Source organism: Misgurnus anguillicaudatus, chromosome 22 (genome assembly GCF_027580225.2).
Source record: "Misgurnus anguillicaudatus chromosome 22, ASM2758022v2, whole genome shotgun sequence".
Taxonomy (NCBI): Eukaryota; Metazoa; Chordata; class Actinopteri; order Cypriniformes; family Cobitidae; genus Misgurnus; species Misgurnus anguillicaudatus.
Genome location: NC_073358.2, coordinates 50845754 through 50988831, shown reverse-complemented (window position 1 = coordinate 50988831; position 143078 = coordinate 50845754). Strand labels below are relative to the sequence as shown.

Genomic DNA, 143078 nt, shown 5'->3' with positions numbered 1-143078 from the left:
ACAGCAGATCCACCATTGAAGTGAATATACTGTATGCAAATGTGTCCTCCCACAGCAACGTGACGCTTTTGACATTCATTTATCAGCGTGTATAGCTCATATATATATAAGTTATCATAGTTCACTGATCTATGATCACTAAACTAAATTTTCTTTTTTGTTTAAGTGAACATAAACAGCTGGATGTTACTCAGTATATTAAACTTAAAGCAGTCTGTCTTGGATCTTAAAGTGACAGTAGCCTGCTGCTTTCTGTTTCAGAAATGTGTGGATTTCATAACAAATATATTTACATTTAATACACATGCCTGAACATTAAAACAAGAGTTTAGTATTTGTATTTGTTATGTTCTGAATAAAAAGTAGTTTAAAACCATTATTAACTGTCTGGTTTTTACAACTTTCATTCAGAAGCAAAAATCTGCCTTTAAATTTGACAGGAATAAAGACTTGTCATTTATCATGATAATTATCGATATCGACTGATATGGAAAACATTTTCTCGATCAATTTTTTGTCATATCGCCCAGCCCTACTTTAGCATATCGTCGCTGCCTGATGAAACTCACGTATGTCCAAAACGGTAACTTTTCAGAAAGTGAAAAAAACACCGTATATCAAAAGCAGTTGAATGTAGCGTTGTCATACTTGGTACGGCATATTTACATGTAACCATATTCTTGCCAGTGTCATGATATAATCCACATTTGACCAAAATTGAGTTTAAATGGACATGCGTGCATATTTTACAGTAACTTTGATCGATACGCGTTCTTCCGATCATTAATTAGAATGGCCAAAGTCGCGTTTCGTATTGACAGATGAATACGCTCAGTTTATTAAATAGCCTACGTCTTAGTTAAATACGCTTAGTTTATTTAATATCAATTATAAGTGTATTAAATGTCTCTTGCAAACCATTAAGGGACAATGAATCAATACACTGACATGGTAATGCTACACAACAGGGGCGTCAGTTTGTGTTGAAAAGTGGTGGGGACAACAGATCTTATAAAAACATTACTACAGGACGGGAAAAATATTGAATAACGCGCATCAAAAATGGGCATAGCGTAGGCCAGTCAACAACAAGAAAATACTCTTAGCTAATTTATAAACCCTCAACAATGTCGAATGCACACATCACACATGTAACAGTCCCTGCAACACCAGCTCAACCGAACAATGCCAAAGCACCATACCGTAGAAAACAGCAGCGCATTTAATAAATGATTACAATGAATTTCATTACATATGTACAAGAAAACACACCATAAGCATACAACACAACATATGTGACACTAGACCACAAAACCAGTCTTAAGCATCGCTTGATTTTTCAGAACATTTTAACCAAATGCTTTCAAAAAGTGGTGGGGACATCCCCAGCATAAATATCACCAATGCTAGACAGATACTTTCTTTGCACAGTCCTACCGTAATTAAGTAACTCCTAGATGTTAGTCTGGGGTCCGGGGGAAACGTTTACCTCGATGGAAAGTCATTGTCATGTTTATTCGGCTATATCCAGTGCTGAGGTTCGATGAAACTTTACGAGACCGGCGAGATGCTTCACAGGCGGAAGATATGCGGCGTGATTGACAGCTTTGACACCAAACGGGTACGTGAAAATCAGATGAGATGATTTCACAAGTTTTCATTGGCTATTTAGGTATGTGACGCATACTGTATATGGAAATGAACCTGGACATTCAATCTGTCGAAAAATCTCAAAATCGGCAAAATGAACATACGTGAGTTTCATCGGACAGCGACGATATGGAAATTCATTCTGGTAGCTTCTATTTTAAGGAAGTTATGAACCATTTTAATTAAAGTGAAACCTCGAGTGGTTAGATCTACAGATGGATGTGAAGTTAAGAGAGAGATGCGGTCATGTTGATGCTCTTAAATCTCTTCTGATAGTAATCGGACGGGGAGGAGAACAGATCACCAGAATCCAGCTGGAGTCCAACTGTAAGATCCAGATCGCTGCTGGTATGTTTCAGTCTTGCAGAAACCTTAAGTGTTTTTAAGTGTCATCTTTTAACATGCATGCTTTTGATTTAAAACTAACTGCACGGTGCCGAGCCTTGCCCACCATGGCACCACCTCCCAACGTCATTTAGATTTTTTTATAGTAACAAAATTGATGGCAGAAGCTGGGTTCTCATTCATTTTGGTAAAGTTTTGTTTAATGCAAGCAAATTCATAATTGTTTTGACTTTGTGCTTATTATTGAGAATAATAATGAACCCACCATTCAAGCTGAGAAAAGTGCCGGTTGTCCAAAAAAGTCCAAAACGCGCTCGTAAAGCTTGTGACGGGTGGGCATACATTCGGACAACATGTCAGAAGTACCAGCGCGCGCCGGCTCACATCAACCACTTCATTCAAACAAGTGCACTGTCGCTAATTCAAAAGTGAAAGGCTTACAGCTGCACACGCATTTATTAGCGATTTAATGCAAGCACCTTTTTCAAACAATTGCAGCTCAGGCAGTCATAAGCTATTTAAAACCCCTCTACCACCCTCTGGGAAAGTTTCCTCGCCGTCACATCCCTATCACATTTTACTTTAATTCAGGTAACATTTTTCAATAGGCATGGGCCGGTATGAGACTTTGGCAGTAGGATAACCTTAAGCAAAAATACCACGGTGTCGGGGTTCACTTAAAGGTGCAGTGTGTAAATTTTAGCGGCATCTAGTGGTGAGGTTGCGAATTGCAACCAATGGCTCAATTCACTGCTCACCCCCCCCCCGCTTTGAAACTATGGTACCCGCCACTGGAAAAACATGTCATCAATGGAGACAACTTAGTAAAAACACTTTGTCCATTAAGGGCTACTGTAGAAACGTAGCGGCACAAAATGGCGACTTCCACGTAAGGGGACCATCTGTGTATGGAGATAATAACGGCTCATTCTAAGGTAATAAAACATAATGGTTCATTATAAAAATGTCTTTATACACCCCTGATAATATTGTTTTGTATATTATTTTGCATTCTGTCAAGAGATCCTTTTAAAAATTACACACTGCACCTTTAAATGTTATTTTCAAATGTCTGCGTATACAACTTTCAACTGGACACAATACATTTTATTTGTAAGCAACATACAACTTATGCCAGGTAAAATAAATGTACATTATAATATTTAGGGCTGTCAAAAGATTCATTGCAATTAATCGCATACAAAATATTTTTTTTTTTTGCATAATTTATGTGTGTGCACTGTGTGTTATTATTTATATATAAAACATAGTACACACATTATTCTTTGTATTTAAAAACATTTACATGTACATTTATATATTTGTTGATATTTTATATTATAAATATAAATAAAAAATATACCTAAATAAAATTTTTCTTATTTATTATACAAAATATATACACACAGTACACACACACATTATGCAAACACAAACTTTTAATTTGTATGTGATTAATTGCGATTAACCTTTTGACAGCCCCAATAATATTCTTTAAAAAATATATACTTATTTTTTTGTAATGTAATTGATTTGACGTTTTTATTTAATATACATGACTTAATGATCAAATTAATTTTGTGTAAACACAGCTCATACATTTAAAACTCGGTATACCTTTAAAGTCGCCATTAAACGGAAGTAGCGATTGCCTTATTTTCCCGGTGGTGACGTATATCCGAATGAAACGGCTTTTGAGATGAAATAAGGCAGGGCTGGATTTGAATTTGTCCATCGAGATCTGATTGGATCGTTTGAAGTTGGGTCGTGTTGCTAATTGCTAATCGCTGCGATCCTCTCCCGGACCCCGCCCACCTGCCATACTTTTGACCAGAAGTGAAGAGAGATCATTTTGAGGAGGGGAGGAGATTTACATTTTTGATTAAAGATTATGAGCACACACGAATTTTTAAAAAATAATGAAGCTCACAGATAAGTCATTTGTTAATAATCCCACAATATTAAAAATATATATATAGTTTTTCATTTCAATTTCATTGCGACTTTAAACCTGTAACCAGCCCATGCCTACTTTACAAAAAGGTTGTATTTATTAGCATTAGTAAATGCATTAGCAAACAATGAACAATATAGTTATTCAGCATTTTAATTGGTCAGTTTTTCGTAATAGTTCATAATGTTAGTTCATTGTGCATTAACTAATGCTATTATTTAACTTTTGATTTAAAAAAATATATTAGTTAATGCTGAAATTAACATGAATTAAAATGAATAAATACAATATTGTTCATTGTTACTTCATGTTAGCTGCATATAAACAAATGTTAACAAATAAAACCTCATTGTAAAATGTTGCCAGAATGAATTTATAGCTTAGTATTTAGGCAAGGTTTTAGGACATTTATTAGTCACAAACCAATTTTGTTTTATCTTTGTCTGCTTTGTTTTTCTGTCTTCTGAATTAAAGGCTTGTTGAATCAGTAATGCTAGCGACAAATTCAGTTTGTTTCCCCGTGACTCTTTTGTTTTCGGCTGAATCCATTTGGCTTTAGAAACACAACAAATGTTGCGAGTTTGCTAATATTGATGTTATACTAAACTCAAATGATGTAAAGTGTGGTGACACCTGGCAAAGTCTTTTAAAGGAAGTTGCGTCATTGTGCCACCATGTTTGGAACAGCACATGCAAGAGCGTGTGCATCTTTAGCGGCTGACGATTGGCTCTTTTTACTAGAGCGGCTAAATTAACGGTTGGGATCTCCCCCATTCATAGCAATAGCAGTGATGCGTCTTTGGTAACATTAAATATCATTTAACCCGTTCTGGTGTGTAAAGGGTTAATATGACATCTGCCAGTCAGAGTTTAAGTTCATTGAAAAAATATCCTACAGCTGGAACACAGCCTAACTTTTGCACATCATTTATGTTGTTTGCTTGTTTGTTTGTTTGTGTTGTTAAATTTCTTTCTTGGGTTAAGAGTTAGTTTTCAGTTGTTGTTTGTCGTGTCATCCTACAGATAGCGGAGGAATGATGGACAGACCCTGCACATTGACTGGAACCCCAGAGAGTATCGAGTAAGCATTGACTACCCATAACCAACCGGTTTAACCCTATAAGGCCTGGGTATACTCCACTTTATACGCATATGCAACGGTCCCTGTACATTGCGTGTGACACAATTTCTGTACTGTACACACGCCACCATATTTTTGTAACCAAGCATACTTTGTACACGCAGTCCATGCATGCGCAGTATTTAGTATGTAGGTCATGAGAGTTATTGCAATTTGTCATATGCAATTTTTATATATATATATACTTTCATTTGAAGTGGATAGTGAAAGAAAAGGAACCAAGAAGTGTTCAGTGAGCTGTTCAAAATAGTGAGGATCCAAAAAGGCCATACATCCTTCACCATAACTTCAGATCGCATTGTTTTTTTGTGTGGCTCGCGATTTGAAGTTTTTGTTGTGCTGCTTTTTTAAATAAGCTAAAAGTATATTCATTTGGATGTATGGATGATAGAGATATGTGCTTTTTTTGGAGCTTCAACATTTTGGGAACCATATAAAAAGATAACATGATGGCATTTCAATATAACATTATTCGTTGGTAGCATTTAATCATCTAAACTATGGTCTGATTTATTTTGCAAAAACCCCACAATCTTATCACGAGTGTGACTTCAGCTCTCCGTTTCTTCATCTGCTTTCTGTCCTTCACGTTCTGTCTGTTGTTCTGTCCATCAGGCAGGCGAAGAGATTGTTGGGGCAGATAGTGGACCGGTGTCGAAACGGACCGGGCTTCCATAACCAGATGGATGGGAACAGCGCCATCCAGGAGATCTTGATCCCTGCCAGTAAAGTTGGTCTGGTCATTGGGAAAGGAGGCGACACCATCAAACAGCTTCAGGTTGGTGTTAGTCGTCCGCTGAACGGTGGTTAACACCGTACAATGCTCCCACGGGTCCTTGAAATCCTTTGTGAATCTGGGGGAAAACTGGGAAGTGTTTTTAAATATACATACATGGATACAGGTCATAGAAAGTGTTTGAATTTATTTTATAGATATAGATATGGATTAAAAAAATCTATATTCCCTGTGTAGTGGAGGATAATATCATAAAAATTCTAGACTTTTTAAGCACACGTGCTAAACTGTTCACTTTAAATGTTTCTGTGTGCAAATGTTGATTCATACAAAAATGCTTTTTTGCATAGTTGTATTTGACAAATAAAAACGTCTCGTTATGTATGTAACTCTTGTTCCCTGAGAAGGGAACTAGACGCAGCGTCTCCATTGCCATACTTCCTGCGTCCCTGTAATGCCGTCTTTGCCAATATTTCAGATAGCGATATGCTTCCTGGCTCCCGCGTCACCCTGTCTTTGTCGTTAAGCTTCACCATTGGTTAAATTTGATATACACACAACGCACATACCCCTGGAGGCGTCCCCAAAGTGTCATCGCAGTACGAGTTCCCTCGAGAGAAAACTGTAACAATGTAACCTTGCTCTCACTTCAATTGTTTCCCCATATTTAGTCCTTGAATTTTAGGGTTATTGGACCTGGAAAGTCCTTGAATTTGAAGTTAACTAAGGTGTGGGAACCCTGACCGTAACTGTACTGTAAGAATTGGGATTGAAATTTTGAGTTAGTGTGTGCCAGTTCTGGTGTGCTAAACTATGCCAATAACAGCACCAAATTGCATTGCAAAATGACTTGAAACACTCCCTGTCTGCGATTTGGTTGGAGAAACAAGTACTATATATAATGGTACGCTATTAAAAAAAATTTAACATATATAGTGCTTTAGAAAAATGCATATGTGCACGGGTGTGGAGTGTTTCTTTACAATGTAACATCGCCAACTACTGGCCTGGCATGTGCATTACAGCGTTTTAATAATTTTTGCGAATCCGTGTTCAACGCAGAATCTTATTTGATAACGTCTTGTATATGTGAAATTCTTCAAAAACGCATCAAGCCAGATTTTAATGATTATACGAATTTGATGAATTAATTCTGAATGAATGTTGTCTTTCAGGAGAGGACAGGCGTAAAAATGATTATGATTCAGGACGACCCGATGCCCACTGGATCTGATAAGCCCTTGAGAATCACAGGAGATCCTTATAAAGTTCAGGTTAGTCTCTGACATTACAATAATGCACACATCAAATTTGAGACCTGTATCTCTTTTATTGTCTTGCTTTAAGTTCATCGTAATGATGTTTGACTGCCTGTCACGTGCATCTGTAGCAGGGTTCATTACAAACTGAGCTTATAGAGACTTTTGTAATACAGTGAAGAAGCTCTGTAGCTTTAAGTTGTGTGTTGAGAGACATCCGATGTGAATGTATTTGACAATGGTAATGTTACGTTACCCATATGTTAATTACGTTGATTTGTGTCTGTTTATCGCAGCAAGCGCGAGAGCTGGTCGCAGAGATCATCAGGGATAAAGAGCAAGTGGATTTCAGAGGAGGCCGCAGCGACTTCGGCTCCAGGATGGGCAGCAGCATCGATGTAAGAACTTGTTTCATCACACCATAAATCATTTGGGCGAGGTTAAATATGAATTGTAATGAAAATGCATACTGTGTGTAAACAAGCGTGACAGTCAAGGTTTGCGGCTTGTTAAAGCAAAGTGTTTTTTCACCCAGGTTGCCGTGCCCAGGTTTGCCGTGGGTATCGTCATTGGCAGAAATGGGGAGATGATTAAAAAGATACAGAATGATGCTGTTGTCAGGATCCAGTTTAAACCAGGTCAGTGTGCGTGTGTTCACGCATACACCCTTCATCCGTCAGTTCTGTTTTATTGTATTTCGTTCGACACAGTACGTAACATACAGATGGACATACAGTATTTATTATTGTTGCAGCTTTAAATGTCTCTCGTGGTCTGAGGTATTACCTGTCCTTCGTTTTCGGATTATTATATTCTTTCAGCGAACCCCTGGTGGTTTGCGGGAGAATTGCAGGGGATTCGTGAGTTGATCAAAAAATAATCAATGAAATAGAAAATAGAAAATTTACAACAAATTATATATATATTTTATTTGTTTAATCTGCATGTCAGGTGACCATTACACAACACTGCAATATACAGGGTTCCCACGGGTCCTTGAAATCCTTGAAAGTTTGTGAATCTGGGGGGGAAAATTCTATGCCCTGGGAAGTTTTTGAAAATATACATACATAGATACAAGTCATTAAAAGTGCTAAAAATCCATATTATTCCCTGTGTATTGGAGGATAATATCATAAAAATTCTAGACTTTTTAAGCACACATGCTAAACTGTTCGCTTTAAATGCTTATATCTTCTGTATGCAAATCTTGATTCATACCAAAATGCTTTATTGCATAGTTGTGTTTGACACATGAAAACATCTCGGGTTACGTATGTAACTGTTGTTCCCTGAGAAGGGAACGAGACGCTGCGTCTCTCTTGCCATACTTCCTGCGTCCCTGTAACGCCGTCTTTGGCAATATTTCAGATAGCGATATACTTCCTGGCTCCCGCGTCACCCTGTCTTTGTCGTTAAGCCTTACCATTGGTTGAATTTGATATACACATTCAGACGCACTTACCCGTGGAGGCGTCCCCAAAGTGACATAGCGTGAGTTCCTTCGAAAGGGAACTGTAACAATGTATTTTTAAAGGTAACACGATGTAACCTTGCTCTCCCTTGAAATGTGTCCCCACATTTAGTCCTTGAATTTGAGGGTATTGGACCTGGAAAGTCCTTGAAAGGTCCTTGAATTTGAAGTTAACTAATGTGTGGGAACCCTGAATATATAAGAGAATTTATGCAAAATTGACTGATACAAATAATGGACCGATGAAGGCCAATAACAATTAATGCTAAAAATAACTATGTAAAATACTACTGATAAAAACGTAATTAAAAAAAGTTTTTGAAGCTAAACATGCAAATGTGCTACTTAAGGTCCCCCTATGATAAAAATCGATTTTATTTTTGTTTATATTTGAAAGATGTACTGTCGAATCACTTCTGTGGTACTATGATGTCACTCATTGATCCATCTGCGCAGTATCGTGTAAAATTGAACACGCTGAACATCTCCGTCTTTAATGCTAGCTTGCTCCGCCGTGCCTACAACACATCATGCCTGCAACAGTTGCGAATTTTTTTTTTTTTTATTGTAATATTGCACAATGTTTTGTGATTCATTATACTACTAGTTATTGAATTAAGTAATATTATTACTGTAACATGTTACTAGGAATACGTTACTGTCCAATCAGTCTGTAAATGAGGTGATGCTGGAGGTCTGATGGTAAACTAAAACTAATGTCATCTCAAAGCTGAGCAGTTTCATTTACAGGTGCGAGTGATGGTTTTAAACGCTTTGTTTCTTTAGGAGTAATGAAGGCTTCAGACTACTGTATAATAGAGATGAATTGCTTTGTGTCTTGATATATGTGCACTATACAGTGTGTGTGAGGTATTAAGCTTTATATAGGGAGAATGTTGTTTGAATAATTAATCAAATGCATCTTGATGTAGCTTCACTTTATCATCTCTTCTGATGATGTGTTTGTGTGTGTGTGTTGCAAGATGCAGTTTTATGTCGTAGTTGTGGTTAACTCACCCTTCTGTACTTTACAAAGCAGAAGATTCATTATTGTGTAGTTTAAAAGCATTGCACTGTTTGTATAGATTCATTGGTGTGTTGGTTTCAGGTGCGTGTTTTGGAAACTCTTACATCACACAAATCTTTTAATACAGAGATGAGTAAAGCGTTAAGGTCTTTACAACGGTTAATCCACCTTTCTCTCATGTGTGTTTACACTGCTCGTATGCAAATAACTGAATTTGAATCGAGTTTGAATGCAAAATTCAAGTTTGAATTAGAGTATTTTGTCAAAATGCAATGAAAGTCAATCAACTAACTTCTGTAAGTGTCATTTATAATGTTTATTTGTATTATGAAATACCCACATAGATCTGAGGTGTTTCCCAAAAATATTACATAATTTTAATATTAAATAATTTTTATTATATTTTAACTTTCATGTTGATCATGTGATGATAAAAGCTAATGTTTCAGAATGCTCAGATTTACTTTAGATGTCAATGTTTATCTTTTAGGTTTTCTGAAAAAAGTTTGTTGAAAATTTTGTAGTACTGCATTATAGCAAAAAAGAAATACTTTAACCTCTCGACGCGCACTAGCTCGGGTGCGGGATGACTTCATTTTTTTTACGCTTCTAACAATATCTATATAGCCTACTGTCTACAAACAATAATATTAACATTACTATACATCGTTTAAAAGGTCTACGGGTTTAGCATCAGTGTATGGTCTCTGTTTTGAGATACAGATGCTCTAGCATCATAAATATAGTATTTTGTTATAGAAGTTCAGATGACAACATGCAAAATATAAACGGGACTTCTTACTTTTGTGTTGATATAACGATCGCGAATCGAATCCAGTCTGTTTCAGATGTGTGAATAACTCTTTAAAACCATCTTATAGAATACCCCCAATGACCATTTTTGTCCACAAATGTGTATAATCCGTGAAATATATATATATATATATTTGTCCATTGTTTACATCAGATTTCGCATAATCTGAGGACTATTTACGTCTTACATTGTATATGAGATTACACTCGTGTTCAAACCCGCGTTCAAACTTTGTTTTAAAAAGTAGGCGGGAATATAATGCATAATATCCAAACAGCGCTGTCAAAAACCGTGATGTCATTTGACTTTCTCATTCCTCAAATGACTTCATGGAAAATATTGATAGACAGAACGTGTAGCCAATTAGGTAACGAATCCAACGATCTTTGCGACATTTTATTTTCTGGTCTGGAAACAGCAATTTTTTATGCTAAAATGAATATAAATAATAATAAGAATGAATGTGTATGCATGTAAACAAAAGACTTTTATTTTGGGGCTGACTGGCACTTAGAAAAGGCACTAGTCTTACAAAAACTCTCATTTTAGGCCTTATGACTTCAAACGTGAAACATAACTTCTTTAGACTTGTGGCTTTGAAATCATTGCATTTCTAGGTTTCACACGCATATTTATCATTAAGTATTAAAAAATATGTTATGCCAAAAAAATGTATTACAATGTACTTCAGCCTCTCTAACTTTTTTAATTTTTATCTTAAAATAATTTTGAAACTGGAAAATGAAACTCAAAGTGTCTTCTTTAGTTATGTTTATATTCTAAATGGTTTAGTAAAAACAACCCTTTTAGTGAATGCAGGTCTTTTCATGGTTTGGGCCAGAGCGGGGGTGCTTTTCAAGAGGTTAAACGTGGTGCATGTGACGTCACAGACCAACTAATCTGTAACGTAATTTGTTGATCACTATTTTCATAATTGATTATTAGCGATTTTATGGATTAGTTGTTGCAGCCCTAGAAAATATATTATTTATGCCCTGACATGTATGATATACGTCAAAATTAATGATTTTGTTTTATTTTTTTTGTAAAACGTTTTTTTTTTTTGTTTATCTGAATTGCAATTTCATAAATTTCTCATTCTGTCAATTCAACATCATTTGAGCTGTCACCAATTCAGTTCAGTTCCCGTCCTCATTCACTGAAAGATGGCAAATCTTAAATGCTGAATTTAGCCAGATGCTCTTGTTTAAAAAGTTTTAAAAGCAATTTCATTTGTCACGTCTGGTCTTCTCTCTTCTGCATCTTTACTCATAACTGTGTATGTGTGTGTTTTAGATGATGGTATCAGTCCAGACCGGATTGCTCAGGTGATGGGTCAACCCGACCGATGTCAGCACGCTGTACACCTCATCAATGAGCTGGTTAATACAGCACAGGTACATCTGCATCACTGATTCTGAAAAAAAAGTATAATTAATAATATGGTATATAACAAACTACTGCTGTAGTTGTGTGCATGATCTCCACTAGACTGAGTTTAGATTAAGAGAAAAATATTGTGTGGCTATCAGTGCGTAATCCCAGAATATGTTTTTTTCCAGGAGCGAGATGGTTTTGGAGGTCAGGTTGGATCAAGAGGTCGCGGTAGAGGTCGTGGGGATTGGACTATGGGCACACCTGGAGGATTACAGGAAGTCACCTACACAATACCTGCTGATAAATGTGGTCTGGTTATTGGAAAAGGTACGAATATGCCTTGATACATGTTCATCAAAACATCACCAAATAACAAAATTGGATTGCGCTGTATTGATGGGGAAAATGCAATAACCTGCTAGATAATGAGATGTGGTAATGCTTTAGATTTGTAAAAGACTATTTAAATTATAAAATGCATTTTAAAACCAAATTATATAACCAACATTCATGTTTCGCATATTTTTTGGTAAAAGAAAGCGTACATTTTTTGCTATCGGCAGTGATGTTTAAAGGTGCAGTGTGTAAATTTTAGCGGCATCTTGCAATTCGCATCCTCACCACTAGCTTCTCTACTGTTCACCCCTCGCTTTTGAAACGCATAGAGAAGCTACGATAGCCACCCCTGACAAACATGTCATCGTCGGAGACAACTTAGTAAAAAAAGTTTGTCTGTTAAGGGCTTGTGTAGAAACATGGCGGCACAAAAGGCGACTTCCATGTAAGTGGACCCTCGGTGTATGTAGATAAAAACGTCTCATTCTAAGGTAATAAAAACGTAACGGTTCATTATGAAAGGTCTTTATACACCCCTGATCATATAGTTTTGTATATAATTTTGCATTTCTGTCAAGAGATCCTTCTAAAAATTACACACTGCACCTTTAACTTCGATCTGGGAGTTTTAAACTTAATAATGGCACGGACCCCCAATTATGATGAACCTTATGTGAGGGACACCCATACTAAAATACATACCCATTTTTATATATATTTAAAAGTAACATTTAAACTCCGTTAGATAAATTGTAATTTTGATATTATAAAGACAGCATATTGTAGGGCCCTATGAAATCAGTTTTATTTTTTTCCAAATTACGTTTAATTTATTCTTAAATTCTGTTTTTATTTTTCTAAATTCTGGTTTTAATAGTTCAGTTAAATTTCAGTTATCAAAAAGCAAGTCTGAAAACATTAAACAAATAACATTTAGCAACAATTTATTGAAAGTTTCAATTAAAAATTACATATAGGCTTATATATTTTGGCTGTCACCATAACCACAACGTGCTGCAACCATGTTATAGACAAGCAACCAAATGTTTAGTTTTTTCTTTTAATCATAAGACTTTACTCATCGTTACTTTTTCAAGCATCTTTGTTAGATGTAAATATAGTTGGTTGCACGTTGTGGAAATTATGCCCTAATATTGTTTCCAAATAATTGGCTATATAGTAGATTTTTACCTTTTTATTTGTCTTTTTTCTTAGACATTTTCTAGGGTCCCCTTACCACCTTATGGGGGTCCCCGGACCCCAGTTTAAAAAAAACCCTACCCAAAAGCATTTAGTTGTGCATATGCATATAGCGATTTGACCATTTGAGGTATTTCGATACATCTTGCTGCCCTACACAAACCCATACTGGAGTAAGTAAGGCTCTTGGTTTAACAGGATAATTTATTTATCTTTCAAAAATATAGGTGGTAGTGCAATTTTGAACGTCATTGTCATACGGTCAACTGCTGTAGGTATTTTGGCAATGGGTTTTAAGCCCTGAATCTCTCATGATGCATGTGAATAGGGTTAAACATATAAGGCTGGGTGGTCTTAACACAATCCCTTGACTGAATCTGACACATCTGTCTCTTGTCTCTATCCTTTATAACTGAAGTGATGAATGGCTTTATGACCATTGACTCTGATGTTGTCGTTTCTGTGTCAGTCTGTCAGATAATTGGGTCATTCATTTATAAACTCTGAATAGATATGTAAAGTATTGCATTTGTGACCACATTATGTACACATTTTTGCTTAGGTCATCAGTTAGTAAAGTAGTAATTCAGGCAAAAATTAAAATGTAGTCATTTATTTACAAACCCTTATCTTATTCAAACCTCCATGACTTTCTTTATGATTCTGAACCCAAATATTTTTTTTATTTTTTGTTTTGGGATTGTGACCAGTTCTTCTCAAGTGTCATAAGTATGCAAAAGTCATTAAATAACTCAAATAATGGATTGTAAACCTATATGCCTTCAGGACACTTAAAATATACAACACAACTCTCACGGAGTCATTTATTGATGCTTTTGCATTCATTTTAAGCTTGAAGACGTGGTCACTATTTACTCCCCATTGTAACTAGAAAACTAGAAAGTTTTTCGTTTTTGTTAACATGGAAAGCCATTGGTGATTAAATGACATAAGGGTGAGTAAACAAAAACAAAACTTTTATTTTTTTGCATAAGCTCTAACTTTAAACAGTTCGTTTTAAGCAGTACACAATTCCTGCGCGTGCTGTTTGCTGTGAGTATTTTTAATGATAGAGAGCACAAACCATTAAAAAATTTGAGATAAAATAAAAGATACGCGACACAGCACATGATCATTTCAAATCCCTAGACGAATGCTCTTGTTATGTTAAATATAAAGTTTTATTTACATTGCGTTGTAAAATGTATAAAATTGTCTTGATACGTGCTTAATTCATAAAGAGAATGTATTAACACAAGCTTCTGCTATAATATATAACACTATAAACAAAAATATGTAATTTTATATATATATATATATATAATATTTTAAAAGAAACATTTAAACTCTGTTAGATAAAATAGTAATTTTGACATTATAAAGACAGCATATTGTAGGGCCCTATGAAATCCGTTTTATTTTTTCCAAATTCCGTATAATATTTTCCAAATTCAGTATTTTTTTCTGTTGTCCTTTTTTTTTCTGGTTTTAATGGTTAAGTTTAATTTCAGTTATTTAAAAGCCTATCTTATTAACTGAAAACATTTAACAAATACAATTTAACAACAATTTATTGAAAGTTTTAATTAAAAATGACATATAGGCTGATATATTTTGGCTGTCACCATAACCTTTACTAGATGAATGCTCTTGTTATGTTTAATATAAAGTTATATTTACATTGTGCTGTAAAAATTAAAAAAATTGTCTTGATACGTGCTAAATTCATAATGAGAATGTATTAACACAAGCTTCTGCTATATTATATAACGCTATAAACAATAATACATGTAATTATATACAAAATATAATTCTAGCTTGACATGCACGTTATTGGAGTCGTGTTGGTCCAGTTTAATTCAGTGGACTCATTTTTGGTGTATTCGTTTTAGATAGCCTTAAGAAATTATTTGAGATGCAATTTTGTAATATTTACAGCTTAAATTCTCTTAATATCTTTTTAAAAACATTTAAAATCTTCACACAGATTTTTCCAAAAAAAATTCTGTCTGGCCCTGGTTATTACGACACACATGTAACATGTTAAAGCTTAATGTAAATGAAATGCATTTTGTCAAAACCATTCACAAAAATAAAACATCGATATTCTGAATGCTAACGAATAAACTAAAGTGCAGTTGGTATTGAAGGCATTTTCTCAAACTAAATCATACGGTTAAACTAACAGCCCTTCTGGTGTTTAAGATGCAAATTTCATTGTTAAACAGGTTTGTTAGACCTGCGGTAAACTGCTGTCTCCTGACTTTAACTAAATCAGTTCTCTGTACGCTTCAGTGAGAGTCTGTCAGACTCAATGTTCGGGGTCTTGGAGCTCATAATGGCTTCATTAATGCAGAAGTTACATTTGTTTGACAATAGCTTAATGGTTCGAGCTCAGTCAATTGGCCGTGGCGCAGCGTCAAAGGAGCGTTTTAGATAAGCATTTTTAGCCCAGGTCAACCGGGGTCATACCGCCCTGAAGTGTCTCACACAGGCAAACAAACGCGTGGGGTTGATGTTCGGACGTACCCGAGTTTCCCTTTACAAGGGGGTTTAAGGAGGCGAGCAGCTTGCAAATTTCTCACACAATGTTTTACTAATGTGTGGACTCCTTTGCGTTCTGCTCAGGTGGTGAAACCATTAAGAACATCAACCAACAGTCTGGAGCTCACGTGGAGCTTCAGAGAAATCCTCCACCGAGCACCGACCCCAATGTCCGTATATTCTCCATCCGGGGATCTCCTCAGCAGATCGAGATGGCCAGACAACTGATAGATGAGAAGATCGGGGTCAGTGAACTGCATTGACAAGCCTTTCTTATTTATGTGTAAGTGCGTTAAAGGTCACCTAATATGTGACGTTTCAGTTCCAAATACCCTATAGATCATTTATTATACCGAGGGTTTCCTGGGGTACCCCTGATATTTTAAGTAAATATTACAATAATTTAATAGTTAGTTATTATAATTACCCATCTGGTAATTTTCTATTATTGGTACATAAAGCGTTTCGGCCCATTTGCTTTTTTTTTTTTTTTTTGCATTTTCATTTAATAGTAATGACATTCAGATTAAATAAATAAAATATTTTTGTTACCAAGGTTTTTATTTTTTACATTTAATTTAATTTTTAAAAATTATTTACATTTTATAATTTAATTGTAATTCTTTTTTATTAACTCATGAATCCCCTGCAATTTCTTTGCGAACCACAAGGGGTGCTGTTTTTGTGTCTCTTTAAATGCAAATGAGCTGCTGTTTCTCTTCTTGTTTACTGATATTTATACAAAAAATAGATTTTAATAAGACAATCACCTTATCTAATATGTGAAGTTTCAGGTCCAAATACCCTATATATCATTTATTATACCGGGGGTTTCCAAACTATTTTGTCAGCCGAACCCTCTTGAACTTTTATTGATATTAAAGTACCTCTGATATTTTAAGTAAAGTTCATAAGTTATTATAGTTACCCATTATTGGAGTTTAATCTGGTAACTTTCTATTATTGGTACATAAAACGTTTCGGCCCATTTGCTGTTTTTTTTTTGCATTTTTATTTAATGATGACATTCCGATTAAATAAATAAAATATTTTTGTTACTAAGGTTTTTATTTATTTATTGCATTTTTATTTAATAGTAGACATTCAGATTAAATAAAATATTTTTGTTACTAAGGTTTTTTATATATAATTTAGTTTTTAAAAATTATTTACATTTTATTATTTAATTGTTTTTGTTTTTATTAACTCATGAATCCCCTGCGATTTTTTTGCGAACCACAAGGGGTGCTGTTTTTGTGTCTTTTTAAATGCAATTTAAATGTTATTTATACAAAAATTAGATTTTAATAAGACATTCACTTTACTTTATTGTTCATAATGAAAGTGCAATAAAAAAATATGTAAAGAAGATTTAAATAGAAATGATGTCCTAAATGTGGTGGTTTGACTGTTGTGGGTGGGACCTGCGCAAAGTGACATCAGTTTGTCCCATTAAAATGTCTGCTTTCTTGGACATAGTAGGTTTTTGTCCTCAAGTTGCACATATATTTGTGGCGGCCATCTTTTTTCCTCGGTCGTAACGGATGAACTTTCAGATCTATTTGAACAGTCCTTGTTTTATTAATTCAATGATTATTTGGTTTTGCTCTTCTCCTCATGTAGGCTACTGGTATGGGAGGAAATGGCAGTTTTGGGCTCAGTCCTTTTACCCAAGGACCAGCTACTCCTCATCAGAAGTAAACACTCATCTGTATATCAAATATAACATGCATGTCAATTAATCCACAGGATTGATTCTCATTTGGGATGGAAAAGCTTGTCGGCTCATCGTTGTTGTGTTTTGTGTGTTAGCGGTCCGCAGACTTTCATGACCGGAGGATGGGGAACCACATACCAACCATGGCAGTCCCACGGCCAACAGGACCCCAGTAAGTACTGTAGATCTTCGTCTTGTGTCATCTTCAGATGTCACTGCCTTTCTCCTGAACACGGTTGCGCTCCATCAGTTTCATTTAATTTTGGTGATTTCAGGTCACAATGGATCCCAGACCGGTCAGCTGGACTACTCCAAAGCTTGGGAACAGTATTATAAAAAGCTAGGCAAGTGCCTTTGACATGAGGGAATTCGGTAGTGTTTCTCGAGGTTTGGGTAAGCAAAGAATGCATCCTTACCCAAACCGTAGCTCTTGTTAAAGTCCAGGGCCCGGTTGCACAAAGCACCCCAAGTTTTTTCCTTAAGTGTGACACTTAAGGGGTAAATTCCCCTTAACTTCTGTAAGATAATAATTAAAGAGTTTTGCATATAATCCCTTAAACGGTTCTCTTAGGTAAGGGTAATCTTTAAGTGTTTCAAGACAGTGACCCAGGTTTGTTGTTATAAAATACTATCGTTGCCATGGAGACACAACAGAAAAAACTTAAGGGTTTTTCTGCAACACCCTTAAGTTTAAAGGATACAACTTAAGGGAAAATTACACTTAAGGTGCTTTATGCAACCGGGCCCAGAGCTTTTTGGTAGTAGGTAGGCAAGCCATGATGCTTAACATTTTGGCTGGGTGGAAAAGGGTTTTATTTGAACTCGAATTGAGTTTTCGGTGACTCAAGCAAACTTGATTTAGTATTAGTTGTCACAGTGGTTGGAGTCTGTAAGAGTCCCTAGATTCAGGTTGAAGGTCCAAACATTTCTTGTGGAAGTCTCTTTATAGGTTGACATTTCGGATGCATTTTGGACCGGAAGCAAGTGGGGGTGTTTTGTTGGTCATTCTTGGATATTTTAAGTTTTTATTTAGACAGAAATCTGTTCTTCCAGCTCATACATGCTGTTCAAAAGTTGTTTGCAGCTTTTTGGTGAACCAAACGGTAAATAGTCGGAAGTTTTGGCCTGTTGGATATATTGAATAAATGCATAATTAATTTTCTAAGGTCCATCATATCTCTCTCTGCTCTTTTAAATGGACTTAGATGTTGTTTTTCTTCAAAGTCTGTCCAATCTGTGTCTTGAAAAACAGATTTTAGTTGTTTGACTCACTTTAGAAAGACCTTCACAAGTCACTGAAGAAAATGTCAGCAAGTGAACAAGAAACCAAGCGGGACCCAGAGTTCATTTTTAAATCTACAACATTTTTCAAAAGGTCAAAAACACCAAATGCAAATTAATGCAAAAACAAGAATAGACGCGAGTTTGCGCGGGAAGACGCAAATTGACTGACACAATTGTTGCGACTGTGTGATACACGTCTCAATCTTGCAAGTAAAAAAATTTCAACTCAAGCATGAAATTTACGTGAGTTTTCACTGTCACATCTTTTTGTATCAGAAGATTGAGGACAGAATTGTTTCATTCGTGAGAGTGCTTCGAAAAACAAGTAATATCGCGAGTATACAAGTAGTATTCATGTCGCTTTTGGTGGGCACACAATGCTCGGCCCCACTGCTTACAGGCAAATGTCTATCATTGGGTATAGTCTGTATTCCTGCATTAATCCCATTGTGTGATGTTTATGATAATTTTGTCTTGTCGTCTGTGCAGGTCAACAGAGCCAGGGCCAAAGCAGCGGACCGGACTACAGCAAAGCCTGGGAAGAGTATTACAAGAAACAAAGTAAGAACGGCAACATTCTCATTGACTTTTGCAAGGCGTCATTCTCGCACGATTTCTCATTTCCATCATCTCTTGTTCATGTCTCCGTCGACAGCTCAAGCGGCCGGACCCGGATCTCAGCAGAGTTCCCCTCCGGATTACAGCGCCGCCTGGGTGGAGTACTACAGACAACAGGAGGCGTATTACAGCCAGGGACAGACACAGGCTCCCGGCCTTCCGGTAAACACACGCGAATCATCATTGCTTTAAAACATGTAGTATTGCTTTTGGGGGCTCGTCTGGGATATGAAGACGGGACTATACTGATTGGTAGGGTTGAACAATATATCAAAATGCAGCAGTAGTTCACAATAACTGAGTCATTTGAATAATTCTAAAGGTAATGTATAGTTATTGTTTTAGCAAAGAGATTGGCATACAAAAGTTTTTAAACATATTTTAAAACTTAAAGCATTTCCGTATGGCGCATTGTTTATCGTTTTATTTAGCAAGTTTGTCTTAACTCTTTCCCCGCCAGCGTTTTTAAAAAAAGTTGCCAGCCAGCGCCAGAATTTTTTATGATTTTCACAAAAGTTTAATGCCTTCCAGAAAATGTTCTTCTTTAAATATATAAACAAACAATATATCAGATGAAAGAACAGACCCTCGTTTCATCCTACCTTCATTAGTTCTCTTGTAATCACCTCTCAAACATGGGTAGGTTTCTTCAAAAACACCAAATTTTGAGCAAAAAGCTGAGATAATTCCATTTTTGCGAAGGACTTTTGATAGAGATCAGATGCAGAGCGATCTTTAAAACATACACGGAGTTCTTTCTCTTTCACGTGAGGTGCTACTTCCGGGTTGTATAAGTTGCGGAAGTGCGCCACCTGGTGGATAATAGCGGTATTGCGGAAAGACGGAAAATCTCGTCATTGGCGGGGAAGCGTTTTCTCTTAATTGATGAGATATCTCGTCAATGGCGGTGAAAGAGTTAATATTGGTCAATACAGTGTTCAGAACAACTATACAAGCTAAAATATTGTAGCAATAGCTAACAGTACATTTTTATTGCTCAAAATTATAATTTTTTATGCCAAAAATCATTAAGATATTAAGTAAAGGTCATGTTGCATGGAGATATTTTGTAAATTTTTCATGTATCAAATGTATCAAACATGTATTTATCATTAGTAATGTGTTGGACTTCATTTGGACAAATAGGGGTGGGCGATATGACCAAAATCTTCTATCACGATAGGATTCATTTTATATCATGATAAAGATATGTATCACGGTAGAGTTTTTTTATGTTTTAATAAGGTTTAAATCTTTAATACCATAGAAATGTTCATATTTCTCACAAAAAACATATACAAGCATAGAAAGAAGATAAAAAACAAACAAAACTCAAGCTCTCTGAAGATAAAAATGCTCACGAGCTTAATGAGCAGCGGTCGCGCGGCTTGCGCGCTCCTCACAGACAGAAAAAGCAGCGGCTGCGCGACTTGTCCGCTCCTGACACACAGAAAAAACGCATGCATACAGATCTGTTGTCTGTGTTTCAATGACTTAAAATAACTTGTTTTAAAACTGCAGTGCTTAAATACGTGTACAAACGTTACGTTTTCGCGACCACGTGCACAATAGCTTGACGTGGGCACGTAACCTCGATAGAAACGATAGTCCAAAATCTCTACCGGTTTATCGCCCACCCCTATGGACAAATTTAAAGGTGATTTATTCAATATTTAGATTTTTTTTGCCCCCTCAGATTCCCTGAGATTTTCAAATAGTTGTACCCGGCCAAATATTGTCCTGTCCTACCAAACCCTTCGTCAAAGAAAAGCTTATTTTTCATCTTTCAGATTATCTCAGATTATCTAAAAAAATTGACCCTTGTGCTGAGTTTACACCAACCGCGTTTTAGACGTCAAAATCGCGTCTACCGCGCCTAGTTTGAATGCACTTTGAATGCATTCGCGCGTGTAGAGCGGAGTAGACGCGCGGAAAAAGCAAGCATTTGACCCGCGTCAGAGGCAAAATCTGCTTTTTGTGGGAGGGGCAAGTGCTATGCGGTTGTCTGTTTGTGAGATGACTGATGTTGATTGTGCATTTATCGAGAAAGTTACTGGTTTGTATTTGGTCACCTTACTATAGGGGGAAAATAAGTGGCGCGGGTTGATAAACGTCACATGACTCAAAAGTGAAATGTGTATTACAACTTATCACTTGACACTCTGCCAACAGAGGTCCTTTTTATTCGTGTCTTTATAGAAAAAAGAGCTTGTGTTGTATAGCTTCGGGTGACTGCTCACGGACAATATCAAGCCTTCATGCTGTACGAGTGACTCCGGGCGGGGCTGCCTCCACAGCAGTAAGCAGGCTCCTGATTGGTTAACGCGGCGCGAAATTCCGCCAAAGTTCAATTTTTTCGACTCTGGCGCCAGCTGGCAATTCGCGTCAAACACAAAATGCACAAAAAGCACCATTCGCGCGTACCATGCACAACGCTCAATTCGTGTCTTTCGCACGAGCTAGACGCGCAAATGTGGTGGAAACGTGTCATCCGCGCCGCAGGACCTCAAGACGCGCGTCAACGCGTCTTCACATTGACTTAACATTAAAATCACTCGCGCTTCTCTACCGCGGTTGGTGTAAACGCAGCATTATGACCAGTTTTGTGGTCCAGGTCCATATATATATCAACATAGTAACAGAGATCAACTATTATCTAAGCTTAGTTTAGATTTCAGAAATTAGATCAACTAGCGGTCAGATGATCCTTCTTGAATATGCATCTGAAAATGTTTATGTCGACAATATAACACACCCTTTGGTATTTTCCTGCTTGATGAAATAACTGTCGTGCACGTGGTAAAAGTTTTGCTCCCTGTGTCCCGCAGGATCATTAAATGGGACGACTACAGACCCTTTAGTTGAAGATTTTTGAATCACTGCGAGGAGGAAACAGACCTTTTGTAACAGAGGTTTCTAGATTTGCAACGCCTTGAAGACTTTTACTTTTTTCTTAGTAAGAAACACTAGCTGTAGAATGACTTATATGATTTAAAAAGAGAGAACTATTTCTAAATCAGGACGTAAAATTGTTACTAAATACTTGTGTACACCGTTGTTATCCGAATGGGCGATTTCTGGGTTCCTTTTTGGAGCGTTTCAGAGTTTGTTTTCTATTCTTCCTTTTTAACTGAACTGCGTCATCGCCAAAACGAACCCCGGAATTGTAACATTTCATCAATCGCGCAATATGATCTATTATTTTTCTAGTCTCGTTGCAATAAAATGATTGTGGGCTTAGCAGTCTTGAATACGTTATGGTTTTGTTTTTGTCATGAAATGTTTTAAGAATGTGTACAAAATGTGTTTTTCTTTCTATTTTTCTTTTACATAAATGCATTTTAATTCAGTGATATAAAAAACTGTGATGATGTTTTTGTTACAGAAAAATATATATTCTTTTGTTACGCAAAAACCAATATGTGTAATGTTGTTGGCAAATGACAGTTCCTGATGTAATTCCTCATGTTCTTTGTATTCTCTTTTCATTGTCATTTTATTGTACTCTGGTTAACGAAAAGGTGCAATATCTTATTTCAGTTTTGAAACAAAGATAGATTTCTCTAATATTTTGACAGATGTCTAACTTGTAGTTCTTAGAGATATTTTTTTAGACGTATGAAAATGTAATGGATAATTTTTTTATTACCGTGATTTGGCGGGGAAGCGGGGGGGAACGTGCTCATGCGTATTTGTGAGGTTGTTTTTTTGCTGTCTTGTTAAACTATGTATGTATGCTCGCTCAGATACTTGACTAAATACTTTATTTAAAATATCTATATATATATATATATAATTAAATCAAAGAGTTTTTGTCCTTCATTTTGCAGGAAAACGGTCCCTGTTTTCTGTTCTGTTTTCATACTGAAATTTGTCAAAGATTGTGAATGTGTAATAATTTGAAATTTGATGTTGCATCTTGCTGTCGGATGAGAGGTTTTATGTATGTTCTTTAAACTTAAACTTTAAAGCGTTCAAGACTGCTAAGCCCGTGAAAGCCTACCTGTGTATTGATTAATTGTAGTTTTTTATATTCTGAGTATTGGATGATCAAAGTTCTGTCTTATTTGGTACCACCCACCCACCCAGTTTCTCTGAAGCCCCAACCAGTACACGCCGTGGACATCTGTACGGTCCCAATCCAGTAACTTTTTAATTCTGTTTTTTCTTTCTACTCTGTGTGATCTAATATATGTATGATTGATTAGTTACAAATTGATCTAGTATTAACTTCATTGCTTAATGAAAAGGGATATTATAATTTTGAAATGTTTAATTTTAGTGTTTTCTTTTCTTCCTCATGTGTACAGGTAACTCGTGTATTAAAAATTTTCGAAAGACGACACATTTTTGTGTTTTCCTTTGCTTTGAATTGTCTTTTTCAGTTAGTCCTTTTTGGGTTTGGGATCTTTAAACATTCCTGTTTTAAAGATTCACACGTCTTGAATGGTGTTTTTTGTAACTATACTTTTTTCTGTATAATTTCTGGTGTGACTAGAATTAATTTTTTTAAAGGTTATGTTGCTTTATAACCTTTAACATCTGAAATAAATGACCAGCAAGTTAAATGTGGTAAAATGTAGTTCATTGGCAGATAAGTAAATAGACAAAATTTAAACTTTTAGCATATAACCGCGCTTTGTCTGCGCAGATAGGCCTGTATTTAAATTAAAACGGTTTATGCCGCTCTCTGTGTATGCAATAGGGCTGCAAGATATTAAAGATATGAGTTACGGTAAAGCTGCAATGTGTATTAAAAAAAGATAGCACCTAAAACTTTATCCTGCTTAAATTTTTTTACACCCGTAGTTTTCACTTAAAGTAAATTGGCACAGCTTGCATTTTTAAAGTTTTATCAATTTAAGGTTTTTTTTACGTTTTTTTTTTTTTTTTCAAATTAAAAATGTGAGCATTTCAGTTGATCATATTTTAATGTGTTGCCAATTGAGGTAATTTTTTAAGTAAATCCATCTTTCAATTTTTGCAGTGTATAACAACATTTAATAGCATCTCTCGCGCCAATATCTCTGCTATTAGCGTTGACATAAAACATTTGTGAAATATTCAAATAATTTAGTTATTGCAATAAAAAAATTCACATTGCGATATGCAATTTTTGTGACATCTTGCTGAAAACAGTAAATGTTGCTAGTTGAATTTTTCTTTGAAACACTATAGCTGTAATTTTGCAGCTGGTTGCCAGTAACTTACTGTAGAAGATAAAGACTGAAAATGTTTCATGTTCATTTAACTTTGAACAAACTGTTGCCAGTAAATAACATAAATGTTAAATCTACAGTAAATTACTGGCAACCGTAATTTCTACAGAATTTTTTTTTTACGGTATACCGTATTCAATCCGCTTCTGTCTGCTGTAGTATGTACAGGACAATATAAGGGAAATTCAATACGGCCGTCGTTTCTGAACACAAAGCCTTGTTTTCTTTAGTAATGATGTCAGAGTTCATTCTGGCTAAAAAGCTCTCATACGTGATTGTATATGCTTTTTTGAATCGCAGATAATGTTTGACCCCTGTTACTGTCAGAGATGCTGTAATGATTTGTGTGTGTGTGTATGAACAGTCGGCGGTGGTTTTGTGGGCAGTAAATGGTCTAAATGGATTTTTAAACACAGATGAGATTTCCTCAGATCAACCCTCAGGGCGTCCACAGAGACAAGATCCAGTTTGTCTTTTGTCAGATAAGTAGTCTGAGTTGCTTCTGTGTCTTTTGGTTTTTGGGAACTGATTGTGAGAGGTAATTAAATATAGGCTATAAAAAAGCTTTTAATAGTTGTGATGTCGGATAACCGCTTGTTGAAATCTGAATGGCAGGGGTTTTTAGTAAACACAAAAAATGTTTTTACATGCAGACATACAAGAACAGAAAATAGTTAATGCTGCTACATGTAAAAAATTATTATTTGCTGCCTTAAAATTTTTTGTTGAATCAACTTGGATTTACAAGTCAGTTCAACTTACTATTATTTATCTTCAGAGACGGACACTACTTGAGTATTTTAAGTAAATTTTCCAGGTGTCTGTGCTTTATCAGAGTGTTTGTCTTGGGAAAAAATTTACTTTACTAAAAATGTTCACTACATTCTAAAGCATAGAATCATAGTTTGTATTATATTGCATATTAAAATTGATTTAATACCTAATTACATAAAAATTGTGTACTTTTACTTTTCTTGAGTAAAAGTACAAAAGTACGTTTTACTTAAGTTAAAGTAAAAAAAAACTAGATGTTTAATGTACTTAAATATTAAATATAAACCAAAAACTTGAAATTATCAAATGTAGTGGAGTAAAAATTATAATAATATGCTTTGGAATGTATGAACTGATAAAATATGGATACTTAAAAATTTACTTAAACTTAGATTTTATGAGTTGTGACAACTCATCTCTGTTGACATGACTTGTAAATTTGAGTTGATTTAACAAAAAAATGTAAGGCAGCAAAGTATTTTTACAGTTTAGGATTCAGAAGACTGTGAATATTTATCCAACACTGTGAAAAATGTTGCTGTAGTTATGCAGCTGTTTGCCAGTGACTTGCTGTGGATTTGGATGTATGTTATTTACTGGCAATAGTTTGTTTAAAGGAATATAAATTAAACATAACACATTTTTGTCTTTGCAGAATAAAACTCAAATAAGAGTCTCATGCAAAGCATTCTGGAAACCAGAAATCCTCATCAACCGCTTTCTGTTATTTTTTTCCTTCAAATTTCGGCTCGCAAAATGCTTTGCATGAGGCTGTTATTTTAGTTTTATTCTGCAAAGATAAAGACTTGTTCATGTTAATTGTTTATTTAACGTTGAACAAACTATATCCAGTAAATAACATACATTTAAATCTACAGTAAGTTACTGGCAAACAGCTGCCATGAATACTGTAATTTCTACAGACATTGTTAACAGTGAAGTTTTTATTTTAGGATTTTACTGACAAAATGAACATAACCAAAGTTATTCTATAGTGTTAACAACTATAAACATACGGAGGTTATATGGTTGTAGTTGTATCGTCTTGTATGTGAATATATCTTTGTGTGTAAAGGGTCCACACCAAATCTCCTGACCGCAGCTTACAGCTCTCCTGCATTCATTTTATGTCCCTCTGTTGCTTTTTTCATAAACAATAAAACAAAGCATTTTCTAGCTGCTTTAAATGTTTTACTGTGCTGGAGCAGAAAGAGTAAAACCGGTGGTCCAAGTGAAGAAAACACACATATGTATGTATTGTAGGTATTTATATTCATCTTGATTTTTCATTGACAATATAAAGTTTTTTATGCAATTTTTATTATGTGCCATATACAGCAGTAAGTGTTTATATAATGAAGCGGTGTTAATGATATTTAATTGTTTTACTCTCTATTGGTCTCTTGGGTTCAGACTCTTCCCCTCTTGTAGATTTAATCTCAATCACGCTGATCTAGGAACAGAAACATTACAATCTGAAAGTGTCTAACATTTATTGACCCAACAGTGATAATGTTGCTTATTTGGTTATTCCTAGAAAATGAATATATAATGAAGAATCAGCGATGGCACCTTATTAATAACTAAAAACTTTTCTTATAGACTACATGCACATGTGTATGTAAGCATATATGCATGTCATAGAGCATATGTTAAAATTAGTTTATATGCAAATTTATTACCCAACATTTAATTAAATAATTGTTTTATTTCAGATTTGAATTTTCTGTTACAAAAGCTTCTTAAGATAATAGTTTAAATGAGGGGTTTAATTATGATCACAAAAAAATTATAGTTAAGGCAAAATTGATCAATTTTTTGGCTATTATTGCTATAATATGTCCTCATAATATACTCCTAATATAATTATAATAACGACAATACATTTTTTGGGGAATTTGTAAACGGTAGGAGTTTTTTTATCAAATATGTTTTTATTGTAATTGTTGTTGCCAATTGTAAACCTACAATTAAATCACTCTTATTGTTATAATTAACAAAAAAAGCCTTTAATAAAGATGTGTGAAATGCAGAATAATGAGATGTCACGAGATATTTTCTGTCTATATTGGCAGCTGGTTAAATGTGTGAAAATAATTGCAGCCTGTAATTTGTTAATAGACCCTATACAGGTGTCCAACCACTTATGTCTCTCTCTCTTTTTCTCTCTCTCTCCTGCACGCACACACACATTAAAGTCTCTCACTGTGTGTCTTTAAGAGGGGTGGCTCCACCAGGAGGGTTTTTTCTCAAAGGAAACAAGTGTATAGCAGAGGAGGGGGGTCATCAATAACTAATTAGAGAGAGAGAGAGAGAGAGAGGAGCTGAGAGAGCCACAGGCTGATATAAGTGGACCTGATCCAGAGAGACCTCAGCATTTCCCAACTCAGCATCTTTTAGGTTTGGCAGTGTTTCAGGAGAGCTGTAAGCAGTTATGGGTTCGGTTCTGCCCGCTGAGGCTCTGGTGCTGAAGTCCAGGTTCAGATCTCAGCTGTGTGAAATCATCACCTCTGACATACTGCACAGTTTTCTGTACGGCAGGTGGAGAAATGTGCTTGGTGAACATCTCTGTGAAGAGAAACAACATCTGAGTCCAAAAACTGCGTTCACAGCTGAGGTCCTGGCCCAGTCCTTTACTGGAGGTGAGACAACTTTACAGACCATTTTTAGAGTATTTATTTAAACAAAATGTGTGTGGATAATGTCTTTCAAATGAAGCTAAATATTTTAAAAATCAACGCAGGAATTAAAGATTTTATTAGAATGCTGGATGATTATTTAAATTAATGCGTAATGAAATGCGCTGTACAGATAAATGAATTATAAATATTAAAAATGATTGAAAATATAGATGGGTAAAATATATTGTGTTTGCAGTGTTTATCGCGATATTATAGTTGAGCTTCACAGTTAATTGTAGTTGCTGTAGACATTTAAATAGATGGTTAAGCAAAACCATTAAATAAAAAAAAGGGCACAAATCATCATTTTTTATTTGTATGTGTCTTACAGATTTTTTTAAGTTTGGGGTTATGTTTTATTTTTCTTATGTTAATTTTTACAAAAGACTAAAATGTAGAGTCTCATCCCGATTGCGCTTCACAATTATTTCTGTCCTGGGAACTGCGCGATACTAAAGTTGCAATGAATAGCTAAAATAAAGCGTGACCCTCCATTTACGCGTCATTTTACATGCAAAACGGAGGGAAAATAAAAGCAAAGATGAAATGAAGGCAAGTCTCATCTTTGGTAATCTCTGCTGTCAGTGGGAAAGGACTCTCTTCCCATGCAGCGTTGGGAATTTTTCTTCCCAAGTTCTCCGCGGGCTCTTTTGGCGACCTGCTCTCCGTCGTTTCCCACTTTGTCTCTTTTCTTTTGGCCCATTTAACCCGTTTAAGACGCTGAAAGGCGCATTTACAGGGTTTGTTAGGCGTGTAACTGCTGTGGGCTGAATGCAGGAGGGTTTTAAATGCATTTGGTTAACTTTGTGCTTGACCTGAGAAAGGCAAAGAAAAGCTTCCAGTTCCCGGAGCTCTATTGCGCATTCAGGAATCTCCGGACAGTCTCTTTCCACTCTTGGCATCTCTGTTTCTCTCCATTAACACGCCGTGAACGCTTCATTCTGTCTCCATTCACGTCATGTCAACCATCTATAATCGCCTTTCCATTTTTGTTTGCGAAATTCCTGGTGCTTTTAAACAAGCCACGGCTTCATTCAGCGCTCATTTATTGCTACAAAGTTGCAGAAGGGATAATGAATTTGGAATGAGTCGATGGAGAATCATGAATATCACCATACAGCAGAATGAATGAAGGATTTCACCTCTGCTCCTCAGGCTTTTCTTCTGCCTTTTGTTTTTAAGCGATTCAAATTTCTTTGATTTGGACATTAAATGCGAGTGCCTGTCAATGGAAGCTGAATGCGCTTTTTTGCAGTTTCCCTCCCCAACATTTTACGCTTTTTAATCCTGTTAGGAGAAGGTCATATTTCGTGACCAAAATAATAATAATATTCATACAATTCATTGCCATTGCGAGCGCATTTGATTTTTTTCGATTAAAAAGTATTTCAGTACGGTTTTTGGTAAGGTAAAGTTAGCCTACTTTTAATTTAGTAAAGTAAAACAAATACAATTATTTCGTTTTCTACAATTTTATAATGCTGATTCGTAACTTTTAAATGTTAAACTTAAGTATTTTACTATTGCAAAAGAAAGAGATTGTCATAAATGGCTTTATTTATTAAGTTATTTATGCATGAGCAATATTTATGTATATGTCAATAGATTTGGATAATTAATTTGATTAACAACCATGTTTTTTACGACTCATATTTTTAGAAATCTTTTCCATTTTAAAAGTGATTCAATGAAAAGGCATTAATATACTGCTTTCAATTATTTAATGTTCTTGTAGCTCAGATAGCAACCCATTATGGGCTTATTGGGTTTGATTTCCAATAAGCACATACAGTACATTTATAATAAATGTATACATTAAATGCACCTTAAATCAGTTTTGTGTCCACCAAATTTCTGACTAAATAGGAGACATCAAATGTATTGCCACAGGCTGATTTCAACTAAAGTGTCATTGTTATTCCCATTATATTCCTGTTTTAAACAAAGCATGTCAAAAACCTGAAAATGATTGATATTCATGATGCTGATGTCCTGCAGAGGTCCAGAAGCTGTCGAGTCTGGTGTTGCCCACTGAGGTCATCATCGCTCAGAGTTCAGTCCCTGGAGAAGGTCTGGGGATTTTCTCCAAGACGTGGATCAAAGCAGGAACCGAGATGGGCCCGTTCACCGGGAGGGTCATCCCTCCTGAGCATGTGGACCTGCAGAAGAACAATAACCTCATGTGGGAGGTGTGTGTGACAGATCTGCATCTATTATCTCAGCACACTAATATGCATTTTATTTTAAATATAGAAATAACACTTCTGTGTCTAGATCTCTTTTAAAAAAACGTATAAACTTAATGACATGACCCATGCATGTGTGTTTAGGTGTTCAATGAGAACGGGACCGTCCGGTGTTTTATTGATGCCAGTCAGGAGGAACAGCGTAGCTGGATGACCTACATTAAATGTGCTAGAAATGAACAGGAGCAGAACCTGGAAGTGGTTCAGATTGGCACCAGTATCTTCTACAAAGCTTTGGAGGTACAAAACCTTTTTTAATTGTATATTATCATTGTATTGAGAATGCACAAGGAGTTCATGAGCCAAAATTATAATTGTACTAACAAGAAGAAAGCTGAGATCATCTGGAATAAAACTGGAAATAAATCTGAAAAAATAAAAAAAAATGTTCTGTACATTTTCTTTTAGGATTAAGAAAGAAATATAGCAGATTTTGAACCAAATCTTTCACAATTCACAAATGTTAAAGTCTAACATGTTGGGTGATCATGTAAGGTTTTCTGTAAAGACAAGGGCAGATCAGATATTTTGGCTAAATTTAGGCAAATGGAGGACATAAGTGTACAAAAAACTAACACCTTCTTAAATGTTATCTAATAATCTATCTTTACCCTCAAATGGATAATATAAATTGTAAAAATTGTTCTCAGTTTTTAATTAGGAAAATTAATTTTGCACTGCATATATTGTATATATACATATATATTTACAAAAAAAAGGTAATTTTAATAAACTTTTGTGCCCATTTTTCCATCTACAGACTATTCCACCAGACCAGGAATTGTTAGTGTGGTATGGAAATTCCCACAACACTTTCCTTGGTATTCCTGGCGTGCCGGGCACAGAGGAGGAACACCAGAGAAAGAGAAACGGTATGTGTCTGAATGTTAAGCTGATAACAATCAGGGCAGTGTCAGAGATAATCTCATTATGCTTTGTTGAGTTGAGCTTTATTGCTAAATTAGCCAGAGGTTAAGAGTTTAAGGAAAGAATGCAAGATTTTAATCTGAGAGATCCACGTGCGCCCCCTAGCGGTGAATGTTTGAGACTGCCGCTTGAGTTCACACACTATTTAAAAATAAAAGCATTTAATGCATGCATGGTAAATGTCTATTAATAACAAATATTTATATTTAAGAATACAAATGATAATATTACAATAATACAATGTTGTCTAAAACTAACAGGCTTTGTGTCAGCTTAATTCGGGATAAACTTGCAACTCTGTTAATTGTATTTTTTATTCAAACTTTAACCTAAAATAAACCCAAATTCTCACTTTTTTAAAAACAATATCTTTCAAATTGAAAATGAAACAAAAACTCTCCAAAATGACTCCCAAAAACCTCGAACAATATGAGCTAAAAACTGTTTTTTATACACTTCTGTATGTGATGTTTTCATTTTAGCAGACAAAATTTATTTATTTTATTTTTAAATATTAATTTATTGTTCAATAAAAATGTCCACATTTTTTAAACGACTTCTCAAATCTCCCACATTTGCTAAGAGGTTTGCAGTAAATAAAAGTCTGATATAAACAGTTTCAGCAGCTTTCGTTGAACTTCCGGTAATCATTTGCAAAGAATAGCGGTGCACTGAAAAAATGATTCATTCAATTTACTAAATTTTTTTAAGGTAAGTGGTTGCAAGCAATTTATTTAAGCTACATTTAAACAAAAAATTTGTAAATTAAAATACAATTAAAAACTTCAGTTTAAATGTAGCTTAAATAAATTGATTGCAACAACTTACCTTAAAAAAATTAAGTTGAGTAAATTGAATGAATAATTTTTTTCAGTGTGATCCATTATTTTCATCTTTAGGAAACCAAAAAAGTTTTTTGTTCCAGCGTTCAGTTTAGCAGTCAAGACTATTAAAAAAGCAGAGACCGGAAGTTGAGTTCCGTCCAGACACATAACCGCAACAACGCGCGTGCGTCAAATTAAATCGTTTATAAAGAAAAATAAAATTATATTTTTACAAGGTTAAACAGCTCCTTACAAACTGAGTACAACATTGGTCTGTTGTGTTAAATGTGTGCTTTATTCTCCTGCACAGACGACTCACACATGTGTGATGCTGCACCTTCCTCCCTGACCACCATCACCTCCTCCTCCTCATCATCGTCATCAGCTGCGAGTCGCATGCGCTGCGTCATCTGTCACCGTGGCTTCAACTCCCGCAGTAACCTGCGCTCTCACATGCGCATCCACACCCTGGACAAACCTTTCGTCTGCCGTTTCTGCAATCGTCGTTTCAGTCAGTCGTCCACCCTCCGCAACCACGTACGACTTCACACCGGCGAGCGGCCCTACAAGTGTCACGTCTGTCAGAGCGCGTACTCGCAGCTGGCAGGCCTACGGGCTCACCAGAAGAGTGCCAGACACCGACCGACCGGCTCAAAATCTGAAGCCGTACAGCCTTCGCCTCCGACGACACCGATGCCGTCCATTTCTCATCCTGCATTGCTCCATCACATCCCTACCATGGTGCTCTGAGAGTACAGAAAGAAATGAACTTTTACGCAGAATCTAGTGCACTTTAAACCCCAGAGACACAGCACACTTCAGCTTGTTTTATGAACCATCAAGTGTTTACCATTAAAACCAGTACAACATTTCTTTATGCAGTGTGTTTTGGGTCTTATTCCAGTAGGATTGAATTTACATTCCATTAAAACCAATACAATTCCCATTATAACCATTAAATCCATGAATATTTCTCAGGTGGTTTCTGTTGTTTCAGTCAGCTGAGGTTGTCAGCAATAAAAAAAAATCACTGATATGTTTGTTTGCATCTGTAGATCAACTCATGAAAACTCTCAGAATAGGACAGTTGGATTACAGATTAACGTGGACATACAAATGACGCAAAATTCTTCCTTATAAATGCCTTAATTCAAGGATATAGCTTTCATATGAGTTTTAATATTGCCTTCCATTTAACACAAAGTTGTTTTTAATACATTTCATAGATGCAAATACTTCTTAATGAGGGATTCAGGTGTGCAATCGTGTAACTATATCAGAGATGTTTGTATATTATTTTAGTTTGTCCTGCATTTCTGTTGTTTTATTGTGTCACAAATGTCTAACTCATATGTTACTGTGAAGATGTGCATGCAGCAGAAGGTTCAGGAGCTCTGGATCAAGCACATGCATACTGTATGTCAGTGTTGATGTAAATATGTTTGTATTTTTGTCTATTGTACAGTAAATAAAACGATTTCAAACACACATAATTGCTTTGCATGCCTTTATTAGCGATATAAAGTGCATCATATGAATAAAGACACAAAATTAACTTTGAGTTTGTCTAGTTGAATGGGTGAAGAAGACTACTTGAAGACATTCATACTAAAGTGGTTCGTTTACGAGTTTCTGTGTTTAGGATTCATTTTTTGTTTGTAATGAAACAGCGCCATCTGTCGGTCATTGCTTGCTATGCCGTTAGTGGACGTGTGGTTGATGCTGTGGGTGAGTTGTGCTCTTCAAGGATTTACTGGTAAAAAAAATCTAAACACAGATACATTACTGCTACCATTTATTAAAGTAGTTTGTCATTTGTTTAAAATGTTTATGTGTTTTATTTTATATGCAGTATTTTTCAGAAAAACTACTACCGAAAATGTGTGTGTCTGTCTGTCTGTCCCGGCCCATCCATTCATCCTGTTCCATCTTGTCCCATCCCGTCTGTTTATCCTGTCCTGGCCTGTCCCAGCCCGTCCCATCTGTTTCTCGTTTACTGTCCTCTCATCCTGTCCGTCTGTCTGTTTCTCCTCTTCCAGTCGTTCATCCTGTCGCAACCTGTCTTGTCCTGTCCTGTCCTGTCCTGTCCCGTCCCGTCCTGCCCCGCCCCGTCCTGCCACGCCTGTTGCTCTTGTACTGTCCTGTCCCATCCTGTCCGTCTGTCTGTTTTTCCTTTTCTCTCCTCTTCAGGCATGTCCTGGCCTTTTAACCTGTCCCGGCCTGTCCCGGCCATCCGTTCCCGTCCTGTCCCAGCCAGTCCCATCCCGTCCATTTCAACTTGTTTGTCCCATCCCGTCCTGTTCCGTCTGTTTCTCCTGTGTCATCTGTTTTTCCTGCTCTGTCCTGTCCTGTCTGTTTCTCCTGTCCTGTCCGTTTATCCTGTCCCATCCTGTCCCGTCTGTTTCTCTTGTCCTGTCCCGTCCGATCATGTCCGTCTGTCTGTTTTTCCTTTCCTCTCCTCTTCCGGCCTGTCTTGGCCGTTTAACCTGTCCCGGCCTGTCCCGGCCATCCGTTCCTGTCCTGTCCCGGCCAGTCCCATCCCGTCCATTCCCACTTGTTTGTCCCATCCCGTCCCGTTCCGTCTGTTTCTCCTGTGTCATCTGTTTTTCCGGTTCTGTCCTGTCCTGTCTGTTTCTCCTGTGCTGTCCGTTTATCCTGTCCCATCCTGTCCCGTCTGTTTCTCTTGTCCTGTCCTATCCTGTCCGTCTGTCTGTTTTTCCTTTCCTCTCCTCTTCCGGCATGTCCCGGCCATTTAACCTGTCCCGGCCAGTCTGGTTCTATCCGTTCCCGCCTGTTTTTCCCATCCCGTCTGTTTTTCCTGTCCCATCCTGTGTCGTCTGTTTCTCCTGTTCTGTCCCATCCTGTCCGTCTGTTTTTCCTTTTCTCTCCTCTTCCGGCATGTCCCGGCCTTTTAACCGTTCCCGTCCTGTCCCGGACAGTCCCATCCCGTCCATTCCCACTTGTTTGTCCCGTCCCGTCCTGTTCTGTCTGTTTCTTCTGTCCTGTCCTGTCCGTCTATCCTGTCCTGTCCCGTCCTGTCCCATATGTTTCTCTTGTCCTGTTCCGTCACATCCTGTCCATCTGTTTGTTTTTCCTCTCCTCTTCTGGCCTGTCTTGGCCATTTAACCTGTCCCGGCCAGTCCCGTCACGTCTGTTCCCGCCTGTTTGTCCCGTCCTGTCCCGTCTGTTTCTCATGTCCTGTCCCATCCTGTGTCGTCTGTTTCTACTGTTCTGTCTTTTCCCTTCCGTTTCTCCTGTTCATATGCCTACATAATAAAAAATACTGTATGTATAGCAATACCTGTAAACCCGTGGGTCTCAACAAGTCATGTTTCAGTTGAGCCTGGATCCCTGCGATATAACATTTCCATAATATAGACTGAATCAAATGTTTGTGATGTAGGACAATTCTACAACATTGATATACCGATTTGAATTTGTATGATATTAGGAAAGGGGTGTCCTTAAAAACACTACAGTACTGTATATATCTGTGTGTGCGTCTACATGGGTGCTCAAAGTGAGTATATCTCAGATTTACCTTAAAGAAGAAATGATGTTCTAGTCTTTGACTGATGATAACAAACCTGTAAAGACGTTCTTATAACAGCTCCTTATTGTAATCCGTACCTTGCTTTTATGTCATTTCTTTCAGTTTGTTGTTGAAACACTGATGTCGTCATACTGTAAGTACATTTTGTTTCTTCAGCAACACATCTGAATTTAAATTTTGAATCTCTGTAATTGTGCTGTTTAGTTGCTCATTTCTTTATAATTACATTTATGTGTTTTTAATATTCATGTAGACTTCTGATCTATGAATATTAAATATTTTTAAGCTTTGCTGTAAAATCGTCTTTGACAATTGATTCATTGCACGCAGTCATCTAAAAATATGCAATACTAAAATGAGTCCAAATGTTCTTGCTCTTTAACCAGCAGACCCCTGTGCCCCACCACACTTTCTCATTACCGTGCATTATTATGACTTGTTTAGTAACAACTTCTGAATATTCAGATGATCCATTAGATGAGTGATCAGTAAATAACACATTGGAGCTCATGAACAGAAAGCTTTAGTAAAAACATCATGCAGTTTAAAGATGAACACAATCCACACAACCTTTAATACGAGCATGCTGTACTCTTGTGAGTTGAAAACTATGACTTTAATCTTGCATAGTTTTTCAAATGGTTTGTGAGATGTTTGTAGACTTTGATTTTATCTTTTTGCAAAGTCAATTGTCATTTTTATGTCTATTGCATCGGATGACAGTGTGGGTCAATGCATCTCATCACTTCCATCTTTACATGAACAAACAATATGTAGAATTTACTTAATTTGTAGTTTGCAAGTTTTTGCACTAATATTTTCACACATATGAAAATTAAGTAAATCTATTTAACAAAATTAAGTAAAACACATAAAATAACGTTTCATTTAAATTTTTACTCTCCAAATGTGGTCCAATGCGAAGCATGCAGCACTACAAGTCCACTGCCTAGTTAGTTATGTCTGCCAAAATCATTTTATGTAGTTTCAACACAAAATTAATTTCAAAATTCAAGTGGATTATACATGATAAAATTACGGTGAATTTACTCAGAAATGTGTTAGAATTACTCACATTTTTCTGTTATTTTAACAGAAATTTTGGTTAAAAATTCTATTATTTTTAATATGGTTTACTCATTTTATTTAGATAAATCTACTAAGGCACATATAATGTTTTTTACACTGTAAGTTCAAGATAAGCAAATTAGCAATTGAATTGTTTCAATTGATTTGAGTTTTTTCAGTAGCACTTTCCACAATGTGCATTGTTGCAAAGTATCAAAATAATAATATAGAAATATTTTTATGAAATAACAGACAGAAAAAGACGTGAACAATATGCCAAACTGGCCGTCGGTTAGCAATGAAAAGCCTTAGGAGAAGGACCAGAAGACTTCTTATGACACATTAGTATAATGCTGTTGTTAACCAGAGAGATGTATACTACAGAAAGCCGTTCAACCAAGTAGTTATGCAAACTGTCAGATTATCATCAAGACTGAAAGTAAAGAGTCCATCTCATTTTGTCTGGTGTGGTAATGGCAGCTGATGTGTCCTTTATTATTCATGCAATGTTTCCTTTAGTGCCACTGATGACATAATGAATAATCTGTCAATATATCCGTCAAATAGTAAACTTGTGTCCATTAACTAGACATTAATATGTAAAGTGCAGTGCCCTACCAAACAAGTTTATAAATGGCGAGACTGTCGACTGTCATCTTTAAAGGTTGGATTAGGGATGTGCTTTAAATGCTAGGAGGTAAAATATTTAAAGAGTTTCTTAAATCACAGATCAAAGCTGACTGCAACAAAGTTAAGGAAATGTTATTGCTTATTCATAGCTCAGGAAATTTGAGTTCTCGGTTGTGTTTTATTTAAAGGTGCATTGTGTTACTTTTAGAAGAATCTATATTATCAGTGGTGTTAAAGACCTTCCAGAATGAACTGTATTAAAGGCGGGGTGCATGATTTTGGAAAAACACTTTGGAAAAGGCAGTCAGGCCGACTACCACATTTGTAGCCAATCAGCAGTAAGGGGCGTGTCTACTAATCAAAATCGTTGCTGGGTTGTGTATGTGTATGGGTGATTCTCACGAAAACTTGGTTTTAAAAATGTCAAGCATGAAAATGTAAAAATTGCCTAAATTTACTTTTTTTCCCACCAGACATTGAAAAACTAAGTCTGGAGTAAATGGGAACATTAATTTAAAAACTTTTACTTATCATTTAACACTTTTTGTAACATAATTTTAAAAATTTGTCCTAAAAAATCTCATTACCGCAACAGTCAGAAAACATCAACACTGACATATTTTCAAAATGACATGACAAACCTGAAAGAACATAATTTGGAGATTCTGCACATGCATTTAAAATCAAAGTATTATGCTTCTATTAATTAAATTAACATTTAATAAGCATCTGTTGCGGTAATGATAATCAAAATGTTGTGTAAGCATTCTGACAAGACAATATTTCAAATTAACTGTAAAAAAATGATCTTACCTGGTAGCCATCTTGAAGTAACTGGTCCATGTGCTTGGTCACTCAAAATCAAACTTTATTAAAATTCTGTATGTGTGCTTAAACTGTTCTCAAAAAGTGTTGCGGAGGATGAGAACATCAGGCATGGACACATCATTTTCCTAATTTTTCTTCATTATTATTTTACATGAATATTCAGTAAATATTTTTTCTGACATCTAAAGTAGTCTAGCAAAACATCCATTTATTTTTTTTCTTAATATTTTTGTGTTAATTTGATTAAATTACAACATAACGCATGTTCAAACACAGCCGGACACATTGCGGTAATGAGAATTTCAGCAGAAAATGAGATAAAATTTACAATTATAAATTCTAATGTTGAAATCACACATTGTGCAAGGTAGAACACAGTATTGTGTTAATTCTGATGCTTTTTAATGTTACTATATTACACATTTTAAAGCTAAAATCATTACTGCCGTGGTGTTTCAATGGTTTCGTGAGAAAGTCCAGATTCTATTGTGGTAGGGCGTGTTTTTTTAGGTGATATCAAATGTCAACATTGGCTTTCAGATCATGCACCTCGCCTTTAATGAACTGTACATACACCACGCATCCCTTTACATGGAAGTCGCCATCATTTTTCTACAGTATCCCTAAATGAACTGCTCTATACAGTAGAGAGAGCATTTTGTCACCGTGTCGTCTCAATGGTGGCTACCGTAGCTTCTACATGCGTTTCGAAAGGGAGGGGTGAGCTGTGGACTGAGGCATTGGTTGCAATTCACAATCTCACCACTAGATGTAGTAAAAATGTACACAGTGCACCTTTAAGTATCGGCTTGGTCTCAGATGTTTCTCCTAAAATAGAAATAAATGAGACAAAGATAAAATATGAGTCTAGTAAAATGATCTGCATTTGTGTAAATTCAATGAGAAATGTTTGATTTCATATTGAAATCCTTAATAATATTGACTGTAGACTTGACAAATCTGAGCTCAGTTACGGAGACATTTGTGAGATTTCTGGCTCTTTTTCTCAGAAGAAATATCTCAGACGCTGGAGCAGTAGTTTCCATTTGCTCTCAATTAAATCTCACTGATGTCTAATTACAATACTAAAGAGATCTCATCTGTGATTTGTCTTTTTTATGGGAAGACAATCAAAGAATGAGATTCAAACACTTGCTCTCTTAATTATTCTCTTGATCCTAAATTGTTCTCAAGGGAATGACTGTAATGAGGTTAAATTGAGAGGCGTGTGAGCTCTCACAGGTTTGTTGATATAAAAGAGTCGTGTGTGTCTGTATGTGATTCAGTGAAGGTTCAATCGTCTCACAGTCGTGATGAATGAATCTGTTCTCCTCCTGATCTGTCTCTCTACACTTCTGTCTCTCTCATCATCATGTTATATACAGAACTGCCCGAGAGGAGGAAAACGCTCAGCGCTGGACTCTGTCTCCAGACAGGTTAGTCAAAGATATACTTTTATCAAAAAGTTTTTTATTTATTTGTGTTGACCAAAACAAAGGTTTTAATTTTTTGTTTCATTTAACTGTTGTCCAAAATGCAAAATTGTTGTGCCGGTACCGATATTCGGTTACTGATTATATCTATTGATACCGATATTTACAGATAGTTTACATTTTTGTAGTTATTATGTCATAAAATCCTAGAAGTGCAGAGCGCACAAATGCAGTTCTGTTCTCATTGTGACCATGCAAATTCAAAATAATCATCTGTTCATTTGATTTTAAATAATTAGCCGATATCCGATAGTTGGGAAAAATTGCTTTTGTCTGCCAATACCGATAATAGGCTGATATTCCTAGTAAATATAAATGTTTACCAAATAGATCATATTTATTTAAATAAATTGGTGTTTTTATCATACTGTATAAATATTTTTGTATATTGGATCACCAATTTAGAAAATAAGGCACTTTTAGGCTCTACACTGCAAAAAATTTATTTCTTGCTCAGTATTTTTATCTTGTTTTCAGTAAAAATATCTAGAGATTCTTAGGTTAAGATGCTTTTTCTTGATGAGCAAAATGACCTAGGTAAATAGGTCTAGTTTTTAGGCCAAAAAGATAAAATTTAAGTGATTTTGTGCATAAAACAAGCAAAGACATCTGCCAGTGGGGTAAGCAAAAAATCTTGACAATTTTTCTTAAACACTAAATTCAAGAAAATTTTAAGAAAAATTTGCTTACCCCATTGGCAGAATTTTTTGCATCTTTTTTGGCATCTTAATTTAAGAATTGTTAGGTGTTTTTTTCTGAAAACAAGACAAAAATACTAAGAATTGTTTTTCTTGAAAATCATTTTTTGCAGTGTAGTTTAAAAATGTATATATAAAGAAAAAGTAAAAAGTATATATAAATGATTGGCAGATTTTTTTGCTTATTTTAAGCACAAATTTGCTTAAATTTTATATTTTTTGTCTAAAAACTACTTATTTTCTGAGGTCATTTTGCTTATCAAGAAAATATATCTTAATTTAAGAATTTTTAGATATTTTTACTGACAAAAATACTAAATAAGAAAGTAATTTTTTGCAGTGTAAGTAAACTCCTATCAGCATTTAATTAAAAGCGAATCTTTCAAACATGGTAAGGAGCATCACATTTCCGTCTGACTTCAAAGGTATTCAGACCAATCACAACGTACAGATTAGCTGGCCAATCAGGGCGCTTTTCAGATCGATGAGTTTTGTATAAAATCAGTGTGTTTGAGAAAGCCTACAAAAATTTACGGTATGTTAAAAATGATGTGTTTTTTAAACATAAACCACGCAAACACATTGTATTATACCAAATACACAAAATAATGTTGTTTTTTAGCAATTAAATAGGTGCACTTTATATCAAGCAAAATAATCTGCTAATGGAGATTTATGTGCTTGTTTTAAGCACAAATTCACTTACAGTAATGTTATATTTTTACTTAAAACTTGACTTATTTTCTTAGGTCATTTTGCTCATCAAGAAAATGCATCTAGATTAAGAAGATATTTTAGATAGAAAGAAGACAGAAATACTAAGCAAGAAAGTCATTACAGTGATATTCACTAATGTCTGATATATTTGCGGTGTATGGCGTGTGGCCCCGGTGATAAGGGCCGCTGTTTTGGCCCCAGTATCTGCTGCGGAGAGGAGTTTGGTTGTCTCATGGCATCTCCACAGACGGTGCGCTGTCAGGATGAGGAATATCTACCGTCTCCATGCGAGTCTGCCGGGAAACTCTGCGGACCTGATGAAGGTCGCTGTGCCGCTCGGGGAGTCTGCTGTGATGCAGGTCGGTCTGATGACTTTATACAACCATAGAGAAAGAACTGCTGTGTGATATTACATTGCAAAAAATGATTTTCAAGAAAAAAAATCAAATTAAATTAAGATGCTTTTTCTTGATAAGCAAAACGACCCAAGAAAATAAGTCTAGTTTTTAAAACAAAAATATAAAACAAGCAAATTTTTCTTAAATTTAGTGTTTAAGAAAAATGTTTAAGATTTTTTTTCTTACCCCATTGGCAGATGTTTTGCTTGTTTTATGCACAAAATCACTTAAATTTGTTATTTTTGGTCTAAAAACTAGACTTATTTTCTTGGGTCGTTCCGCTCATGAAGAAAAAGCATTTTAATTTAGGAATTTTTAGATATTTTTACTGAAAACAAGACAAAAATACTAAGATATTTTTTTCTTGAAAATCATTTTTTTTTTGCAGTGTAGGAGAATATGTGTATAATTGTCTGTTATCTACAAAAGGGTTTTTTCAAACTTTATGATGGCTGGGACCCCCACATATAATAAATATATAGAGCAAGGGACCCCTTTCCTAAAATATATCTATCTATCTTTTATTTAAAGAAACATTAAAAGTGAGATAAATAGTGCTTATAAGTACAGCACATAACTATACAAACTCTTTTCTCTTGAAATATTTTTTGGGGCATCTTTGTACCTTTTTGACCCAGTTTGAAAACCTCTGATCTACAAGAAACGTATAAAAGATCTGCTTTAAGATACATTTAGTTGTACATTAACATATACTGTAGCTGGCCCATCACGTGTCACAGACCTTGATAAACTGTTGTATATGCCTATAGTACTTAAACTGAATTGGGATTTTTTTCCATGATCCTATAAGGAATAAGCGATAGACGAAAATGTTTAGGTTCCAGTCTTAGTGATGTTCAATATTTGTCCTCTTCAGAGGGCTGCACGCTCGACCCAAACTGCTCTGAAGACGGTACAAATGGCGATGTGCTGGAGCAAGGAGCTTCACCGGGAGAATTTCTTCTGCGTCTTCTGCATATGAAACACAATCGCATCTGAACTCATTCAATACATGACCATCACTGACCAATACATCCTTACTGATTCACCTAAGCTTGACTCAACACAATGCACTTCAGTGTGACAAGTTTGCTTATTGTTTTCAAACACTGATGTGTGTACATATGTAAGAAATAAACATCTCCTGCACTGTTAATGTTCTGTAGTCTGTGTGATCATTTGACTTTAAAGAAAGACTAAAACATGAACAAAACATTTTATTGCAAATAATGCACATGCATCACATCGGCGATATGCAATATTGAACGCGTGATATGAAACTCAATTCATGGTCCAAAAACGGATAAACACGGACTCAACATTAATGCATTCATAAATTGGATTAAAGAATAAAGTATGAGTGTTATTGATGTCATTCTTTCACATTTAGTGAAAGTTTTGGTCAGTTACCAAATAATAACCTATACAAGAATAAAGATCTGATCAGCTTCACATTTAAAATATAATTAATCGATGAACTGGAACAAGTGCAAAGCCATCATAGATGACAAAAACCATTTGCACAGCAATTAAAACGATGCCCATGTAACTTTAATCATTTGCTAAATATTATTGAGAAATATGATTATTTTCTAACTTTCATGAGGTAAACGTGCTTGAATTGTCCTTAGACCTCCGGCAGATGTTTTGAAGAGATTTTGTCCCAGAGCTCCAGCAGTTGACTTCCAGTCTGAGACTCCAACTCCTGGACAAAACAAACAGCTTCATCATAAAGCACACCGTCACAATAATAGTACAAACCTTGATACAAATACACGATGGCAAACCTGTCCATCTCGGCTGATCTGAACCTTCTTGTTATCGTTCCACGGGTTCAACAGTTGCTGTGTGTGTTGGAAGGGAAGAATCTCCTTACGAACCCACTCCACACTGAACACGCCTCCTAAACCGGCTGAACCCCAGTCCAGACATCTCTCACTGCTGATCTCTGATGTCATGCGGGCATAACCCTACCATACCAGAGACAGAGAGGGAAAACACGGTTAGGGAGAAAAAGTCCCTTTAGAGAAATCGCTTCTGTAAAGCTCAGTGGTTCAGCATTGCATTGGCTGTACAAAAGGTCATAGGTTCAAACCCAGGGAACACACATGTATACCTTATAGGGCTGTGTATAGACAAGAATGTTGCAATACGGTATGTATCATGACACAGACGTTGCGATGCAATGTGTAACGATACTTTAAGTTTAGAGATGAGACGAATGCTATCTTCTGAAAACACTTTAAATAAAACAACTGTAATGAATCTTGTATGATTTTTATTTTAAAATATGGTTATTGCCTGTATCGGGTTTTTTATTATTATTGATACAGTATTGCCAACCACGAAACTCACATGCACCGATATTTTCTTGCACCCCTAATATCTTGTAATACACTGTGAGTCGCTTTGGCTAAAGTGGCTGCAAAATGCATAAATGTAAATTTTATCATGTTTTATTTGTACCAGCATCCTGGATGCAGATTGGTCATTAATATAGATATCCACTTGACATATCACAAACTAGATTTACTAGTGCATAGATGACTTTTTTCACAAATGTACATAAAATAAGGCTAATGAAAACGCTTTTGTCCTTATATTTGTATGTTTTTAATTATGAATTTACCCTGTAACTGCCACCCCCCTTTTTGAGAGTGAGGTGAAAAGTTGATGTGCACCTTTAAATTAATATTTTATTAATTTTAAAACTCTGGCACTTTTGGTTTAGAAGCTTGATCTTGTTTTAAAGAAGACCCTTTAAACCCTTTTAGACCCTTTTTTTGTCTGGAGGTGATTAAAATATATATAAAAAATAGCTACAGCCGTTTAAATTTTGATATTTATTTAAAAAAAAAAAAATGTATTTTATATTTATATAAAATCATACAAATGAAAATGTTTACACCCAAAATGCTAAAAACATAAAGCCAGAAGTTTCAATTAGTTCCAAATTTTAAGTTAAAATAGCAAAAAATGAGGTTTCTGTTGCACTTTTAGTGGTTTTACCAACAACGGCCACTAGTTGTCAACGGTTTGCTGCATACTTTTGTCACAAATAAATTACTGTCACTGCATTATTATCACTGCTAAAAGGTTTTGAAATATGAAAACTACGAAAAACCATCACTACATTATTTTTTCCCCAAAATGGTGATGATATGAAAACTACACTCTTACAGCTTTCCAACGACTTTTAGACAAAACAATATTTTTTTAATTATAGCAATATTCTGCAAAAAGTGTTTTCAAAGCATTCATGAATTTCAGCTATTTAAATTTGTATATTGCATTTTCATTAACATATTCCCCCCCAGACATTTTTTGAAAAGTTGCCTGCCAGCATCTTTTTGAGATTTTCACAAAATGCATTCCAGGAAAATTATCTTCTAAAAATATATAAACATACAAATATATCAAATGAAAGAACAGACCATCTGCTTTCAAACAAACAATAAGCAAACAAACAAAACGGGAAAAATATCTATATATTTTTTTTCTCTGCTTATAAGCTTTTAAATATGGTTATTTTTCTTCAAAATTATTTTTTTTAAGCAAAAAGCTGAAATAATTGCATTGTGAAGGAATTTTGCTAGAGATCAGATTCAGAATGATTATCAAAACATACACGGAGTGTAAAATTGATAAATTATTTTTTGCTTCAGTTTTTTTATAAATTGGGTAAGAGCGTCATCTAGTGGATAATCGCGGTATTACAGATAACCATAAAAACTCATCAGGAACACGTTTATTTCATGCAAATGTTTTCTCTTAATTGACGAGATAACTTGGGGAAAGAGTTAAAAAGGGGGGTGACAGTAAAGATGTTAAGTCCCTCTGCTGTGTGTTGTGTCTGTATCAAGTCTTTGCTGTGTATATGATTAAGAAACATCTCACACAATAAAATATGAGATCAAACTGATACATAATGATGCGGATAAGTCTAGTCCCTGAGTAAAATTAATGTTTGAGCTGTCCTTATCTTAAAATATATCAGTACCATTGTTTTGTCTCAATATGCACAGCAGTAATGTCTTTTTGTAAGGTATTTTTGAATGTCCTAATATAACTAAGGCCTAGTCCTGGGATACTGCCCCAATAACTGTAAAGCAACTTAATGCAAACAAAAACAATAACAGTCAAAACAAGACAAAGGATAATTTTAACCTTAGTGTGAATACGAATTGAACAATCAGACCTGGAAGTGTCCGGATCCCTGTACGGAGAAGATGAGGAAAACAGCGCTGCTCTCCAGGAAGGCTCGGTTCAGTTTCTGTTCATTGTTTGGTGTGGTGGACCAGATGCCTTTCTTCTGAGACAGCTCAATGTTCTTCATATTGCTGCTCTTCATGATGAAGTATCTCAGACACGCTCGCGTCTGTCTTGGCGATGAGCACTAGATTACATCCATATGAGGAAAGATTAATTGATTTGTAGCATTTACTGTTGATGAGTGAAACTTTGATGGTCCTAATCTCATGAATTACGGGATTTCAGACAGGGTCACAAATCATGACATACTGAATGTTATTTAATCAATATTTGTGTAGGTTTGGAGTTGAAATGGCAGATACCTTTCCAGAGGACAAGAGGCCTGCAGAGGGGCTGTTGAGCAGCGGGCTGTTCGCACTTTTAAAGGGCAAGTGTTCCTCTCCCAGACGCTTCGACTGATGGGTTTTCTCTCGGTGAGGTTTTGCTTGAGACACGTGAGAGGTCAGACGGGGTGATCTGCAGGTAAACAAATCATAGCAACATCAACACATGACCTCAGGGCCTGAACATCACACTGAAATCTCCCTCACCTGTCCGGGCTGCTTAGCTCGCCAGCGCCCTGCTGTAGATCCGCTGCGCTCCTGCGACCTGCGCTGCCGCTCTTCCAGGATGAGCTCTGCGGGCTGTCGTCAGAGTTCATGGGTCGAGGTCTCTGACCGATGCCGGTGGGCTGCTGAAGACCCGCCGTCTGTTCTTCGGCCGACAGCACCGACACCAGCGTGCGGATGGTGGCCTCGTCCAGCTGAGAACTGGCTTTAGACGGAGCTCGAATCCTCCTCAAAAACAAACTCTGCCATCGCTGTCTAAGGCCGAACACCAGCTTGGCCGTCTTACGTAAGACACAAGACAGACACCAACAGCAAATTTAATTATGTGTACATACAAAGTCAATGCAATGATGTAAATTTGTGACGGAAGATGCAACTGAGGTCATTTTAACTCGAGCGGGTACTTTGTATGATGCATTGTCACGCAAGCCAATCAGCAAAGAGCTAATTGACATGTCCCTATAAGGAGAGCATTATAGCCATCTGTGGGCACCCCGAAATTTATGACACAACATCTTCATACATAGACGATGTAAATGTGTGACCTCGTCATGTGATAATTTTATTTGTGCGAGTGACGCGTTAAGTAATCCTGCGATTGCGCAAATAAAAAAGCGAATTGTAAATGCGCCCCATGGAAACACGACAATTCCACATTAACTCCCATATATCGTAAAAAAGTTTTTACGCTTGGTTTTCAGGCAATTCGAAAAAGTTATATATCACAAAACTGCAATAGTTTTTTCGCATTTAACGGTCACTTGACATGCGTAAAAATGCACATGATCATTCTTTAAATATTGTCTGGTATGTTTGATGAAACAGATGGTGTGTTTGACTTTATTTGGAATCACAAGAACCGTCAAGCGCATGACATCAAAAAACAGCAAGAGCGATTTGGATGTCGACAGCTCTGTGTGCTTTTGAGTAGCTCTCACAATATTTTGATGTCATTTGCATGCCGTATGAAGTCAAATACACCCATCGACATGGCTTTTGGAATTACAAGACAACAAAAGTACATCATATTTTAAAAAAAATAACAGCATAAAAACTTTCAAATTAATGTGCAAATGTATTATTACTTTGCGTGAAATAAGACTTTGTTCAAAGGTAAATAATAAAATTAATTGATCCGCTTCAATTAACATTCCGACAATAATTCATTCTGCTATGGTTCTGGAGCAATTTAAAAAAAGAGGAAAGGGGAACGGTCAAGTTTTTTTGAGTGGTTTTAGACGCAAAATGTGAAGCAAATGTGAAGCAATTGAGCATGTGCTTAGCTATTTCGGTGGGTGCTCGAGCTGAGCCCTGGAGCACCCACGAGACCGGCGCCTATAAGTGCGTGCTGTAGCACTTTCTTCTGTAAAATGATGAACACTCGGTTCAAGTGAGAAATCTTTTTTTTTGGTAATAATTATTTTGGGTTATCATTTTAATAGAATTTCAGCTGCGCTGAAAACGCGTTCTGATTAGGGGTGTTACGGTACGTGTATTCGTATCGGACCGTTTCGGTACCGGGCTTTCGGCATGGTGCACATGTGCACCGAATGGCTGAATGCAATCTTTTGTGTGCGGAACATAGATCAATTTTCATGTTTCCACACGAACATATTAAGTGGCGTAAATCTCCGCGTTCAGCGAAAGTCTTCTGTCAAACATAATTCAGCCCGCAGAAAGATTTTTATTTACTTAGTTGTATATTCGTTTGATTATTGATGTAAACGTTTATGGGGCCGATTATGTGTCGCGTCTAAAAGCGCATGTTAAACACGTGTCAACGAGCTGTTTTGTTCTTTCAAAAGTGCGTGAGAGGTTGGGTGTCTTTCGTTGCTACGCAATCATGAGCCGCACTTTCTGTGACAGCGAGAATAACGAAATGCATGATCAGATTTTTTATCTGCACCTCACGTCAATCATATCATTGTCACAATGCGATCAGTTAATCTGGTCGGGATTAACTGACTAATATGTATGCAACTCACTCATCTCAATGTATAATAAGTGTATAATAAGTATATCATCATGTTGCTTGCTATGCAGTTACACATAGAGCATTAATATTATTTTTATACAGAGATGGTACATAACCAATTCAATAGGCTACTGTGACTTCCAAAAAATCCTAAATCCTAAATAAATACATTTTTGGTGGCAAAAATGTAGGCTAATAGTTTAGGAATTGAATTTGTTAGTTTAGTGCAAGCTTTTACTAGAAAAAGTTTAAGAGAAGGTTAAGAAAAGATTTACCTTATAAAATAATGTAAAAAAGTAAGTAATTTAGTGGAGAACTTTGCAGCAGTATTTTATTTATTATTCTTTTTTATTTTATATATATATTATTTATTATACTTTAATAAAAAGATTTTTAAAAGTGTAAACAAATTGTTAAAAAAAGTTTATAGTAATAAACAACCTGCAGTTTAATGTTTGCATTTTTTCCCTTTACTCTACCGAAAATGAACCGAACCGACTTCAAAACCGAGGTACGCACCGAACCGTGATTTTTGCGTACCGTTACACTCCTAGTTCTGATTGTGTACTTGTAGCACAGATTGATAATTTTTCGCAACCTTGAGTGACTAAGAGAGAATATCTTGCCTCATGTTCCACCAGCGGGTCATTGCTGATATCAGTTGCCTCCCCTTGCAAATAGCGCAGCCGTTTGCGTCCACACGAACTTGGACATCTTGCTGGACGAGAATGTACTTTATATTTTTCAAAATTTGTGATGTGCACACCACCACTGCGGTTGTGTGGTGGTTATGACAATCGTCACAGCCCTAATGAGCACAAAAATGTCCAAATAATGTTGTAATAATGTAATGTTCCCATTCCCCACTAGTGCGGCCCGCCCCACACTTTGGCCTAATATCAGGTAAAATCAGCTATAGTATTACAATAAGAAATACGTCACTGCAGCCCATTGTCAGTGTATATATACCTTCACATTGGTTTGGTCACAGATTTTTAAAAGATAATCAGAGATTTGTTTAAAGAAATGTGAGGGTTTCAATGAAGTCAAACCCACATCCACAGTAAGAAAGACTCTAACCTCCTGATCCAGATTAAAGTTCACCCACTCGTCAATCTTGATGCTGGTAAGATGAGCACCGGACCGATCCTCCATCTCACTGTCACTGCTTTCATTCACACCATCACCTGCTGTACACAGTCACATTTACGGTGAGTACCTCAAGTCTTATTGTCTAGTCTAAATGATCCATAATCTTTCAGAAAACTGACACATCTGCCTCTGAAATCATGGAAAAAGTTGTTTCAATCAATAATATTACAGCCGTTTTCACGAACCAATCAAATCTTAAAAGAAAATAAGTCCCACCCTTCACTATTTGCCTCACAGTACATGAGGTGTATATAAGGAGGTGATTTCTGTACCTCCATCGTTAGCTGTGGGCTCCTGTAACGCTGTGCTCGGGAGTCTCGCACATCCCCCAAATAAGGCCAAGGTCAGAGGTGTGACAGCGGAACAGCACTTGATGCTGGCAATCCTATGAGCTCGGGTCATCTCATCATAAATCAGCCAATCGGTGGGCAGGGACTCCACTGCTGCTGCCTGACCATTGGCTGGAGGAATCTGGTCATTGAATTGAATAGAAGAACAGGTGAGATAAGTCAACACAGACAACCACAGTGTCAGTCATCTTTTATTTCCCAAAACACAGGACCAAAAGATTTCTTGAATCACCTTCTTGTACTGCGGCTGACTCAGGACAGAGGTCGGATGAAATCGGACATTCTTCTCTTTGAATCCCATGAGGGTCAGGTTTTCGCGGTTCACGTGGATCAGGTTGGGATACATACCAGCGACCAGCGCGGCCTTTACTATGGCCCAGTTCTCCGAGTTCAGATTAACATCGCGAATGTCTCCGCCTCCTCGTGCTCGTACGAAACCTGCATAAACAAATTTGAGCAACATTCTGGTCTCCACCATCAACCTAGTTCAGCTCTAAATATTGCAGGCGTACCTGTAGCTCGCAGCTGACCCAGGAGCTGTGCTCTCATCCCAACGATGATCTCCATGGTGGCCTGAGAGAGGAAGTTCTTCTCACAGAAAGCTCTTTCCCATCCATCACTGCGCGCCTTCTGCCAAGCCTGTATCACCGGAAGAATATTCATTGACAACGAATTTCATAATTGATTATTATGGTATTAGTTGTTGCAGAACTACACAATACTCTCTCACCTGAAATGCTCTGAGCAGAGCCATGTGGTCGCTGAAAGTGTTGGCACAAAAGCGTTTCCTGCACAGCATGGCCAGTCGCTTCTGAGAGGCCTGCGTGGGCAACACAAACGGATCTCTGTGGGCCAGCGTGCAGGCGATGGTGAGGATGGGATCCAGACACTTCAGAACCACGGCACACAGCACCATCTTCCCCAGATGAGGCTCCACGGGCAGGTCAGCGAGGTGATAACCCAACTCAGTCAGGTCCTCCCAGGGGTCCATGGCATCGATGGTCTGGTGGAGGTGAAGTTGACAGAGACACGAAAGAAGAAAAATGCTGATTTGTTCTGATACAAATAGCGATGATGGCATCTTTTAGTCATCCAGTGACAGTCAGGGATTTTGATAATGATAGGTTTGAAGAAAAAGTGTCTGACCTTGAGCATCTGTACAGCGTTTTTAACTGCGTGTAGGTGTGGAGGTTCAGGTGCTTTGGAGAGGAACTCAGCGATGGAGCAGGTGATGGGAGCCAGAAGTTTAGTATGCAGACAGAGCTCCTGAAAGACAAATAGACAAAAATACAAACATATTACTCATCCAAACTATTGTGCTCTGGTATCTCGAGCTCAATGCATTCTGCGTGCATTTTCTGTATGCATAAAATTCATGGATGACATTTGTCTATTATGTGCAATGGGCAACCTTCAGGTCTCTGTCATGAATCCAACAAAGAAGTGACTTAAACTGCAATTCATAGACTGGCCAATCAAGACAGGCTCCAAAGGAAGTCAATCCCATAGACCCCCAACTTTACAGGAGAAAAAATATTTACAACCTGATACAAAAAGTGTTTTTGGTCTATATAGGAAAAAAACTGTAAAGGGGGGTGAATTGTTTTGCAACTCATCTGTCTGAATTATATTATGCCTTAAAGTTCTGCATAATTATGGGCGTGGCCACTTAAGTGACAGGTAGTGATGGGCGATTTCGAAACACTGCTTCGTGAGGCTTGGAAACATTTAGGAATCTTTTGTTTCGAATCATTTGTTCGAAGCGTGTATCAACTGGCCAAAGTCACGTGGTTTTAGCAAACGAGGCTTCATTACGTCATAACTGTTTGGAAACGTTTCGAAAATCTGACGATTCACAACTAGACGGAGTTGATCACAAATGACCAGTGTCTAATATGGTTAGCTGAACTCGGGTCAGTTTTATCATTTAATTTCATAAAACATTCATCCTTCTGACGAATAACACTACCATTTTTTCTACTTTTTGTTTATAGACAGATTTAATGACAAAAAATTTGCATAATTAAAAAGGGAGTTAGTTTTAATGATTTGTTTGCCATAATAAAACTAAAAACACAGAATACCCTTTTACTTAATGGCTTAATTAAGTTAAATAATTATTTTTTCTTTAAAACTATTTTTTAGAAAAATCTTGCTATTATTTTGTAAAATGTTTCGACAGATCTTGTTGCTTTTACACTATTTTGACCAGCAGGTGTCGCCAGCGTGTGTGGTGTTTCGAACTCTTCGAAAAACTGAATCAATTTGCGAAGCAGTTGATTCAATTGATTCGAAAACTTAGTTTCTCCCATCACTAGTGACACGTGGATTGCCACTGCTGTCACTACCGTTGCACTACGTGGGCGTGTATTCAGCAACCATGCACCTTAGCTCCACCCACGTACTGCCTCTTTGCCCGTTTTTGGTTATCTGGAAGTGACCAGTCCTTCCAGATTTTTTTTTGTGATTGTTGCGGACAAAAATCCTTGAACTTGCGGCACGTTTTCTTAAAAAATGTGATGGAATATGCGGGATATTTATGCGATGAAACTGCGTGAACTTGCAAAAACTGCATGAACTTCCAAAAACTGTTTGCAGCTTTTGGAGCTTTTCATTGATGTTCACATCGCGTAATTATGTCACTTCTCAACATTCCCATGACAACAGGGGACATAGCTGCGCATGTGTGAAGTAAATGCAACATTTTTCTACTTTCTGCTAAGATATATATGACTTTTTTGCTACGAAAATGCGGGGATTATGAAATCATGCGAGCCCTGCATATTTTGCGAGCAGAAATCTGCAATTTACGCGGCGTATGTAAAAAATGCCGCCCCCGCATAAATATGCAAACGTTGGCTGATTATGCATTAAATCATGCGATCATATAATCAAGTTTTTCTGGAGGGACTGAGTGACTACGCGCTCAATGGCGACGTCAAGTTTAAAATTTTTACTTTAGAAAGACTTTTTGCAGACAAAAATCTATCTTTATTATGTTACCGACTGTTGTGTATGTACCTGAAGTGGCATACGGAGCAGCTGAGGAACCTGATGTTCCAGCATGTTCTTGAATCTCAGCCGGCTGAAGAGGTGGAAACTGATGCCTGGTCTACAGCGACCCGCTCTACGTAACAAACACACTGTTACAACAAAACCTCACGTACTGTACATCAAATACACTAAGGTTAAATCTCACGAAAACTGTCAGGCTTGTAGTTAACACAAAATGCACGACAAAAGCAAAAAAAGTCATAAGGAAGAGAATCAAGGTGACCAACCTGCCCTTTCTTTGCAAAGCGCTTGCCTTCGATATCCAAACCATCTTCAGCATGGTCACATTATTGAGTGCATCATAGGCCTTCTGTACCAAAATACATACAGTAGTGTTTCTTATTTTTTATAAATAATAACCTATTAATATTCACAATACAGCAAATGTCTTGGTAACGAAACACAGTACAGAATTATGCAAACAAACCTCTTTAACTTTTCCAGAGTCGATAACAAACACCACATCATTGACTGTGATGCTGGTTTCTGCGATGTTAGTGGAGAGAATCTAGACAGACAGAGAAATATTTATAGAAGACACAGCAGAGAGATGGGTGTGCGAGCTTTGTGATGTGTGTGAGAGAGATACGCACTACTTTGCGAACACCTTTAGGAGTATTATTCAGAACTTTCTTCTGATCTGATGTTTGCATGCTGGAGTGCAGAATGAACACCTGCAACCTGTCAAGATGTGTCAAAAAAATAAACACACATTTGTGAACACATAAGTCACACAGGTATCTTTGTAGCAATATAGCCAACAATACATTGTATGGGTCAAAATTATCAACTTGTTATGCCAAAAATCATTAGGATATTAAGTAAAGATTATGCTCCATGAAGATATTTAGTAACTTTTCGACTGTAGATATATTAAACATGTATTTATCATTAGTAATATGTGTTGCTAAGGACTTCATTGAGATAAATTTAAAGGCGATTTTCTCAATATTTTTATATTGATTCCCTCAGATTCCAGATTTTCAAATAGTTGCATCTCTGCCAAAACTGTCCTGATACATCAAAATCTTAAACTCGACACACCTTTGCTGGTGTTCTGTAAATCTTTTATCGTCAAAAATGATACGGTCTCTTAAAGAAACAATCTCATCATAGCCCGGCAGGAATATCAATACCGCACCTAAAAACAAAAGACAAACCAAAACATAACATTATCAGAGAGAAACCTTTTAACTCTTTTCCCGCTATTGACGATTTAACTTATCAATTAACAGAAAACGCTTCCCTGCCAATGACGAGCATTTCCGGCTTTTTATGATATTATCCTACACTACATAGGGAATAATATGGATTTTTCCCCAGAAAACTTCTTGCATAAAATAGATTCAAGCACTTTCAATGACCTGTACCTATGTATATTTCAAAAACTTCCCAGGCCCTTGAATTTTTTTCCCAGGTTCACAAACTTTCAAGGATTTCAAATACCTGTGGGAACCCTGCTAAGAGCACCACCTGGTGAATAATGGCGGAAATACGGATTGCCGGAAAAACTCGTCATTGGCAGGAACGCGTTTTCTCTTAATTGATGAGTTAACTCGTCAATGGCGGGGAAAGAGTTAACAATATGCTGAACAACACATAAAAGAATGGTTTTAATGCTCTAACCCTCATTTGAGCTCTGGCAAATGTTGAAGAGCAGATGTAAGATGAGGTCCAGGTCGACTCTCTCATCATCAAAGCTGTGATGATACGCTTTGAGGAGCTCCTGGTCTTCCGAGCTCAGATCAGAACAAGCTGTCTGATCCAGAGACGACTCGTCCGGCTGACCTGCTTCAACACACCCCCTGTACCAACACGCAAGAACAGCAGTGTCTCTACAGATCCACATCCAAATTAGACCATCTTACGTATGGTCTTATTTAGGAAACAACATCCTGTGTGAGAATGACAGATTTGGTTTTAAAAGACAAGTGCAGTGCTCACATGTGGGACTCCAGGAGATCTACAGCCTCCGATTGATTGAAATGTTTGGCCCAGTCGAGAGCCGTCCTGAAATACAAACACACATACAGCATTAACATGTACTTGATGTTACTTAGATATAAGGCCGGCCACACTACTTTAAAGCGATCATCAGCGATCATGATGATTTAAAGTTTCAGTAAACTGCTAAAGCTTATAAAAATGTTTAATTTGAATGCACTTTACAGTAAGTCACTTAAAGGTGAACTGTGTAATTTTTAGAAGGATCTCTTGACAAAAATGCAAAAAATATACAAAACTAAATTATCAGGGGTGTATAAAGACCTTTTTAAATTAACCGTTATGTGTTTATTGCCTTAGAATGAGACGTTTTTATCTACATACACAGAGGGTCCCCTTACATGGAAGCCGCCATTTTGTGCAGCCATGTTTCTACAGAAGCCCTTAAAGGAATATTCCACTTTCTTAAAAGAAAAATCCAGACAATCCACTCACCACCATGTCATCCAAATTGTTGATGTCTTTCTTTGTTCAGTCGAGAAGAAATTATGCTTTTTGAGGAAAACATTGCAGGATTTTTCTCATTTTAATCGACTTTAATAGACACCAACAATTAACACTTAACTCAACACGTAACAGTTTTTTTCAACGGAGTTTCAAAAGACTATAAACAATCCCAAACGAGGCATAAGTGTCTTATCTAGCAAAACGATTGTCATTTTTGACAAGAAAAATAACAAATATACACTTTTAAAGCACAACTTCTCGTCTAGATCCGGTCCAGCACGACCTAACCTAAATGCGTAGTGACGTAGGGAGGTCACGTGTTACATATATAAAACGCACATTTGCGGACCATTTTAAACAATAAACTGACACATAGACATTAATTAGTATCAGTTGACATACAACAACGTAGGAATGGTCCTCTTTCAACACACTTGTAAACACTGGGGCGGAGTTTCGCGTTCGTCCTCTGTGACCTCTTGACGTCATGACGCATCGCGTGGGGTCACGCTGGCGCATCACGACCGGATCTAGACGAGAAGTTGTGCCCCAAAAGTGTATATTTGTTATTTTTCTTGTCAAAAATGACAATCGCTTTGCTAGATAAGACCCTTATGCCTCGTTTGGGATTGTTTATAGTCCTTTGAAAAGTGAAACGTTGAAAAAAACTGTTACGTGTTGAGTTAAGTGTTAATTGTTGGTGTCTATTAAAGTCCATTAAAATGAGAAAAATCCTGCAATGCTTTCCTCAAAAAACACAACTTCCTCTCGACCGAACAAAGAAAGACATCAACAATTTGGATGACATGGTGGTGAGTAAATTATCTGGATTTTTTTTTAAGAAAATGGAATATTCCTTTAACAGACAAACTTTTTTACTAAGTTGTCTCCAACGATAACATGTTTGACCGGTGGCGGTTACCGTAGCTTCTCTTATGTGTTTCAAAAGCAAGATGTGAGCAGTGGACTGAGCCGTTGGTTGCAATTCACAACCTCACCACTAGATGCCACTCAAATTTACACACTGCACCTTTAAAGGAATTGTTCACCCAAAAATGAAACTTTTGTCAATATTTACTCTCAGGTTGTTCCAAACATGTATAAATGTCTTTGTTCTGCTAAACACAAATGGGCCACCATTGACCTTCATAGAATAATTATTTTCCTGTTATTGAAGTCAATGGTGCCCCAGATCTGCTTGGTAACAAACATTTTTTCAAAAGATCTTCATTTGTGTTCAGCAAAACAAAGACATTTATACAAGTCTGTAACAACTTGAGGGTGAATAAATGAACCTTTAAGACTTTTAACTGTGGGTTCACACCAGACGCGTTCAAATCCTGTTTGAGGCGTCAAATCATTCGTGCGTGAAAGCCGCGCGTGAAATTCTAGTCATGCGGATAATCGCGTCATGGGAGGGGCTTCTGCGACTCCGCTCACTTCCTGTAATCACGTCACTACTAGAGCAAGCTTCTGATTGGTTAACGCGGTACGTTTTTCCGCCAAAGTTCAGATTTTTCAACTCGCACGTTTCCCGCGGCAACGCTAAATTCACGTCATTCGAAAGCCGTGTCGCATTAAACACCTAATTCGCCCGCGAGACCTCCAGACGCGCGTCAACACGTCTTTACATTAACTTAACAATGAAAGCACTCGCGCTTGACACCTCTACCGCGGCTGGTGTGAACGCAGCATAAGAGTTTGCCAGATTCATAAATGTGAATGAAAAAAACAAAAACATGTGATACGACCCCTTTAAACAGATAAATATCAAAAAGTATTTGTTGCATTTCTCACCAGCCGTTTGAGGCTTTGATGTTGACGTTGGCACCCATACTTAAAAGCTGCTCCATCTGACTGAGAAAGCCTCTTCCTGCGGCCACCATCAGAGGAGTGGCACTGGTCTCGCTGTGTCTGTAGTCCACTGAGAGAACACAACCACATCAGATATACCATAGTAAATCTCACCAGTAACGGCAAGACATGATTAAGTTCAATACCGCTGATGTTCTCGTTCAGGATGAGATTGAAGAGTTGCACGAAGATGTCCGCATCTTGCTTTAAGAAAATCTCCGAGATGCAGGTGTCCATTTCCCTGAGCAGCCAGGGCTCTAGTGTGGCCACGTCTTTCTCGCTCTGAAAACAACAGAAAAATACACAATGTGAGGCGTGTGAAAAAACATTTCCACCAAAGGTCAATGGGTTTTACGTGATAAATATGAATGCAAAAAAATACCAGCTGGCTGAAGACACTGTCCCCTCCATCATCCAAGAGGTCACTGTCCTGTAGGACACAGGTGGACGGCTTTTCCCTCGGACACTCGCGCTGTAAGACCGTTGGACGGGCGTCACACCATTCTGTCAAAGACATCTGCTGCTTCGCCTCTGCACAAACATCAGGCTTAATAAAAAAACTGCTTCGCTTAAACCTGCATCACTCGACAATAAGTATTCATTTACTTTACCTCTCTGCACCTCCTTCTTGTATTTCATCATCTCTTTGTTTGCATAGCCTGTTGTCCTTAAGATATCCTCAAGGAAGAGCTGCTTGACATCAAAAGGGCAACCTTTGACTTCAAGCACAACACAAACACATTTAAACATCATTGGCAAGCTACGCTAAAGATGTTGACATTAGAAGTATACTTACTGTAAACAACAGGAGGTGCTTTAAAGTATCTAACGAAGAGACTGACATCCAGAGCGGCGCTGGACAGGATGAGTTTCATTGAGGGCATCTTATTAAGAACGTCCTTCAGCTTAGTGAGTAAAAAATCCGTCAGACCGTCACGCTCGTGAACCTCGTCCTAAAGGAGCAAAAACAAGGATAATGCCGATTAGGTTTTTATGAGAGATCGATGATCCAGATAAACATTCTCTGAGTGGCGCTCACCACAATGACGTGTGTGACGGTGGATAGGGCGTCGTCTCCGGCCATCAGTGTTCTCAGCAACACCCCACTGGTGCAGAACGTCAGGAGGGTTTTGGGGGAAACCCTGCAAACCAACAAAAAGCCACAAGCAAAAAATGCAAAAGTTCGGTAAAAAAATTGATATAACAAAATCGCGTATTGGTATTATTATGAATAGGGAAAAATGTAACGCTCAACATGGTGATGTAAGTCCCGCCTTCCAGTAAAAAGAACCAAATGGAAAATTTTGATTTATAAGAGTCGATAAAGAAATAACAGATACGAAGACTACGTGTCATCATAGCCTGTAGTGTGTTTTATTGCAGCACCTGCTCTCCAGGCGGATCTGATAACCGACGGTTTGTCCGATCTTCTCCCCGCGTTCAGCCGCCACTCGCTCCGCTACAGCAATGGTCGCCAGTCTCCTGGGCTGAGTGCAGAAGATCCGACAGGGAATTTCATTCCGGCTGCAGTCGTCCAGGAGAAACTGGGGGATCTGAGATACACACACAAATATGAGGTCACTTCACACCATGTACTTATCTCACTAATGACAACACAGAAAGCTACTTCTGTAGCACGACACAATTTTTTTATAATGTTTCACTTTTGTGTAGCACACTGTGATGTCCGGTTCATTGACAACCTTTAATTATAATGATTATTTTTTAATTAATCTGTCAAATGGACACGGTAATCAACAACCTCGTTTACACAGCACTTTGATCCCAGATAAAAACTGTAAAATTGGCAGAGAGTCTTCTTTGTGAACACAAACACGTCCCGTAAATGTTCTGGGATTGCTTCCGTAAAGGGGAGCTAGTAACATTGCCATAACATTTACGGAAAACGTCCTGTGTGAACAAATGACAGAAGGGGCTTGTTACGAAGTTACGTTTCAGCTCTTTAACACTAAGGATTCAAACGCAGATCAACATTCATGAAGGGAAATGTTGGCAAAATGGACTGAAGCAGAGATCAGGGAGCTTGTCACTATCCGCGCTGAAGTTGAGTTCATTTACCAGCATGACAGAACAGCACATCACACGCTCCTTTATGATCTTTTTATGAACAAAATGCACGCGCGTGGTTTCTCCAGAGAAAAATCATGGATAATTAGCAAACTTCAGACACTTTGGAAAAAACGTACCGAGTGCAAGACTTTAAATACGTCACGTGTCTTTACAGGATCTTTATGGTATGTGTGTGAATGCACGCACAGGCTGCGGAAAATATTTGGGAGTGTAAATAAGCCAAAATCAAACGATCCCGGGACAAATCCCGGATGCATTTTCCATGTATTTAATTTCTGTGTGAAAAGGGCTTACCTGAACTGAAAACGAGTCATTTGACTGAATCTTGAACTGACTCATTTAAATGACTCACTACAGACACAAATGAATGGCGAAACATTACATATTGTGTCTTTAAAGCACTTTAGTAAAATGTGCTTTTAGTCTAATTTCTGTCAGGGTTTTAATAATTGTAGGGGGCAATGTTTGTTATAGAAAAATGTATTTAAAAAATCTTATGGTGCATTCAAACCAGCCGTGGTAGAGGCGGAAAAACGCGCTATTCGCGCGTAGTTGGATGCTTGAACATTTTGAGTTTACGCGCTTCATTCGCACGTGAAATTCTAGTCATTCGAGACATTCATGCGAAAATTAGCTTCATGTGAGGGGCTTCTGCGACTCCACTGAGACTCCGCTTGATTCCTGTAATCACGTTACTACTACAGCAAGGTCCTGATTGGTTAACGCGGCACAGAAATCCACCAAAGTTCAGATTTTTCAACTCACGCGCAGAAAGCGCCATCCACGCGTACCGTACCGCAGGATGCCTATTCGCGTCTTTGAATTGACTTAACATGTAAATCAGTCGCGCTTGCCGCCTCTACCGCGTCTGGTGTGAATCCTCTATTAAAGTCGCCATGAAACTGAAGTAGCGATCGTCTTATTTTCCCCGTGGTGACGTATAGACGGTTTCAGCAATAACAACATAACTCTGCGAAGAATAAATAACAACAAAGTCCTTTTAATAGGGCTGTGCAAAAATATTGATACAGCTAACTATCGAGTCAAATTATGGGTCCTCCGAAGGTTAGACCGTCTCATTTCAGTTCTCTTCGCGAACTTCTGAGGCTTCCACCTTGAAAGACTTTTTTAGGTCGCATGCTTAGCAGGGCGCGGCCATGGAACTGGGACACAGCTTGTGAAGCTTGCGGCGGTAGTGCTCTCTTTGGTCATATATTGTTTGTATATGTTTTCTGTTGGATTTAAATGATACACAGGATTAAAGGAAGATATTTAATCAGAAAACGGGAGTACGTAAATTGTTTTGTCCGACAGACACAGAGTGAGTGGATTGTTTTGTTGGATACGGAGCGAGTGAAACTGAAACTGAATGCGCACTCACACAGGAGTTTTAACACGTTTTAACAGTTTTACAGCGCAGTGTGAATATTTTTCTGGAAACAACAATCGCGGATCATTCTCTTCCATAAAGGCCGATGTAAACATCTAAGAATATATTAACATTTCTCAGATTTATTGCTTTTGTGGACTACAAATGCAAGTTAATGTCATACTGGGATTGCTTGGCAAAGATAATTTACAAACATGAGATGGGATGGATTATGACTTGCGCACAATTTTTAAACAAAGGTATGTTGTCCCGTTTAGATTTTTCATGTTCATTATATATGCACTGTCAGCCATGATGAAGTTTAATTATTCATTGCGCCGCCCACGGTCATGCGACGTTAAATCAGAAATGTCTGTAAGTGTTATTTTTTTTACAAAATAGAGTAACGCGAGTAACGAACTCATTTAAATTTCAGTAATTGTAATTGAGTTACTTGATTTAAAAAATACTTTGTTACATACTCGTTACTGATAAAAGTAGTGGAATTACAGTAACGCGTTACTCCCATCACTGGCTGCAAGTTCCAGCAGAAAACATTAAGACAGAAAAATCTAGAAGTTCTCACCTGTGTGGTTTTACCTGACCCAGTTTCACCCAAAACCAGCACAACCTGGTTCTCCTTGATGGTCTGTACAATCTCATTCTGTCGCTCATACACAGGCAGCGCTCTCCGAAAACCATCTAGTTCAGATGGGCCGCGTTTCTGTGGAACCTGAGAAATACCGTGACTCAGACGACCGCTGGTTCTGCTCTTACCGTCTGGAGGAAAAAGATCAACGGCTGATGTGAGAACACACAAAATTTAATGACCCATCATCCAGGCACACAAACCGAATTCACAGAAACTCACCGCCCGCGTCTGAAGAGGTGGTTCTCTCTGTTCGTGGCAGCAGTTCTGTGCGCTCTTTACTGCTGATGGGGAATCTATGCAGAAGGTTTCGTACCACGTGTTTGGAGTTGTATGTGAGGTCACAGGTCATGACAGAGCGAGCCATCTCGGTCCCATCTTTCTTTCTCACAGTGAGATATCGACTACTGCCTTTTCTTTAACGACAGTTTACAAGAATTATCTAAAAACTTTAACCAGTCCAGTGTATAATCTTAATATCTTTAATATTGACTGAGTAAGGTCATGTCAGAGATTAAAATGAATGTGAAATCAACTTTTGATGCTCCTAATCTCAGAATTTGATTATAAGACTACAGACATGGTCACGAATCAGTTCTTCATGGTTGGCGTATTTTCATCTTTAACTTACCCTCGGCTTTTGGAAATGTACCCCAGAGATTGAGCAAGTCGGTGTATGAACGCTCGCTCGGTATTAGTCAGCGAAGAAGGAAAATCCAACTCTAAAAAACAAAAAAGCTATTACTTAAAATTATTTCAATAAGAAACTTAAGTCAAATAACAGGATGATGAAACAGCGTTGAACTGAATGAAGTTACTCAAACCTTTCTCATCACTGTGTAGGAATCTTTCCAGAGAGATATTGACAGCGATTTTAACCTCTTCGTCAATCCTGATGTCTTTGAGCCCTTTAGCTTTCAGAGTCTGTTTAGACGCAGTCATGTTTGACTTTGGGGTTCCACCGTGCCGGAACATTTTTAGCTTGTATGGAAAAAAACTGTGTATGAAGTTGTTGTTTTTCTCACAAGGTCTCTTGAAATCCAGTGCAGAGGATATACAAAGGGGTGGTTTCCTGGACAGGGATTAGTTTAGACCAGGACTAGGCCTTAGTTTAAAAAGGAAATATAACTAGTTTTTACAAACATGCCTTACTAAAACATTACTTGTGTGGATTTTGAGGCAAAACAAAGGGCACTGATGTATTTAAAGATTTGTCAACAAATTGTTTTCAGTTTGGAAAGCTCTTACACTTCTTTTAGTCTAGGACTAATCTAATCCCTGTCCAGGAAACCACTCCATAGTTTTATTATTATTTTATCTTCCATTTTTTACATCTTTAGTATAAAGACATCTTGAGAGAGAGAGAGAGAGAGAGAGAGAGAGAGAGAGAGAGAGAGAGCAAATAATTGGCTTCATAATACAGCTCATGGGTGATTCTCACGAAACCATCGAAACACCACGGCACTAATGATTTTAGCTTTAAAATGTGTAATACAGTAACATTAACACAATACTGTGTTCTACCTTGCACAATGTGTGATTTCAACATAAGAATTTATAATTGTAAATTTTATCTCATTTTCCGCTGAAATTCTCATTACCGCAATGTGTCCGTCTGTGTTTGAACATGCGTTATGTTGTAATTTAATCAAATTAACACAAAATATTAAGAAAAAAAATAAATGGATGTTTTGCTAGACTACTTTAGATGACAGAAAAAATATTTACTGAATATTCATGTATAATAATAATGAAGAAAAATTAGGAAAATGATGTGTCCATGCCTGATGTTCTCATCCTCTGCAACACTTTTTCAGAACAGTTTAAGCACACATACAGAATTTTAATAAAGTTTGATTTTGAGTGACCAAGCACATGGACCAGTTACTTCAAGATGGCCACCAGATAAGATCATTTTTTTACAGTTAATTTGAAATATTTTCTTGTCAGAATGCTTACACGACATTTTGATTATCATTACCGCAACAGATGCTTATTAAATGTTAATTTAATTAATAATTAATTAATACTTTGATTTTAAATGCATGTGCAGAATCTTCAAATTATGTTCTTTTAGGTTTGTCATGTCATTTTGAAAATATGTCAGTGTTGATGTTTTCTGACTGTTGCGGTAATGAGATTTTTTAGGACTAATTTTTTTAATTATGTTACAAAAAGTGTTAAATGATAAGTAAAAGTTTTTAAATTAATGTTCCCATTTACTCCAGACTTTGTTTTTCAATGTCTGGTGGGAAAAAAAGTAAATTTAAGCAATTTTTACATTTTCATGCTTGACATTTTTAAAACCAAGTTTTCGTGAGAATCACCCTCGTGGACAGTGTTGAGTGTAACTAATTACTAAATAATTAGTTACTTCATAGTTAATTATGTTTTCCTTAAAAAATGTTTTTACTAAATAATGTGTATGGACTGTAGAGAAATTATATATAATACAATAGCAGATTTAACATAAAATTTAAAGTTAGTCTAATGTTAAAACGCATGTTTTTATGTATCCTTCTCACTTTAAATAATTTGGTAATTTAATAAGAATAATGGAAACACTCTATTGTAGTTTACAAATCTCATTATTAACTGGTTGGTTATTAGCATTAATATTACTGAGATATTTATTATTATTTAAAAAGCACATATTAATGCCTGATTCTGCAAAACCTTATTCTACATCCTACCCAATTCCTACCAATACCTAAACTAAACAACTATTTTACTAAGTATTAATAAGCAGTATTAGAGTATTAAAGTAGTTAGTAGTTAGTTAATAGTGAGAAAGTGTGACCAGAATTATTTATGTACCTTTATAGGATTCATTCGAGCCGTTTCAAGCCTATCTTTGTATCATTTACTAAAAAGGATTTAGAAAGTAATAAGTAAGTAACTAAATACTTTTTGGAGTGAGTAATTTGTACAGTAATCTAACTACATGACTAAAGATTTAATAAGTAATTTTTTTTGTTTTTGTTTTTAGTAAATAACCCAACACTGCTTAGGGGTTTTCAAACTACAGTCTGGGGGCCTCCAAAAGGAGGGGTCCCCAGAAAAGTTCAGAGCAAAAGTTCAGAGTATCATAAAGTTTGAAACCCCCCAAAATAGCTGATATTTGCCACAGTTTAAAGTGTTATGTAATATTACATTTGCTATATAGCATTATATTAACGTTACAATCAATTACCTTATATGACTAAAACAGAATAAATAAACCGACCAGGATTAACAACAAAAGGAGAAATGTCAGTATCACAATATCGCAAAAATACGCAAAATATAGATGTTTTTTATTTATTTATTGTTGAACACTCAAATTGGACAGAGGACAGGTAATTACAAATCATAACCATTTATTTAATGGTGTGATTTATGTAACGTTAAACTAAACGTACTGTGTTAGCGCTGCAGCTAAACCGTTTAATTTTACCCGCCAAAACTGTCTACCAGCAACATATAACTGAAAGATGCTTAAACACAAAAACCATACTTAGTGTTAATAATATCAAAATCACTATTGTTGTGTTGTGAGGAGAGAAATCTCTGATGTGCGAGTCATTCATTGAGTTAGCATCGTGTTACTGTTTAATTACAGCATCAGGTTTAAATGATCGCTAAGTGAACATCTTACTTGTTTGAGGTGTGTGAGGTAGATGCAGTTTTCAGCTTCAGATGATGGTTATGATGAGTTATAATCTGTTTTCTGTCATAGATCTGTTTGTGTTTGTGTCTGCACAGAAACGAAACCGTCTGCCCACGCATGCGCAATAGCTCTGCTCAGATTCCCGGATCTACAAATCATTTTACTGACGTCTTTAACGCAACACATGACTCATAGATCAGCACTTGTACATGTCATGGTTTCATCATAAAAATATCATTCTTGATTAATTCTTTTACAATAGTTAAAAAGTTTTATGTATTATATTAACTATTATATCATACATAACAAACTCAGAATAAGAAAGAGTTAATAAAACCAAATAAACTTATTAACTCGTCTCAGAAATGTATTTTGTCATGTTTGGAGATATAACAGTCCACTTTATTAAGTTAAGATTAAGACACAGTATATATATACATACAGAAAGATACTGATCTTATTTTTAAAGTAGCTGTAGCTTATAATGCATATTTGTTGAACTTAAATCAAATACAGGAAAGACCATTATGAAAGAAATAAAAAATATAATAATTCAAAAAGTGTCATATTGTTTAACACAATGTAAATGTATTATACAAATGAATTGATGTGATCTATCTGAAATACCTTTATTATAGACATAAAAAAATTTGATTTTAGAGAATGACCGATGTCAAAAAAGTAGCCTAATAAATTTCAATGTAGAGTGCCATAGCAATACTTGGCATTAAATCTATATTTGTCAGTAAGAACACTGTAAAAAATGTCTGTAGAAATAACAGTATACTGCCAGCTATTTGCCAGTAACTTACAGTAGATTTAAATGTATGTTATTTACTGGCAATGTGTTTTTTCAAAGTTAAATAACATCAAACGTTTACTAAGTCTTTATCTTTAAAGAACAAAAATAAAATGCAAAGCATTCTGGGAACCAAAATATGAAGGAAAAAAACAGAAAAAGGATGATGAGGATTTCTGGTTCCCAGAATGCTTTACACGAGGCTGTTATTTTATAGTTTTATTCTGTAAAGACAAAGACTTTTGATGTTTATTTAACTTTGAACAAACTGTTGCCAGTAAATAACATACATTTAAATCAAGTTACTGGCATTTTTACAGTAAAGAGTCTGATGCCATCGGACATCATATAGACATCATGGTGTTCATGTCAGTTTTTCCAATCGCCTTGTCCTCGCATGTTGACTGGATGCCGCTTTTGGCGTCTCCATTTGGCCCGACGGTTCTTAAACCACACCTGAAAAAACACAAACACAATAAAAAACATTTAATTTAAACAAGTTTAATAATGGGAATTAAAGTGTCAATTTAAGGAATGGCAGTGTAAATAGGAAACTGATGTCTTCAGTTTGAGGAAGGACTGAGTGAAGATGAAGAAGACCTGAATGAGTTTGGTCCAGGTAAGCGGCGGAGTCTCAAGGCAGCACTCTGAATATTACACAAAGCTCATAATTGAATATGCTTGTAATGCTTTTAAGTTGTATTTTTTTTGTGAATTTATATCATTGCAGTCAAGTTTTTCCAAAATGAGTCTTAACATAAGACCCAAAATAAGACTCATGATCTTTTAAAAAAATGATCATGGTAAAAAATTTCATAAGCAAATAAAAGTGTCAAATACAATGTGACATTTTACACATGAATCTTGGGAAAACACAGGAACCCCTCTGTACATGTATTGTTGATTATTAAGAGAAGTTACCTCCACTCTCTCCTCTCGCAGGTGTGTCCGTTCAGCCAGCTGCTCTCGGGTGTTAATATCTGGGTACTGGTTCTGTTTAAAGAGTTCCTTCAGAGCGTCCAGCTGTTCCTCTGTGAAGATGGTTCGATGGCGACGGACCCTCTTCTGAATATGACCATCTGCAGAGGAGCAAGTGTCTGTAAATATCCTTTTACTCCAGACAACGTGACAACCTGAAACATTCACACAAGAAGAGGAATCCTTAGGAATGTGTAAAGGTCATACTTTACACCAAAAAAAGTTCTGTAGCTTAATTGGTATAAGTTGGCAAAGCAAATTTCATGGGAACATAAATAATCATACAGAGTCTGCCAAATGAATAAATTAAAAATTAGAAACATCAACCCCCCCCCCCCCCCTTTGAAAATATTATGGTTAACAAAACTTTTTAAACTAAATAAACTTACTCGCAGCTGTGTGTAAAATCTCTCCACAGTGTGAACAATAGCAGCAGTTCATGCAGGTGTGCACACGATGATCCATTTGATTCACTGATTCATGATTCATTGTAGATTTCTCCCCACACGGTTCTTCGGTGGATATGTAAGCCTTTTCCAAGCTGGGAATCTTGTTGCTGTTTTCAAAGGCATCGCTCAGGATGCTGTCGATAGTGAATGCGAAACGTTTCTTGTCCGTATACACGCTCGAGTCCATGGTGTGAATTTTGTTGTTGCTGCATTTGTAACTGATGCTGAGCCAAATGCTTTTGCTTTGGTGGTGAACACCTTCATATAGAGGAGGATTTCTGTGTGTATGTGTGTGTGTGTGTGTGTGTGTGTGTGTGTGTGTGTGTGTGTCTAACCCCCATTTACCAAATAGATTAAACGGAAGGAGACAAAACATAATCCCCCTATAGAGCCCATCCAGAAAAAAACATATAAAGTGGCTGAAAAATCCCACCTAATCTGGGCAGTTTTGTAAAGGTGTTAGTAAGAACAGGAGATTCAGGTAATCTGGCTTTGGCTGTCAGAAAATCAGATTTCACTGTATCAAATGAGATGTACAGAGACCCTAAATCCTCATTGTGCGGTCAAAGATAAATTGGCTGTATTATGGGCTTGGGTGTCAACAAAGACCAGGTCGTCCAGGAGCTTTATCATTGGATTGTGCATTAGCATGAGATTTAGCTCCCAGAGACTTAAGCATTCATATTGATGATGTATTTCACTTTAATATGTTTTTTAAAGGGTAAATGTTAAAGAACAGCTTTAAATTAAAGAGGTCATAGTGTAAAAATCCATGTTTTTCCATGTTTAAGTGCTATAATTTGGTCCCCAGTGCTTCTATCAACATAGAAAATGTGAAAAAGAGCAACCCGGTAACTTTGATTTGGTAAACCATTCTCTGCAAGCATGCAAAAAATTAGTTCTTTTAGATTTCACCTGTTTTGTGATGTAGTGAGTCTAATTGAAATAATACCGCCCCTTAATCTGCACTATCCAACCACGGCACTGCCATTTAGTGCACAGAGAGAGAGATAGATAGAGAGATAGATAGAGAGAGAGAGAAATAATAATTGACAGCACAATTGAGTTTCAATTTCAACAAACCATCATTATGGCGATCAGTGTTTGCTTTTCATCCGCTTATTTGCATTTTAAAGGACACCAAAAACGACACATTTTTGCTCACACCGATAAACATGCTATAATAAATTATCGGTGAGGTATTTTGTGCTTAAAGTTCACATATGTACTCTGGGGACCACAAAAACTTATTTTACATCTTTAAAGTGACACTTTGTAGTTTTTCAACCTTCATAATATATTTTCAAGACCCTTGTGATGGTACATCGACTTAAAATAGGTTAAATGACATGTCTACCATAGCCTGACGGGGTCTGTATCGCTTTTACTCCTACTTTTAAACTTAGGGTTTCGGGTAGTAACCCGAGCACAAAACAAAAAACTACAAAAATCTGTTTTACGGTAATATGTCACTTCCTCCACTTCCTCAAATTCGGACGCGAGAGCACAACTATTTATTTTCCTGATGTTTTTGTCATGAACGAAGCAGCAACTAAGGAAAAAAAACAAGGTTTTGTCGGAGGATACCAGAAAGCGAAAACTGGAGAGTGACAGAAAAAAAAGAAGGACGAGGATCAATTATATTGGGCCAGCGTTTGCTCGCTGGTGTGAACTAAAGAAGGAGGAGGGGTTTCTGACCGATGCTGACTTGGCCCTCATGCTTTTGTACTAGTACGTAATGTTATATTGCTTGCATATATAAGTCTGGCACCCGAACACTATTTTTTTACGTGAATTTTACTGGAGGCTACTTGGAGAGTTTAGAGACTTATATCACGTGACATTGTGGCGGCGTGGTGGCGTCATGGACCTAGGACACGGGCGATCTGGGTTTGATTCCCCTTGAAGGCAATATTTATAATATAAACTTTAATATAAACCAAGCGACCACGTTACAACTGGCTTGGAAAGGTGAGCTACGCGATCTTTTGGCATTTGAAATAAAATAAAAACCCATGAAATTATATTCATATGACATGCTGGAAGGCACACTTTGAGGCTGTTTACACTTGGCATTAACATGTGTTTTCGTCGATCGGATCACAAGTGGACGACGTTAATGCCAGGTGTAAACGGTGTTCAAAACGTTTTGAGCTCGTCCACTTTCGACCACTTTCAACCACATCCAGAGGTGGTCGAAACCACTTTCGATCGGATCGCTTTGGAGTTGCGGAACGCACATGTGGTTGAATGCGTTCGAACAGCCACACGCGACCGCCTTCTCTCCGCCCATTTATCTAATCTGAGGTATTAAACACATGTTTTACGTCTTTTTTGACTTCTGTCGTGAACATTCGGTGAACAGCGCTATTTTTAGCCTTTCATTGATATAACTAAGCGGCTGATCTCCGTAGTTTCGTTTTGAAAGCGTGTGAAAGTTGCGCGATCCTATTTCATCAATTGCGCTTAAAATTCAAAGAAAGCTCTTACATACTCATGTACAAAACACTGTGCAGCATGTTTACTTGCTAAACAAGCAGTGCACTCCGACATAATATTAGTTTGCGTCCATATAAACTCATAATTACTCCCGCTCGGGTTTGAATGACAGCAGAGAGACTCGCCCACCGTCTCACAGACCACCCCCTCACAGTATTCAGGACAGAAGCGGTCGAAAGTGGACAAAAGAGATGGATTTAAATACCAGGTGTAAACGTAATGTGTCTCTCTCGTCCACTTGTGATCCGATTGATGAAAACACATCTTAATACCAACTGTAAACAGCCCCTTGGTGACCTAAAGAGTTGTCTTCTTTTCCTTTGTGACAGTGCTGCGGCGCTTGTGGCCTCTAGGGGCGCTAGACGTGAAAAATACATGTCTAGCACCCCCTAGTGGCCAAAAAGTTCCATGGTGTCCCTTTAAAAAAATCTCATAATATGAGCCCTTTAAAAATAATGCCTTGTTCTGTGTATATAAAAATAATGTTTATCACAAATACCCTCATATTTATGTCTCATATTTATACAAATGTATATTTTTCTTTTATTGGTTGTTGTAAATTGTGCGAACACAAATGTAAAGAAAAAAATAATGCTTAACCTAAGAGGTTGTTTGGACCATAATACTTAATTCTATGTAACTGGAACCTGTTGTACACAAACATGGCCAATTACACTGCTTCATGTTTTTTGAATAATACTTGGTTATTATATCTATTGGTTCTTCCTAACCGCAAAATAGCTGGAAGGAATCTGAAAAAAGACGAACCAAAGCTCGGGTCTTAGGAGGTTAAAGCAATTAAGAGTGATTGTACAGTAGTTTTTATCGTTTTAATTTATGATGCTCAAATGCAAGCTATATTTTATTTCAAAGTAACCCATAGATCCTAAGCAATGTCCTGACACTGTCTTATCACACAAACACACATTCATGTCTCATTTTTGACAAAAAGTCTCGGAAAGGCAAAGCTATTGTACACGTTCTATTCACTCTCAACAAATCCCCTGTAATCATACAAGACCGTATAAATGTTTTTCATCAAGGAATTAATGGATTTTCAAAATCTGTCTAAAGCCACACAGATAAGGAGGATAAAAGTAGATAGAAATAAACAGCGTCTGTCTGGCTTACTGGTATTCATTGCTTTCACATTAAGATTATGGTTTTAAGTATCATGATGATTGGTATCGCTGGACTTCTCTGCCTCTCATAAATAATAAAATGCATGAACATCTGATTTTTCTGCAGATTGGCAGTATACAAGTTTTATGCTGTTTTACACATTGCACTGTTTATTCATGACTTTTTTACACTTTAAAAGTGATGTGATGCTTACTAAATTTTATTAAGTAATTTCAATTTGTTTTTTTCCAAGTTATAGCTCATCACGAGTCAAGTTGAAAGAAGAAAAATGACTTGTAAATCCAAGTTCTACATAAAAATTTAAGTTCAAATTTGTTTATAGTGTATTTGGGAAACATGAATCAATGTTTGCTCAATAAAAGACAACAGGCTACTGCATTTAACCTTGTATTTATCATTTACTGTTAAGCAATACTGTACGTCTACACTTTACAAAAAAAAATGGACTGAAAACTATGGAGAAGCAGTTTCATTGTTTTCTACAGTACAAGGCTGTTTGACCAATAAAGAATTAAACAAAACCAAATACCACAAACATTAATGCCAGATAGGTTGCTGCATTTAAATACATACAGAAATAAAGCATCTCGTGAACAAATCCATTATAAAAGATGAAGAGAAATAATCTTAAGGGGTACAATTGTATTTACATTTGTTAGGAAAGTGAAAAATATCAACTTTACATGTTTAAAAGGTTGCTGGAAAGGATATTTCACTTACACGACATTTCAATCACTTGAATTCGGCATCAAACATAATCTGCTGGATTTTCATTTTGACCGCAGCTCTCTTCTGTGGCGTCAGTCTTTTCAGGGCAGGGACATAACTTAGGAGAAACAGCTCATCTTCATCAAGGGTTCTGTCAAGCACTGGTTTATCAATGCTCCTTACAACCTCTTGTTCCTCAATCTTCCCATTGACGTTTCCAGGTGATGCTGATGCTGTGAGAACAGGGGAAGATATGTTTGTTTTAATGGGGATTTGCTGTGGAAGTGTATTTGAAGCCCGCGAGACCTTCAGACCGGGCGGCAGACTGGTGACCACAGCGAGCTGGGTCATTTGTTGGACCTGTTTGATGGGGGCAAGCTGTGTCACAAAAGACAGGGGCAATTGTGACAAGGGATTTAACTGAGCTGTGATATTTGGTTTTATCTGGGGAGACATTGAAGGCTTCGTCTCTGGGAAATTAGACATGAATTCCTTTGTGTCTTCTGTTTTGGACTTGTCACACGTGGACTGTTCAGACTTGGAATCGACCTCCTTTGACTTGTCCAAGGTTGACTCGACCGGCTTTGAATCGCCACCGCTGGACTCGTCGAGTGATTCCTCGGGTGAATCCTGACCACTTCCAGCCACGTCATCCAGATCTTCCGAACCCTCGGCTTCGCCGTCCCGCTTTTTCTTTCTGATGTGAGCATCCAGGAATGAGAGGGTTTCTCTGTGCGGCCAGTAGTGAAGGCGACGTCCCCCTTGTTCCTTCCTTAGTGCGCACAGTCTCCTCTCTCTGATGTACCTGTCCCTTAAACTCTTCCATCTTCTTTTGCATTCCACCACTGCAGGAAAAAATATCAAATCAGTGCGAGAAAGTAAACAAAAATACAAAAAGATTTCTATAAATTTCATGTTTTCCACTCATGGAATTGAGGTTGCAAAGCTCGGGAATTTTGGAAATATTCCAAGTTGGAACATTTTGAGTAATTTTCTAGCTATATCACATAGAAAGTTAGAAACATCAGCTTTTTTGACATCTGACTCATCTTCATTCGTGTGCCGACATTCCTATATATATTCCTGTATAACTTCCATGGAAAGTTTCCAAAATTCCAAGAATTTTACAACCCTATTGGGAGTTTACATGGGATTCACAATGATTGTGTTTTTGCACATGTGGCTATTCTTTTAAGTTTTTTCTATGATTTCAACACAAACACATTTTCAAATGCAGAAGGTTTATTGTTTATAATTAATAGGAAAAATGTCAATCTTTTAGGATTTTAAAACTTCCCAAACTGTCCAGCACAGTATTCCAGTACAATACACTTCTATTATCTATTATTTTTCAAATAAACTCTACACATGACTCTAATAATCAAATAGAATTTTTCCTTAATTTCCAATATGACTGCTATTGAAATTCCAAAAATGGGAAAAGGATCTGTGAGGTCAAACCTGTTACGTAATTGACACGCACAAGCCAACGCAATATGCTTTAGTTTAATATTTAATAACTTGGTCTTTAAACATTAGAAATGCACAGATCTTGCATTAACATTAAACCTTCATTCATGTTTCTGAGTCAATGTGCATACCACGTAAGAGCAAACAAAAAGCCACGCTAGCGTCACGTCTACACTGCTAGCGACGCGTCGAACTCAAACGCTGCCATGATCAACCAGCAGTCTCCATTATAACGCGCTGTAGGCAGTTTTACTATTTAAAACCTAGACACGTATTAGTTTGCTTTAGTCGCTAGTAGTGCAAATTATTAGGCTAATAATTACGAAGCATTAAGTAAATCAAAATAAAAAGTAACTGAAACTCAAACGCTTCACATGCAAACACTGCGCGGCCAAACGCGCGCGTAATAACGACGCACTGACCGGAGAGTCCCACAGACGCGGCGACCTCCCTCCACGCTTTCGCCCGCCTCTCAGAGCTGCAGTAATCCCGGTACGACACGTTGTAAAGCACCGGGTACGCGTACACGCTCTGAATTAATTTCTCCGCCACGGCCATTGAGTTTATTGAGTTGCCGCGTGCGACGCGTCGAGCGGAACGTTCTCCCGGAATCGCACAGGCGCGTCAGAATTGCGCGACTCGCGCCTCTTCAACACAAGCGGAACGTCATGGCGGCATTTTCAACCAATGGGATGTCGCGGTGGGTGGGACTACACGGAGCGTCGCGTCATGAATAGAAACATCAAGCGTCAGTCAAAATAAGTCTTGACGCTGGTTCATCCGTCAACGGATAAGGAAAATATATGAAACCATAAGAAAATATGTAGTCTTTATTTACATTTTAGAATAATAGTAAACTAATCAAAACTGTAAAATAATGCAAATATAACTATGGAAATTATGTTGTAACTAAAATATCAAATTTTAATAAAAAATCTAATATTAATCAACTCTGATGCCTAAACCATACTGAAGCAGTTTGCATCTTTTTTGGTCCAATTCATCCGTATTTAAAAACATTTTATTAAAGTTTTTAGTTTTGTAACAAAAGAAGTTAATGAGTTGGAACATTAATAATTGTGGTCTGCAAAAGCAATTTGAAACATTTAAGCATACACCTTCAGATCAAAGAAAGTGAGTGATGCCTTCAGAAAAAAAAATGCAAATTTAACACACATACTGTCAAAGACAAGGGATCTCAAATATGGTTTCCACCTAATACATAGTAAACACACTACACCAGTGGTTCTCAAACTGGGGGCCACATTTTATACCATACATTAATTCAAATCATAAATTCTGTGTAATTAAACCTAAACAAAATAAGGCAACTAACCAACAACACTAATCTGTATACTTTACTATGTTTTGTCTTATCAAAATGTTACATTTTAGAACAAATTTGTAATACATTTTCTTTGGGGGGGCCGCAAAGGAATGCACCGTACCCAAGGGGGGCCGCAAGCTGAAAAAGTTTGAGAACCACTGCACTACACAGTTTTATTCACTTAACAGAGAAGCTTATAGTTTATTAAAATGCTGGTGCCACAGGACCATGGTAAGGTGAAAATAACCACTTCAACCCATTAAAAAGTAAAATATGCATGAAGTTGTGTTCTGCACCAGGACAATTAATGTTGTTAAATTGCTTTTTAATCATGATAATAATACATTAAGGGTATTTTGTACCACTAAAACACTACCCATAACCTAAATAATGGAGAGAGAGAATACACATTGCAATGCAAACAGGACTCGTGCTATATAAATTGTGGCATTTACATGTCTTCCCACTACATTTGGTCCTTTCATGTTTTTTTAATATGCAGAAATAAAGCATATTTGAAATAATTGTGTTATACACCATGCAGAAAAAAAACTTTTAGGAAGTTTAATACTCTTATAATTTTAGTGAAAATCACTAAAAAACAATGTAACTACTCGCACACGACAGTTCATTCATCCTTGAATTCAGCATCAAACATAATCTGCTGGATTTTCATTTTGACCGCAGCTCTCTTCTGTGGTGTCAGTCTTTTCAGGGCAGGAACATAACTTAAGAGAAACAACTCATCTTCATCGAGGACTCTATCAAGCGCTGGTTTATCAATGCTCCTTACAATTTCTTGTTCTTCAATCTTTCCATTGAAGTATGCAGGTGATGCTGCGAGCAAAGGTGCGTTTGTGTCAATAGGGTTTTGCTCCTTGGGTAACTGCTGACAACTTCTGCTCACATCCTCAGGTCCCTCTTCTCCACCTCGTCGCTTTCTCTTCCTCATATGAGCATCCAGGAATGAAAGGGTTTCTCTGTGTGTCCAGTAGTGCAGGTGATGTCCATCTTCTTCATTTCTTAGTTTGCATTCTACAACTGCAGACGATAAAGGAAAAATAATAATTATTGTAATAGATAAAAGATTTTCATTTCGTTTGGTGACTTATAGTGCTTTACAGATCTGTGTTCTTTAGGGTTCGAACACATGAGCTTTTGCTTTTAGTAATGCAATGAATGCTCTCCCAGTTGAGCTGCAGGATCAAAGAAATCCCCCACACGAAAGAATACTGTATACTTTAGTATTTACTAAACTGTAGTAAAAATACTAGACATTATAGTGCTTTTGAATCTTACCATAGTTAATACTAAAGAATACTACATTGTTTAGTGATGTTTTTCAATTTACTATAATTGAATACCATAGTATTTTGTATAGTAAATTAACTATAGCCTACTAGAGCAAATAGCATACTACAGTATTTTTTCATGTGCATGATACAAGCACATATTGCCTAATACATAAACCCTAACATAGCCAGCCTACACACATTTGGTATATGAGGTATATCATTTAATTGGAAGTATCTTATATTAACAGTTTTCAAAGAAGCCGACAATACGCGCGTAATATTGACGCACCGGAGAGACCTATAGACGCGGCGACCTTCCTGCACGCTTTCGCCCTCCTCTCAGATCTGCGATAACTGTGCAGTGAAACGTTGTAAAGCACAGGGTACGAATAAACGGCCTGGATTAATTTTTCCGTGTCTGCCATTGAGTTGAGATGCGGTTGAAACGCGTCGATCGGCTCGCGCTTCCGGAACGGTTCAGTCGCGTCAGAAATGAGCGACGCGCATCTCTGGGGGGCGTCGCCTGCATTACCGGGCGCGCGGAGAAGCCCGCTCATTTCTTGATGATCAAAGAGAAAGTGTTACAGTTATTTATTTATAACACATTAACAAAATGATATGAAGATTGTACCTGATTCTATCTAAGTGTCCTTTCACCCAGTACGCATTGAGTTAGTAACGCAGATGTTGTGTGTTCGATCCCAGGGAACACATAATGATAAAATGTTAATGGTGTAATGTTGTTAAATACCTAAAGAATACATACTTTTGGTCACTGCTTATATACTGTTTATCTCCACTTATTTAAAAAAAAAAACATAATTAAGGAACATCATTGCATTTTCCCGTAGCATCCCAGTCGACTTGATTAAAAACTGTGGCCTTATTAGAGCTCAGCTGTGAACTTATTCTGATCTCAGGTGTTGGCTACATACTATTTGTGACAAATTTGATATTATGTAATCAAATAAATAAATTAAGTTATTCACTCGCAACATTGTTTAACACTATGTTTACATCTAACCTACATCAAATCAGCCTGTTTAAGTCAGCATTATTATAGTACCACTACAACTGCATGTTTTATTTACTTCATGCACATTACAAGATTGCCATGTGTTGAGGTTATTACCTGTATCGGTGGCTAGATGGCGCCGTTACCTGTAAAAAAATAAAAAACACAACAGGCGAACGATCAGTTACTTTTTTGCCATTTCCCACTTTGAAAGAATCAAGTTAGGCTTTAAGTTTAAGTGTTGAAATTAATTTAATCACATCATATTTTAAAACATAACAGCATAACACTTTAAACAGAGAAAATAAACCAAAAAAAAAAACTTTTATAATGTCTGTTATATTTTTGGCAGAGTTATATTTGGCGTATGGTGAGTGTTTAAAGCAAAATCAACAAAGTGTTCATGTCTTCATCTCCATCTTCCTGGATTAATTAATCTGCACCATAAATCTGAACTTGAACTGCATATTATTTCTACTATTTCTGCAGTATTTATACTGTGAGGAATGTACACGGCGAGCAATAATGTGACGCTACAGGCATGTGACGTCACACCCGGAAGTAAGGTGAGCGTGTGGAAGTGGTCGTGCTGAAATCTTTATCTATTTAACTCAACGCCGTCCTGCAAAACAAATATAAACACAGAATGTCCATGGACATAACCTTTCTCGGGACCGGGTCTGCATACCCGTCTCCTAACCGCGGTGCTTCAGCGCTTGTTTTAAGGACTGAAGGGGAAAACTGGCTTTTTGACTGTGGAGAGGGAACACAGACCCAGTTCATGAGAAGTCAACTCAAGGCAAGTAAGTTTGTCTCTCCTTATTTCTTTTTTTTTATTACTCGTTGTTGCATGCATCATAGTATGAAAGGTATATTCTGTCAATTGGGTTGACAGACAATATAAATAAAGAGATTGATATACACATCAAACATATTCTAGTAGTGACATGCTACAAATGAACCTGTTTACTATGGTAAACTGCAGTAAAATTTTTATATAATACAGTATTTACAGTTTATCCATTTACTCTTATTAATATAGTATGCTATAGTAATTATGCCATACTACATATAGTATATTACAATTTGCTACAGTTTACCATACTAAATACTATAGAATATTGTAGGAATAATAAGCTTGTCTAACACGTTTTATTAATTGAAGGAATTTATTTATTAGTTATATTTTCAGTTATCTAATCGTTTGCAGAATAAAAGTTTTTGTTTACATCATATATGTGTGGTACTGTGTGTATAATAACTATGTATATATAAATAAACACACATGCATGTATAATTTTTGAGAAAAAATATTTATAGATTAAATATTTATATATATAATATAAATTATATATATATAAATATAAAATGTATACACATGTAAATATTTCTTAAATATATACATGCATCTGTATGTATTTTACATAATTATTTACACTTTTATTCTGCAAAGGATTATTCACGATTAATCGTTATGCAGCCCTAATTTTATGGCAGTGTTATGTATTTTCACTCATAATATACTGTAGTGAGCTTTATACGAGCTTTTTATGTTCTGTAGGCAAAATCAACAAAGTGTTCATATCTCATCTTCATGGTGATCATGTCTTTGGTCTTCCCGGATTACTGTGCACCATCAGTCTGAACTTGAACCCTCAGCCGGATCAACCTCCGTCCTGCGTGGACATTTATGGCCCACGGGGGTTGAGGCGCTTCCTGCGTGTTGCGTTGGAGATATCCAGCTCGCAACTGCTGTTCTCGTACGCTGTTCATGAGCTGGAGACATCAGATGATCAATGTCCTGTGGAGGGACGTCTCAGTCCTGAGGTGAACACGAGCAATGATACGTTACATCCGCAAGAGCGACCTGGAAGAACCATTAAGTTAGACTCTGACACTGACTGTTATAACCTCATTGATGACAAACAGTTCGTAGTGAAAGCGTTCAGGTTGTATCACAGAGTTTCATCATTTGGGTTTTCCGTAGAAGAAAAAGAACGGCCAGGTCGCCTCAACACTGACATGCTAAAAGAATTAGGTAACTTATTCAAAGATTAATGCATTGCTATTACTATTGCTCATACTTTGGGTTAAATATTTCAACCCTTTTGCCCCTATGCCTGCAGGTTTAAAGCCGGGACCCCTTTATGGACGTTTAAAGAATGGAGAATCTGTGACGCTTGAGAGCGGTCGTGTATTGACCACCAGTGATGTGCTAGAGCCGCCCCTGAAGGGCCGCAAAGTTTGTGTCTTTGGAGACTGCAGTTCAACACTGGGCGAGGGGTTTAAAAGGGCGTGTCAGGGGGCCGACGTGCTGGTGCACGAGGCCACGCTGGAGGACGGGCAGCATGAGAAGGCCATCGATCATGGACACAGCACGCCAAGCATGGCTGCCGCTGTAGCGCTGGCCTGTGAAGCTCGCACCCTGGTGCTGTATCACTTCAGTCAACGCTACAAACCCGAACCCCTACGGCAGGACGGAGACGATGATGTCACGGAGCTCAGGAAACAGGCCGAGCTCGTGCTGCAGGGGTCAGGGACGCAGGTCATTCTCGCTGAGGACTTTCTCACGCTACCTATTACACTTAAAAAGAATTTATCACAGTAGTCTACCTGTTACATTGAAATTAATGAATGGTTTAATGTTAAGCTTGTTTTAATGTAGTTTTTAATAAGTACATTTTTAGCCCATTATTGAATGTTGATGCTGAGTTTTATTTATGAATGCATATGTGTCGGCTTGAATGTGGCAGGTGGGATTTTTTTATGTGTTACTGGAGTGTTAATCATCAGAGACTATTGGACTATTGGCGGTTTGAGGTCGGAAAGGCTTCAGTTGATGTCTCTAAGCCCTTTTGATCATTTTATTTTTTTATGAGTTGTTATTGATTTACATTGAAAAATTGACATTTTAATGTGAAGACTTAGCTAATCACTGTGATTGATATGTAAAGCAACCACAGCTCTTCAATTTGCCATAAAGGGGTGGGTTCATCTATAATAGATTATCAGCAGTGTTCGAAATATGTCAAGGTTTATGGGGGTCCCCTCGCTAAGCCCCCTGGCCATGCTCCCCGTCATTATGGGGTCGCCGTGATTTCACAAAGTAAGATGTGATCCTGGATCAACTTTTAATCAAAGAAAGTAAAACCTCAAATTACCCTTAACTCAAACCTTAACCATTTTACCCCTCAAATTAGAGTGAAATAAAAGTCCCTAACCCAATACTAAATCTAACAATCGCAACCTAAATCAAGGCTCATTTGAGAGTTTACATTTATTTCAGACACAAATCTTTTGGATTAGTTTATTGCGAAATTGGAAAAACAATAGACAAGTATCGCTTTGTGGCAGCACAGCACGAGAATTTTTAATTCATGTAGTATTTTAATTTTAATAAAAAACCAGGAGACCCCCCTAATTTTTATTTTTGTGCTTTATTGGGGGTCTGGGACCACCCCAGCCCCCCCTCAATTCGAACACAGTGTATTGATTAAGAAAAACCTATTATACTTTTACTCCGTATGCCATCAATAAAAAAATAATACAAATACCTTGCAACTGGACAATTCATCAAATAACGAAAAAGGTTATGTGAAAAATTTGTGTTTTGGTTGTATACTGCTCATTTTGCAAACACAGTAGGTCATTCACGTATTCTTTTCTTTCAAAAAAATTAAATAAAAATACACACTATATCAACTATATCCAGACTATTAAAAGTTTTCATCGTAAAATATCTAGAAGTTTTTTAAACTAGTATTGAGCTTTAAACTAGCGAGCATTCTTGTAATTTTTTTTATTGCTTTAAACATCAGAATGATACAATATACAACTTTAGAGCCAGGGAAGCAAATAAAACATACACACACAAAAAAAAAGAAATAAATAATAAAATAAAATAAAATAAAATACAAGACCATTACATCAGTCAAAGATTTTAAAGACAGTACATAAATGAACAGTCTTTATAGCTTTTCTATTAGTACTAGATTGAATTGTGGAAAAATAATTTTTAAATTCTTTGAGGAATACAGAAAAAAGTGGGTTTTTGTTAGAAAACTTACACTTATGAATATGAAATTTGACCAATAATATTATGAGATTGATTACAAAAGCCTCCTTTATCACACAGTTTTCATATTTTGAAAAACCAAAAACTACAATTTCAAAAAGCAAAACAAAATTAAAAAGTACCTTTTCCTCAATAAACAACGACATCTCATGCCATAACTTTTTCACATGACTACTACAGTGCCAAAAAATATGGGGTACCGTTTCCAAGTGTAAAGAGCAAAAAGAACACCTTACATCAATGTCCTTCCTAAACTTACTAAGAAAATGCTTGACAGGGTAAAATTTGTGTATTAACTTGAAAGAGATGCGAGCATTCTTGTATTGTATTCTTGTATGAATGCCAGAGCATCTGCGTGGGCGGGGCTTCATCGCGCTCCGAGTGGCGTCACTCTGTCGATGACATCACGTAAATACAGCGTCCGTGGTTTTGCACCATGAATTGTGAGTGTTTCCGTTCGTATCTTTTTCTTTAATTGTTTATTTTCTTAAATCTTTTGCAGTGGTACTAATATAGCCATTGTATGTGCCCTTTCTGTCTAAATTATGGAAATATCTGTGTAAGTTAGCAAGCTAGCTCGTTAGCCTCGGAGTGAAATGAGTGTATTGTGATTTGTTATTGTTCAGTAAAAGACATTCGATTGCTATAATGTTTAATTATAATAATTATGAATGATACAATATGTTGTTGTTGTGTATTTAATATATTTATAGCTGTTTATTTGCTCATTTTGTTGCTATATTATTTGTTTTTGAAAAGAAAAAACAAAATGTCGAATAAATAAATTAATGGAGATAACGTTAACTGTAGATAATTATAAAGAGAATTAAGTGAAAATTAGCATTTAGCATTATTATTTTAATTCTTACATATATAAAATTGTATATGTCTGTCAAAATGTAATTTAGTGTGCTTTACATAGTAAACATACATACTCTACATAAGTAACATACTATAGTAACAAAAGGTAAATAACCTCTTTCTTTCTGTCTTTTAGTGTCCTGATGTGGACCACATCTGGTCATAAAGGAGTGAAGACAGAAGCTCAATAGGTTTACAGGACATTGATTTGTTTGATCTCCCCTGTGTTTGAGCAATATGTCTGTCTCCAGTACACCCACCAGTAATGATGCCTGTCTGAGCATCGTTCACAGTCTCATGTGCCATCGACAGGGAGGAGAGAGCGAATCCTTTGCCAAAAGAGCCATAGAGAGTTTAGTGAAGAAGCTGAAAGAGAAAAAAGACGAGTTAGACTCTCTGATCTCTGCCATCACTACGAATGGAGCTCACCCTAGTAAATGTGTGACCATACAGCGCACGCTGGACGGTAGACTGCAGGTGTGTATTCAAATACATTTACTGTATGTAACCCATCTTGATTTACTGTAGAAAACTTTTATCTGCCTGTCTGTCTATCTGTCAAATATCATATAGCTCTCAAAAGGAGATTTTTATTATAGATTTCTTTGGATTTTTTGTCTCTACAGTCCTTGAATGTATTTAACATGCAAAAGCAAAGTCTTTCTAGGGAAGTTGCATCAGTATGCTGCCATGTTTGCAAAACCTCAGATACTGCACATGCGCAAATAATCGACAGGGACTGTCGCAAAGAACAAGCAAGTTGGTACAGAGCCCCTACCTCAGCGGTGTCACTGTTTAACGGTTGACGATTGGCTCTTTTTACTGGAACTTCCTTTGCTATTGACAGTTGCGATCTACCCCATTCATAGCAATAAAAGTGGTGCATCTTGGGTAAAATATCTTTGTCAAAAGTCAGTCAATTCTATTTACCACCTAGAGGAATGACTTTTCTTTCTAAATATGTTTTTAGTCTTGTAAAAGGTTTTAAAAAAGGTATGTAAAAAAAACATAATTCCTTATAGGTTGCCATCATCTTTGCTGCATATTATGGGTTGATGACGTTGTAGATTAGTATTTAACGTCATTCCAGTTTTTAATAGGGATGCACTGATGTATCGGCCTTTAATCGGTAACGGCAGATAAAAGGAATTTGTTCACTATTATCGGCCGATTGTTGAAAAATCTTAGAATTTTACAACATCATAAATTAAAACAATGAGTAAAAAGTAAACTATTGATATCTATCTATCATTTTAAAGAGCTCCTATGGTCCGATTCAAGATTTTACATTTCCTTTGGAGTGTAAGTGTATTAGTACATGTTAATGATATGCAAAAGGTACAAACCCCAAAGTAAGCGATGCCGCAAGTTTTTGTCTCCAACGTAAATCTCTTTTCTTGGACTACAACAAGCACACGGATTATAGGCAACAGTTTACTTCCTAGGCTTGTTGATGTAGAAAACGTATCAAAATTCCTCCCGCTTCGGACTCAGCCTGTACATTAAAGGGATAGTTCGACCAAAACTAAGACATTTTCTAGAATAACTGAAAATGTGTTCATCTGAAAAATTATGGACATATGAATCTCGGACGGATTGGGGGTGAGTAAATCATGGGTTTAATATCATTTTTGTCCAGTCTTTGCCTTTAAGTTAACTCCTGTTAGCATTGCATTGTAACTGAGTCTTTCAAACATGGTAAGGAGCGTCACATTTCTGGCTGACATCAGAGATATTCAGGTCAATCAAAACGTAGAGATTAGCTGGCCAATCAGGGACACTTTCAGCGAGTTTTGTACAAAATCAGTGCATTATATCCGGAACTACAAAAATTTACGTTATGTGTAACACAATGTGTTTTTTTTAACCATAAACAACGCAAAAGCATTGTATTATACCAAATACACAAAATAACGTTGTTTTTTTAGCAATGAAACAGGTAAACTTTAAGTAAACAAATGTCGCCATTGGCACAAAAATGTTGTATTGGTGCATCTCTAGTTTTAACACAAAATTTATTGGAAGTTATGGTAAATAGGTTACATTAACTATTGAAACATAAATGTTATTCTAGATTTATATTATTTAGGAAGCGCTTTTAGGAGAGAGCATTTAACATTTTGGCCATGGGCGAACATAAAGGGAAGTTTACAAAGCCATGTTTACAAATAGGAAAGGTGAACAACTTAGAAGAGTTTATTTCTTTTTAGATTCTTCTGGTTGGTGGACACATTTGTGATAATGTTAATGTGTGTAAATATGTTTTTGCAGGTGGCTGGTCGTAAAGGATTTCCTCATGTGATATACGCACGACTGTGGCGATGGCCAGACCTGCACAAGAATGAACTGAAGCATGTTAAATACTGCCAGTTTGCCTTTGATCTGAAATGCGACAGCGTGTGCGTGAACCCATACCACTACGAGAGGGTCGTGTCTCCGAGCATCGGTGAGCTGTTTGTCATTTTAATTTCTCTGTCATGTGGGCAAACAGGATTTATGGATATTTCACCTACATTTCAAGTACCCATAATTATGTTATTTTCATGCTTGTTTTTCTTCCCTTTGAATATTGGCTTGTTCTTTCTTTACATATTTAGATCTTTCTGTACTTTCTCTGGGAGGTCCAGGTGAGTATGTCCTTCGTGGTTTTTTTTTTTTGGAAGTTGATATTACTCATCCCTCTGGAATACTTGCGAGTACAAACCAATGATTTGGTAACGTTTTACAAGTTAACATAAGTTAATGCATTAGCTAAGATTAACAAAGATTAATAGTGTTAATTTATTAATGTTAACCATCATTTTGTAAAATGTTAATGTTGGTTTTGTATTATGGCTGCTATACTGTATTGACAATGACATTTTGTTGCTTTCTTTTCATATAAATCAGTATTTCAGTTCAGTTCAGTTGGTAAATAAATAGCAAATGAGTGAATGCACTGCATATATTTATATAGGCCCAAGCGGAGAGCTTATAGTAAAGGATGAATTCGAGGGTCCGTCATCACATTCGGCTGCTGACGGTGGACACGGTATTCAAACCATCCAGCATACTGCCGCCCCCAACGTACCACCTGACACTTTTAATAGCCCCGCCCTACTGCCACCATCAGACTCCGCAAGCTCCGCCTCCACCTCTGCTTTCACCAGTATGGCTGCCGGTCCACCCAGTAAGACATTCATTCATCATTTTTACATCTTCTGCCTCTGTATATTTGTATTAAGTCAGACTTGATTTAAAGCGAGAATTAAGTTAGCCTTAGCCATTTCTGTCAGTTTTACACAATCATGTGGTTCTTTAAATGTATGAAATCTGTATGTTTGTTTGTGTTAGATACTCCCAGCTCATGGCCCAGAGGTAGCAGCTTTCCCCCCAGCATCCCTCATCAAAACGGCCATTTACAACACCACCCACCACTGCCTCACACGGGCCAGTACTGTGAGTGACTACCAGTGTTATATATTACTATTAAGACCTTTTCACACAGAAATTCCGGAAAATGCATCCGAGATTGTTTGGGGTTTCGTTCACACTGCCAATAATTTTCCGGAATCTGTGCGTGCGTTCACACACATACCGTAAAGACACGTGACATATTTTTTTCACAGCGTCTGAAGTTTTCTTTCTCTAGTATTTTAGTTTATGACAAGATCACAAGGAGCGCGTGATGCGCTGCTCTGTCATGCTGTGGATGATCTCAGCCTCGGATCGGATAGCGATGAGCACCCTGATCTCTGCTTCAGTCCAGTTTGCAGACATTTCATGTGGATCTCCGTTTAAATCCCAAAGAGCTGAACCATAACCTCACTACGGCACGCCCCTTACGGCATTGTTTCTGCCTCACAGGAGAGTTCCCAGAACATTTACGGGACGCGTTTCAGTTCACACAGAAGCCTCTCTACCTATTTTACGGAAATTTTCTGGCAGCAAAGTGCTGTGTGAATGAGGTTTTACATAACTGTTTGATGTCAGTTTTATCATTGATGAATGTTTCCTATCTCACAGGGTCCGTCCATAATGAGCTGGCATTTCAGCCACCTATATCTACTCATCCAGGTAAGTACGGGTTGCATTCATATTCACATACTAGATGAACTTTACAGTCAGTAGTAGCTGCGCTTCCATTAAAGATTCGCACAAACTTCACCGTTCATTTCTAAAGGTCGTTAAAAAACGATTGCGATGTGACAGCATTTCCATTAACTGATGTTATGCGACTAAAACTTTATGTTTGTGGTCACGCTATAAGTCATGCCAAAAACCATGCCGAAGGGTGTGTTCGACTTCATACGGCGCAGCACAGACCAACACGCGGATGACATCAAAATACCGTGAGAACGGCAGGTATTTTGATGTGCTTGGTGGTTCTTGTGACGCCACATGAAGTTGAACACACCTCGTCTGTCTTGTTCTCCAATAAAAAACATTGCGGCATATTTAAAGAATAATCATCAACTTTTACGCACGCCAGGTGACCTATAAATGCGAAAATTGCCATATGCCAAAAACCACCTCACCGGAGCTTAAAAACTTTATTGCTATATATGGAAGTTTATGCGAAATTGCAGTGTTTTCATTTTTAATTTGCTATTTAAATTAGTGCTGCCTCACGATTAGTTGCAACTGTGTACTGTGTATAATAATAATAATGATGTTTATAGACTCACCTAAAGGATTATTATGAACAGCATACTAATACTGTGTTTGACCCCCTTTAGCCTTCAGAACTGCCTTAATTCAATGTGTCATTAAATCAACAAGTTGCTGAAAGCATTCTTTAGTATGTTGGCCCATATTGATAGGATAGCATCTTGCAGTTGATGGAGATTTGTGGGATGCACATCCAGCACACGAAGCTCCCGTTCCACCACATCCCAAAGATGCTCTATTGGGTTGAGATCTGGTGACTGTGGGGGCCATTTTAGTACAGTGAACTCATTGTCATGTTCAAGAAACCAATTTGAAATGATTCGAGCTTTGTGACATGGTGCATTATCCAGCTGGAAGAAGCCATCAGAGGATGAGTACATGGTGGTCATAAAGGAGTGGACATGGTCAGAAACAATGCTCAGGTAGGCCGTGGATTTTAAACGATGCCCAATTGGCACTAAGGGGCCTAAAGTGTGCCAAGGAAACACCCCCCACACCACCACCACCAGCTAATTCAACTGTCCAATTTTGGCGACCTCGTGCAAATTGTAGCCTTGGAGATGAGTGGTACCCGGTGGGGTCTTCTGCTGTTGTAGCCCATCCGCCGCAAGGTTGTGCGTGTTGTGGCTTCACAAATGCTTTGCTGCATACCTCGGTTGTAACGAGTGGTTATTTCAGTCAAAGTTGCTCTTCTATCAGTCAGTCTGTTCTCCTCTGACCTCTAGCATCAACAAGGCATTTTCGCCCACAGGACTGCCGCATACTGGATGTTTTTCCCTTTTCACACCATTCTTTGTAAACCCTAGAAATGGTTGTGCGTGAAAATCCCAGTAACTGAGCAGATTGTGAAATACTCAGACCGGCCCGTCTGGCACCAACAACCATGCAACGTTCAAAATTGCTTAAATCACCTTTCTATCCCATTCTGACATTCAGTTTGGAGTTCAGGAGATTGTCTGGACCAGGACCACACCTCTTAATAATTTTAAGAAAAAAATATATGTATATAATAAATATTTATATACAATATAAATTATATATAAATATAAACATGAATATACACATGCAAATGTTTCTTAATTATATACGTGTGTATGTGTATTTATACATAATTATTATACACAGTACACCCACATATATTATGTAAACAAAAACTTTTATTCTGCAAATGATAAGTCGTGACTAATCGTGAGGCAGTACTAATTTCAATTTGCGTAGTTTGAAGGGTAATGGAAACTAGTGTGATGATGATATGTCTTAAATTATAGTGTGCAAAAAATAACCAAAGGTGCCTTGATTTTAGTGTATTTGCAGTTGATCCTGACATACTGTGCTCTGTTTCCCTCAGCTCCGGATTACTGGTGCTCTATTGCATATTTTGAGATGGATATTCAGGTGGGCGAGACATTTAAGGTGCCCTCCAACTGCCCCATCGTGACGGTGGATGGTTACGTGGACCCATCAGGTGGGGATCGCTTCTGTCTCGGCCAGCTGAGCAATGTTCATCGCACGGAGGCCATAGAGAGAGCCAGGTGTGAATTTATAATAATAATCTCTTGTTAATTTTCAATCAGGACAAATTATTCAAGTGCCTTTTTTGATGTAACATGAACCAGACATCTAGACCCCTAGCCTCTCTCTCTCTAGGCTTCATATCGGTAAAGGTGTTCAGCTGGAGTGTAAGGGCGAGGGGGACGTATGGGTCCGCTGTCTCAGTGATCATGCAGTGTTTGTTCAGAGTTATTATTTGGACCGTGAGGCCGGACGAGCTCCGGGTGACGCCGTACATAAAATTTACCCCAGTGCCTACATCAAGGTAACAGGAACACAATCCTTTGTCAACCCACACAACTGTTTCAGTTCTGGAATAAATATGGTAATAAATCTTTACCGTGGTATATATTACTGTTTGACTTGTTCTGACATATCGGTTTGTGTCCGCAGGTGTTTGATTTACGCCAGTGTCATCGGCAGATGCAGCAGCAGGCGGCCACCGCTCAGGCGGCTGCAGCTGCGCAGGCGGCCGCAGTGGCAGGAAACATTCCAGGTCCTGGATCAGTGGGTGGCATCGCTCCTGCTATAAGTGAGTGTCATTACATTTACTCAAAGAGTCATGTATTTGGCATTTTTAATTACTTTAATGACTACTTTAATAAACTTTTTTAAGGCACTTTTTGTTTAATTTTTACAAACATAATTTCGCATAGAGACAGAGCGCAGCGCGTCATAACCTGAAAACCACGCCCACCTGGGGGGAAGCAATCCAACCGTCTCCATTGACTTTGTATTGCGAGAGGACGCCTCCTTGTCATTTCTGGCTTATAACAAAAAACTGAATAATGCCTAAAAGCTGCTGTGTGACAATATGTACAGCTAACAAGCCAAAGAACCCAGAAATAAGTTTTTATATGCTGTCGAGCCGTAAAACCCAGCCCTTAAGGAGAACAAAGCGGATCGCCGACTACGTTTCCCCCTATTGGACGCAGTTTTACTAATAGGAGTACTATGAAAAGTTCTTTAAACGCTTGTTTTTGAAGTCGAAAGCTTATAAAAACGTATTTGGTTTTTTTGGCTTGTTAGATGTACACCTTGTCACACAGCAGCTTTTAGGTATTATTCTGTTTTTAAGTTTAATCTGTAAATACGTTTTTATAAGCTGTCGACCCCAAAAAACGAGCGTTTAAAGACACAAAAATGGACACAGGCAACTTTTCATAGTACTCCTATTAGTAAAACTGCGTCCAATAGGGGGAAACGGCGATCCACTTTATTCTCCTTAAAGGCTGGGTTTTACGGCTCGACAGCTTATAAAAACTTATTTCTGGGTTTTTGGCTTGTTAGCTGTACATGTTGTCACACAGCAGCTTTTGGGCATTGTTCAGTTTTTTGTTGTGGGCCAGAAATGACGAGGAGGCGGCCTCTCGCAGTGCAGGGTCAATGGAGACGGTTGGCTTGTTTTCCCCCCCGGTGGGCGTGGTTTTCAAATTTGCATAACTGCGCTCTGTCTCTATGGATGGCTGTTCTCAGTTGAAAATGTCTTAGCATGACGTTAACACGATCCTGTTCGCCTGTCCTCAGGTCTGTCTGCCGCAGCGGGCATCGGTGTGGACGACCTGCGTCGCCTCTGCATCCTGCGCATGAGTTTCGTGAAGGGCTGGGGTCCTGATTACCCTCGCCAGAGCATCAAAGAGACGCCATGTTGGATCGAGATCCATTTGCATCGAGCTCTGCAACTCTTGGATGAGGTTCTGCACACCATGCCTATAGCTGACCCACAACCACTAGACTGATGTTCAACCTTTGCATTTTTATAATGACCCCTGACCTTACCCATGACCCTCCACGGCTGCTCGACAGATTTGTCATACCGTTGCAATACGACAAAACACTAAATCGGATCGAACAGGATTGTTTATCTTTAAATACTTTTGTGTTTGATGTTCAAACAAACCCTGAGAACTCATACAGGACTGTGGTCAGAGAAACGCAGTATTGCATTTTATCAAGTTATGCCATAACCTACACTACACTGGCCGTGTACACATTGTAATTTGCAGTATAATAATCCGGTTTCGTTCATGAATCTCAAGCTCAGTTTGGTGACAGTTTGGTTTATCTGTGAATGATTAAAACAACATTTCTGGATGTAAATTGTTGCATTTGATAGGACAGTTCATGAGAATGGTTAACAAATATTTCACACAGAAATTTGTTCCTGCATTGTGCACATGGCCAGAATATTGTTTTTTTGTGTTACATTATTTTATAAGCTAACAATCACTTGTTTATATCAATCAAATACTTTATACTACATGTAAAAGCTTTTGTATCCTTATACTGGTTGACTGCATATGGGCTTCGTCTCAATATTATGAACCGGTTCTTAGTTTTGCCGACTTTTTTAGATAGCTCAAAAAATTTGAATTCTTAAGGTGCTCTCAAATGTTTATTGTCATAAAAATAGCAATCTGATCTCACAAGAAATTGTACGTATATTACACTCATTTGAATTAAGTGAATCATACAAAAACTTGATTATCATTAAAAAACTCCCCCAACCCCAACGTCACAGGGGCCAAAGCAAATTGTACAAAGATGTACGAACTGCCATGAGAAAGCTTTGGATGTATACAATTTCATCTCCAAACAGTTGTACCGAATAACTGCTTACTTTGTAACTGTCTTGTTTGTGTTTCTTTTACCCTAGTGATGATTGTTCATCTTCCCATGAAGTATGAAATATGAAAATATTTTTCAGATCATATAAGGCAATAATAGTATTAAATCTGAGCGCATGTAATGGCATACCACTTTATTATTTTTGAAATAACATTTTGGGGTGGTTTCCCAGACAGGGATTAGTTTAGACCAGGACTAGGCCTTAGTTTAATTAGGAAATATAACTAGTTTTAACAAACATGCCTTACTAAAAACATTACTTGTGTGCACTTTGAGACAAAACAAAGGGCACTGATGTATTTTAAGATATGTCAGTGAAAGTTATTTTCAGTTTGGACAGCTCTTACATTTATTTTAGTCTAGGACTAGTCTAATCCCTGTCTGGGAAACCGCCCCCATGTGTACTGTGCACCGATTGCAAATTTTCTCACATGTATGGAGTTCCCAGCATGCAATTCTGGGGACAGTACAGGACTCGCAATGTATAGCTCATTTGACCTTTCATTTCCAATTAACCAGAAAAAATATCAACAATGTGTAGAATTTACATCCAAACCCAAATATTTGATCAAACTGCCAACACATTTCTGTAGTTACCCTGATTACGAAAAATGACTTAAGCGCAAATAAATAAATAAATAAATATAGAAATACATAAATTATTTAATTAATAAACACATAAATGCAGAAATAAGTAATTAGTTAAATGCAAAAAATAAATAAATGAATGTAGAAATACAAAAATAAATTAATTAATAAACACATAAATGCAGAAATAAGTAATTAATTAAATGCATAAATAAATAAATGTAAAAATACAAAAATAAATAAATGAAGAAACACATAAATTCAAAAATAAGTGATCAATTAAATGCAGAAATAAATAAATGAACAAACACATAAATTCAGAAATAAATAAATTATTGTAGAAATACAAACATAAGTAAATGAATAAAGACATAAATGCAGAAATAAGTAAATGTAGAAATACAGAAATAAATAAATAAATACATGAATAAATAAATGCAGACATGAATATATATATTGTTTTGTCAAAAGTATTAACTTTTTATAATTTTTGCACAATTTCTGAAAAAATATATTTATGTATTTATTCAATTTTTTTATTCACACTCAAGTCATTTTCGTCCTTCATAGTCACCCAGATTCAACTTAATAATTGCAATATGTGAGTTGTGACCATAACTTGTGAACACCCAGCTAAAGCCCCTTTTTTACTGATTTACTGTTGTTTTTATTTTTTACAGAAAATCATCTTACATGATGTAGAGAACTGTCTGTCAAAATATAATCTTGATATCTTTAATATTGACTGAGTAAAATAATGTCAATGATTGATGCTCCTAATCTTATTAGTTGAGACTTTGGAATGTATTATCAGTCATTTTAAAAGTATTTTATTTTTCATACACAACCTGTTTACAGCCCATACTACACAGCATGCAGAATGCTAGTATACTGCCTGTGTGTCAAACAAAAAAAGTGTTTGTGTGCGCATTGATTGACAGACGCGTTAAACTGGTTGTTCTGGTGTAACTGATGGTTATTTACCTCCATCATCTGTTTTAACTCTTTACAATTCTATCAACAGAATCGACTTTATTTGCTTAACATGAGTTTAATTTCACCACATGGATGTGTTTGTAGATGTATGAGAATAAATTACCTTCAGAATGCAAACAAAAAGGTCATTTTAATTAACACTACTAAATGCTAAAGTGGTTTTGTGATGTTTAAAGAATGTTTGGTTACAGTATAAAGATCAGTGCATTAAAATCCATTCACTGTGGTAAAAATCACTGTGAGACTTCTTGCTATTTGACAAAAAATTTGGATGTACGAAAAGCATCATGTTTATCCTATTAAATTTCTTCTGAACAATTTATCGTCTGTCTTTCTCTTAAACTTGTAAATAAGCTAAAGTCAAGCTTACTGAAGTCGCACAGAATGAAGCGAGTCGAACACCTGACGTGAGTTTTAAATGAAACAATTTATTAAGGAACTTTAATATCAGAAAAATAAAAATCTTAATTCTTTTTTACAGCAAATATATAATATCAGTGCTTTGGCCACAGGACAGTAAGGCCATTTATCATAAAATATATTTTAAACTTTAAGAATACAACTTATACGCCTTCATCTCCCTGCATATATGTGTATACATACATATGCATACACATAATAAAAGAACAACAAAATGATCAAATACAGAAACATTGTAGCAGTGTGACAGTAAAAATCCCTCTGATCAGCACTTAATTCCTAGTCGTGTTTACCATAGGACTTTACTTTTGTTCATAATGTGGTTGGTAGTATGCAGACTTAATGCAGCGTATACATATATATATATACTGGATCCTTGGCTTTTTAGGAATCTTGAGATAATAAAAACATGCAGGTGTGCAGATTCCTGCTCTACAGTACCTAACTTCAATACTCTACAAGCTAATACTTAAAGCCAACGGCATTGGACCGCTTGCCAAATATTCTTAAATCTTTCATCTTAATAGGTATATATATATTTGGATATGAAATATAAACTAGAGAAATACTACAAAATCGTAAAAAAGGAAAAAGTGTCAAGGTGAATTTTGTGAGGTTATGGCTCTGATGCCTGTAGATTCCTCTGAGTTTAAGGGGAAAGGTCAAAAGCTGTAGTTTGAGATGTGATTGTTTATGTCATTCCTGTTATCTCAGACACAATCGATCCTTTCGGGTAAAGCAACCCTTTCCAGCAGGACCTGTTCGGTTAAGGTAATGAGTCTCATTACACAAACATACGTGAGACGACTCGTGGGCCTTAAGCACAAAACAATCCATTCTTGTTCAAATTCTCACATTGAAACAGCAGAAATGTGCCACTTTTGCAACAATTTACGTAAGAATGGATTTGCATGAACAAGGCGCAATGAGATATTTTACGACCTAAATGATTTGTAATGATGATGGAGATGTTTGAAGTACAGGCATCAGGTTTGTGAGGTGGAGGTCAGGACAGCATGCGTCTGGCCGTGTGCTGCTCCCTTTTAGTGTGGTAAACAAACTCGAGGGTTTTTGCAGTAAAATCGCTAGTCCATACCACCACCACCACCACGACTGCCATAACGCTGCCATTGATCAGGCACATAAAATGTAAACACAGTATTGATACCTTGGAAATGAGACAACGAAAACATGTAAGTTCTGGCAAGCGCTACTTGCCATACAGAATGATGTAGCAGCTAAACATAACAGGGGAAATATTTGAGATGAACTCAACTTTGATTATTTATCTAAACCTGTTATAGTAAAAAATAAACTAGTTTACTTTTTGTGATCCCAATTTATCATAAATGAACTTTCTCAGATGTTTGGCGTACGAGCTGAAGATTTTATGTGCTCTGAAGGATGGAGTCGGAACACTCGGGACAGAGGACATTTTGTCCACCGAGGACGAGCGCAGACACACCGTCTCCACCACCGCAGCGTACGCACACAGGAACGTGACGGTGTTTGGTGTAGGTGCGAACGTTGGGCGGGGAGCCGGATCCCGTGCTGTCGCTAGACGGGGGAGAAAATGCGGCACCGAATGCCGGAAGGCTCTGGGAATTCTCTTGCGCCAGCCGAACCAGCGGATGATCCAGCGCCTCGGGAAGAGACGGAGACAGACGGCTGACGAGGGACGGAGAAAGACGTGGCGTGTTTGGTAAACTGGCACCTCCGCGCTCCAAGTTGCTCCATGCGGCCTGCTGCTGAATAGTGGATCCTACGGAATCATCCGACCCGAGAGGCAACTGGGAATCGCCGAACCAGAACGTACCGCCACTGCTGCCGTACGGACTGCCGGGACTGAGATCCGTCACTCCGTTGCTTTTGACGCTGTAGTAAGACTCGCTGGAGTTGCTTCCGAGCGAGCTGGAACTGTCGTTTCGGTAGCCCGCACCGTTGACGTGGAAGTTGCCGTTATTATTGCGGTAGTTAGCGCTCGACGCACTGCCGGAGAAGAGCCAGGACCCGTTGACGCCCATCTCAAAGCCAACGTCAGTGCCGTTGTAGTGGAAGTCGTCATCATCTACGCTGGTGTTCACGGTTCCGGCGGTACGCACAGCGATATGCGCCTCGATTTCTTCTCGTGCTCTGTCCACGTTTTCAGGCATGCCGGTCACTTCAAACACTGGTTCTTTTTCGCGGCTCGGTGTGACGATGTAGGTGTGAGTTTGCTGTTGGATCCTCTTGATGGTGGCTCCTTTCGGCCCGACCACGAGCCCCACCATTCGATACGGCACCCGCACTTGTATGGTGGTCTGCCCCGGATGGCAAGGGACGCTGTTGAGCCCCAGGCCTGGCGCCACCACTTTGTTCCGCGATGCCCGGATCAGAGAAAAGTGCTCGGCCGCCGAAAGAATCTCACGTTTTGCCATCACGACGTCTTCTTTTCGTCCCGTCACTACGAACACTGGGTCCTCTCCTCTCACTGGAGTTTTAATGTAAGTGTTGGTTTTTGCTCGCAGAGCTTTAATCTTACAACCTGCATTTAGAAGAGACACAAACGACAAGTAAACAAACTGCTGTGCAATTAATAACCAAGCATTACAGGATGTATCGTACAGTCAGTGCAGAGTTCATTTAACTTCATTGTTGTCATACAGTAAAGATATGTCATTACAGATAAGCATGGCAGTCATAATACACGATGTACATCGCACATGCAGTTTAATAAGGTCAACGCGTATATTATGAAAGCCATGAGATGATTTAAACATGGTAAAATATTTGAAACTCTGAAATATCCAAAATATTTATAAACACATGTGGATGGGATGTGTCTACACTTATAACTCAGTTGTTCGGGTTTCACTTTTTATGACCTTTCCAGACACATTCAGACCAATTCGCTAATGAATTATTCAAACAATTCATTGGTGAAAATGGGTCCAAATGGTACGTTCAGTTTTTTTAACTGAAAGAAACCAGTTTTATATATATATATATATATATCATAATTTTGGACTAAATATAAATGATTATATAATTGCAGGTACATTTGGTGTCTAAATAATTTTTTTTTGTCATATTTTAATTATTTTATTAATTTGGTACTCATTGATCGCAAGATGTTACTCTTACTTTGTAACAGAGTTTGACGGTAACAGAATTTACACTAATTTGATCAACAGGAAAACATGATCTTCATGATCTTTTTTTTTTTTACAAAAATATTATATTGTTATGGCCTGTAACAACTTGTCATCCATGACCATAAGTATTAAATTATTGAAACAATTAAAAATATAACCATTCGAAAAAATCTTTGGACATCAAATGTACCAGCAATTTTATAAGAAGGATTAGGGCCAAGCAAAAAATTAAAACTATCACAAGATTAAAGTCATTATGATGCGAGATTCAACTAAAAAATGTGAAAAAAGTCACACACAAAGAGAAAAAAAGACAAAATAAATAAAATTATGAGATTACTTTCTACATATTTAGAAAATAAAGTCAATATAACGAACAAAGTCGTAATATTTAGAAAATAAAGTCAATATAACGAGAACAAAGTCGTATTATATAGAAATAGAGTCAATATAACGAGAACAAAGTCGTAATATATAGAAATAGAGTCAATATAAGGAGAACAAAACTGTAATATTTAGAAAATAAAGTCAATATAACGAGAAAAAAGTAATATTGAGAAAATAAAGTCAATATAACGTGAACAAAGTCGTAATTTTGAGAAAAATAAAGTCAATATAGACGGTTTCATTGGAAGCACGTGATACACGTCTGGATCCGAACCTTACTTCCGGTTTTGTTTTTTTAATGCTCTGACTAGTTGCTAAACTGATCTCTTGAACAAATGCCTCGACGAAAATAACAAATGTTTTGGTTTGGTTTCCTAGGTAATCTATGTGTTGTTTTTTTGCTTGTTATATAAATAAACTACGTTTAAAGAACTTTGCTGTTATTTATTCTTAGCGGAGTTTACCAGAAGCTACGTGCAGCCGCTTGTTTATGTTGTTACTGCTGAAACGGTCTATAACGTGAACAAAGTTGTAATTTTCCGAGAATAAAATCAACACTAGAAGTTGTGAGGTCATTATATTGACTTTATTCTAAAAACATTACGACTTTCTTCCGTTATATATTGACTTATTTTCACAAAGCTACAACTTTATTCTCGTTATATATTGACTTTATTCTCACAATATTACGACTTTGTTTTCGTTATATATTGACTTTATTCTCACAAAGCTACAACTTTATTCTTGTTATATATTGACTTTATTCTCATTATTTATTGCCTTTTTTTTGTTTTGTTTACAATATTACGACTTTGTTTTCGTTATATATTGACTTTATTCTCACAAAGCTACAACTTTATTCTTGTTATATATTGACTTTATTCTCACAATATTACGACTTTATTCTCATTATTTATTGACTTTATTCTCACAATATTACGACTTTATTCTCATAATTTATTGACTTTTTCCTCACAATATTATGACTTTGTTGTGAGGTCATTATATTGACTTTATTCTAAAAACATTACGACTTTCTTCCGTTATATATTGACTTTATTTTCACAAAGCTACAACTTTATTCTCATTATATATTGACTTTATTCTCACAATATTACGACTTTGTTTTCGTTATATATTGACTTTATTCTCACAAAGCTACAACTTTATTCTTGTTATATATTGACTTTATTCTCACAATATTACGACTTTATTCTCATTATTAATTGACTTTTTTCTCACAATATTACGACTTTATTCCTGTAAGTTTACTTCTTTTTAATTTTTCTCGAAAAACTACTAGTTAAATCTAGCATTATAAGGACTTTAATCTCAAGATGTGTTTTTTTTTAGCTTGGCCCTATTGCTCCTTGGTGATATAACGATCACCCATATATAATGATAATTTTTATGTCTACAAAGATCATTTTGATGATTTCATAAATAGGTCGACATTATGAAAAGCTTAGTCAACCATGTCTAAACTTTTCATTCACACTACAGGCTTAAAAACGGTTTTAAAATGTCTAGTTCTTCTATAACCGTGGGAACCCTAATTTTCTGGAACTTTCTCCAGGTGTGGGTTTTGTGTGGGCCTGCTTATAATCATTAAAAGACTAGACGAGGTGAGTCACAGTAAGACAATATCAAACACGCGAGCAAACAAACCCACCCTGTCGGCCAACTATTTCCGCCACATGTTCAGATGTGGGCACCACCACACACTCGGTTGTGTTGACGCTCTTCCTCCTGGTGTTGAGCGCACATCTCTCTCCATCTTGCATCATCATCATCATCCTCCAATCGACCTGCGACTCGCCCGACCCGTCCTGATAGAGTCTGCCCGACCCAGAGACCTCCATCCCGTTGAGTTCAGGAGGCACGGCCCGGGCCCTCGACTGATCCAGCTCACCATTGTGCCTGATGATGTTGTTGAAGTTCTCCTCCTCTAATCGCGGCTGACACAGGGGCTGAAGGTCCAGCACCGCGCCCATGACACCTAGATGGGAAATATCACGTGGTTCTGAAAGAATCTCATCCTCCAATAGGCTCAACCCGCTCAGACTCATTACCGGTACCGGGAGATCCGGTTCGGTGTCGTCTGACTCCAGGAGTTGAGTTGCGTTACTGGGCATGCTCGACCAACAACGTGCCTTGCTTTTACTGCGGAGAGAAACAAACAAACAAAAAACTATGAGATGTTGAGCTGTTTTGTTACTAGGTTGAAACATAATCAGACAAACTATGTGGTTACGAAAGTATGTTAGTTTGATTTAAACTTACAGCTGACGTTTACAGCATCAGGCGCTGCGGTTCCGTGACCCTGTTCTACTGGATCTCTTTGTTTACGGTTCTTCGGGGATTTTTGCGCAGGTTGGTGGACAGCTGTTCTGACCGCGCAGCGCCATCTGCCGGTGTGGAGGCATTTGCCGCCTGCGGGAACTTAGGATGAAAATTGTATGTATGACCACAAAGATATATGTTTAATTAAAAACAATATATTTATTAAAGATTATGGATTTCACTGCATTATATTATATATATTTTTAGACTAAAATTAAGTCAAAACACACGTATTTATACCTACAAATAATATATTTAAAAATACATAAGCAGTTTATTAAAGAAAGAACTAAAAAAAGTACAATATCGTGTAGTGCAAAATCTTATGTAAGTGTTTATGCATAATTTTGTTATATATGTATACAGTTGTACAAACACATGTATTATACATTTTTACTTTACAATGCACATTTGTAAATAACTCACCCTCTTACATATTATACATATTGCTTATTTATTTATTTAAATAAATAGTTGCTAAGGCATACATTTCATACAAAATATTAGATGCTGATTTAGTTTTATCGTCCTAATATATTCGATTAAATCCAGTTGGTGGAAATATTTTTGTTTCAAGCAATGCGTTTTTTTTCTAGTTTTATTCACTATGCTATACATTATATTTGTATTGTGTATACGTTTTGTGTGTTTAATTATTTTGTAAATAATAAAAACAATGTTTTGCATAATAAAAAAAATACAAAGTCTGGATATTATGTTTGGTCGTATGTAAAGTTACCTTTGCGTTTCTGAAGAAATCCAAACATGATAAAGAAAGTAATAAGATTTATTTTCAGCGCGGTCAGCGTGTCCAGGCAACGAAACTAATGCTACCATTCATTTCCTATGGTTTAGACTTAACTAGGCTAAGTCCGTTTTAACTAGGCTAAGTCCGTTTTTCAATCCGAAGGCTGCAGCCTGCGAAGCTCACGTCATCAAGCCTGATTTATTTAAGTTAACTAAGCATTACATTAGCAAGTCATAAGCATATTACAACAATTTACGATTAACCAGGAATAACAGTCAACCTTATAATTGTTAATATTCTGAAATAAGACAGTCTTGATGACGTATGCAGCCTGGAAATGCGACCTTGAGAGACGGCCAAAGTGACAGAAAGTTTCCGTAGCAACGTCACCATTATTTAATTCACATGCGCGTCCAGGCAACGCGGAGACGCGCTCCACTTTGTGGAGTTTGTTCATTGTCTGAAGAAGACGATGGTACAGTAGAATAATAACATCAGATTATAATTATTGCTCGATTTGCATAAAGATACAAATAATAAACATGTATGATCGAGCTCCCAGGGTCACACATATGACATTAAGCAACACCACGTCTGAAATTGGACCAGGATCTTATAATATCAGTAGGTCTCACAGCTGTAAAAGAGGTAAGTTTAAGTTTGAAAACCAATTGTAAACCATAAGTGGAAAAGGTTCATCAGTGTTCCTTTTTTAAATAAGACTCAGGGTTCTTGAGAGTTGGAAAATAAGTTTTGCACTGTACACGTGGCTTAAAAACCCACAAACCATACGTAGGATTTTTTACTTAAACTTTGAAATAAGAAAGTTTTAGGATTTTGAAACATGTAAAACACAAGTTGGCACTGACAGTATTTTAATTGTTTTTTTGTTTAGACTCCTATGCTCCATTCCTCTCTCTGTGCAGTAGAGATTCTGTGTTCTTGAGGTCAGGCAGTGATCTGTTTCCAGGTCCAGGACAATATAACAGTGACATCACCAGGGTATGTTATTACCTTATTGCTATAACATTGCTTTGACATACTGTTAATATTTTATGTAAGTTTAAACTTTTTACTAAAAAGCAGAGTCATATTTTGGGAGGAAAGAGTCTTCAGAACCGATCCAAAAGGTTTGAGGATGCTGTGTCAGATGTCCCAGGACCAGGGGCGTATGATGTTTCCCATAATGTTTCACATGAAGAGAAAATAATGAAAAATCCTGAGAAAAGCTTGAAGGTGGGGCATTACTTTTTTAATTAAAATGTTAAAATATTTATTATTTTATAAAAAAATTCCCTTTTCTAATACACTGAAATAATTACCTTCTTAGTATTTCTGTCTTGTTTTCTGTACAAATATAAAAACAATTCTTAAATCAAGATGCATTTTCTTGATAAACTAAATAAGTAAAAAAACAATACAACTTACTCATTTGTACAAGGAAATAAATCTGCTAGGGTAAAAAAAACTTGAAATAAGTTAAACACTTAATTCAAGATAAAATCAGGGAATTTTTTCTTACCTAACTGGCAGATTTGTTTGCTTGTTTTAAGTACAAATTCACTTACATTTAATATTTTTGTCTAAAAACTAGACATATTTTCTTAAGTCATTTTGCTTATCAAGAATGTTTAGATATTTGTACTGAAAACAAGGAAAAAGTACTAAGTAAGAATGTCATTTTTTGCAGTGTACACTGCAAAAAACCTCAGTCTGCATGTTTTTACCATAGACTGTAAAAAAGGTTTTTTACTGTTTAATTTTAAAAAAATCCTATTCGAGCATGATTACGGAGTTGATTTTGTTTTTCTAAAAAAAACAAGTTTGAAACAGAGTATACTGTACTGTGTGATATATATGTAATGTATTATGTACAGTACGAAGAATGAAAGCTTACACTGCAAAAAAAAATTTCAAGCAAAAAATCTTGAACATTTTCTGTAAAACACTAAATTCAAGAAAAATTCAAGAAAAATTTGCTTACCCCATTGGCAGATTTTCTTTGCTTGTTTTATGCACAAAATCACTTAAATTGATATTTTTGGTCTAAAAACTAGACTTATTTTCTTGGGTCGTTTTGCTCATCAAGAAAAAGCATCTTAATTTAAGAATTTTTAGATATTTTTACTGAAAACAAGACAAAAATACTAATAATTTTTTTTCTTGAAAATCATTTTTTGCAGTGTAAGCTTTCATTCTTCGTACTGTACTTAATACATTACATATATATCACACAGTAAACTGTTTCAAACACATTTTTTAGAAAAACCAAATCAACTCAGTAATCATGCTCGAATAGGATTTTTGTTAATTAAACAGTAAAAAACTTTGGTAAAAACATGCACATTTTTTTTTTGATCATCAAAAAATAAGAGTGCATCGCCCTCTAGTGTACAAACAGCACAATGCAAGTGTCAATGCGATTTTTATCAAAGCCTGCCAATGTAAAATAAATAATTCATTCAAATCAGCCAGTCGGATATATCTTCGTTAAAAATGATTATCTATATTTTGTCTGTATTACCTTTATTTTCCTGAAGCCGTCGTCAATCCCTCAATCCACCGCAAGAGCGCGACGTTCGCCTTCTGTACTTCAAATGAAACGCTCGCGTCAATGGAAACCCAGTATATGACAGTATATGATAGAAACGCGTTTTTATAAAAGATGCTGTTTGAAAACCGACCTGTGTGCAAATAATCGTGAAGGTGAGTTCAACAAACACTAGTATGATGAATAAATAAAAACGATTCAATCTCTCAAACAAACATAGCAAGCTACAGTAGTCACGTCACATAAGTTACATCTCCATATAATAGTGATTTGTTGTTATTTTTGGTGGTGGTGGGGTGTTTACACAGAAGTGTTTATTATTTGGAGGGGTACATCACAAAGAAAGTTTGGGAACATTGCAGGATGTTGATGGTGTTGTTCGACTTCATGCAGCGCTGCAGGCGAGAATCGACAGACGGGTGACGTCAAAGTACCGCGAGAGCGATTCGAAAATAGACTTCTACGTGTGATTTCTGGACTCGCTCTCGCGGTTCGTTGACGTCATCCGCCTCTCGGTTCTCGAGCACAGGGGTTCATAGGAAACCACGGTATTTTCTGTATGCAAAATATCATTTGGATTAATTTCTTTATTTTGTATTTCTGTTTTTTAACAGATTTTTTTCTGTTATCTTTTATATAAATTATGTATACATTAATGGATTTTAAGTAATATTTTCTTGTTTTTATTTTAAACTAAGCAAGCTTACTTTGTTGTAAATCTTTTTTTTAATGCATGCCACAATGGTATTGTATTATCAGATTGCACATAATGTGTCAAAATACTTTTAGGGAGCATTGTATAGAAAACAACCTACATTTGGTTAAAGTCATACATTTAACACAGATTAAAAGAATAAAGTAAAAAACTTCAAATAAAATACAATGACTCTGTCTTTATTGTATGTCCTTATATGTATAATTCATTATGATGTCTGCAGGGCGTCTCTAAAGGTGTGAAGTTACACCTGAGTCCTGATGCACCATCCATACCTTCTCCAGGACAGGCCTATGGATATGAAGAAGATGCTCAGGGTGTCCTACTCAGATTCAACCCCCCCATCAAAGACCAGACCCTCGGCCCCGCCTTCTACAGTCCTGTAACGGTCAGATTATGTGCCATCTGTGTTAAATTTGTGTGCCTTTTGTTCCACAAGGCATGGTCCGGGAATGATTCCTTCAATGTAACTAGGTCCCCATCCTGGGATCAATCCAGGGATCGGTTCCGGGAGATGTTTGCATTCACACAGAAGGAAATTTTATGGTTATTTTCCTGGAAGGGGATTAAGACAGCATCCTATTCCTAACTAAACTGTCTTACAAATTTTGATAGACAAATATATCTAAGGTTGCATTATTATGCCACCTACCTTCATATCTGGATGCTGTAACACGCTGCCTCCGTAGGCGGCTTACAAAGATGTCATTGTTAAAGGATGCATGTCTAATGGACACGTCTGAGTATGTGTGTGTGTGAGTGTCACGAAAGGTCAGACTGTCTAATGCCCTGCTGCTGTGCCTCATTACTGCGGTGGCTGTTTTCATGACTAATGATCGGTGCATTATTTAAAAAAGTCACAAAGCCCAGCGCTCGTCCGTTTTACTGTCAGGACCGAAAACCCTCGGTAATTAGTCTTTACGTTATATTTCAATATTCACTTACAATAATGCAGCAGATGCTGGACTCGCCCTTAATCTAATCATCTTTCATGTGCCATTGAGCTGCCAGCTTCCTCTTCATAAAAATGCTGGCCCATCCGCCAGGCTCTTATCTCTCTCTCTCTCCTATTCTCATTGTGTCAAATTGATCACACATATTCCTCCCATTCTCAGAAAAATACGAAGCAGTCATAACTGAGATTTTAAGGACTATATTTCAGTGTCCCTTTGACCCTTAAAATTTAACTTTCTGCTCATATTATCATATTGTCACTCCTGTACGATTAATCACTTGCGTTGTCCCTAATTTTTAAGCTGCTAAGTATCGCCAAATTAATTAAAGGTGCAGTCTGTAAATTTTAGTGGCATCTAGTGGTGAGGTTGTGAATTGCAACCAATGGCTCAGTTAACTGCTCACCCATCGCTTTTAACGCATAGAGAAGCTACGGTAGCCGCTACCAGACAAAACATATGATTTTCGGAGACAGCTTCGTAAAAAAAGTTTGTCCGTTAAGGGCTTCTGTAGAAACATGGCGGCACAAAATGGCGACTTCCATGTAAGGGGACCCTTGGTATGTAGATAAAACGTCTCATTCTAAGGTAATAAAAACCTAAGGGTTCATTGTGAAAGGTCTGTATACACCCCTGATAATATAGTTTTGTATATTATTTTGCATTTCTGTCAAGAGATCCTTCTAAAAATTACACACTGCACCTTTAAACGCATGTATATGATTGGCTCATCTCCACGTATCGGATGTAGTTCATCAGGGCGGTTGAATGTTCTGGAAACTTAAAACTGAAGTCCAAATTATCATAGCCAATAAAATGAGCAAATATTTGTCATTTATTCAGCAAAATCTTAAGAAGTGTCCATATCTCTGGTGTTTGTGACAGGAGGAATTTTCTTCTTCAAAGAAGTATAAAGGTGTGCACTTTAGCAGGATGACGGGCCGGAAAGAGCAGACGAGAGATGCAGACGGGCCTGGACCAGGACAATACGACCTACAGGAGTGAGTTTGATTGACTGCATTCCCAGCTGAGACACAACATCATTTGCAAATTTATTCTGAACCATCTGGACGGGTCTCCTTGGGATGCTTAAAGGGATAGTTCACCTAAAAAGCCAATCTTGATGTGTTATCATATTTTAGATCAGTGGTTCCCAAACTTTTTTAGCTTGCGGCCCCCCTTGTGTACAGTGCATTTTTTCGCAGCCCCCCGAAAGAAACAGTTTTAAACTTTAATATTTTAATTAAACAAAACATATAAAATTATACTAAGTAGTGCTGTTGGTTAGTTGGCTTATTTTTTTAGGTTTAATTACACAGAATTCATGATAAATGAATGTATTTTATAAAATGTCATAAAACTGGGGCCCCTCTGGCACCATCTCGCGGCCCCCAGTTTGAAAACCACTGATTTAGATGAACACAATCTGAATTATATTAGAAAATGTCCTGGCTGTTTCATGGTGCTTCTGATTTGAAGCCCAAAAAGTCCTTCCATTCTTCACAGAAGTAATCCAAGGGGTTAATAAAGTCAAAATCGATACGATTTTGTAATAAAAATATAAATATTTAAAACTTTATAAACTGTAATAATTAATTTTAATTTAACTATTGCTTTAAGAATATTTTTTCATGGTTTCAGCTTCAGATGTCACGCACATCGACCGTCATCAAGCTCATTCACTGATTGTTTAATGCACATTGTTTATAACAATAGAAAGGATGGATTTGTTTTCGATCTAGCAAGCTCTAATCTAATTGGCTGGCTTTTTGGAGGAGTAAAGGCACAGAGGGTTTTTATCGGTCTGTAATGAATGTCCTTTAGTCTTTGCATTTAAAGCAAAACAAATGTTAGATTCACTTTAATGCATTTGGCAGATGCTTTTATTCAAAGCGACTTACAGTGCATTACAAGGTATGCGTTATTTTTTATTAGCATGTGTGACCTTTTGCGCTGCTACCACTGAGCTATATATCAAACATCACTCATTTCTGCTCATAATGCTTTGTTTGATACAAAAGTTGTTTTGATAATTTTCTGTCTATGTGTGTGTTTGTATTAGCGACCACACAGCCCATTATGAAAACGTGAATCTGAGGCAAGAACAGCGAGGTCGACCGGAGCTGATCCTCCCTCGATACCATGAGCTGATCACGTTACAAGAGGAAAAGAAGGTCAATGTCTCTCTTTATTGTCTTTAGCATCTTTATCATTACTTTGGTGATGTACCACAGAGCCACAGGGACAACCTTTGCGCATAGTTGTCTCTAAGCTGCTGACATTAAAGTGGAATGAGACAGTCTCTTTGCATGCATCATCTCTTATTTCACCAATGCTCCTGTGTGGGGACCTTTATCCTAATTTGCTTGTAAATGATGTATCAAGTTAAGTCACATTTGTGACCCTGGAACACAAAACCAGTCATAAGTTGCACGGGTATATTTATAGCAATAGCCAACAATACATTGTATGGGTCAAAATTATCGATTTTTAATGAAAAAAAATCATTAAGATATCATGGTCCATAAAGATGTTTTGCAAATTTCCCACCATAAATAAATCAAAAATTTATTTATTATTAGTAATATGTATTAGTAATTATTAGTAATTTCACTTTGACAACATTAAAGGCAATTTTCCCAATATTTACATTTTTTTTGCACCCTCAGATTTTTAAATAGTTGTATCATATCCTAAAAAACTATACCTCAATGGAGAGCTTATTTATATCCTAACAAATCATACATCATTTAAAAAAGCTTATTTGTCAGCTTTCAGATGATGTATAGACGGTTTCAGCAGTAACAAGCGGCTTTCGTGGTCAACACGTAACTTTCGGTAAACTCCGCTAAGAATAAATAACACCAAAGTACTTTAAACTTAGTTTATTTATATAACTAGCTAAATAAACAACATGTAGATTAGGAAAACCAATTTCAACGAGGTATTTGTTCAAAAGTTCAGTTTAGCAACTAGTCAGACCATTAAAAAAACTGAAACCGGAAGTAAAGTTCGGACCAGATGCATATCGCGTCACCGCACGTGTGTCCGATGAAACCCTCTCTAAATTTCAATTTAAAAAATTAACCCTTGTGACTGGTTTTGTGTTCCAGGGTCACATTTATTTTTCTATAGCACTTCATTCTAAGCATTTCATTGCTTTAAAAAAATAAAACCAAACAGAAAAACTAGGAAATTATTACATATATATATACTATATATAATAGAATATGCTAGTAGCTAGTATAGTATTATTGCAGATTTTATTGTCCTAATAAATAAACTGTATATACTTTTTCTTTATTGACTACCAAACATGAAGTCCAGTGTTTCTCAAACATTTGTGTACGGTGCATCCCTTTGCACAAAAACATTGTACAACTTTAAATTTTAATTAAACAAAACATATTCAATTATACAACATATTGCTGTTGGTTAGTAGCATTATGTATTTTTAGGTTTAATTACACAGAAATTATCATGTAAAAAGGGACATATCATGTAAATCAGACTTTTTCCATGTTTAAGTGCTATAATTGGGTCTCCAGTGCTTCTATCAACCTAGTAAATGTGTTAGTTAGTTTTGGTAAATCATTCTCTGCAAACATGTAAAAAAATATGTCATTGAAATTTGGCTCCCCTTGTGATGTCAGAAGGGGATAATAACGCCCCTTAATCTGCACTATCCAATCACGACACTGCCATTTAGGGCAGATATCAACTCATTTGCATGTTAAAGGACACACCCAAAAATGGCACATTTTTGCTCACACCTACAAAGTGGCAATTTTAACATCATATAATAAATGATCTATATGGTATTTGGGGCTAAAACTTCTAATACGTATTCTGTGGACACCAAAGATTTATTTAACCTTTTTTATCGTAAAAAGTCTTGTGAAATGTCCCCTTTAATGTATTTCATAATTTGTCATAAAACTGGGGACCCCCTGGCACCATCTCGCGGCCCTACCACTGATGTAGTCAATTAATATGATAAATAATATTAAACTAGACATGCCTTTCCATCTTACATGGGAATAGCCCTTAAAAGAAAAATAAACACATAAGAGCAAGAGTTTGCAATAATACAGTATTGTCAACAAAAGCAAAAGCTTCCTGTAGAGGGCACTATTGCAACAAGATTAAAGCATTAGTAGCTTTGGTTGTGAATAAACTTACAATGATGTAATTGTGCATATGTGTGTTTATGTCCGTAGGGCGTCCCAGGTCCAGGACAGTACCACATAAAAAGTCAGTTTGAGGATCATAATCTACACCGAGGTCCAGCATCGAACCCACCGTTCCTCTCTCAAGCTCAGGCATGAATGCATTCCTTTACCTGATGGAGAAATGTCTTTGCTAATGTGAAGTCAAAATTGACCTTGTTTACTTTTTATCGATGTATGCTTCAGGTCTTATTGTGAATGATTTATGAATGCACATTATTCCAAAGAAAATATTCCATTATTTCCCAATCTGTCATCAAAATGTAATAACTCGCTCTGGCTTTGATGCTCTTGCATCACCAAGAAAGGGTTATGGACCGCTCAGGGTTAAGGGTGAAATGGAAATAAAACACCTAATCTCTTTAAACATTCTTAGAAATATGTCAAATTACATAACAAAAATGTGTTGTAAGTAGTGTTTTATGACTTGAAAATACTGTTTTTCTAGAGGTTCAGTTCATCTAAAGATGAAGCGCCCCCTGTTGGTGCTTACGATGACCCGCGCTGTGCTCTTGAGCTTCTGAAGAAAAGCAGCGGGGTAAATAAAAGCCCCTTTGGTGCGACTGCTGTACGCTTCCTTCCAGAAAACCAAATGAAGAGCACACCAGGTTTGTGTGTTTCTTGTGTCATTGTAAATATCTAATCACATAGAAATTAAAATTTATAGATCAGAGAAAGGTCAGAATTTGCCTCTGTTTGCCTCGGGTGCAAACCATGAGCTATAAAAAGTTAGTACCAAAAAAGCCATGTAGTCCTGAAACTTGGAAGTGAATTAACATTTCCAAACCATGAGCTCCCACGAGAATCCTAATGGCTTGAGCAGTTTGTGATTTATGAGTAAAATAAGGTGCGTGTTAGGATTTTATCATTCTGTAGCATAAATTACACACAGTCATATCTTAAACGTGACTTTAAAGCGAAAGGTCTGATGTGGGATATAATGTTGGTCGAGTTCATCAAGCACAGAAACGTAAAACCTTGTGGTTGTTTTTGCTTGTTAGCAAATTACATTTTGAAGCATACAATGGTTTTTATATGCATGTTTGATGTATTGATGTAAACGGCAACATGATTAACAAACAAAAAAACCCTATAAAAATAAAAATAGCAACATCTCTGTTGTTGTTGCTATTGGTATCCACAAACCCCAAATCTCAGAATTTTCTCTAGAAGAATCCCTCCAATATCTCAAATTGTGCTTTTGCCAAGATCTCCAAGTATGCAATATCAGAGATTTTTTTCAATTAAATTGTTTGTTTGACACGGACATGTGCCTAACAACACAAAAGGACAAAAACGTGAGTTTGTAAAAGCTTTAAAAGCTTCCGTATTTTAAAGGAAAACACCACCGTTTTTTAAAAATGTACTATGTTCTTACCTCAACTTAGACAAATTAATACATCCCTATCTTTCTTCAATGCGTGCACTTAATCTTTGTACAGCGTGTGGTGGCTTTGTTAGCATTTAGCCTAGCCCCATTCATTCCTTAGGATCCAAACAGCCACCAAACACTTCCATGGTCGAAGTTCTGCAAACTAAGTGCCCTTCTGTCATACAATATAGTTCTCATTTTTCATCCGCTTAAAAATCGCAAAGTTGTATTTTGTTCCACCATACTTACTTGTGTAACTACTCGTATAACAGTCTTGTAAGGGGAACAAATTTGACCCCATCCATCCGTTTGGCCCAACGACGGAATCCAAACGCTGGCGAAGAGTAATAGCGCGTTCGGTCTTTTCCGGTGCTTATATAGACAAATTAACGTTACGCAACTTTACACCTGACTCCAAAGATATAAAACGTATTGTAATATGAATCAAATTGATGTAATTTTGGAATTTGGATAAACGTTTGATCATTCTATTTACTCATGTTAACATTGGACTCATTCATTAGATCATCAATGTGTAGCTCTTACAGTCGCATACACAAATTCTTCCCTGTTATAGCAGAGGATAACAAATATTAGCATGTGATGCTAATCTTCCCTGCCTAAACAGAGGATAACCAATTCTTCCCTGCTATAACAGAGGATAACAAATATTAGCATATAGTGCTAATCTTCCCTGCCTAAACAGAGGATAACCAATACTTCCCTACTATAGCAGAGGATAACAAATATTAGCATATAGTGCTAATCTTCCCTGCCTAAACAGAGGATAACCAATTCTTCCCTACTATAACAGAGGATAACAAATATTAGCATATAGTGCTAATCTTCCCTGCCTAAACAGAGGATAACCAATACTTCCCTACTATAGCAGAGGATAACAAATATTAGCCTGCAGTGCTAATCTTCCCTGCCTAAACAGAGGATAACCAATTCTTCCCTACTATAACAGAGGATAACAAATATTAGCATATAGTGCTAATCTTCCCTGCCTAAACAGAGGATAACCAATTCTTCCCTACTATAACAGAGGATAACAAATATTAGCATATAGTGCTAATCTTCCCTGCCTAAACAGAGGATAACCAATACTTCCCTACTATAGCAGAGGATAGCAAATATTAGCATATAGTGCTAATCTTCCCTGCCTAAACAGAGGATAACCAATTCTTCCCTACTATAACAGAGGATAACAAATATTAGCATATAGTGCTAATCTTCCCTGCCTAAACAGAGGATAACCAATACTTCCCTACTATAGCAGAGGATAACAAATATTAGCCTGCAGTGCTAATCTTCCCTGCCTAAACAGAGGATAACTCATTCTTCCCTGTAGTAACAGAGGCTTCCCTGTTATAATAGAGGTTCACCAATATTAGCATGTGATGCTAATCTTCCCTGCCTAAACAGAGGACTAATCATTCTTTATAGTAACTTAGAAGAGTCAATAATACAGAGCAAATTAGAATTAATGCAAAACGTAACAATTTATTAGCCAGGTAGGTAAAACATAATTCAGAAGCCAATTTACATTCCAATTCAAATACGAAACAAACGAAAAACCGTTGCATACCTGGTAAGGAGATGGAAATCTGGTTACAGATTCCTCAAAATAAAATAAAAAGAAACATGATGCTGTATCAAAGATACAGCATCATGGGGGTGCATTTCTAGATATCGAAAGTCCCCCTGGGTCTTCTACACATCTCCTTAAATAACCAGAGAACAAAGCATATAGGAGTTTGGTACTGATTGGTTGTTGTAAAATCAGGGGTGTAGCCTAATATACATACAGTGGGTGATTGGTCAACATGTCTAAGTTAGGAGTTGTCTCCCAACCTGTTGTCATATTAACAAACCCAAATGTACCACTTGCATTAAAGCACTTCATATAACACCAAACAAGACCAGTTTCAGATACTTTGTGTATACAGAATGTAGCATTCCATATACAGTTTGCTTGAGAACATGAGAAGAGGGGGACGAGAAAGTGTGGTAGGGTGTCCCACACCATGGGGTAACTGTCTTAGGGGGTAGATGTGAATTCTTTGAGAAAGCTTTCAGATGATAATTCAACAGGAATTAGGAAGCGATTCCCTGTGGATTCAGCCATTTGCTGCTGGCTTCAGGAAATACCTTTTGTCAGGGTTTGGCACCACCTTACAGCTCTTACAGTCTCTTAAAATAGTAGGGCTGGGGTAAACGACTATTTATTAAACGATTAATCGGGCGACTATTTTTCAGATTAGTCGACTAATCTAACGACTAATTGGACAATTAATCTAACGATTAGTTTCTGTTGCTTGATTAATAAAAACCATAATGTATCTGAAATAAATGCCAAAAATATTCTTAATTATATACTTTAAACGTTGTATCAGCGATTTCAGGCCAGGGGTGGCCAAAGCTACTTTAGGGGGATCAATAGTCCATGAAAGAAAACGATGTGTAACCAGAGGTGGAAAAAGTAATAAAATATTGTACTCAAGTAAAAGTAAAGTTACTTTAATAATATTTTACTTAAGTAAAAGTAAAGTTACTTTTCTAAAAATCTACTCAAGTAAAAGTAAAAAGTAAGTCATTTTAACTTTACTCAGAGTAAAAGTTACTTTTTTTTACAGCGGGAAGAGGTGGAGGATTCTAGTATAGTTCAAAAACGTATATACGAATATACATCTCAAACTAGTTGTTTTTAATTGTAGGAACATCTTACAATTAAAGTGCAATAACAAAAAGTTAATAAAATAAAAAGCTTTTTTAAACTAAGAAACATTTATGGAATTGTTTAATGATTTTACATGTGAGTTATGCACTTTTGAAGGTGGTCAGCAGCTAGTAAATACAATCACTATAGTAAGGTTGTAATTGATGTATTGCTGGTAATATACATTATTTTATTAAACTATATATAGTTTAAATGAGCATATAATGAGATGAGTGCCATGTCTATATACATTTGACACGTTTATTATCTTCTTACTTCCCTGACCTGGGTACCTGATGACCTTTATTCTTCTCTCTCTCTCTCTCACTGCAATGTCTAATGACCTGCGCATTCTCGAGGACGTTTTGAAGTTGTGTTTGACTTGACGCGAAGCTGCTAGACCTCGGAAGATAATGCGCATGGTATTAAAAACGCGTCGTGCAATTTCGTACTTAAGAGCATGAATCCTACCTTTCATAGAAATGAAACACTCGCTTCGCGTCAGTGGAAAGTGGTCGCTTAAATGTGACCAGGGGTTTCTTTAATAAGATTTGAACTGAGGCGGGTCTGCGTTAGCGCGCGCCTGTCTCGTCCGTCTCCATGGTTCTTTTTGCGCGTTCCCCCGAGCCCCGCCCATTTACATCCGTTGCGTGTCTTTATCACCTTGCTTTTTAAAATATTTTTTTTACTCAGTAACGGATATGATTTAAAATGTAGCGAAGTACAATACTTTAAATAAAACATACTTAAGTAAAAGTAAAAGTACAGATTTTAAAAACTACTCAAAAAAGTAAAAATACACAAAAAAACTACTCAATTACAGTAACGTGAGTAAATGTAATTCGTTACTTTCCACCTCTGTGTGTAACCAAGTATCAAGAAAGCATGAACGAATGCATTATTAGATGTAAACATAATAAGGGTGAATCTTAAACATTTCTGCTGTATTTCTGTTAAAGGGATTCACCCAAAAATAAAAATGCTGTCATCATTTACTCACCCTTATGTTCTAAACCTGTATAAGTTTATTTTATTTTGATAAACACATTGAAACAAATTGTTTTTGTGTGCAGATCTCAGAGCTCAGGCTGCCTACAGAGACGCGTTTTTTTGACAGCCTGCTTATGGGACGGGCAGCTAGTGGATTGTTACGAAAGATTAGACAAATGTGATCATTAATTTTTTTGGGCCTTAAATGTAATGTGTAATGTTTTGGTCTCACACGTGCGTGTGGCGAGCTGTGTCGAAGCGTAGACGCAAAAATATGAAGTCGACGGAATCGATGGGAACGATGTCATCAACGCTACAGGCCTATTAAATAGGGAAAACATGGAAGTGTTTGGGGGCTTCTAAATTCATCCCTGTTTGGATCCTAAGGAATGAATGGGGCTAGGCTAAGTGATAACAGATTCACGATGCACTGTACAAAAATTAAGTGCACGCATTGAAAAAAGATAGGTATCTATTAATTTGTCTAAGTTGAGGTAAGAACATTGTAAAATATTGAAAAACGGGGATGTTTTCCTTTAATCTAGGTGACTGTCACAAAACAAAAGCGGAGATACAGCATAATATCCATTTTGTTCGACTTCGAATGCCTTAAGGAATCTTCCAAGATGACTGTCATGATTTTAGATCTGAGTTTGCAGTAGTTGCTAGCAATAATATCCATTTGAAGATGATTTGAGCCAATTTTGGGGTCAAACGGACCAACCACCTAGGGCGAGTACGAAAAAGTAGGTTTTTTGAAAAAAAAAGCAAAATGGCGGGAACATTTTCATGATGGAGAATGACGCCACAGGGTGCATTTGAATTTTCAATTTCGTTTCTAAGGCCCTATTTATATTAGAGCATTTGCGTTTTAAAACGGCATTTTAAAATAAAAACGATCCTCGTTTATACTGGCATTTTAAAAAGAATCTTCATCCACACTATACACCACCATAAATGCATGAAACATGACCAATCATGTGACTGGGCATGCGCATAAAAGTGTAAAATAACTTATTACTCTAATAATAGTTTACCTTTGCGCGTTTATACAGCCTAGGTGTGTGCGATATTGACAAAAAGTCATACCTGGGTCCTTTGCTGACAACTATAACAGACACTATTTTTGAACTTATAAAAATGTGTTTGGGAAAGTCTTATACTGTTCTAGCTCCCCCCTACAACATATTAATATGATTAATAGGTTAATTTTGATTTTATAACTAAACAGAAAGGTCTTTATGATTTAAAAAGAAAGCATTCAAGTGAACAGTACTAAACGAACTTGAAACAAAAATAAATTTCAGCAAATGCAAATTTCAATCAAACATAGTAAGAGGTGAAGTATTGCTTTAGCCTAATAGAAATGCTTATTGCATTAATTTTTAAAAGTGTGCGAGGTCCGTGCACGTCCTCCGCTAGCAACACAGAAATAGCTAAAAGCGCAAGCGCCTAAACGAGCAATATATATTAATGACGTTGAGTTTATTGTTTATATTAATTTATATTCACAAAACTTATCAACAAAACATTGATTAAAATTAAGAGACAAATTATCTGAAACGAAATTCATTTTAAAGTAGCAAACAAAACTTACATTAAACTGGAAAATAATGTCTGACTCATTACAATTCTCCCTTCATATTGGCCTTTACAACGCCTATATGGCGTTTAAAATTACAGTCCATCATTCGTAAGCTAACTAAATTTAAACAAAACATAAACGCATTACAACAATTCTCAAACCCAACAATACTCAAACATTAATATAAAACAGACATTATCTATTAAGGATACATGTTAAAAAAATCCGATATAGCGTTTATAATAGCTGGTTGGTAGATGTTTACTATTTTTGGCAAAACCTCCGTTGCAAACCAACATTTACATGAATAAAATAATTTTTACTTTGAAAATGATGCGCTGTCACTTTAACATCAGCTGTTCGTTTACATAAGACTCCGTCTACGTTCATTTACACTCAGAGCAACGTCTGAGTTCTCAAACTAAAACAGGGTCTTCAGCGTTTGCGAACGAATCCGTTTATGAGGGTCGAAAACGGTGATGTAGTGTAGATGAAAGGTGTAAACGTAGCAAAAGTAACGCGTTTTAAAGGATAAACGCATTAATGTAAACATAGCCTAAGACTTAAGCATCAGAAGTTAAAAGCAAATACATGAGTTTTTGCAAACCCCTTCGGGGCTTCACCTAGAGGTCTTCACAGGTTTACTTGGCCCTGTTTACATTAGAGCATTTGCGTTTTAAAACGGCATTTTTTTTAAATAAAAACGATCCTTGTTTATACTGGCATTTTAAAAAAGAATCTTCATCCACACTATACACCACCATAAACGAATGAAACATGACCAATCATGTAACTGGGCATGCGCATAAAAGTGTAAAATAACTTATTACTCTAATAATAGCTTACCTTTGCGCATTTATGCAGCCTAGTGGTGTGCGATATTGACAAAAATAAACTCGAAAATAATGTCTGACCCATTACAATTCTCCCTACATATTGGCCTTTACAATGCCCTATATGGCGTTTAAAATACAGTATATCTTTCGTAATAAGCTAACTAAATTTAAACAAAACATAAACAACATTACAACAACATTCAAACCCAATAATACTCAAACATAAATATAAAATAGACATTATCTATAAGGATTCATGTTAAAACAATCTTATATAGCATTTATAATAGCTGGTTGGTAGATGTTTACTATTTTTGTCAAAACCTCCGTTGCAAACCTCCATTTACCTGAATAAAATAATTTTTACTTTGAAAATGATGCGCTGTCACGTTAATATCAGCTGTTCGTTTACATAAGACTCCGTCTACGTTCATTTACACTCAGAGCAACGTCTGAGTTCTCAAACTAAAACAGGGTCTGCAGCGTTTGCGAACGAATCCGTTTATGAGGGTCAAAGACGGTGGTGTAGTGTAAATGAAAGGCGTAAACGTAGCAAAACGTGTTTTAAAGGATAAACGCATTAATGTAAACATAGCCTTAGATCCGAAAACCCGAGGTCTGACCCAAAACCTGGGCGGGTTCGGGTTTGAAGTTTCACGTGTGCCTCAGACACTGGTCGGGTATAATATTAGTGGCATCGAGTCGGTTAATTTTCATTGAGACAGACCTGTCAATCTAATTTAAAAAGCACATTTTTGTGGTTGCTTTGGTGGAAAATAAATGTAGCAGCAGGCTACAGTAAATTGGTTGCAAGGCCACCGAGGTTTCTTTCTGTCTGACTGGTGCATGCAGGAACGGCAGACTGCACACACGTCGGTGCTGTTTACATTTGGGTCCAGTCTCGGGTCGGGTCTTTCTTTAAAAAAATATTTATGAACGTCGGGTACAGGTAAAAAGTGATTTGGGTCATTTCGGGGTCGGGTACATCACAGCTTGATCCTTTATAAATGGAAAAGAAAGAAAAGCAAAAATATACCATTATATTACAAAAAATCTAAAATAATATGAACCAATTTCTCATAAAATTCTTCTAATACCAAATTATCTTAGCTATCCACATTCATTTTAGGCTTCTTGTACTATATTGAATTGATTTCTGTATTTTGTGTTTTTATATCTTTACAAACTTATCTCAGTTGTTCATTATGCGCATCTGAGATAAGAATGCTTAAATGAAACTTGACCAAGATTTCACAAAAGATCAATCTTCTGGTTAGTTTGTTAGTTTCTTTACTGCGAACTAAAGCTTGTGTTTCTTCTCCAGGTCCTGGTGCTTATAACGTGTGTGACTATAGTTTATCTCAGGAGAGTTTAAAGAAATCCAAGGTAAAGGGCGCAAGGAAAGGAGCTTTCGGCTGTGTTGCACCTCGCCAGCTCTTCCACCCCAGTAAAGCGGGAATACACGGCCCGGGTCCGGCACAGTACAACGTGAGTCCTCAAGTGTGTCCTCATTGTCTATTGTACACTGATCTACCAGTGTCCTTGGGAGCTTATCCAGATTTCACAGAGAGATTCACAAAAGATCCCCTTGAACTCAATATTTATCCATTTCTTAATGTCAGCACACAGATTTGATAAGAATCATTCACTAGAAATATTTTTAATCTTGAACCTGTACATGCAAAATGTTACCTTGGTAACCAACGTATGTGTGATGATTATTTTAATCACTACAATAAGAGGCAGTCTCTATTTAAATAGTTCCAGTGTTGGGAAAGTTCACTTAAAATGAACTAGTTCAGTTCAAAGTTCATATTTAAAAATTTTGAACAAGTTCACAGTTCCAAAAATGAACTAATTTATAGTTCTTTTTTTAATTATTGCCATTATAGCCCATATAGAACCACAGACAGCAATTATTTGATCAGTTTTAACACTAAAGCTAAATACGTCAGATTTCATCTTCATATCCAACTTTAAATCCTTATCTGTCTTTTAATTTTTGTATTTCCTTGCACATATAATATATATTTCCTCAAAAAAAAAAAAAACTAATTTCCTCTCCACTGAACAAAGAAAGACATAAACATTTTGGATGACATGGGGGTGAGTAAATTATCATAATTTATTTTTTTATGAAAGTGGAGTAATCTTTTAACCTAACTGTGTTAAATATAACTTAGGGTTGGACAATATTAAAGAAAATGTGATAACTTGCTAAATAATGCAATGCACGATATGAAATACAGTAATGCTTCAAGTTTGTAAAACCAATTTAAATGAGAATAAAATATATTTTAATAATAAAGGGTATATAACCAACATACAGTTTAAATTTTGTCTGGGAAAAAGCATCAATCTTTCTGTCTCGCCAGTCTCTTCGTTATCTACATCGACCTAAAACTTTGGTTATACTTTATTTTGATAATCCACTTTAGACATTATAAATAACTTTGCATCTACATGTCAACTGTCGTTAGAGTATTAGTAGACTGTAAGGTTTGGGGTTAGGGAAGAGGTTTGGGTTAGTTGACATGCACCTGCAAAGATACTTATAGACAGTTGAATGTCTGTTAAGGGGTCATCACAATATAGTGTTAATATTAAAGGTGCAGTGTGTAACTTTTAGAAGTATCTAATGACAGAAATGCAATCTAATATACATAACTATATTTTCAGTGGTGTATAAAGACCTCACATAATGAACTGTATGGTTTTATTACCTTAGAATGAACCGTTTTTATCTACACACACCACGGGTCCCCTTACATGGAAGTCGCCATTTTGTGCCGCCATGTTTTTACAGTAGCCCCAAATGGACAAAGTGCTCTACAGAGTGCGTTTTTTCGCTTGGGTTTCCCGATAACGATTGAACTTAGCACTTAAGAGCGCTTTCTACGAGCTACTTTACGAACATTTGTTGTTCATTTACGTGCGTATCCCAAAGATGCACGTATAACGATTGCTCGCAGTTGGGTTTTAAGTGCTACATACGAGTCGCTATCCGTTTGTAAAGTGCTGAGTGTCACCAATAGAAGGACTCGAATTTTTGCAGAAGCTTGTTTAGGCTAATTATTTCCAGCCGATGTGCACTAATATTTTTAATATTATTATTCATAATTGTTCAAATACTTTTTAAATGTTTTAATAATTTGCGCATAATGAAATATTATTTTCCGTATTTAGTTAGGAGTCGTCCCACTGCGAAATGCCCTCTGCATTTAATATTTTAGTTTAGATTATTATTATTATTTGTTTTTATTATCTATGTTAATTTATTATTGTGGATTATTGCATTGTACCGTAAATATTTATTTGGTTTCTTTAATTACATGCCATTTCCCAAAATATTTCAATTTTTTTTCAATCAATCGGTAGGAACCATTTATCAATTTGCTAGTACCAACTTTTACCAAAATACAAAAAAAATTACCAACTTGTACCAAATACGTTTTCCTTCTTTATTAATTTATGTTTAGTCATTTAAATTTGATTTCTCATTTGAATTTTAAATATATTATATTATATTATATATTTAATATAAAATAAACAAAGAAGAACCCAATAAATAAATATACATTAAAAACATTAAATTATCGTCATTGCAGTAGTGCAATTTGCTGGTTGTCCTGCAGGTGACCTTGTAACTCTGTTGTCTTACGATGCACTTATGAATGAACGATTACTCCAGAGCACTCGTAGATCTACGATGATTTTCAAGTGCTACTTAAGTTACGAAGCTTTTGGGAAACGGCCCATAATTTTAAGATGATTCGTATGATCGTTTTTACGATCAACTTAGCCTTACGATGCTTTTGGGAAACCCGGCCCTGCCCTAGTTTTACTGTAGTAACAACAACTGCTGTAACTATATGATGCATTTTGGCAAATAGTATGTTTACCGTGGCAAATGTTTGTAGGCGTAAAGGATTAGAAGGTACGACAGCATGTATTATGGTGGGTAAACCCATCCTCCACTGAGATATTTTAGGGTAATCTCTGCAGTACACACTTGGTGACTGTTTTTTTCGCAAACTTTCATCCATTCACCTGTAGGTGTCCTATTGGCCTGCTTCATGAACCAGCTGACCCCAATTGATGTCTTTTGGGAACTTTCCTCCTATTGTATTTCTTTCTACATGCCATCCGCCTGCATCGGCGAGACCGCATGAGGGTTGAGTGAAATCCGTGGCCCTGTATTTTCTCAGAGATGAAGAAAATCATCTTCCTCTCAAACTATGAAAATGCCTTTCAGACCAATCTGTGCGCTGCAGATCCATACATCACGAGTGAAAGAAACTGCACTCACTGTCTTTTTTAGAGTAGTATGTCTGTGTAAGTTATTGGCTTGTTAGCAGCAAGTCTGTGGATTCTGAATATATATAGAGTTGAGTGGGAAGATTATAATAAGTCTGATGTCGGACATCATACTGACATAATTCATGCGTGTCAAAGAGACTGAATCCCAGTTAATGCATGCAAGCAAAACATTTCATTGTTATGCATGAAAGATAGTATGTATTGTTTTATATAGCAGAATGATAAAAAGTAGTAGGCAGTAGTAGCATCTAAACATACCCATTGGTTATAGTGTTGTTTCAATGTCCAGTATAGCTCAATGGTAAAACTCATAGGCACGATATAGCTGTATAGCTTGTAATGCACTGTAAGTCGCTTCGGATGAAAGCGTCTGCCAAATGCATGAATGTAAATGCGATGTATATCATGTGTGCTGCTCAACCACTTAGATTATAGGATTGTTGATAGACAGCGGGTAATAAACATCTCAGTTGGTATATAATATGGTTTATTTTTTCTTGCAGGTGATGACAAAAGAAGAATTATATAAGAAACGGAGCACCGCCGCTTTTAAATCGACCACTAACAGACTTATGGGTTCCCTGTACGCAAAAGTAAGACACATAATGATGCCACATTCAACTTTAGTCTGTCAGCTTACAGCAGAGACAAATTGCAAATGTGATCAGTATCTCATATACTTCTATAATAAAGGCTCTTCTGCTTTTCAGAGTTTGATAATAAGAAACGTAACCCAAAAAATCTAAGTGGATTTTAAGAAAAGATCTTTATGATGTTTTTGGAGCTTAGTGGTAGAGCATTGCATTAGCAGTTCGATCCCAGAAAAAAGGTACAAGAAGATACAAAAGTATCGAGTTTTTACGGCAATTTATATTTACGCTGTTATCCTTCAGGTGGCGCTCTTACACAACTTATAAAACACTAAAGCATCCACTGATCCAGAAACGGAAAAAACTATGTGTATGTTTTGATCATCATTCTGAATCTGATCTCTAACCAAAAATGCAATAATTTTTTTTTAAACCTACCCATATTTGAGAGATGATAAAACGAGAATAAATTAATGAAGATAGGATGAAACTTTTTTGTTTGAAAGCAGAAGGTCTGTTCTTTAATTTGATTTATTGTATGTTTATATATTTAAAGACAGAAATTTCTGGAAGGCATTAAATCTTTGTGAAAATCATAAAAAGCAATGACTTAAAAAAAAGCTGGCAGGGAAAGAGTTAAAAAGTACACTTTTGTACCTAAAAGGTCAGTGTTAGAATTGAGGGGGGGGGGGGGGGTTGAGGGTCCAGGACCTTCTTAAAACATTAAAGGACCTCCTATAAAGCACAAAAATATAAATTATGGGGGTCCCCTGTTAATTAAAATACTACATTTATAATTCTCGTGCTTCGCTGCCACAAAGCGATACTGCCCATTTATTTGTCCCAATTTCTCAATAAACTAATCCAAAGACTCTGTAAATCTATAAAAATTTCTAAAATAAATGTAAACTCTCAAGTGCACATCACACTGTGACAGGAATTGACAGATGAGTCAATATCTCTGTGTGTGGATTATTTTCACCTAGTTGACGGTAAGCGTCTTTAGTTATTATTTTGTATAATCTTTAGGGTTAGGGGCTTTTTAATTCTTCTCAAACTATATTTCACACTAATTTAAGGTGTAAAAATGGTTAATGTTTGAGGAAAGGGTAATTTGGGGTTCCTTTGATTAAAACATTGATCCAGAACCCACAAAAAAATTTATTTTGTGAAATCAAGGTGACCCTGTAATGGTGGGGGGGTTCTTAGCTGGGGAGCTCCTTATAATCTTTGACATAATTTGTACACTGTTGTACCTCAAATGTACTTTTCTGTACCAAATTTTTATAGGTACCGTCCCAATGACAACTTTTGTACCTTTTTATGAGAGTGCAGGAAACAGACTTGCGGATAAAATGTATAGCTTGAATGTCGCTTTGGATAAAAGCATCTGCCAAATGGATGAATATATAAATATACAATACAGACTCGCTTGTTATGTATACAAGTTAAAGCTCACAAAACACACGCTGTTACTGCTTATCTCATGTTAATCTCGGGGACCTATATAGAGTCATATTTCATCCTTCATATCTCCGAAGAGTCTTTAGTTTTATCAGATTTATAAAAGACAGATGAGCTGCATCAATTTTTTTCTGAATAAGCCTGAGCTTCCAGAGGTGTACATATACAAACATCATCCCACTATCTCTGGATAACGTATGATTCACTACATGTTTGTGTCATTTACATTATATGCACTTACGTAGTGATTACCAACAAAACTGCCAATAAAAATTTCTAAATGTCGACAAAGACTGTAGCGAAATGACGGCGTTTCCATTTATCTATGATATCTGACTGAAACTTTTTCCTATCGGGATAAGTCAATCCAAACATTACATCAACTGATGTTGCTATGTTTACCTTTATACAACAGTTCTTTCTGGTTCTCAAATCTGATTGGCTAAGAGCTATACGATATTGTACTGATAACGGCACAGTAACCGCTTCACCTTTTGTATCATTCCGTCACCTAGTGAATGGAGGTCCTAAACAGGCTCATCTCTGAATGGAAAAACACAGACGCGCTGTTTGAATCACTCTCCGTGTGTGTGTCTCATTAGTTTACTAGCTCATAAATCAGTCTGTGAATCCCCAATCAGAAGTTATTATTCCGTCAAAGATCAGCGCTCTTGGATGTTACGTTACAGTTAATGGGAGTAATGTCTTGTCACAAACGTTCAAACAGGCGCTATCTTTACTAATCGACTGCAGATTTAAATATAATACAGATACATTCTCGACTGAACTAATCTTAAAACTACACTTTGTGACCAAGAAACAGTAATATAAAGAAACGGCTTTTCCGTCCATTGAGTTGTTATGAGCTTCAAAGCAGCCGAAAGTTTTACCTGTCATTCTGGCCGCCCTCAAATCCGTGGCGGAAGAAGTAGTTCTCAAACAAAGAGGCTTTTAAAATAACTCCGTTGTTGTTTTCTAGTTTTCGTTTTTCAAACGTGTGCCGTCGAACTGTCGGCCTACGGCCTCGTGCCTCTGGCCTAATCACAGCCGTGATGATATAGAGCTATATCACACTCCTACTCGAGCGATATTGCTTAAATATCACATGCACAGCACTAGGCATTATTTTTTAACCGAAGGAGACGTAAGAGTATTATCCAAACATTAATGCCAGAAAAAACCCTTAAACTTAGGAGCGGCAACGTATATGTGTTTCTTGGAGGTAATAGTCCATTATTTTAAATCAAGAGAGATGTAGTAGTGTTATACAAACATTATTGGCTAGGAAAGCCTCGTACTTGGGTGCAGACACGTATTGATGTGTTTCTGGTGTTTCTATAAATAACAACTATGTTACTTGCATCAGGTGACCTAAAAAAGGTTAATGCGAAAGATTTCATTGCAGTTTTGCAAAATATACCTTTTCCGAATTGTTTAAAAAAACACCTCATGCGAAACGTTTTTGTGATATATGGGAGTTTTTGCTAAATTTACGTTTCCATTGGGCACATTTTCAATTTGCAATGTCAATTTGCGCAATTTACAGGGTAATGGAAACGCAGCTAGTTTTACTAAGTCAGAATGCATGAAATACAGTACAGGCCAAAAATTTGGACACACTTGACTAAAATGTTAACTATGATTTTAAAAATGGTGTATGGTTAAATGCATGAAATTACGTTTGTAGAAAAAACTATACCTGTGCCAAACAGATTAATAAGAAAAATCTGTCAATAAGAGCCCAGATTAAATGTGAAGTCCTTCAATATTCTTTCAAATTCAGTCTAAAGTGAAACTTTAAGAAGCTTCTTGATAAAATGACACGAGTATGGTTTTGCAATTTCTAGGCAAAGGGTGACTGCACTTCAGATGATAAAATATAACCGAATTTTGATTTATTTTGGATGCTTTCAGTCACCAACATCATTCCCACAGTTGCATTTGTGTTATGCCATTGTTTGGATGAGTTTATTATTATTCTGTTATGTGGTAAAATATATAAATAAAGAACGAGTGAGTGTGTCCAAACTTTTGGCCTGTACTGTAGCTTTAGATCCCCCTTCAAAGTTTTCAATGTAATCTCAAACTGCTCAATTATTTTAAATCCCTTTTCTCTAAATGCATGACATCAATTGTCTCATTTGTGTCTGTTTTTATTTTAAGTAATGTTTAAAAAAAAGTTGATACTTGACTCGTCCAGAGCAATATTTGAGAAATAAAGATTTTATACCGGAAAATCAATGAGCCGAGCTGAAATTAAAACTCTGTGATAAATTATGAGTGAATGAGATGTCAGCTCAGTATTCAAAGTCAAACACAGCCACAACGTCTGGCTTTCAGAGTGTGTTTGCATGCGTTTGAATTGAAGAAGCGCGTGTTGTTTCACTCCGTAGAGAGTTGAGATGAAATTCTGTCCATATCTAAAATCAGTAATTATACAAACCAAGATATGAGAGCACAGAGCTGCATGTCCTTACGTGGGATTTTATAACCCAGAGAGTGTTTGACTCATCGCAGCGTCTCAGACTCTAATGCATAAGCTGCAAATATTTCATTATGAGCTCGACACCTCGCCTCTCATCTGCTACTGTAGTTTTCATTAGGCATTTCAACATGTCCTTATAAAAACACACGGCTGTCTGCATGAATCGAAAAGAAACTTTTTGAACTTAACATCAAAAGATAAGAATAAGAAAACAGCCCTATTTTAAGACAATTAAGATCTCAAATTCTCATTACTGGTGTGTGGTTCTTTGTAATTCTCATTATTTTCAAAGATGATCCTCATTAGATTCTCAAAACTTACTGTAATAAAATTATTTCTTTCATCAGAAAGACCTGTGAAACAAATACAGTCATGATTTATAAATGACAATTATAATGTATTTTTTACTGTGGCACTAAGAATTCGGGGATGTACAAATGTTCTTTATTGTGTTAAAAAATAATATGACTCTTAAAGTAACAATGTGTTTATCATTAAATGTGCCACATGTTATGTTTAAGCGACTTTTTGTGAGCAAGGGCTACCACAATGGATAAAATAATCTATGGGGCTACTTTTTGATATAGTCTACTCAAAACTTTTGTTTTACTTGTTGATTCTATTTTATTTTACAATTTTTTTCGTTGTTTAAAATATTCAAACAAATTAGCGTCGCACACCTGAAGTCAATAGATAGGTGCGTAGGATAAGACGACAAAAAGTCTCAAAATATACAAGGAACAATTCCCGCACACTGTCTGCTTGCTGAAACATTTTTTTTATGAAAGTTGCGTTGCAACGCTTCGATCAACTGAGTTGCCTGATGAAGATCAGTTGATCGAAACGTTGCAACGCAACTTTCATTAAAAAATTTTTTTCAGCAAGCAGATAGTGTGCGGGAATTGTTCTTTGTTGTTTAAAATATTAACATACATCAAAAATATGTAATAAATATTGAAATTGAGGCTATCAATAAAATGTGCTTTGGCGGGCAGCTCACAGACTCTGTACGGGCAACCTGGTGCCCGCGGGCACCATGACGGAGACCCCTGCTCTAAAAAATGCTGGGTTACATTAAACCCAGTGTTGGGCCACAAAGGGATGAACCGAGCTATTGGGTTAAATTAACACAGGAACATTTTTATATTTGACTTAACAATGTGTTAAAACAACCCAGCATTTTATGTTGAAAAAACCCAGAATAGGTTAAATTCATCGGGTCGTATTTGTCGGTTGTTAAGTAAATAATACAAATTTTACTTCATTTTCTTCGACACATAGTTTCTTATTCCTTTTCATTTATGTGGCCATGGCATGCGCTTTATAGATTTGTTGAAATTTACTTGTCTAGACGGCCTTTCAGTCCTGATCTATTCACACACTTCTATAAAAACATAAAAGAGTTTAACAGTTAATTATTCTGGTTAAGCACAGATAGTGTTTATTAAAGAAATATTTTGCATTTAATATGCAAGCTCTTCTAGTCTGTAGAAAGCGGTCAATCACCACCATCAAATCATGTTCCAGTTGCTTAACTCTCTTTCCCCGCCAGCATTCTACAATTTGCACGAGCTCACCAAAATTGGAGTTGAAGACTGGAAAAATGTTGCCTGGTCTGATGAGTCTCGATTTCTGTTGAAACATTCAGATGGTAGAGTCAGAATTTGGCGTAAACAGAATGAGAACATGGATCCATCATGCCTTGTTACCACTGTGCAGGCTGCTGGTGGTGTAATGGTGTGGGAGATGTTGTCTTGGCACACTTTAGGCCCCTTAGTGCCAATTGGGCATCGTTTAAATGCCACTTCCTACCTGAGCATTGTTTCTGACCATGTCCATCCCTTTATGACCACCATGTACTCATCATCTGATGGCTACTTCCAGCAGGATAATGCACCATGTCACAAAGAATCATTTCAAATTGGTTTCTTGAACATGACAATGAGTTTATTGTACTAAAATGGCCTCCACAGTCACCGGATCTCAACCCAATAGAGCATATTTGGGATGTGGTGGAACGGGAGCTTCGTGCCTTGGATGTGCATCCCACAAATCTCCATCAACTGCAAGATGCTATCCTATCAATTTTGGCCAACATTTCTAAAAAAAGCTTTCAGCACCTTGTTGAATCAATGCCACATAGAATTAAGGCAGTTCTGAAGACGAAAGGGGGTCAAACACATTATTATTATGGTGTTCCTCATAATCCTTTAGGTGAGTGTAGTTATGTATATTAAATTGCATTTCTGTCAAGAGATCCTTACTAAAAGTTACATAATGCACCTTTAAATAGAGCACTGAGTTAGCTGTGCAAAGGTCATGGATTTGATTCCCAAAAGAATACATATAGTGATAAAATATATATAGACAAAATGCACTGTAAGTTGCTATGGACAAAAGCATAAAAGTCAAAAACAAACAAAAACATCTATCGTAAAGGACTGACTTTGAAAGTGATTTTCAAATAATAAAAAGTTAAAACGGGAAACGGCATCCTTAGAAAGGAAAGGAATATGTATCCATAGTGTGCAATTCCTAACATGTCTCTCGCTGTGAGTGTATTACTGTCAGCCTGGTTTTACTTACTGACTGACAACTACTATCTGTGGTAATTGACAGCAGGTGACAGATGAGCGTAACTTGTATTCAACAGGGAACATTATTCACATGAAAGCAGAAAAGCAGTTTGGCAGACACACTCACACTTTCTGACTCGTACATACTGTACCTGCTCGAAATACATTGTGCAAATGATTTTTATGATGCTGTGGTTATATATTGGATTCTTTCTTGGCAGGATACGCCTCCGCCGGGCTCGTATAACGTGTGCGAATCATTTGAGAAGATTCACTGCAGCCATCGCTACAGCCGACCTCAGAATGAAATAGCGAAAAAACGACAGAGCAGCTTTCTGTCCGCCGCCCCCAGAGACCCTGAGTTTCTCCGCTGTGACCCTCAGATCCCAGGTGACCAAACCTATGTAAAGTTATTGAAAGCACCATATGAGGAGCTCAGATGCAAAAGCCACTAATTGGCACCTCCATGAAAAATGAGATGATGATGATTAACCAAATGCTCGTTTCATTGGATCATCAATCTATGCGTTTGTTGTTGTTGTTGTTTAGTGACCTCTAGTGGTGACAATTACATATTGTGCCTTTAAAGGGGACATTTCACAAGGCTTTTTAAGATGTAAAATAAATCCTTGGTGTCCCCATAGTACATATGTGAAGTTTTAGCTTAAAATACCATATAGATAATTTTTATAACATATTAAAATTGCCACTTTGTATGTGTGAGCAAAAACTGCCATTTTTGGGTGTGTACTTTTAAATTCAAATGAGCTGATGAAATTCAAAAACTGATCACCATAATTGTAGTTTGTAGAAATTGAAATTCAATTGTGCTCTTAATTATTGTCTCTCTCTTTCTGCATTAAATAGCAGTGCCGTGGTTGGATAGTGCAGATTAAGGGGCGGCATTATCCCCTTCTGACATCACAAGGGGAGCCAAATTTCAATTAGCTATTTTTTCACATGCTTGCAGTGAATGGTTTACCAAAACTAAGTTACTGGGTCATCTTTTTCACTTTTTCTAGGTTGATAGAAGCACTAGGGACCCAATTATAGCACTTAAACATGGAAAAAGTCAGATTTTCATGATATGTCCCCTTTGTATAACATCTATGGGCAGGATTTGCCGTCATCTTGTCAATTAGCTGTTTTATTTGTCGTCACCAGGTCCAGGTCATTATAGTCCAGATGTGAAGTCTGGTCCAAAGTTGGCCCTGATTGGCTCAAAAGAAGATCGGTTTAAGTGCCTTAAGGACATCACTCCAGGACCGGGAGCATATGAGGTGAATACCACACAAAAAGTTTTTCAAATATGACTCCAGAAACTTATTCAAATGACAACATACTTTAAACCATAAACCTGAAGGTCTATTCTGTATTACAGAACTAAAATATTTGTCAATCATACGTTTAATACAGTAATTATCAGAAATATTGTTATACTTCTACTGTTTACCATTTCTTGAATACAAAATGAGATTAAAAGGAATTTATTCAATACGTTTTCACACGCTGAATGTTGTGTGTGTGTGTGTTGTAGTTAAGTCCGGTCATCAAAGACACAGTTCTCAAAGGCACCTTCAATGTGACGCTTCTCAACCCTTTAACATCCAGCACTAGATCTTTACCTTCACAAAGGTCTCAGAAAAAAACTACAGCTCACAGCAGTGCCTAACTCAGGTCAAAGGTCAGTGCCTTTAAACTCCATATACAGCACTGTTAGACCAGGTGCACACTCTCCGATTGATCGCATTGATCTCTGACAAAACCCAAGCCAGCCCCTGTGTTTGTGTTTGGAATGTTTTGCCTTTTAAAGAAAATGAATGTCTTTATTTTTGATCGTATTAAATACGATCTTATTCTTGCATTGTGGTTAAACAACTGTTCAAGAACCGCCCATTTGATTGACATCTAAAGCATTCACTCATAGTTCGCTCTATTGTTATGTGCCATTTAAAGGATGTGGTTATCAGACATAAATTATACAGCCCAGTCTCACTAAATTTCGTGATATAGTCACGTTTTTTTTAATTCTTTTTTCGTGCTATTATCACAAAATTTCGTGTTTTTTCGTGATCGTATAACGAATTCCTGTTTTCGTGTGATTATCACGTATTGGTTACTCAACTGTTTTGTCCTATTTTCTTACCATCGTCGCTTCAGTTTAGGGCCAGATTTACATAAAATGACATCCCTAACCAAACCCAACTCTAACCATAACGCCAGACGACATATAAAAAAATAAATCTGAAAAAATAGTATAAACCAATATATAAAGTGACATTCTAATGCAAGCACCAAATCTAACCCTAAACCAAAGCGACGATGGTTTAAAAATAGGAAAAAGCAGTTGAGTAACCAATACGTGATAATCACACGAAAACAGGAATTCGTTATACGATCACGAAAAAACAAGAAATTTCGTGATAATAGCACGAAGAACGAATGGAAATAGTACGTGACTGTATCGCAAAACTTTGTGAGACTGGGTAGAAATTATACCATAACAATAGACTGCAAATGATTATGTGGAAAACACATGCTAAAATATTTGAAAATGTATATGCACTATGGGCCAGATTCACTAAACGTGAAATTAGCATGAGAGCGCAATTTTAAAAATGCATTGATGGGAGTGGATATTTCTGCAGGTGATTTACTGTTAAAGCAACACTATGTAGTTTCCATGTAAAAATGACTTACAGCTCCCCCATGTGGTTGAAAAGTGCAACAGTGCCTGGTATCAGACACTCTTCTGCAGGCAGGGGGAGGGGCGGGGCTTTGTGCTCTACCTTCCACCGCCACTTTCAGAGCGTGCTTGTAGCAGCTAGGAGGCTGCTCAGGTTGCAGCAACAGTACAATTTGTCCAGTTAAAAGTTGTTCTATCACTGAAATAATTTTAGAGACATTATTTAAATGGAAAAAAACTACATAGTGTTGCTTTAAAGGACACGGGTGCAAAATCTCATTTCCATAATAACCATTGTGTCAGGGTGTGGTGGTGGATAGAACCCAATCGCAGACAGCTCTTAACTGAAAGATGTTTATTAAACATAAATACCTTCGAGGGGGCAAACAATGACAATGACTAGAAAATAATCTTAACAGGACAGACAAAGCACACGCAAGCAGTATCATACGATACACAATAAACCGGCACAGGACAGCAAACACAAGGGCTTTAAATAGGGAAAACTAAACTAGGGAACAATGACAAACAGGTGAAGGGAATTAACTAATCAAGACTTAACAAGGAAACAGGAGGGTAAGGTTAAGACTAAAGACAGGAGAGCATGTGGTACACAAAACATACACAGACCACATGCCTCTCCACACAAAACAAGACAACAGTGGGCTGCCATGATCCTGTCACATGAAACACATAAAATACATACAGGGCTGACAGGACCATGACACATTGCAATTTAAAACATGCTATGTTAGGCCTTAAATACCACTGACAAGCACAAATATTAGTAAATCGTGTTAATAAATTAATTTAAATACTCTCCTATTATAAATTTTGCATATGAAACTCCTACAAATGCATATGCAATAAGGTCAGCCGTAAAAAGAACGTCTTTTCAGCACTAACTTTTTCTGTGTGTCTTTAATAAATCCTGACAGTTGTTTTTAACACCAAAAGTGAATTTTTGAATCTGGCCCTATATGTACAGTACATTAAAATACTTTATTATATAAAGTCAGCGAGTCACATTTACATCTCATCTTTCCAAGTTTGTGTTAAATATTCATCCGACAGTAATAAGCAAACAGATTGTGGTAGGGCTGCTCGATTATGGGAAAAATCTTAATCCCGATTGTTTTGATAAAAATCTTAATCTCGATTATTTAACACGATTACTTAAATGACTGTAAAAACATGCATTTATACATGGGCTTGACATTAACTTTTTTGCTCACCAGCCAAAGTGGCTAGTTGTTTTCCAAAGTTACTAGCCACACAGCATTTTCACAGGCCACAATTTTGTTGCTGGTAAAATACATTTTATATGATTAAACTTGACTTTGGCATCCTAAAATGACTTTAATTTGAGCAAATTTACTTGGTTTAGCTAAATTAAATGCAGAATGAATTTCAAATGCAGTCTGACCACCCAAATTAGGACAACATTTATTAGCTGGTATATACCAGGTATATCAGTATAGATCATATCATATATTTAGGTGCATAAAAACAGTCTAGTAAGGCATTAATAGATTTACATTGAATGAATATATTAAAAGTGGAGCAGGGGTGTAGAAGATTAACTGAAAAGATAAACACAAAACCCCTCGACAACCACTTTAAATATTTATTACCAACAGCAGTCAAGAAATGTACATGAATTTTACACTTTCAACTTGTTTATGCAGATTGTATTTTATATGCTTGATCAGGTTTTCTGTTAAAAGTGATTTAAGACTTTTAATGACAAATGTTGAGAGGGCATTATTGTAACATTAAAATGATGCGCGAACCTCTCAGCTGGCGGGTTTCCTTTGATTTCGTGTGCATTCAGGTATGCACTGAATTTCTCTCCGCTCTTGCCCTGAGAATGTGCACGCAATATATATCTCTCCAATCACTTCCATGCAATTGTTTTATATTTCCCGAAGTGTGTATGCGCTCAGACTGCATCCTCTTGTGCATTCGCAAATCCATCACCTCTGGCGAGCTCTCTGGGAGGTGGCGCTTTGGTCCGCAACGCTCCGCTGATCGCGCGCGCGTCTCCACAAACGGTCTTTGTGTGTTGCGCTCGGTGCAGGGAGTGCTCACGGGAGTTGTAGTTTCCCAGTGTCGAATTGCTATTGGTTATCATTTTGCATAACTTTTAAGAAAACTACAATAAAAAATGTATATTCAACCAGCCAAAGTGGCTAGTGAGCATAAAACTGAACAAATACATGAGGATTTCTACTTTGTGTGCGAGGCGCAGCTGCTTATGACGCGCTGGATTAATGACTCAAAACAAAATAACAGAAATGCGGCACACTAATCGATCTCCCTCGATTATCTTGTTTTTGCAATCGAAATGTGCAAAAATCGAAATTGAAACCGAAAAACGATTAATTGCACAGCCCTAGATTGTGGCCATATTTTCTGAATTTGAGAATCGTAACATAACAGAACTGAATATCATATAGACACACTAGAATCAACATCGTCTTATTTACTGTAAAGCAATGAAAAACTGTGAAAAGTGCTATAAAAAATGAATTTTAATTGAATTAAATAATCTGTTGAAAGCAAAGGCAAGATGGTCAAGTTGAACATGCATGGTTTTTTATTTACAAAAGCAAATTAGCTCATTTATTAATACTGTGATTCCTCTTAAGTGCATGATAATATCTACAGCCTTTTTGCATCTGGTCACTTCATGTGTTTTCTCATGTAAGCGCTCTACGAAATACTTTCCAAAATTTAAATTTGATCAAATTCGACCTTTCTTCCAGATGTAAAGACATCCCTCGCAAATTTGCCAAACGCGACACGCTTGTTGCTTTATAGAGCGACAACACACAATTGCCAACAAAACACAGACGTTTGATGCATTTTTACTTACCGTCTGTGACTCATGACCTGGTTATTTCAACAAAATCCAGCAATAAACAAACACATGCACAACTTTGCTGCTAAACCATATCCATTGTTTCCATAAGGCTGGCTTACTGGGAAAGCTGAACAAGGCTTTCTTCTCCTTGCATCCAAAAACACACTTCTTCTTCCGTGCCATTGTCCATTTTTGGTATAAAACAAAGCTGTCGCGTGAAGTGATGCCTGTGACTTTTACAAAAAAAATAAAAATGCCAATGAGCGTCCTCGTCGTTCTCGCTCTCACTCTGATTGACATGTGGCCGTGCTTTTCTGGGGGAAGTGCCCATATAAGGAAAATGGGGTCACTGATATGTAACAGGTGCCCATGTTTGAAAAAACTCTTTGAAACTTGTAGGAAAGATGAGGCGTGAGTTTGGCCCAGATATACTCCGTCACACGCTCAACTGCTTTTTTGACACTTTGCATTTGTTTAGCATGAGGATTACAACTTTTTAACTGTGTTAATAAGTCAGAATGCATGAAATAGCATTAAACCGCTCCTTTAAACAAAGAAATAAAACTTCAATCAAACTCAATGGGTCATTGTCTTGTCAGTCTCAAAAAGTGCTGCCTTTTGTTGTATGTTGTTATACAAGTGTCGTTGTACGTTGTAGAGAATTTGCATTTTGCACGGATAAAAAATCGGATTAATATCCGTTTAGCCGAGACGCATTTCTGTGGCCAAGTGTAAATGAAATGGTTTTAACAAATCCGATCACAGAAAACCCATGACGCTTAGACTCTGATTGCCTGCTTCCTATCATGTGACTTTCGCTTATTTTAACATCATTCCCCTCACATTTTGTACAGTAGTTTAGGATCTCATGTCTCATTCACACTATTGGTAATTCAGTATTGGGGTGATTCTCACGAAAACTTGGTTTTAAAAATGTCAAGCATGAAAATGTAAAAATTGCTTAAATTAACTTTTTTTCCCACCAGACATTGAAAAACAAAGTCTGGAGTAAATGGGAACATTAATTTAAAAACTTTTATTTATCATTTAACACTTTTTGTAACATAATTTAAAAAATTAGTCCTAAAAAATCTCATTACCGCAACAGTCAGAAAACATCAACACTGACATATTTTCAAAATGACATGACAAACCTGAAAGAACATAATTTGGAGATTCTGCACATGCATTTAAAATCAAAGTATTATGCTTCTATTAATTAAATTAACATTTAATAAGCATCTGTTGCGGTAATGATAAACAAAATGTTGTGTAAGCATTCTGACAAGACAATATTTCAAATTAACTGTAAAAAAAATCCATGGTAGCCATCTTGAAGTAACTGGTCCATGTGCTTGGTCACTCAAAATCAAACTTTATTAAAATTCTGTATGTGTGCTTAAACTGTTCTCAAAAAGTGTTGCGGAGGATGAGAACATCAGGCATGGACACATCATTTTCCTATTTTTTCTTCATTATTATTATACATGAATATTCAGTAAATATTTTTTCTGTCATCTAAAGTAGTCTAGCAAAACATCCATTTATTTTTTTTCTTAATATTTTTGTGTTAATTTGATTAAATTACAACATAACGCATGTTCAAACACAGCCGGACACATTGCGGTAATGAGAATTTCAGCAGAAAATGAGATAAAATTTACAATTATAAATTCTTATGTTGAAATCACACATTGTGCAAGGTAGAACACAGTATTGTGTTAAATCTGATGCTTTTTAATGTTACTATATTACACATTTTAAAGCTAAAATCATTAGTGCCGTGGTGTTTCAATGGTTTCGTGAGAATCACCCATTGAATGAAATGAGTATTTATGGATGATATAGTCATTTTTCCTCACAGCTGAAAGAACATTTGGACTGAGTTACGTCGAGAGGATAAAAAAATTCAGGAGATGCTGTCTTCAATGCGAGTCAAAATGAGTTATCTTAGAGGAAAGCGTAATTCAGTGAATGCGCCTACGATGCCAAAAATACCGTCTAGATCGTCAGCTCATTAGGGTTCGGAAAAAGTTTAAATCTCTCCAAACCTTCTCTCCTTCTGTTTCTGTGGATGGTGAAAATGTTTAAGTATTAGAGACCGTCTGAAAGTTTGAGGTTAGTGAGTAATGTTTTGGCCAAATGGTCCTTTATTGAGTCATTTAGCGTCGGCATTTCACATCATCATTAGTTTTTTGTACTTCTGTATCATGACTCATTGCTAAGTCTACTTTCTTCCGTATCTTATTGTTTATTTCTATATTCTGATTTGTTTTTCAGGTCACAGACTACTAAAAAGGCCTCGGCTATGCCTCTCCCATTAAACACATGCTTCTCAGGAGGTCCTGACACGCGCACACCTCTTTATGGGTGATATATTTCCCCAGTGCTCCAAGAAAATAAATCAGGATTCTTTAATGCGTTTGATGTTTCGGGGTTTTTGTGCGTCATAAATTCTCAGCCCTGCCCACAATAACGCAGCGCTAATGTAGCGAGATCTAAGCGTACACATACACACATACACACACAACATCTCGATACGGTTATACACACCCTTTTAATCTAATTAAGCATTTACACACTCTCATTATTCAGCAGACTGGACGAGGTTGGGGGAGGAATTGAGAGACGTCCAGGCCGAGAGAGAAAGAAAGGTTTTAGCTCTTTATTGAACTGACTTGTTTTACATTTGCAAGCTAATTGAATCAGATAAATCACTGTGTCGGACGCTCGCTTTCGGCCTGTATGTGTGTGTGTTTGGACCGTTGGGACTTTAGGTGTACTATTTTAAAGTTTCTAAATTCAAGCAGTTAAAGTGGCTATTGTTTTCCCTTCATTCTACACCATGCCAAAATAAAGCAGTAAGTTACGCAGACTTGTGTTACAGTGATTTTTACCGCGGTTAAGAGGTGTTATTTTATGATGCTTGCCGTGTAACCGTTGTAAAATTACGGTAACGCGCCACATTGTATGGCTTAGTGCTTTTATAAGAGCAATAAGTTAAGATACCTTGTTTTTAATAAAATGATTTACTTTATTAATAAGCCTGAATAACAATTCTTCTGTTACGTTATTTCTGAATTGTTAACCAGATTCACTTTTATTGCAGATTATTTTTATCCAAAATTTTGTTAAAAAAGCCATTGAGACATTGCAAAACAATCAAACCTACAGGCAATTTTTCCACCTACAAAATAATTTAAAGACATAATAAAGATTTTTGTAATAAAATTTCCAAAAAACACTTGCACAGTGTGACATATTTCATGCAGTTGTGTACTGACATTATCTCAAAAGTGCCCAAGATTTTGTATTTTTTGTATTTTTAAAACAGCTCATCCCTTGTCATTGTCGCCTATCAATGACCATGTTACATGCACCCTCATAATGCGGTTATAATGGGATTTTGGCTCATAATTGCAGCAAATACAGTCATATTAAAACAGGTAGCGGATGCAGGTTTTTTTTAATCTGCACTATCCAACCACAGCACTGCCATTTAGTGCAGAGAAAAGCACAATTGAGTTTTAATTTCAACAAACCACCATCATTGTGATCAGTGTTTGAATTTAATCAGTTAATTTGCATTTTAAAGGACACACCCAAAACGGCACATTTTTGCACACACCTACAAAGTGGCAATATTAACATGCTATTATAAATTATTTATATGGTATTTTGAGCTAAAACTTCAAATATGTGCTCTGGGGACACCAAAGATTTATTTGACATCTTAAAAAAGTCTTGTGTCATGGCCCCTTTAATGTTTCAGATCATGAAACAAATTTAAATATCAATCAAATATAGCACAAGTAAACACAACATGCAGATTTTAAATTAAGCTGTTTATTATCAAGGGAAAACAAAATCCAAATACGCATGGCCCTGTGTGAAAAAAGTGTTTGCCCCCTAAACCTAATAACTGGTTGGGCCACCCTTAGCAGCAACAACTGCTATCAAGCATTTACGATAACTTGCAATGAGTCTGTTACAACGCTGTGGAGGAATTTTGGCTCACTTATCTTGGCCGCATTGGAGGGTTTTCTAGCATGAACAGCATTTTTAAGGTCATGCACATCCAGGCGCGGAGCTATGGGCGGGTTTGACAGATTGACAGCTGGCCCGCCCAATCAGAAATGTAAAAAATACTACTCTGTATAGTTAGACATGTATACTACTTTATGTGGTGTAATTTATCTATTGCATGTTATGTTAAAAACAGTAAAATTATAAGTAAGCCTGATAACTATTTAAAAACTATTAAAGCAGTTGAATGTTGCGTTATAATGAAATATTCCCGAGCAGCTTTCAGCCATGATCACTTTGAGAACTTTTTTTGCAAGCAAGTAGAAAACGTATTTTGAATAACAACACGTTATAAATATGTGCTGCGCGCTTTCCTCTCAATAACATAAACACACAACAAATATGACAGCGGGGTAAAAAATAGAAAGAAAACATCTGATCATAGTGATGTTGTTTGATATAGTGATAGCAGCACTATAAGTCACGCCACGTTTATTGCTACACTTTATACAATATAGCCTATTGCTTTTAAGCAACAAATAGCCTATCATAACATCCTATAAGCCTACTGTGTAATTGAGACATTAATTTAAGAAATGCATTAAAGCAGAAAGACGTAGGCTGCGGAAATATAGTGGGTTCACTTCAATCCACACCACAGACGTTCTTGGTTTGGTTCTTATTTATTAAATCGAGGCAATTGTTTGATCAAACATTGATTAATATTAAGATACAATTTATACAAAACGAAATTCACTTTAAAGAAAGTCTTTCTACAAAACAAACCTCGCAAAATCGCTTGCCCGACATCCATTACGGGCTATGGCGAATTCCTGTCGGGCTAAAAAAAAATGATGCGCCTTGGCCGTCGGGCGGAGGAAAAAATATTGTAATGTGTTTGCATTCTCTCAGATTTAGTTAGGTAATTATGTTGTATGTAATTCGGCGTAATCTTGTTAGCCATTACTATCCTCACTAACAAGTGAAACTGTCAGGAAATGAAGTGAAAGCATTAAATCCATTATTCCTTTCGTTCACGTCTGATATGCGCGCTCCTCGGCTCCGCTCTTCACGAGTAGGCTTGCTCTTGTGCTCATCAAAAAGTATATTAAATGTTTATTTATTTGTCATTTCGTTTAACCCCAGAGTTTAACATTATTCTAGCAATTCCCTTTTTCTTTCTTTATTTAGTAAGTTAACTTAAATATGTGAGAAAGAAAATATATTTTTTGTGATTTGCATGAAGAGAATATGATGTTAGAAGCTTCATTTTAAGCATTTAGTAGCCGTATTTATTTAAACACTTTAATAGGTTATTTAAAAAAGTATAAGGTTTTTTTGGGTTCATTTATATTTCCTGTCACTGTGTGCAGGTTCTTTTTTGTAGGCTATGAGAGCCCAATATTTTTTTTACCAAAAAGGCTTAATAAATGTCACGTTGCATTACAATTTAAAGTATCAATAATGTCAAAAATGTGACGTGCAGTTCGGGTGTGTGTGTATGCTGTTTAAATTAGTGTTCTGAGGTTTTGACGAGTTTTGTAGACTTGTTGTGGTTTCTTGTTCGGGGGTGACGCCCATGGGTTCGGGCCCACCCGGACTTGGTCCGTGCCCACCCATGTGTCACGTTCTGCATCCGCCACTGTGCACATCATCTCAATAGGATTCAGGTCAGGACTTTGACTAGGCCACTCCAAAGTCTTCGTATAGTTTTTCTTCAGCCATTCAGACGTGGACTTTCTGGTGTGTTTTGGATCATTGTCCTGCTGCAGCTTGAGCTTAAGGTCACAAACAAATGGCTGGACATTGTCCTTCGGGATTTTTTTGGTAGACAGCAGAATTCATGGTTCCATTTATCAGGTCCTGAAGCAGCAAAACAGCCCCGGACCATCACACTACCACCACCATATTTTACTGTTTGTATGATGATTTGTTTCACACAGGGCCATGTGGGCTTGGATTTTGTTTTCCCTTTATAATAAAAAGCTTCATTTAAAAATGTTTTGTTGTGTTTACTTCTGTTATCTTTGATTAATAATTACATTTGTTCCATGATCTGAAACATTAATGGGTGATTCTCGCGAAATTAGACTTATGAGGTGTCATGAAACATTTTGATAAAAAAGAAATGCAAAGTAAGAGTATCAAAGTAAGAAGCAAACATCTCTTCGTGTACTATTTTGCACATGATTTCAAATGACATCATACAAACCAATTTTTTTGTTTTTTCCACATTTAAGGGGAAATTTTCATTACCGCAACGTGTCCATGACTGGATTTGGATTCTTTGACATGGAAATATTTATAATTAAAAAATCTAAAAAATAAAAAGCTTCAGTGGATGTTATACTATAAACATTTACAGTAAAGAAACATGTGGTATTTGGTGATCATTGGTAAATGTAGAAACAATAATAAGGAATATAAATGTGTCCAAAAAAGTGTCTCATCCTCCGCAACAATTTTCAATCATTGTTTAAACCCTCAATGAACTAACATTTTCAAAAAAGAAATTGTTGGAAGGGACATAATTGACTGTGACACTCAAGAAATTTTGTTTGTCATAGTACCTAGACAACTTTTTAGTTCTCATTACCGAAACATGAGTTTGTAAATACATATATTTAATGTAATATCATGTTGCGGTAATGATAATTTTTGATAACTATAATCTAAAAATGTAAATAATTCTATAGGAAACATTTTTTAAATCCTCTAAAAATAATGGTTATAGTAAGTTCAGACCTTCATCTTATATGTGCAAAAAAAAGGGCTTCAAGGGCTTTTTAAAAAAATCTGATGCTGGACACCTTCTAAGTCTGGATTTCGTGAGAAACAAAAAAATCAGGAAGGGCACCAACACTTTGTGAACACTTTAATCGCATCTATACCGAACTAATTGAAGTGCACGCGTGTTTTTGTCATGCATCTTAAGAGCAAATTTGTTTTAAACTTGACATTAGGAAGCTTAATGAAGTTCCTTCATAACATTATTAAGCTCTGCCTTTGTTGTTGTTTTGAAAATGCGACCTTTAGCGGTAAAATCCTAAATGTTTTGCTTTTAATAATAAATTTGGCGATTTTAGCACCTTGGTAAACACTGGAAATACAGGATATTTTTAGTGTATGATAGTTCTTTTATATAAGGTAACCTTTCTCCTCTGTATATAAGCAGATGTTAATGGCTTCGTGATTTCTGAGTGGTAGAATATGAGTTTTTTTCTCGGTGGACTTTTAGAAACGTTGCTGAAGACTTATGAAGGTAAACACCATATTGTGAGATGTGTTAATTGGGGAGTTAATTGTCGTTAAGATGTCTTAATTAGACATTAAGGCAAGCTGTTCCTTCTGCTGAGGTCTGCTTGGCCCTGCGCCCACAACGCTTGAAGGCTTCAGCAGAGGACAGCAAGTTCTGCTGCTCCATCAACAATCTCTTAATGCTGGTGGACTCTCTGTCAAACAAACGTCTACCCGGAGGAAAGTTATTGCCCAGGGGTTGAGCTTTCATAGCTTAATGGAGCTCTCCTTTAGGTTTCTTTTATACTTATTATCTTTGTCTCAGACATTTACACAAAAATAAAAGCGAAATAAAAATAGAGGCAATTGTTGACATACAGTAGGAGTATAGCAGTAAGCAGTTAATGTCTGTACAGCTGCCTGAATGTCTGGAAATGTGATACAGAGCAACACGTGTCTTATGAAGAAATGGTTTAATAAAGCTCCAATCCAAAATAAGCAAATTTTAAGCATAAACGTCTCTTCTACTTAACCTGATTTGGTTAAGCTTACAATAATGATTTATTAGTTGATCTGTTTAGTATAATTTGCAGGTTATGTCAGTTTGACAAATTAAAACTTTTAGGGTTAACATTTAAAGTAACCTGCAATTTTACATTTTAACACAGATGGCGATATAGCAATCTATTCTCCAACCCATACGATTGCTTTGATCGTTTTTCCATTTCACCAAATACAAACAATAGATGCATTTACTAAATTAGCACCTCTACCGGCAACAGGTAAAACTTAATATATATTAGGGTATAAAATGATATTTTGGGGTATGATTGTAAAAAGGCATTGGCTCTCGTGTGTCTCGTGATCGATTGCATTATTACGTTCGCTAAGAATGTGAAGCGCTATTGGCTCTTGTGACCGACTACATGATGCTGGTTTATGTTTGAATGAGATCTGACTCTGCGTTTTGATCACAGAGTTCTTCATATATAGTAATCGTATGGCTTCAGTTCGCAAGGTTTGCAACGCGAATGGTTTGTAATATTTTTATACTGTTTTATGCAATAAATACCTGACTGTACATTTACTTGTATGTTTTGTTTTATATGGTTGAAAAGTGGTTGGGTTTAGCGTAAGGGTGAGGGTGGGGTTAGATGCTCCAATATATCTTTAAAACCATAAATGTTATGAAACTGTTTTTACATTTACAAATTCATAAAAGTAAATGTCTAATCTGATGTATAAGGCAAAAACTTAAAAATGTAACAACAGGTTGTATAAGCTGCTGCCGCTAGAGGACACTAATCCCTTAATATGTCACTTTACGTCATAATAAGGTGCTTGCACAAACGACCCATGAGGTCATTATTTTTGAAGGTAAAAGTTTAAGATTGGTTGTTTAAGAATAGAGTGCTGCTAGGATGTTTTTTCAAACATATTTTTTTGCATTGCCTGAATTATATTTAAAATTGATATTTCTCTTGCTTTATCCCTGGGTTTCCATTACACTGTGTTTCCATCAAACATAAAGTGAATCTTTTCAAAATTGGCAAAAGAAGAAAAACAAACAAATGAAGAGTTTGGTTCCAAAACGCAATAAATCCATTTTGACTCATTTTGGTAAAGATGTGTTTTCTATACCAAGAAAGTGACAAGATGAAAACCACTATTTTCTGTTAGAAACTTTCACATAGCATCTTCAGGTTATAAAAAAAAAAAAAAAATTCAAATCCATAACTTGATTTTCAAAGATTTATAATACAAACTAATTATTTATTCCGCAAAATGCACACTGTAAAAAATACTTTGCTGCCTTAAATTTTTTTGTTAAATTAACTCAGATTTACAAGTCATGTCAACAGAGATGAGTTGTCAAAACTTATAAAATATAGTTGAGAAAAGTCAACTTAATTTTATAAGTTATAAGAACTCAGATGTAGTTATAACAACTCATCTCTAGTCAAGATAAATAATAGTAAGTTGAAATGACTTGTAAATCCGAGTTGATTCAACAAAAAAATTTAAGGCAGCAAAGTATTTTTACAGAGTAATAAATCCATGACGTTTTTTTCAAAATGCTATAAATCTATTGAATGAATATATAAATGTGCATTCATCTTTGCCATGTTATATTTATTTAGTTGACTAGTTGTATACACTGATTAAAAAATAAACATTAATAACATTAATCAAAACACTTACTTTGTCATATTATTAACACTGTCATTGCTGCTGTTATTTTTGGGACGTCATCAGCTATAAAATGTTTTGTTCCTGCTCGACTTTCATTGACTTTGAGTAAAATAATGGAAAGTTTTCCATAAGATCCCCTGGGGTCAATGTGTTATCATGACAGAAACTTGATGCTACTTGCGTAAAATATTAGATTTTGATTGCTTACGTTTCCTTCCCCTTCACAGAAAACCATCACAGGTTTATCAATGCCATTAAAGTATTATTTTGTTTTTGTTTGTTTGTTGATAATGACGTACATGATGAGGAAAACTAAGATTCCGTGTATTCTACGTGCCGCCATTGTTTGTGCACATGGAATGTTGCGCTGTGATTTGTGGACCGGATTTATTGCATTCTGCTGAAAAGGAGGAGTGGCGTTTATTGCGTTTTGGAAAAAAAGGGAGAAAAGATGACAGAATAACATAACACTGTGGATATTGTATTTTGCGTAAAATTAAGATTTTACTTTTAAATTCTGACCTAATATAATACTGATTTTGGCAGTAACTCATTTTTTTTAATGGCGTTTATCACATTTTGGAACCAAACTCTTCAAATGCAAACTAGGTTCGTTTCCATCAAGTTCGAGTGAATGACGGTGGTATTGGTAACCTAGTAACCAACACTAAACCACAGGACTGCATTTATTAGCAGTGCAGCTTGTAATTGCCAAACTAAATGCTGTGCACAGAAGAAGGAATGCAGAATTTTTGATGCAGGCACCAGCAGCAAGGGCATTACGACGGCGTCGAGCCCCATATAGCTAGATGGTCAGTCACATGGGTTTAATGTTTGCTACGTTAGAATTTATTCGGCAATTAAGTTTCCCATTTTTCGCATTTACTCTTTTTTGCATAAGTCCGAAAACACCTTAAGCGAGCGTAAAAACTTTGCGAATTAAGGGATTTTCATTCGTAATTTGGCGTTTCCATCACTCGTTTCTTATGCGATACTTCAAAATGTGCATAAAATCATTGTTATGGAAACCCAGCTATAGACTGCATGCAATCCTTGGCTGATTTTTTTGCTTCAAAGCTACGTCTAGGATGCCTAAACATACTGCCAAAATAGGCAGCTCACTTTGATCTGACGTTTACCAACCCCTGATATCTCCTTTAAAATACGCACATGCACATGCAAAGAATCAAACCCCGAACCTCAGCAGCATCACGATGGCTGTTCAGATGCAGATGAGGCGGGGCTTATGTTATCACTCCCTATCACTCCCTCTTACACCAGCAGGGGTTATAATGATGCTCACGCAAGCACATAATCAGGAGACCCCGTAAACATGCTTAAATATAATTGTGATCTGCCATAGACCTGCTTCAGTTCTTCGGGTGGACTCACAGGGGTCAGTGGTCCCGTTGAGGTCCGTGATTAGAGTTTTATCAAAACGTCCATCGTTCCTTTGAGAGGACGGACCTCGATGTGAAGTTTAATTGAGTTGAGCATTGTTATCGGAGTCTGGCTGCAGTATTGTGGCTCAGAGGGAGTGCTTTTCTCTCTGTCTTTCTCCAGGCGGGAGGCTGCTTTATATGGAAATAGGTTGAATATGACTGCAGAAAGATGGAAAAGAAGCTTAAAATACTCGGAAACGTCAGACTCGTTTCTGCTCAAATGCCGCTCG

At 36.6% G+C, this 143078-nt stretch overlaps 11 protein-coding genes across 18 annotated transcripts in view; 6 read left to right on the top strand and 5 right to left on the bottom strand.

Moving 5' to 3' along the window:
* Positions 1-23821, top strand: part of fubp3 (far upstream element (FUSE) binding protein 3) — a 37738-nt gene extending 13917 nt beyond the window's left edge. Inside the window, exons 5-19 of one of the 2 annotated variants that reach the window (XM_055198304.2) lie at positions 1927-1998; positions 4973-5030; positions 5706-5868; positions 7002-7100; positions 7382-7483; positions 7621-7723; positions 11697-11797; positions 11963-12104; positions 15942-16102; positions 17481-17554; positions 17670-17746; positions 17850-17918; positions 19348-19419; positions 19514-19638; positions 22305-23821. In XM_055198304.2, the coding sequence (XP_055054279.2) occupies positions 1927-1998; positions 4973-5030; positions 5706-5868; positions 7002-7100; positions 7382-7483; positions 7621-7723; positions 11697-11797; positions 11963-12104; positions 15942-16102; positions 17481-17554; positions 17670-17746; positions 17850-17918; positions 19348-19419; positions 19514-19638; positions 22305-22313 (1427 nt within the window). In that variant the 3' untranslated portion in view covers positions 22314-23821. The remainder of the gene's footprint in view (positions 1-1926; positions 1999-4972; positions 5031-5705; positions 5869-7001; positions 7101-7381; positions 7484-7620; positions 7724-11696; positions 11798-11962; positions 12105-15941; positions 16103-17480; positions 17555-17669; positions 17747-17849; positions 17919-19347; positions 19420-19513; positions 19639-22304) is intronic. The other variant, XM_055198305.2, reaches the window with a different exon arrangement.
* Positions 23822-27803: 3982 nt separating this feature from the next.
* LOC129439585 (PR domain zinc finger protein 12) lies at positions 27804-33024 on the top strand. Its single transcript, XM_055198306.2, has 5 exons — positions 27804-28111; positions 30149-30339; positions 30481-30636; positions 31157-31268; positions 32458-33024. The coding sequence occupies exons 1-5, from the start codon at positions 27904-27906 to the stop codon at positions 32895-32897; spliced, it is 1107 nt and encodes a 368-aa protein (XP_055054281.2). The 5' UTR covers positions 27804-27903; the 3' UTR covers positions 32898-33024.
* Positions 33025-41291: 8267 nt separating this feature from the next.
* LOC129439588 (vasotocin-neurophysin VT 2) lies at positions 41292-42688 on the top strand. The gene is made up of 2 exons (XM_055198309.2): positions 41292-41493; positions 42410-42688. Exons 1-2 carry the CDS (start codon positions 41292-41294, stop codon positions 42529-42531), a joined length of 324 nt encoding a protein of 107 aa, XP_055054284.2. The 3' UTR covers positions 42532-42688.
* A 425-nt stretch (positions 42689-43113) lies between these two features.
* Positions 43114-65080, bottom strand: ythdc2 (YTH domain containing 2). 2 transcript variants are annotated; one of them, XM_073860269.1, is made up of 30 exons: positions 64939-65080; positions 62122-62283; positions 61929-62019; positions 61520-61713; positions 61235-61428; positions 58575-58741; positions 58228-58330; positions 57985-58141; positions 57800-57907; positions 57571-57719; positions 57335-57470; positions 57132-57258; positions 54828-54893; positions 54510-54688; positions 53928-54024; positions 53477-53564; positions 53311-53391; positions 53111-53193; positions 52851-52956; positions 50976-51095; positions 50560-50832; positions 50342-50468; positions 50062-50267; positions 49752-49950; positions 49408-49517; positions 46335-46633; positions 46107-46260; positions 45731-45928; positions 43320-43502; positions 43114-43237 (listed from the first exon to the last, which is right to left on the bottom strand). In XM_073860269.1, the coding sequence occupies exons 1-30, from the start codon at positions 65063-65065 to the stop codon at positions 43160-43162; spliced, it is 4362 nt and encodes a 1453-aa protein (XP_073716370.1). In that variant the 5' UTR covers positions 65066-65080; the 3' UTR covers positions 43114-43159. The 2 variants fall into 2 exon arrangements, with proteins under 2 accessions (XP_073716370.1, XP_073716371.1); XM_073860270.1 differs by having other exon boundaries at positions 49408-49514.
* A 268-nt stretch (positions 65081-65348) lies between these two features.
* Positions 65349-68006, bottom strand: LOC129439322 (uncharacterized). Its single transcript, XM_055197948.2, has 3 exons — positions 67113-68006; positions 66667-66878; positions 65349-66201 (listed from the first exon to the last, which is right to left on the bottom strand). Exons 1-3 carry the CDS (start codon positions 67546-67548, stop codon positions 66115-66117), a joined length of 735 nt encoding a protein of 244 aa, XP_055053923.2. The 5' UTR covers positions 67549-68006; the 3' UTR covers positions 65349-66114.
* Positions 68007-71185: 3179 nt separating this feature from the next.
* LOC129439589 (uncharacterized) lies at positions 71186-73657 on the bottom strand. Its single transcript, XM_055198310.2, has 2 exons — positions 73415-73657; positions 71186-72367 (listed from the first exon to the last, which is right to left on the bottom strand). The coding sequence occupies exons 1-2, from the start codon at positions 73548-73550 to the stop codon at positions 71547-71549; spliced, it is 957 nt and encodes a 318-aa protein (XP_055054285.2). The 5' UTR covers positions 73551-73657; the 3' UTR covers positions 71186-71546.
* A 966-nt stretch (positions 73658-74623) lies between these two features.
* On the bottom strand, positions 74624-76186 carry LOC141358804 (uncharacterized). The gene is made up of 2 exons (XM_073860539.1): positions 75904-76186; positions 74624-75360 (listed from the first exon to the last, which is right to left on the bottom strand). The coding sequence occupies exons 1-2, from the start codon at positions 76169-76171 to the stop codon at positions 74948-74950; spliced, it is 681 nt and encodes a 226-aa protein (XP_073716640.1). The 5' UTR covers positions 76172-76186; the 3' UTR covers positions 74624-74947.
* Positions 76187-77141: 955 nt separating this feature from the next.
* elac1 (elaC ribonuclease Z 1) lies at positions 77142-79323 on the top strand. Its single transcript, XM_055198311.2, has 3 exons — positions 77142-77432; positions 78191-78667; positions 78756-79323. Exons 1-3 carry the CDS (start codon positions 77276-77278, stop codon positions 79235-79237), a joined length of 1116 nt encoding a protein of 371 aa, XP_055054286.2. The 5' UTR covers positions 77142-77275; the 3' UTR covers positions 79238-79323.
* Positions 79324-80998: 1675 nt separating this feature from the next.
* smad4b (SMAD family member 4b) lies at positions 80999-90520 on the top strand. 2 transcript variants are annotated; one of them, XM_055198319.2, is made up of 11 exons: positions 80999-81147; positions 81702-82042; positions 83837-84011; positions 84163-84192; positions 84522-84734; positions 84899-85003; positions 85571-85621; positions 87564-87747; positions 87863-88031; positions 88160-88298; positions 89294-90520. In XM_055198319.2, exons 2-11 carry the CDS (start codon positions 81803-81805, stop codon positions 89503-89505), a joined length of 1518 nt encoding a protein of 505 aa, XP_055054294.1. In that variant the 5' UTR covers positions 80999-81147; positions 81702-81802; the 3' UTR covers positions 89506-90520. The 2 variants fall into 2 exon arrangements, with proteins under 2 accessions (XP_055054294.1, XP_055054295.1); XM_055198320.2 differs by having other exon boundaries at positions 81130-81263.
* Positions 90521-92386: 1866 nt separating this feature from the next.
* On the bottom strand, positions 92387-98054 carry mex3c (mex-3 RNA binding family member C). The gene is made up of 2 exons (XM_055198318.2): positions 97592-98054; positions 92387-94922 (listed from the first exon to the last, which is right to left on the bottom strand). Exons 1-2 carry the CDS (start codon positions 98052-98054, stop codon positions 93787-93789), a joined length of 1599 nt encoding a protein of 532 aa, XP_055054293.2. The 3' UTR covers positions 92387-93786.
* A 182-nt stretch (positions 98055-98236) lies between these two features.
* Positions 98237-134372, top strand: stpg2 (sperm-tail PG-rich repeat containing 2). Of its 5 annotated transcripts, none has more exons than XM_055198315.2 (14): positions 98237-98376; positions 99906-100012; positions 100097-100246; positions 102500-102664; positions 104115-104230; positions 105292-105403; positions 107450-107551; positions 107907-108066; positions 116288-116451; positions 119787-119876; positions 126620-126788; positions 127563-127678; positions 127936-128082; positions 134231-134372. In XM_055198315.2, the coding sequence occupies exons 3-13, from the start codon at positions 100220-100222 to the stop codon at positions 128068-128070; spliced, it is 1356 nt and encodes a 451-aa protein (XP_055054290.2). In that variant the 5' UTR covers positions 98237-98376; positions 99906-100012; positions 100097-100219; the 3' UTR covers positions 128071-128082; positions 134231-134372. The 5 variants fall into 5 exon arrangements, with proteins under 5 accessions (XP_055054290.2, XP_055054291.2, XP_055054289.2 ...); XM_055198316.2 differs by having other exon boundaries at positions 100094-100246; XM_055198312.2 differs by lacking the exon at positions 98237-98376 and adding an exon at positions 99338-99658 and having other exon boundaries at positions 100094-100246.
* Positions 134373-143078: the final 8706 nt, after the last annotated feature.

What these genes read in the sequence shown, in the direction of transcription:
- LOC129439585 (XM_055198306.2), top strand. Translation starts at nt 27,904, where the DNA reads ATGGGTTCGGTTCTGCCCGCTGAGGCTCTGGTGCTGAAGTCCAGGTTC. An exon ending in TCTTCTACAAAGCTTTGGAG is followed by an intron (nt 30,637 to 31,156) that starts GTACAAAACCTT and finishes TTCCATCTACAG; the next exon opens with ACTATTCCACCAGACCAGGA. An exon ending in ACACCAGAGAAAGAGAAACG is followed by an intron (nt 31,269 to 32,457) that starts GTATGTGTCTGA and finishes TCTCCTGCACAG; the next exon opens with ACGACTCACACATGTGTGAT.
- LOC129439588 (XM_055198309.2), top strand. Translation starts at nt 41,292, where the DNA reads ATGGCGTGTGGCCCCGGTGATAAGGGCCGCTGTTTTGGCCCCAGTATC. An exon ending in GGGAGTCTGCTGTGATGCAG is followed by an intron (nt 41,494 to 42,409) that starts GTCGGTCTGATG and finishes TGTCCTCTTCAG; the next exon opens with AGGGCTGCACGCTCGACCCA.
- ythdc2 (XM_073860269.1), bottom strand. Translation starts at nt 65,065, where the DNA reads ATGCGTGGGCAGACGGTTTCGTTTCTGTGCAGACACAAACACAAACAG. An exon ending in TACATTTCCAAAAGCCGAGG is followed by an intron (nt 61,714 to 61,928) that starts GTAAGTTAAAGA and finishes CTGTCGTTAAAG; the next exon opens with AAAAGGCAGTAGTCGATATC. An exon ending in GCCTCTTGTCCTCTGGAAAG is followed by an intron (nt 45,929 to 46,106) that starts GTATCTGCCATT and finishes GATGTAATCTAG; the next exon opens with TGCTCATCGCCAAGACAGAC.
- LOC129439322 (XM_055197948.2), bottom strand. Translation starts at nt 67,548, where the DNA reads ATGTTTTGTCTCCTTCCGTTTAATCTATTTGGTAAATGGGGGTTAGAC. An exon ending in GATTTTACACACAGCTGCGA is followed by an intron (nt 66,879 to 67,112) that starts GTAAGTTTATTT and finishes TGAATGTTTCAG; the next exon opens with GTTGTCACGTTGTCTGGAGT. An exon ending in TGCGAGAGGAGAGAGTGGAG is followed by an intron (nt 66,202 to 66,666) that starts GTAACTTCTCTT and finishes GTGTTTTTTCAG; the next exon opens with GTGTGGTTTAAGAACCGTCG.
- LOC129439589 (XM_055198310.2), bottom strand. Translation starts at nt 73,550, where the DNA reads ATGGCCGTGGCGGAGAAATTAATTCAGAGCGTGTACGCGTACCCGGTG. An exon ending in CGCGTCTGTGGGACTCTCCG is followed by an intron (nt 72,368 to 73,414) that starts GTCAGTGCGTCG and finishes TTTTTCCTGCAG; the next exon opens with TGGTGGAATGCAAAAGAAGA.
- LOC141358804 (XM_073860539.1), bottom strand. Translation starts at nt 76,171, where the DNA reads ATGAGCGGGCTTCTCCGCGCGCCCGGTAATGCAGGCGACGCCCCCCAG. An exon ending in CGCGTCTATAGGTCTCTCCG is followed by an intron (nt 75,361 to 75,903) that starts GTGCGTCAATAT and finishes TATCGTCTGCAG; the next exon opens with TTGTAGAATGCAAACTAAGA.
- elac1 (XM_055198311.2), top strand. Translation starts at nt 77,276, where the DNA reads ATGTCCATGGACATAACCTTTCTCGGGACCGGGTCTGCATACCCGTCT. An exon ending in GAGAAGTCAACTCAAGGCAA is followed by an intron (nt 77,433 to 78,190) that starts GTAAGTTTGTCT and finishes TATGTTCTGTAG; the next exon opens with GCAAAATCAACAAAGTGTTC. An exon ending in TGACATGCTAAAAGAATTAG is followed by an intron (nt 78,668 to 78,755) that starts GTAACTTATTCA and finishes CTATGCCTGCAG; the next exon opens with GTTTAAAGCCGGGACCCCTT.
- smad4b (XM_055198319.2), top strand. Translation starts at nt 81,803, where the DNA reads ATGTCTGTCTCCAGTACACCCACCAGTAATGATGCCTGTCTGAGCATC. An exon ending in GGTCGTGTCTCCGAGCATCG is followed by an intron (nt 84,012 to 84,162) that starts GTGAGCTGTTTG and finishes TTACATATTTAG; the next exon opens with ATCTTTCTGTACTTTCTCTG. An exon ending in TGGCATCGCTCCTGCTATAA is followed by an intron (nt 88,299 to 89,293) that starts GTGAGTGTCATT and finishes GCCTGTCCTCAG; the next exon opens with GTCTGTCTGCCGCAGCGGGC.
- mex3c (XM_055198318.2), bottom strand. Translation starts at nt 98,054, where the DNA reads ATGCCCAGTAACGCAACTCAACTCCTGGAGTCAGACGACACCGAACCG. An exon ending in GGAAATAGTTGGCCGACAGG is followed by an intron (nt 94,923 to 97,591) that starts GTGGGTTTGTTT and finishes TTCTAAATGCAG; the next exon opens with GTTGTAAGATTAAAGCTCTG.
- stpg2 (XM_055198312.2), top strand. Translation starts at nt 99,553, where the DNA reads ATGTATGATCGAGCTCCCAGGGTCACACATATGACATTAAGCAACACC. An exon ending in GGACAATACGACCTACAGGA is followed by an intron (nt 104,231 to 105,291) that starts GTGAGTTTGATT and finishes TGTTTGTATTAG; the next exon opens with CGACCACACAGCCCATTATG. An exon ending in CGGGTCCGGCACAGTACAAC is followed by an intron (nt 116,452 to 119,786) that starts GTGAGTCCTCAA and finishes TTTTTCTTGCAG; the next exon opens with GTGATGACAAAAGAAGAATT.